Here is a 144179-nt window from a genome sequence, read left to right on the forward strand (position 1 = left end):
TAAAGATCATAGACAAACATAGTGTGCATACTAGGAGTATGGCATAACTATTGTTTAGAAAACAAAGTGTACATGCTAGGAGCATGGGACAACTGTTGTTTTATTCAAGTATTAAGTTGATTGTTTGAAACATTATACAATGAATAATGTGTAATCAATATGGTGATAAATAAAAGGTGGTTCTATTTATATTCAAAAGGGTTCTGAGATCATATTGGATTCGATTATTATTGTGTTTCACTTTGCATGTTTTGACTTCCAAAATAGCTAGGTTATTCTTTCCGAATAACTAAGTTATTTAAACACTCCACAGTCGTTCATATGTTGGAAGTAGGTATGAATCAAGACTGTCATGAATCGAGGTTGTATATGGCTAAATGGGTTTAGTCATAGCAATGGTTGCTACAACATTCATGAGTGCTCATAAGTTATGAGTATTGGAATAAACCCACGCTCAGTTGTATCACTTCATGGAATTTATCTCGAGTGATCGTGAGACGGTAATATCATATAAATCTTCAAACCTAGAGATATGAGTTGTTGCGTATGAGTTGGTTGTGCATTGATTGCACGTAAACGCATCAGTAACTTGATGTTATAAAACGTGTCTTTGTGTACAATTCAACAAGTAGTAGAACAAGCATATGAGTCGAAGTTTATCTGTTCCTTCTAGAAATAGAAGCGATATCTGGGCCCCTCGATGATTTTGTTGTGACCTATGTACCGGCCGGTCAGAACTAAATTGATGTGTTCGATTAAGTTCTTTGTCAAACAAATCGAAAATTGGAAAACAAACTGCTGGACAATAAGTATGACGTTGTTCCATGTATTTGTCCGGCTGATATCATGAGAACAGAGGATTTTATGATCACTTATCTAAAATGGCGCTTCATAGTTCAACAGAGTTTGGAGAGCTACGATTGCTGGTTGGTTCCTAAAGTAACATACGCAAATACAGTTATTAGACTTATCCAAGTGGGAGTCTGTTGGATAAGGTGTCTAAGTCCATAACTTATTTGGTACATACTTGACCCGACCCGGCATGGTCCATTTGGGTTGCACTTCACCCGAACTATTTATGGATAATTTTATGAGAGTTATACCCATATGTTTATTAATATATTATAAGTTATAATATATTAATATGAAGTCATGTTATTTAATTAGTCTTAGTCTTAAATTAATTATGAATTAATTTAGAGATTAAAAGGAAGACTAATTAGATTGTGGGCTATTGGTTTTATATGGTGTGGGCTAACACTCATTTGTTAATGGGTTAGGCTTGTATGGAAGTCCATGGATGATCCATGGAGCTTTTAACCCATGGATCCTTGGAAAAGGAAAGGTCATGGGTTATAAGGGTTTCACCCTAATCATGTACACTATATAAGCATGCTTATGTTGCATGAAATAGCCACTAAGGTGACTAGAGTGACTAGTGTGACTAGTGTAACTAGTATGTGTGTTAGTGTGTGGCCGACTTTATAAGTGTGTATACACTCTCTCAAAGTTTTCCAAGAGTTTGTGGTGATTTGTGATTCCATTTGAGGCATTCACACTATTGGTGCTTGGCCCTCAAACTCCTTAAGAATCAAAGTCATCAAAAAGGTATGTAATCTCATCTAATAGTTTTATGTTTAAAAGTACCCCATGCCATGTTAGATAGGTTATGAACCTTGGAAAATTATTATTTTGCATGTATTTAGACAAACATAGATCCAAGGTTTATTAGGGTTGCATTCACACTTAGGAAGTGTTAGATTGCTCAAAACCCAACAGGTAGTTGTGGTAGAGGTGGTGGCGGCAGTGGTGGCGGAGATGGTGGTGGTAAAGGTGTCAAATGATGTGGTGGTCTTGGCAGTGGTGGTGGTGGTTGTGGTGGAAGTGGCGATGGTGGTGTTTAATAGGTTTTCTAGGTTAGTATAAAACATAAATCGACATTACGAAATTCATAATTTTTTTTATGTATACAAGCATTTGGGTACATATCGGTATAGATTTGATGATGCAAAATAAACACATTATAGTTAGAGTTTATCTGCTTATTGTAGACAGTCGGTCTTGTCTAAGCAAGTGTAAATAATACAACTTAGACAAGCTGATTTGGCATAGTTTGTATATTTTGTTAATTTGAAGATATGTTGATGTTTCTAAAGACTAATATTGAAGATATATGTTACTGATGTACCACACATTGAAGTTTATATGTTGAAGACTGAAGACCAGATATGAGCTGCTTTAGCTGATATGATGTAGAACTAATCTCTGAAGCTATCATGTTTTTGGTGGTGCTAAAGATATCCCCTGATGATCTAAGCTGAAGACATGTTAATGATATATTTGGCCCTGATGGAGTTATCAACATATGAACTAGCCGAAGGCACCATCAGCACAAAGACTATCCATTCACTGAATACCTTATCCATTGGTATTGATAACATATCAATATGTCCATATGCTAAAGTTCTTACACTGATGACACATTAATTATATGATATGCTGAAAACATGATATGCTGATAGATATACATTATCTGCTGAAGCTGAAGCTACTCTAGTTGAAGCTAAAGTTTATTAGGGAATGACTCTCTGAAGCTAATGTCGCTGATCAACAAATATCATGTTGGTGCTCATGTCCAAATCTGGAGCAGATCAGAATAACTTGGTGACGAAGTATTCTGAAGATCTGATCTAATTTGTTCCTTATTTACATATATATATATATATATATATATATATATATATATATATATATATATATATTTAACTTAGAAGATTCAATCCAATCAAATCACGGATTTGGTTTCACAAGAAGATTTGGAAAATCTAAAGAAAAATTTCTCTTATCTTTGTGATAATCAGTTAGGTTAGAATAATATTTATAACAGCTGCTCTCATTAGTTGAGAGTTCATGATTTGTATTGTATTATGAGCGAGAGAGTTTATGTAGAGAGATCTATGAGTTCTTGGAGAGGATTCATAATATTTTTTATTTCCGAATCATTGTGCTTAAACATAAATCTCGACAAATAAAATTGGTTTTATTTGTTAAATACTTGTATTATTATTCCACATTTCTATTGGATTCATACACAAGTGTTAGGGTTTGGGTCATTTAATTGGTATCAAATCAGTTTAGAACATATGTTCTAAGATCTGTTAAAGATTCAAAAGTTCAAATATTATTCAAAAACTCAAAAAACAAAAGAAGAAGAAGAAGATATCTTATACAATCATCTAGATATGAAGAATATTTCAGAAACAAAGAAGAGAGAATATGGTATTTTCCCTTATCTATGGTACTTTTTGACCAAATCAAGTATGTGTGTTCCTTATAATGTATCTTAGATGATAGAACAATTTTTAAGTGGAAGGATCAACAAAGATACAAATATTTTTGATGAAACAGAAAACAAAAAAGATATGATAAATAAAAGTATGATTGATGCAAGCCCTTTATCATGTTTTCTTGTATTGATGTATGATCCAAAGGCACCCCTATCTGTTTTTTTCATGGTTGAATTGGATCTGAAAAACAAAGGAATCAATTAGAAACATGAAGACATGGGTCTAAAGGAGAAGATTAAGGAAAAGGATGTTCAGAAGAAAACGTCTTCATCTATTAGTCTTAAAACATAAGAAATACTTGATGTAAACCTGGTTTCAAGCAATCCTAGTTTTCACACTGATAAACATCAAGTTGTTAAGCCACAAGCTGTTAATACTCAAAAAGTTCCATCAATACCCATCATTTGTTAATACTCAAAAAGTTCCATCAATACCCATTATTTGTTAATACTCCAAAAGTTCCATCAATACCCATTATCATTCTCAAACGACCCACACAAACTCAAGCAAACCCTTACCTGCACAAAACCGCTCCATCATCTTCATCTCAGACCATGAGACCCCAATTCATGTTTCCAAGACGTCTCACAATGTCAAGCCATCTCAAGCTGTGAAGACTTCATCTCATAGCGGAAAGTTGATTCACAATACCAATTGAGTTCATGTTGCAACCTCATCCTACCATGTCAAGACTCAAGCTCCATCTCTAACTCCGAACATGAAAAGAGCTCAAGCTGGTAATTTCTCTGATGTATTTTCTTGGTTCTATAATATTTCTTAAAGGTAAAAATACATAAAGAAAAGGAAGGAAGAACACAGAAAGACAAGGAAGAAGAATCAGACAAAGACAAAGAAGGCTTTGGTTACAAAGATGAAACAAGTATGAGTTCCCAAGAATGCATCTCCTGAACCAAAATCAAAGCTAACAAATGAAGTTAGAAAGATGCATTCGAATCAGAAGTCTCATGGAAATAAGAGGAGTGTTCTGAAACCTCAAGCTGGTTGTTCTCTTTCAATTCAGAAATATTCCGAAGAAGTGAGGTATGTTCCAAAATGTAATCTCAAATGGGTTCCTAAGTGTTCTTGTTAATCTAAAGTAATGAACGAGACTCCAAAATCCTTAAAGTTCATATTTAGCTCTTTCTCTCATTAAGCAAAAACACGAGAAGATGTGCAACAAAAAGCATGATCTCTGTGATTTTCTGGGAGAATCATGTGACAAGTTAACAATATGGGTTATATCTTTACCCATTGGTTCATATAAAGTACATATTTATGTGAAGTCTTTGTCAAGGAACAGGATTTCATATGGCTACAGTCAAAAGAAATCTGCCAAAGAGAAAATGGTCAAAGTCTACAAATCTATTATCTTACTTCACTCTACTATCTCATATAAATTTTGGTAAAAGGTTTTTCTTATTTGGTTCTCCAAATGAGTTTTTTTTTTTTTTTTTTTTTTTTTTTTTTTTTTTTTTTTTGTATATATAGGGTAATATAAGAATGGTGTTTTAAAAATAGGGTTTTTTGAAATTCTCTTTCAAAAATAGGGCATTTATATTTGGCCCCACAAAAAAAATACGTCTCTTTTACAAAATTTTCAATTTTAACCTTCGGAAATTAAAGATTTAGTCCTTCAACTTATACCATATTTTTTATTCATACCTTTCACTTTTATATATTTACTTTTTACTTTTATTCTATGGAATATATAATTACTTTTCAATTCTAACACTTATAAACTATATATTTAGTCATTCGTTATATATATCGTTTGTTTTTCTTTCTTATCCTTAATTACTATATGAATTACATATTTTATCATTTGTTTTTCTTTCTTATCCTTAATTAGTATATGAATTACATATTTTAATTTTTGAAAACTAAAAAGAATTAATATATTATTTTATAAATCATATAATAGTATTTTATACAAATTTTAAATAATATCTTATTAAATAAAGTTTGATTTGTCATTTCAAAAGAAAAAGATGATGTCTCTACAAAAGCAAAAGCAAAAGTTATATTTACTATACACCTCAATAATCAGAGAAATGACCATACGAATTGTCACATCATATTTCAAAATTTTCACCATTTTTTACACTATAAGTTCAGTTTTTTTTATGTAGATTCATTTCATAATTCCTTCAAAATCTTTTACCAATATGTTCTCATTGTAAGTTCCTCCATCTTTCATTCATCTTCGCATCTTCAACAATCAAAATTCCTTCATCGCTTAATTATAAGGTATGTATGTTTTATTTTAAAATCTTTGCATATATTTATTTTAAATAATATTTAGGAAACATTAATTTATCTATTATATTTCAAAATTGTTTATGCAGTGACATTTTCCTATATGTTATCATTATAAGTCTAGATTGTCTGTTTTTGATCAATTTATATTGGGGTGGTCAGATTGAATATGAAAATGGATTCATAAAGAGCGATATTATTAGACATAAAATGTGATATGAAGAATTTAAAGATTTGATTAATGCACATGTTGAAGTTGATAAGATAACATATAAGTTGAATATGTCACTATGTTACCAATTTGGTGGCATATATAATACTTCAAGAGTCATAAATGATTCAAGTTTAGACGTGATGCATTATTTAGCTGAGAATGACCAAAATTATTATGGGCAAGTTATTGTTGAAATTGAAAAAATATCTCATGAACAAACAATGTTGCCTACAAATACTGGTTTTGTAGATATTCCTCACAATTTTGATGTATCACAACCGATACAGTCACTTGCCAGTCACAAGTGACTAAATCCTCAAATCTATCATTTCCTTTGCCCAATGATGATAGATTTGAGGCAGATGATGACTTTGGGTTTGACTAACCCAACTCACAAGATAGTGAAGATAGTGTAAGTGAATCATTACGCAATGTTGGAGATGATTCAGATGATGTGTGTGAAACTCCAGTTGTGAACTTTATGAATGATATTGGAGATGTAGGATATGATGACATTGAAAACTGTCAAGATACCACCATTCATATTGATGTTTGGAAAGAATTGGAAAACAAAATAAGGTTAGGAATGCAATATGAAAGTAGAGCAGAAGTAAAGGAGGCGGTAACACTTTGGCGATCTCTCAAAACAGAGAGTAAAATGTGTTTGAAAGTAAAAGTAACTTATAGGTAGCAAAGTTGTAACATACACGTTATGAACCTTGTTTAATTATCGTGTTTTGTAAGCGTATTAGCTTAAAAATGAATAATATTACTAAATATTATATGATTTTGAGCGTTGAGTTCTAACAACATAGTTTTTACGAGATTTGAAGTAAAACTATGTTTAGAATTATTCGGAAAATATTAGAAGTCTTATGAGATTCGAGTCAAAAAGTCAACCATTTGGAAATAAATAAAAATAATGTTATAGAAAGTTATAGATTATCTCGTTAGAAACATTTAGGCGAAAACCTCATCGAAATCCGTGTTATAACGAAGAAGTTATGACTAATCGAAGATCCGCGACAAAACTGGCAAAACACTATTTAGCGTAAAAAGTGAGTTTTCAATAAACTACTTTTTTGCTTTAGTGATCTAAATGAAAGTCGTAGTATTCGTTAGATTGAGAACTTTCATAAAAAGAACATCAAAATCTAACTTCGTATGAGGAAGTTATGATTTTTATAAGATTCGAAATAGCAGTATATAACTAAAAATTCGAAATAAAGATCAGGTGATTTTTAGCCGACAAAACCTAAACGAGAATCGAAGGCCTCGCCAATAGTAGTACAACGGTAAAAAGACAGATGAAAATGGACATCGGATGAAGAAGTTATGAATTTTTAATGTATTTTCCTGTCTTGGTCTGTTAAAAATAATAATATTAAAAATAAAGTCAAAATTAACCGACAGAGTCTAAACGAAAGTTGTAGAATATATTCACCTACGCGTGGATATAACAAAATGTCAAAAACAGAGCTCGTATGCGAAAGTTATGAATTTTTGGGCAAAAAATCCGAGATTCTTCGCATGCTTGGTTCGGAATCGGCCACGTACAACCTTCGCAAACCTGCCCCGTGTTCGACTCGTGGCGTGACCGAAGCAAGCTCCAATCGTGAAGCGACACGTGTCGCATCGGTGGCACGTCCGAAATTCTTAACCGTGGCGCCTGCGAGATCCGACGCACACCTCTCCTTCTCATCCAACGCGTGTCCCCCTCCTTCCCCCTTCGGCCGAACCCTTGCGCTATATAAAGGGAGGTGCGGACCCCCTAGTTTTGGTTGGAAATTTCACACTTTTTACACCTTAAGCCTTCTTTCAAGCTACTTTTAACCCCCCCCCCCCCCCCCGTAAGCCTCGGGAACATACCTAACACCCGAAGAACGTCCCGAAGCACCCGAAAGACCCTGAGAAAATTATATTTTCGGTTTCAAACTCAACCTTCGCAAGGCTCGGTTGTCAATAAAGCTCCCGGTTTTCATCGAAGAGAGTTATTTGTAGGAACGAAGTGCTGCCCAAACCGCATTTTAACACTCGGTTATTTCATGGTGAGTTCAATATATAGGAACAATTGTATGTTATATGTTATATGTGCAATGTGCTTTCCCATGTTATTATCCTGTGTTATTATGATAACAGAGCTATACCTTTGGCCTTATAAAGCATGTCTCGTATCACTTTGGTATTGTCTTTGTGCCTTTAGCCGTGTGGAGAATGACTCGTATCACTTTGGTATTGGTATGTAGCCTTTGGCCAAGTAGAGCATGTCTCGTATCACTTTGGTATTGGCTTTGTGCCTTTGGCCATGTAGAGAATGACTCTTATCACTTTGGCATTGGCAGAAGGCTAGGTATGGCTGAAAGCCTGTATATCCTAGAAAAAACGATAAGCAGAAATTGTATATCTTTTGTGCCATTTGGGCTGAAATTTTATTGATGTATATCAAGTTGAAATTGTTATATCTCATTGATTGTAAATCTCGGAATCAAATCATTTGTTGATATGGAAAGCCTGACATATGATACACATATGCTATTGTTGTTCTTTTTTCCTCTTTGCTTCTTTCATGTTGGTATATATATGGCATAACGTTATATTGTATCCATTATTGAATTCAGTAAGCGTCACTGCTTATCCCTCCTAATGTTTAACAATTGTAGGTGATAAGCATCCAGTTTAGTCTTATACTGTTGGAAGATTTAGAATAGTTAATACTATTACTTTGTATTTAGTGTTCATGTATGTATAAAATTATAATTTCCTGGGTAGTTATCTAATATATAAAACTTTAATAGTCAGTTTGTATCTAGTCTTTTGTAATTAAACTATCAATGTAAAATATTGTTTATGAATTTGCATGTAACATGTTTTGGAGTAATAACGTTAAGTATGAAAGGAGTCTTTCAATCATGGTATCAGAGTTGCAGTTTAAGTGAACTAAATCCCACAGATTGGTATTTAGACTTTAACTATTGGAAGTTCAATATATGAACGGATTCATTGCAAGTTTAAGGATACAAAACATAGGAAAGACTTAAGTGGGGTATTGGGTAATGATAAACCCTAGTAATCTAAAATATTAAGTTCAAAATTTTTAGAGAATTAGTTTAAGCGAACTAGGAATTTTGAGAATTTCTAAGCTTAAACATGGATTGCTAAGTGATGATGATGTGACGTGTGTCTAGTATGCTTTAGGTTGAATACCTAAATAGATACAAGCACTAGAATATTTTAGGAAATATGTCCTATATTCTAATATGTGCTAAATGATAAATAAAATAGTATGCCTTAGGTTGTTTACCTATAATGCTATTAATTGAGGAAGTTTAAGGTTTGTTGCCGACCTTGGTTTAGAGAGGAAATTTATGTGCTCAGAATTCTAAAACTTTCCGCAAGAGAATTGATATGAAACTTTCGAGATGATAAGAAGACTTATGATAGTTGATGTCGATGACTTCATAAATAAACGATCAAGCGATATCGTAAATTAATACTTATAAAGTGATACCGTAAATAGTGTATTAATACCTATAGAGTGGTGCGAACTATGTTTGATGAAATAATAAAACCTTAAGAAGAATCATGTGTGTTTGAAGCATATTTGGAAGCGACAAATGTTTTGGTGTAATCCATGAAGTTGTTTCACCGCTGACCAGATCGAAACAGTGATTGCCTTCAGAGTTAGAAGAGCTGAAAATGGTTATAAATACTTTGGCAGCATCAATATTGATGTTCTGCAAGATTTACAAGAATTAAATGAAGATCAAAGGAAAGGCTAATGAAGTTTTCAGACTCAATAGGCCAAGACTTTGCCTAAACATTGTGATGTAGTATGCCTTTTGAGTAGTAATCTTGTACAAGATGCTCAGATTTAGTATTTAATAATATTGAGTGATGATTGACTTCTATCATATCCTTATGGAAGTTCTATAGTGTTTTAAGCCGACTTTAGCATACATGATTAGGATGGTGAATTGAGTCATTTGGTGGTAAAAGGCTAAGTAACTTACTTGTCTAAGTAAAATAGAATGCTTAGTTGAAGAAGTAATACACCCATAGTATTGTATGAGAAGAGATGTTGTAGTTAGGAATGAAAGAGAACCAAGTTGAAGATAGTAGAACATGCTGAAATGCTGCTAAAATTCAGACTTCCTAAGATATACTCCTATGAAGTAGACTGAAAAGATACACCCATGAGAAGAAAACTTACTCGTATACACGAATGACGATGTCAAGGAAGGATAATGAAATGAACAAATGTGCATGGTGACTTACATGAAATAGAAGATTATGCAGGTAGTTGGAAACCGTTTTCTCCACACTACTAGAGTAAATTTTGGTGTAGTATGTCTTGTAGAGTCAACACTACCCGAGAAAGAATTTATATGAAGAATTAGAAGTAAAATTTCTATCGACCTATGAAAAAGTATTAGAATATGCTAGATCGAGCATATGCATGAGAAGAATCCTAGAAGGCGAGTATAGGAAATCCAAGATATGTTTTATAGAAACGTGAAATCCTTAGTTGAGTCTAGGAGAAATTGTTGTATGTACTTGTTTGAACACATTCATGTGTGATAAGTTGCTTTATGAAATTTTGTATGGTGACTTGGGAACTGTGAGGCAATTCTTGGAATGAGTATGAGTAGGTTTGAAAGGTAGTAGAGGCCTATACTATCCAAAGCACATGACTTACTCTTGAATCAGGAAAAGTCACAAGGTTACTAAGTTACTCGTAGTTGATTTTGTTTTGTCTGTTTCCATCATTACCTTTGTTTCGGTGATGACCAAGAAGATGATTTTTGTTCAAACCTTAGTGGTCATAAAGAATCGAGTCCGATTAATATAAATATGGAAAGTGAATTGATTGGTTCAGAGAACCATGTCTTGTGTAGTGACGAAATTACAGTAAGAAGATTGAAGAAGGATATGGTCAAGGTAGTCAATAGAAATATAACAATCTTCATTAAAGGATTGAGCAACCATTAGCTAGAAATGCTACATGTTATGAAGAGATTATATTACATTAGAAAAAGAAGGAAGGTTTTTTTAGATAATAGTATTTGACTATTAGAGATGAGAGTTTGGTTCGTTGTGTGTCTCTTGCGTTATGCAATTGAAGGTCATTACAATATGAGCATTCGAGATGTTGTTGTAGCAAAAGTTAAGACCTTATATTGGGTTGAGTCTATAAACTAAATTTAGGAAGGAGCAGGAGTCTGCAATAAGAATTGAGTTTTTAACTTGGAGATTAGGACCAAAGGCCTAATCGAGAATGAAGAGCAAGTGAAGGTTTGAGCACCTCCATCAACTAAGAAGTTTGAAGAGTTTGACAATCATTTGGCAAATCAAAAGCTAAAGGTCGTACATTTCAGATTACCACAAAGGAGGCTCGCGAGGTCCCAAATATTGTGACTAGTACATTTCTCGTCAATTATAGACCTGCTCACATCTTATTTCATTCTGGTGCCTCATATTCTTTTGTGTCTCATGAATTTGCACATTCTTTTCAAATTGCTTGTTACACATTCGTCCAATCATTTTATATAGATACCATAGAAAGTATATCATTACTTGTTGATAAAGTCTAAAGAAATTGTGTTATAGGAATTCAAGGTTATAATTTTCTTGCTAAACCTAATTCCTATCTCCTTGCCCAACTTTGAGATTATTTTCGGCATGGATTGGTTGTTAAAGAACCACGCAGAACTCTTGTGCTATGAAAATATAGTATGCATCCCTATCGAAGAGGAGGATTCTATATATGACTACGGTGAAAATAATAATTTCTTTCTTAAAAACTCATAAATTTATATCGAAGGGATATTCTACTTATCCGGCATCTACAGTTGATATCTCAAAAGAGGGGAAGAAAACTCTAAATGATGTTCCCATTGTTAATGAATATCCTGATGCTTTCCCCGACGAATTGCCTGGACTACCCGCGGATAGGCAAGTAAAATTCCGAATTGACCTTATGCCTGGTGCTACTCCAATTGCCAAAGATTGCTAGACAGAATGATAGTATTTGGGTATTTATCGATCGGCTAACTAAAAGTGCACATTTTCTTGCCATGCGTGAAACAACTCCAATGGATAAATACGCACAAGTATACTTGGATGAAATTGTTGCGAGACATGGTGTGCTACTAAATATTATTTCCGATCATGATACTCGCTTCACTTCTCATTTTTGGGCGAGTATGCAACATGAATTGGAATCTCGAGTCGCTCTCAGCACAACTTATCATCCCATGACAGATGGTCAGACAGAGAGAACAATCTAAACATTGGAAGATATGCTTCGTGCATACGTCTTGGAGTTCGGTGGTAACTGAGACAAGTACTTACCTCTTGTCGAATTTTTGTATAATAATTATTACCACGCTTCAATCAAAATGCCACCATATGAAGCACTATAGGGACGTAGATACCGTACTCCATTATATTGGTGTGATCTAGGATATAAAATCCTTGGAGGCCCTGAACTGATTCAAGACACCACTGACAAGATTCAAATTGTACGAGAAAGAATGAAAGCAGCCCAATATCAACAAAAGTCCTATGCAGAAAAGAGAAGACAACCCATAGAATTCGAAGTGGGTAATTTCATAATACTGAAGGTATCCCCATGGAACAAAATTATGCAATTTAGAAAGAAAGGAGAATTGAGTCCCAGATTTGTTGGTCCTTTCAAAATAATCGAGAGAATTGGTAAGAAAGCATATCGTTTAGAATTGACTGAAAATTTGGCAGGTATTCATGAAGTATGTCATGTGAGTTACCTGCGTAAATGTTTGAGCATATATGACGAAACGGTTCCATTATCCGAGGTGAAACTGGATAAAAAATTAAGATACGTAGAAGAGCCTGAAGAGATTATAAACGAGAGAACGGTTGATCTACTTAATAAAGAAGAGTTGGTTTTTGTTAAGTGGAAACATCATTGAGGCCAAAATTGTACTTAAGAAAATAAGAATGAGATAAGAGTGAAATATCCCCATTCGTTTAAATCGTTGTAATTTTGGGGACGAAATCCTCAAAAGAAGGAGGTATTTGTAACATACACGTTATTAAACTTGTTTAATTATCATGTTTTGTAAGATTATTAGCTTAGAAATGAATAATATTATTAAATATTATATGATTTTGAGCGTTGAGTTCTAACAAGATAGTTTTTACGAGATTTGAAGTAAAACTATGTTTAGAATCATTCGGAAAATATTGGAAGTCTTATGAGATTCTAATCAAAAAGTCAACTATTAAAATTAATAAAAATATAAAGTTGGAAATATATAAAAATAATGTTATTCAAATTTGTATATTATCTCGTTAGAAACATTTAGGCGAAAATCTCATCGAAATCCGAGTTGTAACGAAGAAGTTATGACCAATCGAAGATCAGCGACAAAACCGACAAAACACTATTTAGTGTAAAAAGTGAGTTTTCAATAAACTACTTTTTAGCGTTAACGATCTAAATGAAAGTCGTAGTATTCGTTAAACCGAGAACTTTCTTAAAAAGAACGTCAAAATCTGACTTTGTATGACGAAGTTATGATTTTTCTAAGATTCGATATAGCTGTATACAATTAAAAACTTGAAATAAAGATCGATTGATTTTTAGCCGACACAACCTAAACAAGAATCCAAGGTCTCGTCAATAGTAGTACCACGGTAAAAAGATAGACAAGAACAGACGTTAGATGAGGAAGTTATGAATTTTTAACGGATTTTCCTATCCCGGTTAGTTAAAAATAATAATATTAAAAATAAAGTAAAAATTAGCCAACAGAGTCTAAACAAAAGTTGTAGAGTATAATCTCACCTACACGTTGATATAAAGATTTCAAGGAAACTCAAACAGGGTGAGTACGCCATGCGTACTCAGCTGGTACGCCAAATGTACTCCTTTTGGGGCTAGTACACATAGTGTACCAGATGGGTATCCCTAGCGTACTCCCCTGAACCCTATCCTACTCCATTAACCACTTAAGGTCTTAAGCCCTTGCTCTAAACTCTCAGATCTGATTCCTATGGATAACTTATCATGTAAAGTTGGCAACTTTAATTTCATGCATTATTTAATGGGGCTCTAGAGCTCAAAAGAGATTAATTAAGTGTCTTAGCACATTCATGATTCCAAATACACCATAAAGTTTGTATTTTTATGCTTAAGGGACCCCTTAGATGTCCAGATCTACAAGATTAAGATTCTTAAACAAGGTTAGCTCACAAGGACCAACCAAAAAGGACTAAAAGGGCTATAAACAAGTCAAAAAGCATACCTATATAAGGAGTAGACAAGATATGGACTTTATACCTCAAATGTCAAAAAGTAACGACGCTAAATCCGGATATCTGAGCTCCTCTCCAAAGAATGTGTCTTCAACCATCTTCTTCTCTTACACAAACTACCAGAAACACTCTTCCAAGACCCAAAACTCACTCAAGGAACTCTAGGGTTTCAATATTAGGCTAAAAGGGGTGGAGGTTGATCTAAAATGTCCAAAGGAAAGATATAATGATGTTATATAGGAGTAAAACCCTAAAATTAGGGTTCCTTACCGAAGGGAGTACGCCTCGCATACCCCCTAGTACGCTTGGCGTACTCAAAGAGAACATGTGACATGGCAATCCATTACGCCTAATGTATTTGGTGAATACGCCCCACGTACTCGACCAAGCCTCAAAATACTTAAACTTCATTTGGATATAACTCTTATGTTCTAGGGTTGTTTCCGACGAACTGTATATCCACGAAAAGGTGACGAACAACCCTACACTTTTATCAACTCACCTTCGCCTTCAAAATTCCCGAACAAAAACCCAAAATTCATAAAGGCTCGGACTGCCAAATTATTATTATACCCTTTGGCTCCGAAACATAATCGAACACTCAGATCACGTAGACTATAACGACCACATCCAAGAAGGACCAATTCCCTTCTTCCCCAAGGCCCTAAGCCTTATGATAGCCAATAATCAAGCTACAACCCCAAATAATGAAATGATTCAATACCGAGTATTACAACTCTCGCCTACTTAAATTAGATTTCGTCCTCAAAATCGCTCTTTACTAACACTTGGCCACACCAAATAACTCGGACAGCCGATCAACACTCTGATATGACTGAAGGAACAGATCGCACATACAACAACATCCCAAACCTACTACGGAACCAGGCCTTAACAAGGCTCTCACTTTCTTGCAATGGACAAATCTTCATATTTCAGATATTAACCCTTAAGGAATAATTATTATCACCTTGACCAAAATCCGAGATTCTGAAAACCAGTCTGACTCCCTGATAGACAGCCTGCTACGAAATACTAATAGATCAAATCCACATTGTACCCCAAGCTAATCAAACACTTCCAACCCCTGACTATCTTGTTGCTTCTACCCAAAACAAAATCACTGACCATTCATTGCTGCGGAACACTTTTACTTAACAGAAGGTCAAATCAAACGAGAGTTGTGCAGCAAGGTCGAATCATTTACTTTGAGATTATTTAATCCAAGCTACAAGTTACTTATCATATTCTTCGAACAACAAGAGATGTAGCATATTCTCCGAATAACAAGTGACTTGACACACGAGTGACTTAGCAAGCTACAAGCGACTTAGCATATTCTTCTAGATTATTTAATCCAATCTACAAGTGACATAGCATATTCTCCGAATAACAAGCGAGTCCACACACGAGTCCCAAATCACTAACACCACCTTGACTCATCTTGTTATCCCCTAGCTGCTTTACTAAACCAGCCAAGACCTCCCTGGTCCTAACTTACTTGCACACTAACCGATTCATCAGATTTCCACCCGGTTTTTGAGTCAAATAGTCATACCCAGTCACACCATACGACTTCCAAATGAAGGCCTCATCTGACAAGAGTTGTCCTAGCTATCTTGCCACTATGGCTCCAACAACCTTTCTGATCCAACCGATCATAATCCATCGCCAAAACTGACGTCACCAAATCCAATGCTAAAAGTGAATGCTACATGACTATTTGCAGTCTTATATCACAACCAGCCTCATATAGCCCACCACTTCCTTGATCCTAAAAAATTGTTGTGGCCTGCCCACAGTTTCACATCCTCACCCACCCTGGTCTAAACCCATCCAAAGGAATTTACAAGCCAAATCATAGATTTTTCCATACTCACAAAGCTACCTAAGAATCGGTGAATGCTATGGGTCACTCTGCAGTTACAACACTCCCATACTAGCAGCCAACCTAGTGAATGATATGGGCCACCCTACCGTCTTACAACACTTCAACACTACCTGCCAACCTAGTCAACGCTACGGGTCACCCTGCAGTCTTACAACACCTTAACAATATCTTTCCATGGCCACCGCCCATGGTCTTACCGCTCATTTACCAATCCATCCATACTCATCTGGAGTCGAACACACATCTCACTATACCCGAAATAGATGTTCGATTCATGCTTCAAACTCCAAAGCCTTAATCAGACAAGAACAAGCAGAGAGGCTCTAACACAACGCTCAACCTATATCCATCTACGTGTCTTTTTTCCAACCTAAAAAGACATCAACTAACTGTTGGAAGTCCCCTGAACTCCCAACTTACAAAATCTTCAAACTAGACGAGCACTTGAGGCGTCCTCCCTCCCGACGGGAATGTGAAACGCATCCTAGTTTCACGCCTGATTCAGCTTCTGCAATTTTGAACGATTCTTCCCCACTTAGATTCGTTGAAGCTCTTCCGACCCACAAAATTTGATGGATTCCCCAACCTATCTTATCTCGTTATAATTTGAACCGCTGATGACCGGCACTCACCAGATTTTAGTGTTCCATCAGTAGCTAATCCCAATGACCACACAACTCTTGAACTCCAGATGAACACTCCCTTAAATATCTACAAGTCTGACAACCCCAATCGCTACCTATGATACAGCACGCAATCCTTATTCGCTTTTTACTATTGATAAAAAATCATAACAGTTACACTAATATAACTGAACGTTAACCCCATTAAAGAACTAACCCGTTAATCTAAATGTAAACCTTTGAAACAATACCGCTGAACTGATCCCATCAACGAATCGGAGCAACAAGTCAACACTAAAACCCGCTTCACTAAAGAATCTTGGCATGCAAGATGGGATATAAAAATTCTTGATAATATAACCCAGACAAAAACAGAAAACTAAACCAAAGATAATGCTTACCTAAACTGATACATGATTTCAAAGCAATATAAATAAATATAATAACCAAGAAGACAAAAGATAACATACCCGCAATAGCACCTGCTACAACTCCCGACTGGCACTGCAATGCTCAGCTCCTCTCTGTTAGGGCTCCTGCCCTACTCTCACGACCAACACTGATATTAAAAGTAACTGGAGCAAGTGCACTCGCTGCTCTTCCCCTCAATATCGGGCAGTCGACCTTCCTGTGGCCTACTTGGTTGTAGTGAAAACATAACGGGCTTGTCCCCTAAGGACGATCCTGGTTGACATGACCAGCATTGCCACACTTGTAGCAGTCCATGCCCCTAGAACGGAAAATCCCATCGTGTTGCTTCCTACACGTGCTGCACTGACCCAGCCCTGTTAGCCCCTCAATTGATGATCTGAAATCTTGTATCTCTTTATAGTACCATCCATTGTCTGACCTGATCTGGCCCCCTCTTCTCAGTTGCTCCAAATTGATCTCTTGCTATCGAGCTCTAGAAATCATATCATACAGGGTCTTACACCCTGAGATACTCACAAATTCATTGATGTCCTACCTCAACATATCATGATACTTTACCTTCTTCATCTCCTCATCTATTGCATACTTCGGAACCGACAGAGCCCTCTCCCAAAACTTGGCATCCTTCTTCATGTCCTCATCTATTGCATACTTCGGAACCGACAGAGCCCTCTCCCAGAACTTGGCAGTGATCACCGCTAATGTTTCAGTATTCTAGTGAAGGTCCTGAAACTCCCTCGACAACTGCTGCACCTCAATAACTGGTGCAAACTTAGCCCTAAACCGAGTCACAAACTCATCCCATGTCGTCCTATCTAGGGTTTCGCCTCATACAGTGAAGTCTCCCTCCTCCCACCAATCTTGGCCTCTGTCTTTCAGAAGACAAGAAGCAAATCGGACCTTTAACCCCTCGGGGTAGAAACTTGTCCGTAAAGCGGTAGCCATATGCTCTAACCATTTCCTACTAGAAATGGGGTCCATCTACCTAAAGAACTCGGGAGCTCCACAATCTTAGAACTCATGGAAAGAAGTAGTGTGAGCTCCAACAATAGCCATAACCTCAGCATGGAGTACACCCAGATACTCATCCAGAATCTCCAAAATCCCCTCCTTGACTGTACTAAAGATCACAAGAGTCTGCTCGAAAATATTGCGGGTAATCTCTAAAGAAGTGAAACCCACATCTACTCGTTAATCGGCTCAGTACTTGCACCTGAGCTGGAACCAGAACCTGAACCTCATTGAGTGCTCATCCCTAAATGAAAACCAACATGAAAAAGATCAGAACATATCCAAGAAACCTGATCCCACAGGCTTCCTACATTTTCCAAGACTCTTCCTTATTTGAGTATGGATCATGTGCTTTCAGTAGTACGGGCCCAATACTACCTTCCACACATATCCATACTTTCCTCAAGAATCATCCCAAATCCTCTAAGTCACCTTCTCAAAATGATACTCCAAATCGCTAAACAGTGCAACTAAGCCCACAAAAGCACTTCTTAGGCTCTCCAAGGTTCCCGAATACACCTTGCCCTCAGTTTTTAAAAGACTCCCAACAATGTTAACTAACTACCACTTAGATATAGTCACATGCAACAAAGATAAAATAATCCTTCGAGTAAAAGACTCAACCCTAGGACGGTTGGATTCAAACGAGAACTATACAATAGGGCCAAATCCATCACTTTGAGATTCTTTAACCTGTGCAACATGTGACTTAACATATTCATTTAGTAGCTAATCCACATCACTAAGAGTCCCATAAGGCACAAAGCAAGCAACATCCAGGCAACAGAAAAATCTAACCAATTCATCAGTAATCAAGCTATTCTTTCCAATCATCTAAAAATCATACTAGCATGCAATTCTAAAAGAGCAATTAATCAGGCATATAAACGCATCTCTCCTGGCATAAAATATTGACCAGATCCTTAGCCCTAATCTTGCATGCAATTCTCATAATCATATAAGATAATAAACATGTATGGGTATTTTGGGAACCACTTACTTGAGCTCAGCTGATTGCACGTATCACACCCTTTTTTATTAGAAACACCTTTTAATAAAACGATTATTTTCTTAAAATATTTTCCAAATCCTCAGTTTGAGTTCAGACACACCCGAGAGTATGCACGAATCCCTCAAACGAAGGTTCTGATATAAACTTATAGCGCCCCGAAAACTGAAAGGTAAAAATTTCATTTTTAATATAACCAAAACACCAATTCTCTTTATTTAACATTTAGAAGTATATCATAATAAAATAGTTATCAGAGTACAATCCCAAAATCACTAATTTGCGGAAAACATGGGTGTATGCACTGCGATCAAGCCAACCCCTTCCTTTTAGAACCGGAAGTAACTGAAACCATAAACAACAATTGTAAGCACAAAGCTTAGCGAGTTACGCAAAATACCACATACCATACATATCATACATGCAATAGAAAGTGTTATGTGCTAACCATAGTGATGTCATTTTCCACGAGCTGTATCATGGTTTGTACTTGTCGGGCCGGGGGCTAAGCACCTTGGGTCTCACAGATAAGTGCCGGTAGCCACCACATGGCCTTTCATGAAAGAATAAGAAAGACAACTAGCATACAATCTACCACTAACTATCTACTTAAATGCCAGGGTTCGAACCCTGGCCTTGCATATACATTTACTAGGAGCCACCTACGAATCTTTCATTCAATGCTAAGGGCCACCCCTTAGTACTTCAACAATGCATAAGCTAATGGGTCGGCATTGGTGCCTTCGACCTATAGATGTAGTGAAGAGATTCACCACAATCCAAGATATCCGAATACTTGAGCCACTACTACCGAAATCCTCTCCCTGACATCATCAAATAGTATATCATCAATAATTGATTTTGATCCAACTAAGAATTCTAGTCTAATAACCAAACCTTCTGGGTACATGTCTATTTTACCCTATTCCTTACTTTGCCAAAATCCAATGAAAAATCCACTAGCATCATAGTCCTAAATTCATTAAATGACACCATAACGCCCAATAAGGCCCAAATATTAAAATTGTGCCCCAACCCATCATAGACATAAAACGAGAAGGCTCATTGTCCTAAAAGGACCAAAATATCCAATGGTCAACCCTGGTCAAACTTTTGGTCAATGGTCCATGGTTAACATTTCAAGGAAACTAAAACAGGCTGAGTATGCCTTGCATACTCAGCTGCTACGCCCAGCGTACTAGATGAGTAAGCTTAGCGTACTCCCCTGAACCCTATCCTACTCTATTAAGCACTTAATCACTTAAGCCCTTGCCCCAAACTCTAAGATCTGATTCCTATGGATGACTTGTCATCTAAAGTTGGCAACTTTACCTGCATACCTGGCTTAATGGAGCTCTAGAGCTCAAAAAAGCTTAATAAAGGGTCTTAACACATGCATGAGTGCAAATACACCATAAAGGTTGTAGTTTTATGCTTAAGGGACCCCTTAAATATCCAGATCTACAAAATTATGCTTTAAAAACAACCTTAGCTCACAAAGACCAACCAAAAGAGACTAAAATGACCATAGACAAGCTCAAAAGAAGATTTATACACAAAGTAGACAAGATATGGACTTTATGATGGGTTTTAGCCATAAGAACTTTCCTATGTGCGCATGCAAAACCCTAATGCTTGGATCTAGGCTTTCTAATTAAACATACTTTGAATCCAAGACTTCTAATGACTATTTAGGTTAAATAACAACATTGAAACAAATCTAGAATCATACCTTTGAATTCCTTGTTGATCTTGTTGTCTTGGAGCTTCTAGAGTCACAAATGTCACTCCTCTAATGGCTTAAAAATACCAAATAGCAAGGAGGATGATTTGGGAGAGAGGAGAGGGGAGGAATTCGGCCAGAGCTTCTCTACTTTAGGTGAGGTACCGAATTCCCTCAGCCATAGGGTCTATTTATACTTGTAGACTCCTTAAGGGTTACAGTTTAAACCCTAATTGGATAATCTTCTCTTAAGGCTATCCAAATCCCTTCTTAGATAAGCAATGCACGATTTGAGCTATCCTTTAGCCTCTAGAGTCCGTCCAATCCATATCTATATGGATTTACAGTCTCAAGTTTAACTATCAAACAACTGACAGTTTATACCATCTTATTTAATTAATCTCTTTAAGTCACCAAATTAATTCCAATTAATTTTATGACTTATATTAATCAAATAACAATATATTATTCTCATAATATACTAATAATATTTACTCTCTCTTAATAAATCATCCTATCAAGTTGCTATGGTGAAGGCAACCCAAAAGGACCATGCACAACCTGGTCAAATACTTGCCTAATATAGTTGTAGCCTTAGACACTAATCCAACAGTCTCCCACTTGGATAAGTCTAGTAACTATATGGACAAGTACAATTCGGTTTGCAATCGTAGCTCTCAAAGACGCTGTCAAACTCTGATCAAATCAATCTTGTCCTTTAGATAAGGGATCGTACAGTCCTCTATTAGATATCATGCTGACAATCCTATGGAATGGTTAGTCAAGCATTTAGGTTTCTCGATCTCTGATTTATTTAACATAGAACTTAATTGAACACATCAACTCAGTTCTGACCGGGCCCGGCACATAAGTCAAATCAAATCATCGAGCGGCCGAGATATCGCTTTTACCTTCTTAGATAAAAGTTACAGATAAACTTCGACTTATATGCATTTGCTTATTCATTAACCAACTATACACAACAATGCGTTTTATAACACCGAGTTACTGATGCGTTTTCGAATTATCAATGTACAATCAATTAACAAATAACAAACCATATATCTAGGTTTTAAGACTATATGATATTATCGTCTTGCGATCACCCTTTTTATATCTTATTCCATAAGGTGATTCCAGCAAGCGCGGGTTTGTTCCAATGCTCAAAACCAGTTCATAAGCACTCATGAACGTTGCAACAATCCTTTGCTATGTCTAACACCATTTAGAAAATCTACACACCAATTCATGACAATCTTCATTCATATCTACTTCCAACATATGAACGATTGTGGACAATTTGAACAATTCGATTATTCATAATAAACTCAATTATTCAGGAAGTCAAAACATGCAAAGTGAAACAATAGTTAAACAATTAACATAAGACAGTAACATTACTCATAAATAAAACTCCTTTATTTAATCATCAAATGTTAATTACATTTACCTATTACACGTTTCTAATACTATCTAATCTATGCTAATATCATCTTTCAGCCCAATACTCCTAGCATGCTGCAAGTGCTTAACCCTGCTCAGTCCCTTCGTAAGCGGATCTGCTGGGTTATCTTCTGATGATATCCTCTTCACTATGAGTTGTCCTTCTTCTACACGGTGTCTAATGAAGTGATATTTTCTGTCAATATGTCTTGATCTACCATGATCCCTCGGTTCCTTGGTCAAGGCAACCGCTCCTTCGTTGTCACAGAAAATCTCCATGGGCTCCTTTATGGCAGGTGCAACTCCAAGATCACCGATGAAGTTCTTTAGCCATATTGCCTCCTTCGACGCTTCGCTCGCTGCAATGTACTCTGATTCGCACGTTGAATCAGCTACGGTTTCCTGCTTGGAACTCTTCCAAGTCACTGCTCCACCATTTAGGGTAAAGACCCAGCCCGACTGCGAACGATAGTTGTCCCTGTCGGTCTGAAAACTGGCGTCACTATACCCTCGCACCTTTAAGTCATCACTCCCTCCGAGGACTAAGAACCATTCCTTCGTCCTCCGAAGGTACTTAAGGATATTCTTCACCGCAATCCAATGTGCTCTGCCAGGATTCCCTTGATATCTGCTAACCATGCTCAAAGCGAAGGCTACATCAGGGCAAGTACAAGTCATAGCGTACATGATTGAGCCAACTGTGGAAGCGTCTGGTACTCGGCTCATTTCTGCTATTTCAGCTTCAGTACTCGGACTTTGAGTCTTACTCAACTTGGCATTACTTTGTATCGGTAATTCTCCCTTCTTCGAGTTCTCCATACTAAAACGTTTTAGTACCTTCTCTAAGTAAGTGTTCTGACTAAGTCCTATTAGTCTCTTACTTCTCTCTCTTACTATCCTTATTCCCAAAATGTAAGAAGCCTCTCCGAGGTCCTTCATAGCGAAGCACTTCCCGAGCCAGGACTTAACCTCCTGTAGAGTCGGGACGTCGTTTCCTATGAGTAATATATCATCGACATATAGAACGAGAAAGCTTACTATACTCCCACTAGCTTTGACATATACACATGATTCGTCTTTGCTTCGTACAAATCCAAACTCTTTGACTTTCTCATCGAAGCAAAGATTCCATCTGCGAGATGCTTGCTTAAGTCCATACATGGACTTCTCAAGCTTACACACTCTATTCGGATGCTTCGGATCCACAAACCCCTCTGGCTGAGCCATGTAAACATCCTCAACCAACTTTCCGTTAAGAAAGGCGGTCTTGACATCCATTTGCCAAATCTCATAATCATGAAATGCGGCAATAGCTAGCATCACTCTAATAGATTTTATCTTCGCAACTGGTGAGAAGGTCTCATCATAGTCAACTCCGGGAGTTTGAGTAAAGCCCTTCGCAACCAATCGCGCCTTATACGTGTGTACTTTTCCATCCACGTCGGTCTTCTTCTTGAAGATCCATTTGCACCCAACGGACTTACGTCCGGATACATTATCAACCAAATTCCAAACTTGATTATCATGCATGGATTGGATCACGCTATCCATTGCCTCTTTCCATTTCGCAGACTCCGGGCCTGCCATGGCTTCCTTAAAGTTATTAGGTTCATCTAGGTTTATTAGTGTACTATCACTAATATACGTGTCCCCTTCGGTAGTAATATGAAAACCATATAACTGGGGTTGAAACCTAACTCTTTCGGAACGTCTAAGAGGTAACGATACGTCAATCAGTTCAACCGTAGTTTCCTCCTCGGGTTGAGTGCCAGCGGTAGAGGTTCCTTCATCTATCGATTCTTGAATCTCTTCAAGCTCGATTTGCCTCCCACTGTCTCCTTGGCCTATGAGTTCTCGCTCTCGGAAAACTCCTATCCTTGCAACGAAGACTACATTGTCCTTCGGTCAATAGAAGAGATATCCAAAGGATTTCTGCGGGTAGCCGATGAAAATACATCGCTCACTTCGAGGATCGAGCTTGTCGTGAGTATCTCGTCTTACGAAAGCCTCGCAACCCCTAACCTTGATATGTGCCAACGAGGGAGCCTTCCCTGTCCACATCTCGTGAGGTGTTTTGGCAACCTTCTTAGTAGGGACTCGGTTAAGGATATGGGCGGCAGTCTCTAAGGCATACCCCCAAAAAGAGATTGATAGTGAAGCATGACTCATCATAGAGTGAACCATGTCCAAAAAGGTTCGATTACGCCTTTCTTCCACACTATTCAATTGTGGTGTCCTAGGTGGCGTCAATTGTGAAACTATTCCACACTCCTTGAGATAATCGTGGAATTCAAGACTTAGGTACTCTCCTCCTCGATCGGATCGAAGCATCTTGATTTTCCTGCCCAATTGATTCTCCACTTCATTCTTAAACTCTTTGAACTTTTCAAAAGTTTCTGACTTTTGCTTGATTAAATAGATATACCCATATCTACTATAGTCATCGGTAAAAGTCACGTAGAAGCGGTTTCCATCCTTCGTGGTTGATCTAAACGGTCCACATACATCGGTATGTATTAAGTCCAGTACACCCTCACCCCTTTCGCAAGAACTAGCGAAGGGTGACTTAGTCATCTTTCCAAGCAAACAAGACTCGCATGTGTCATCTTCCCTAAGGTCGAATGACTCCACACTCCATCCTTTTGGAGTTGGGCTATGCGTTTCTTGTTGACATGTCCAAGGCGACAATGCCACAAGGATGCTTTATCCATACTAGTGGAAGAATCTATGTTCAAAACATCATTTCCTAAGTTATCAACAATCAAAACAGTTTCATAAATTCCATTACATGGTATAGCTTCAAAGTAAAAGACACCATTTAGATAAGCTAAAATAGAACCATTCTCATTATTAAAAGAAAATCTAAAACCTTGTATAAACAAACCATGAAAAGAAATGATGTTTCTAGCCATTTCTGGCGAATAACAACAATTGTTCAAATCTAAAGATAAACTATTCCTAAGCATTAAAGAATACACTCCAATCTTGGTCACAGGCGACGATCTTCTGTTCCCCATGATTAGATTTATTCTTCCAAGCTCCACATCCCTACTTCTTCTTAGTCCCTGCACATTAGAACAAATGTGATAACCGCAACCGGTATCAAGAACCCAAGAAATAGCATGATTAGAATCGTTAGATTTAATTGTGTATATACCTGCGAAAGATGGCTTGATCTTTCCTTCCTTGATTGCTTGCAGGTACTCTGGTCAGCTTCTCTTCCAATGTCCTATCTTGTGGCAGTGGTGGCACTCTGCCTCCTTCGGGTTAGGGCAGGGCTTAGCGGGATCAACTTTGGTCCCACTAGAAGAGGCACCATCTCGGGCTTTAACCTTGCGATAGTTCTTAGACGAAGCCTTCCTCTTCTTTCCCTTTCCTTGACCAATAGCCAAGACAGGAGCAGCGGGTGGATTGGGAGTTGGTGCAACAGACTTGTCTTTGAAGTTGCTCTCAACGACCCTCAAGAGACCTTGGAGTTTGCTTAGGGTGACCTCCTCTTTGTTCATGTGGTAGGTCATCCTAAATTGATTGTACATCGGAGGAAAAGAGTGAAGCACCATGTCGATTGCCAAGTCTCCCCCAAAGTCAACATTTAACTTGCGAAGGCGGTCGACATACCTTTGCATCTTTTGCAAGTGCACGGTAAGAGATTCTCCATGACCCATCTTAGCGGAAATCATGTTAGTGAAAATCTCATAAAGCTCTTGTCTCGCGTTCTGGTGGTATCTCTCCAATAAGTCTTGATGCATCTCGTACGGGTACATGTCCTCGTAGGAATTTTGGAATTCGGAGTTCATGGTGGCTATCATGATGCAATGTACCTTCGTTGCATCTCGCTAATGAGTTTCAAAAGCGGTGATTTCAGCTGGAGTAGCGATTTCAGGGTTGATCTTCTCGAGCTTTTCATCAAGGATATACTCCTTATCCTCATAGCAAGCAATGGTGCGAACGTATCTTATCCATTCGCTAAAGTTCGTTCCATCAAAGGTGACCTTTTGGCAAAGGCTCATCAATGTGAAAGAACTAGCAGCAGCGTTGTTTGCGTTCGACATCTACAAGCGGAAGAAAGGACAAAGATAGATTAGAATAAGAATCCCTAATTATCACCCAATAAGAAAATTAGGGCTAGGATCCAACAACAACATTCACATATTAGAAAAGGGATGTCGTAATCTAACATGCAAATAAATTGAAGGTAAGTGAATGACGCTTCACTAATTCTCTATTTCAAAAACTTAACTATTAGTCCTAAATGTATTGAGAATTCCTAGGTTCGGATGAGATTCATTGAAACTATTCAATGGCATGTTTAAATCTCGATATGCCCCTCTTGTTTGTGACTAGGATACCGAGGATCACAAAGCGGGTGTGAATTACCATGCAAATTCACATGGTGCCTTCATTGTAACGATCACCTATTCGATGTGCCGGTAAACCACACACGCTCCATCGAACTATGATAAACAATGAATCACCCTTTGCCACCTTTGCTTAGAACCAATTAGTGTGCCGGTAAACCACACATGCTCCACTAGCTTCTTAGCAAGGGTGCAAAGTGTAATTTCATGGGATTGCATCAATTCACTTTTCCAAAAGTAACTAAGATTGGGAAATTTTAAAATATGTAGTTACTTTATATTTCTTATTATACTTTTAATGAGAGGATGAGGTTGCCCTATCCTACCCGTTCGGCTAACGACCCTCCACCGATTAAGCAAGCGGTGGGTGTGAGTGTACACGCATTAAGCGCCATTTTATAGGCTGCAACCTTATACCCACCTTATAGATCGGCTTCGTGAATGAGGCCTACTAACGGTAAGACTAGCATTTTAGTTATACATATATACATATTATTCTTGTAATATTATATTAGTATAGGGTTGTATTTTAAACATTTTAAAATCTAGGGTTTGAAATTTAAGTTGTCTAAATTAAAACTTTTAATCACAAAATATAAATTTCAAAACTTGAGGACAAGTTTTAAACATTTAAAACATGGAGGATCAAATAACAAATAATTTCAATTAACAATTAATTTCCTAATTATCTATATTTGATTTATTCAAGATTTCTTTTAAGATAATTACCAAGATAATCAAAATAATTAATTAATTATCTTATAAGGAAATTAAATATTTTATTAGTTGATAGATATCTTTAATTAGATCAAGATTATAGTCATATATATCAAAAAATCGGATTAGGGTTGATCTAATGTGATTAAGGAAAGTTTCCATAAGATAATTATGAAGAAATCCCGAATCTGGCCATTCCTGACGCTTGGACTCGCCGAGTGCACAAAGGGACTCGCCGAGTCCACTTTGGAACTCGCCGAGTCCATGACTCAGAAACCAAAAAATCGAATTTTGCAGTTTAGTTTCAGACAATTAAGCAACAATTTAATGAAAAACAAGCTAGGCTCTGATACCACTGATGGGTTTTAGCCATAAGAACTTTCCTATATGCGCATGCAAAACCCTAATGCTTGGATCTAGGCTTTCTAATTAAACATACTTTGAATCCAAGACTTCTAATGACTATTTAGGTTAAATAACAACATTGAAACAAATCTAGAATCATACCTTTGAATTCCTTGTTGATCTTGTTGTCTTGGAGCTTCTAGAGTCACAAATGTCACTCCTCTAATGGCTTACAAACACCAAATAGCAAGGAGGATGATTTGGGAGAGAGGAGAGGGGAGGAATTCGGCCAGAGCTTCTCTACTTTAGGTGAAGTATCGAATTCCCTCATCTATAGGGTCTATTTATACTTGTAGACTCCTTAAGGGTTACAGTTTAAACCCTAATTGGATAATCTTCTCTTAAGGCTATCCAAATCCATTCTTTAGATAAGTAATGGACGATTTGAGCTATCCTTTAGCCTCTAGAATCCGTCCAATCCATATCTATATGGATTTATAGTCTCAAGTTTAACTATCAAACAATTGACAGTTTATACCCTGTTATTTAATTAATCTCTTTAAGTCACCAAATTAATTCCAATTAATTCTATGACTTATATTAATCAAATAACAATATATTATTCTTTATATTATTCTCATAATATACTAATAATATTTACTCTCTCTTAATAAATCATCCTATCAAGTTGCTATAGTGAAGGCAACCCAAAAGGACCATGCACAACCGGGTCAAATACTTGCCTAATATAGTTATAACCTTAGACACTAATCCAACACTTTATACCTCAAAAGTCATGAAATGAAGGTCCTAAATCCATATCTCTAAGCTCCTCTCCAATGAATAAGTCTTCAGCATCCAACTTCTTTTACACGAACAACCACAAACACTCTTCTAAGCTCTAAAAATCACTCAAAGCACTCTAGGGTTTCAATATTAGGCTAAAGGGGACGGAGGTTACTCCAAAATGTCCAGAGGAAAGATATAATGATGCTTATATAGTGTAAAACCCAAAAGTAGGGTTTCTTGTTGAAGGGAGTACATCCTGCATACCCCTTAGCACGCTTGGCATACTCAAAGAGAAGTCGTGATATGGCAAGCCACATTGGCCAACGTACTTCGCGATAACTCCTTCGTTGTAAATTTGTTTTTGACGAATATTATATCCACGGAAAGGTGACGAAAAGCCCTACACTTCTATCAACTCAACTTCGGTTTAAAACATCCTGAACAAAAACCCAAAATTAATAAAGGCCCAAACTACCAAATTACGATTATACTCATGGGCTCCAAAATACAATCGGACAATCGGATCACTTAGTATATAACTCCCTGATCTAAGAAGGGCCAATTCCCTTCTTCCCTAAGGCCCTAAGCCTTATGATAACCAATAATCGGGCTACGACCATGAATAATGAAACGTTTCGAAACCAATTATTATAACTACATAACCATGAAAGGCAGTTATGGCAAGCATTTGCCTGATAGACTTATCTTAGTCACCTATGAGATGGTCTCATCATAGTAAATCCATTAGGTTTGAATAAAGCCCTTCGCGACCAGTCGTGCCTTGAAAGTGTTTACCTTTCCGTTCATGTCTGTCTTCTTTTTGAAGATCCATTTGCACCCAACTATCTTTTGACCTGGTACATGATCAACCAAATTCCAAACTTGATTATCATACATGGACTTGATCTCGCTGTCTATTGCCTCTTTCCATTTAGCAGCCTCAAGGCTCATCATTAGATCCTTGTAGTTACTTGGCTCATCCAAATTTACAAGTGTGCCATCATTGATAAGTTTGTCAACATCCGACATTATATGGAAACCATAAAACAAATGTCGCATGCTAACCCTATTATATTGATGAAGAGGTAAAGAATTGTCAATGAGCTCAAAAGGAGTCTCATCATCTGGTTGAGAGATAGTGTCTTCTAAGGTTCCTTCATTGGTTGAATTCTGAATCTCTTGAAGGTCAATTGCACTCCCACTAGTCCTCTTTGAATATGAGTTATCTCTCATGAAAGACTCTCCTTCAAGCTATAAAGACGAAGTTCTCACTAGGTATGTAGAACAAGTATCCAAAAGATATATTTGATATAATTTCACGTATTTATTTAAATTACCGATTATAATTTTATATAATTAAAAAATATAATAAGCTATTTACAATAGGTTATTTAAAATAATTGATTGATAATTACTATTAAAATTTAATTAATTTTATAACTATAGTTTCCACGATTTAGAAACTAATACCTTAAATAAACAATAAAATATTATATTTATCATATCTAAAATCTAAATATCATATATACCTTAAATAAACATCAACAATATCATATTTACTCAAAGTAAATAAATAAACATTATATAATCATTTTAAATTATTATTTTTATGAGTTGACCATCTTATATTTATAAGCTTAGTAACAAATAAACAAAATACCTAGTAACATAAAATACATATACTTTATTGAACATCTCTCCATAAAAAAAAAAAAAAAAAAAAAAAAAAATTCGTTTAGAATGATTGATCGTTGTGAAGAAAATATGATTTCTCATTTGTTTATGTGGAACAATATAGAAAATAAAAAAGAATTGAAGATTAGCATTTAGTTAAAACAAGTACACATCATTTAACTTTTTCTAACAGGGAACAAAAATGTCTTCCTTGTGGTTTGCATACTTTTCCTTGGTCATATTTCCACGTCGCTTAAAACAACCATACATGATTTAACTTTTTATTTTTTAAAGTGAAGGATGTTATTATTATCAAAGATAAAAAGCTAGCAAGATCCACGACAATTGGTTGGAGGGTCGGTGCTGAGGAATTAAATATCCTCAAAGGTTTAGGACGAACAAAAAAAAATAACACTTATCATTATTATAAGTTGTTATTTAAAAAAATATATTTAATAAAAAAATTAGGTCATGTATGGCTGCCCACCCTACCTACCGGACCCCCCTCAGCGGTTTTGTTCTTGAGATATCTTGGAGACATGGTAATTCGTACAAGTACTGTCGCACCAATATATTCACATGAACGCGTCTAACCAATTCAATTGAAACCTTAATTTATCTTATCCAAACCCTTTCGGAGGATCATTGTACCAGGGGCTTTTTTTTTTTTTTTTAAGAAAAGGATCCTTCATTTTTTAACATAACATCGTTGAAGAGAGTTCTGTATACTGAAAAGAATGGATTTGATAAACAGCAAGAAGTGGAGATGGGTACATCAGTCGGTCTATAATTCTTTTACAAATAAAAAGATTTTTAAATAATAAACAAATGATTAAAAGAATGTTTCAAATTTTTTTTGGCAAAATGTGATATTCTAAACGATTATTAATTTATGGTATATATTATATGTGGCACATATGATATTTTGATGTTTAGAGCTTAATAAAATTCTCCATTTAAAATGTTATTTTGATATTTTGATATTTATTTTTATAGCGTATATGGAATTCTCCATCTAAAATGTTATTTTGGTTTTTCTTTTTTTAATTTTTATAGAATTCTTAAAAATCCAGTAAACCAATAAACTAATTTAAAACACAATACCAAACACCCTCTAATAAGTAATACAAAATTCAAACACGTTAAAATTGAGTCTTGCCATCAGAATTAGAATATCTTGAGTTTACATTTTAGGAATAGTAACCATATGCCACCTCATGGTTATTTTCTCTTCCATGGTCGGACCTAAGCGAGAAGATCATATGTTCTACTTTGTACGTTCTCTAATCGAAAAAAGCAACCCATTCGGTAAAAATAATAAAATCTATCTCTCAAGTTCATCAATGTACGTTACCGATCATTCTAAATACATCAACTGATTATGCTCTTATTTATTATTATTATTATTATTATTATTATTATTATTATTATTATTATTATTATTTTTGCATTATTACTCTTTGAATGAAATCATTTATCATTTGTTAAAGTGCTTAAACCCTAAACAACTCATTTTGTTTATTTTTTATTACGCAATAAACTTTACTGGAATGTGGTCCTCATTTACCCAATAAAATGAATAGTATCAAAGAAGACAAGAATATTGAACAAACTAAACTAGATGTCCAACAGAGTTTCTCAAGTTCCTAACTTAAGTTAAAGCTGTTTATATAAATACTTGAATTATACACCTACTGCTGAAAGATTCTTAAAAAAGTCACGTGCTATTGCTAGAATCATTTTTTTTTTTTAAAAGAATAATAAAGTATCACCTTAATAAAAAGAAAAAGGAAAAAGACGTAACTGGCTTATAAAAGAATCTCACACACTTTTCTAACTTATGCAAAAGAATAGACTTGTTTCCCTATATAAGTTGATCCTTTGATTCACTGACAAGCAAAACGAAACCCACTCATTCCTGCTTCCAAACTTGTTCTACCCGTCACTGTGCATCAAGATCCCAAATCCATAACCCACAGAAATTGTGCCACAATATATATAGCCACCTTAATACTACAAGATAATAGGACATCCATGAAAAAAATGGACAAATATCACGTCTCTATAAGCACTTTCAAGTTGTCAAAGGAGGTGGAATATCGAACACTGGTAAAGATTAATCGCTAAATATAGCTTCTTCGATTTTGTCTTCATTTTTTCTGGTTTTGACCTTTTCTATGTTTGTATTATCTTCTATGTGGATTACTCTAAATAAACTGATCAAACTGTTTAAATATTTGAGTTTTCAATTTATCTAACTTTCCTAACTAATTGAAATACTATTACATACAAGTTTTTATGATGTCTTTTTTGTAACACTTGTAATAAGGTGTTGTTATTTTCATTTGGTGTTGTAATCAAAATTTGCATGGTCAAACTTCCAATTTTTTAAAATAGTTAGATGTAGCAACATGCTTAAATCTATTTCCGTTCTATTTTTTTGAACAACAAATTATTTTCTTCTCCTCCGCAATCTCCCTAAATAAACGTAATCAATTGTCTTTCTTTCTTCGAAAATTCCACACAAATATCTCTATGTCGCACAATACTGAGATCAGGCTAGGGATTGTAAATTTGAGCAACTGCAAAGATCCAACATATGTGAAGCAGTATTCATTCTGTTTTTCCTTTATCTGAAATATGTTAAAACAGACGCCAAAATCAGTTTAGAAGCTCACATATTCTGTTTTAAAATTTGGTGAAGTAATTTTAATAGACCAAAGCAAGCTTGCCATCCATATTATTGTGTGGTTTATGTTTTGAAAGAAGTTAAAAAAGGTAAAATGTATTCAAACCATGATCCTAATGAAAAGCTGAAAGCATTTGACTTGAACATGAAAGTTTTAAAAAGGCTATAGGGATCCTATACGTAGAGCCATTCAAAAAATCCTATATATAGATTATAGAAGTAAGGTAACATTCTCAACCTCGAGTATCTTTACTTTAATATAACATCTCAAGAGCAACGCTAGGGTTTGGAATTATCACCCATTTAATTTTATATGTTGATATACGCCTTTCATATCATTTAAACAAGTTATTTTAGGTAAAAAGTTTATAACAAAACGTCAATCTTCTTCAAATTATCAGATCTTGGAACATTCTTCTTGTAACATTCACTATAGCTGCTGATTAATTAAAGTGTACTGCAGTTCTTTTGAATCCGTTGTATCTCATAATGATTTTATATTCGGGTATATATAGGTTTAATCAGAAGTCCACTTCATTTGGAACGTGATCAACTTACCTCTAAAGGTATGTAACTTTTATGAGTTTCAATTTACCAAGAATAACAACATTACTTTTATGCATAGGATGTGTGGCTTTTTGTCTATTTGTGGACGTGTTTTTTCAGTAATCCTGATACAACCACTGTCATATATGTGTTAGCGTATATTTTCAGATTGTTTCAAACATAGGTTTGTATATGTATTTTTGGCATACTTAGTGGTAGTTTATGTATCTCTCCTTCTATTAGGTTTAGTTTAATTCCATAGTTCCAAATTATTGCGATTAAGAATTTAGTTGAATGGAAAATATGGCCATGGCTCATTTCCATCCCCTTCTTCACTTGATAACTTAATTAATCTTAGATATTGTTTACATGGTATCAGAAATCTATTAAGGTATATGTACTCGAAGCATCAATCACACTATATCATTGATTTCTATCTAGTTTCGGGTCAACTACCATCCAAATGATTCTTCAATATATGGCACCAATCAGGCCACACACTTTTGATTTCTGCTGTTCTCCGGTCCCTCAAGCACACAAATACTTGTATGATTTTCTGAAGAATATTGCGATTTTATACAATTGGATATGATTATATATTTCAGAATTATACTTACAGTGCACTACATTAGTCTACCCTCATTTGCACATCAATTCTCTTCCAAATTCATCATCCCCTTCACTATTACATCTTCTTCCACAACATTCCTAATCATCGTGCTCAAACTTAATCACCTACCCTGTTGGAGATCATATCAGACATAAACAATAACTGATAGTTGCATGAAATAGATGAAAAAGAAGGTTAAAGGGACAATCCAACTAGAGGAAAGAGATGCTTTTATGTGCAAGCCCTTTGACTCTTGTATTGCAAGAACCATGTACTGAAATTTCCTTGTAAAGCTTCGAAGAATCTTTGCTACAACCCTCTTGTCTTCAAGAGTTTCACCATTCAATCTCATTTAATTGAGTAAAACTATAACTTTGTTGTAGTAATCAGCAATTCACAACTAAGAGTTTGAAATATCACCACTTTGACTCTATCTTCTCCTAGATAAGTTTTGTATAACATATCCTAGGCCTCTTTGGATGTTTGGAAATTTGAGATTCTCTCAAGAATGTGGTCATCCATGCCTGATAGATGATAAATAATGTTTTTCTGTCCTTCCTCTTCATTTCTTTATCTTCACGAATTTGCTGTAAACTTGTATCATCAGTTTGTTCTGGTTCTTCAAATCCATTCTCGATGATGTCCAAAGATCCTGAGACTCGAAAACTATCCTCATCTGAATGCCCCAAATATGACAATTCTTTCCTCTAATTTTTGGAAGTTGGGTTTGATATATATCATTTTGAGAAGCCATAGAAAAGATTTATTTTTTTCAATTTCTCCTTAAGATTCTTCCGTGTTGTTCTCACTCAATCTTCAATCTTGAACCGAAACCGAAATGGCTCAGATACCACTTTCTTAGAATCAAATCAAATAAAATGCATAATTTGTAGGAAAGATTTAATGGACTTATGAACAAGATAGGTTTGTGTACAAAAAAATAAAGATTTCTTATTGTATCCATTTGTATTGTACTTGTACAAGAACCAATCTCTTCATAAGTTCATTAAATATCTCCTGCAAATTAAGTGTTTTATTTGATTTTTGTTCAACATTCCAACAACCATGTGTTTAATTTCAATCATCCATCCACTACGTTTTGTGTTCAAATACATAAACTTTATGGTTGTATTCCTGATATTGTTGTTATCACTGTTTGTTGAATATGCTCCGAACCATATGCATGCATGGGATTGTTGGAGGATATATTAGGGTGATGTTGGAAAAACGAATTCCATGTGGATCGTCTCTGTTTAATTTCCGAACTGATATTCCCACCCTATGTCTGAGTTACAAGAAATCAAGTCTAAGGTAATCCAAAAGGAAACTTGTGTATCTAGGCACACAAACACAAGTCAAATCACTATAGAATTATGAGTTCGTTCAAGAAGAAGAAGAATAGCTAAGAAGGGTTCTACCTACGGTTCAAAAGAGGAGCCATATATAGGCATTATAGATTAGGGTTTTATCTTCTAAATTAGTTAAAGAAATCTCGAAATTAATGGCACAATCAATGTTTTCCAAAACTGACAAAATTTTGTCAATCCTACCAAAATCACCCATTAGAATTCGGATTTTCCATAATATAATTAATAATTCAAATTTCCGAAGAAGTTTTGGAGCACTGCCCTAAACACCGCGGTGGGTCTGCGCCATTAAACTCTATATTTCATTCGTACCGACTTATAATTCGATCTTATATATGCATGCATTCCGCATTCTGCAAAAGATATAATATAAAGTACAAACGATAAACCCTTTAGCTCACATGTCAGTTCCAATTACATAAAATTCCATGTGACACAAAAATCACAAACAATCATCCCCCATTTTAGTGTAACGCATGAATAAACATAAAATTATCTAAACGAACCAAACAAGTACATTAATGAAAATGTCGACACGATTGAATTCACATTTTAGTATCAAACAATTCAAATACTAGAGAATCAATGTGTTCTAAGAAGTGAACCCTTCAACCTAACCAAATACCTTCAACTAAAAATACTTACTGGTTTAGTGAAATAGAACTTGACACTATTATAAAGTTGTGTGTCTTAACCCTCTCATGATTTTATCAAGGCGAACCCCCTAACCTATTAAAATGCGGCTACACTTCACAATCACATAGGTAATTCATTTACTTCATTTATTTGTATACACATTTTATCAAAATGAATTATTAATAAGTTAAACTTCAACTTGGTCAACGGTAGAACCGAACATATAACTGTGATGTATGCTTTATGTGTTCCAATCTATAAGTGTGAGCTTTCCATGTTGACTTCAACTCCTAATGTCATATTAGAAGGGAATTTGGTGTCTCGCCATTATAGAATTTAATGAGCATTAATCCCATCTTAGTAATAGACTTATGTACTAAGTTTCTTGTCAAACCTTTAGTCAAGTTATCTGCTAAATTTTGTAGCGATTTTACAAACTCAACCGAAACCACGCCATTCATAATTAGTAAAATAGGAAACTTGAGCAATAGGAATTCTAGTGATAGACAATAATTTCAAACTTGAATCCATAGGAGTGCTTACAGGAGAGCAATCACTAACGTTGAATCGGTTGAGAATTTTATCTATATAATGACTTTTAGTCATTACTAAGCCCTTTTTCACCCTATTAATTCTTCTACCAAGAATTACACCAGCCTCTCCGAAGTCTTACATGGAGATTTTAGATGAAAACAATTGATTTGTTTCATCTATTTGATCTTGGTCAGTATCAAAAATCAACATGACATCTACATACAAACAAATGATCACACCTGCATGAACAACATCATTAAATCTTCTATAAAAAAAATTTGTGACATTGGTTTAACATGAAATCAGATGACAAAATCACTTCATCAAACATTTTATGTCATTGTTTGTGTGTTTGTTTCAACCAATACAAATGTTTTTCCAATTTACATACCATATGCTCTTTACCCGGCATAACAAAGCCTTCTGGTTGTTTCATGTAAACTTCTTCAGCAAGTTGACCATTTAAAAAGGTTTTTTAACATCCATTTGATGGACAATAACATTGTGGACACTTTCCAATGCAATAAAAAATCTAATGGTAGAAATACGCACAACCGGAGCATAAATATCAAAACAGTCAACACCAGGTTTTAACTGAAAATCTTGAATGACCAACAAGGCTTTGTACTTACGATAGTCCCAGTTACATTCATTTTCTTTTTGAGTATCCATTTGCAACCAAGTAGTTTATAACTTGGAGGAAAATCATACAACACTCAAGTGTTGTTCTCAATATTTGATGACATTTTTTATTTAATTGCTTACTTCAAAAAAACATCTTGAGGCTTCATTCCCTCTTGATAAGTCTTAAAATCATTTTCAATACTATAACAATAAGAGTATTGAATACCAAGTTCGTCCATTGAACCATCCCCCAAGTATAGTTGGAAGTCGGAACATAAATCTTACAATTTGATCCCTTTTGTTACTACGAAGCTCTCGTGTTTCTGGTAAAACAACACCGTCTTGACTTTCTGGATTTTGCATTTATTACACCAAAATTTAGATCCTTGGGCCTTTTAATTGATGCAAGACGCATTTCATCAAAATTTCCATCTCGTGACTCGATAACGGTGTTGATTGGTACTGAATCATTAGGTTATATTAGGTAAAACATATATACCTTGGAATATTCAGCACAACCAATGAATACGCAACTTATTCCATGCTCTCCAAAAGTTTTTCTTTTCGGCTTGGTGATTTTTACAACTATCCGACATCCCAAAACCGAAAAGAGCTCAAATCGGCTTTTCCTTCAACCAAAGTTCATATGGGACTATTTTGTTCATTTTATTTCGAACCCTGTTAAAAAAATAGTAGGTTGTTAACCCGGTCTCTCCCCATAATCCCTTACTTAACCTCAAGTAAGAAAGAATGAAGTTTACGATTTCTTTTAAAACTTGCTTTTTGCATTCGACAATTCCATTTTTTGGGGGAAGTATGGTTTTATGGTTTCATGAATGATATTCACTGGTTGGAAGTATATGTGATCCATATATTTACCTCCTTAATCATTCTAATACATTTAACTGGATTGTCCAGTTGCAATTCCATGTCAGTTTTGTATATTTTAAAATTTTCGAATGCTTCATTTTTAGCATTAAGCAAATACACATAGCAATACCAAGTACATCCATCAGTGAATGTGGACATCTACTTTTTCTTTCATAAAGATGGAGTTGACTAGAAATCACACAAATCGTTGTTTACAAGTTCCAAAGTAGTTGATTTTCTAGTAACATATTGAATAGGTTTTTTTGTAACTTTTGTTAGCATGCATCTTTTATATTTTTTTTTCAGATTCATGTAAAAGGGTGGAATATGACCATCTTTTGACATTTCATGCATCCTTCTAAAATTGATATGACTCAATGTGGCATGCCAAAGCATAGATTCATCAATTTTAGAAAAAGATGATGACGAAACAAAAGCAGAATTTCAAATAGGTGACAATTTATTAATAACATTCAAACAAAACATCCTATTATTCAAATATCCAAAACCAATAAACAATCTACCTCCAAATAGAATATACCAACGTTTTATAAACATCATAATTCAAACATGTACCACTACAACATCTGTTTTGAATCTCAGGAACAAACAAAACATCAAAAAGTCTAACAGTCTTTCCATAAGTAAATTCAAGATTAATGACACCGATACCACAAATAGATTTGAAAGAATCGTCTCCTATATGCAACACATATCTATCTTTAAGCGATGATAAAGTTTCAAACAACCGTTCATGCTTGCATACATGCGTTGTTGCACCATAGTCGATCCACTAAGCAACATCATCATCATGTGCATAGCGTGATTAAGAATAAACGAAACTTGATAAATGTAATGCTATTCAGGATTATCAAAGTTAGTTAAAAAATGACCTCCTTTAAATTGGTCCTTAGACATGCTTCCACTTCTATTGGTTCCACTATTTCCAGCACCATTGTTCCAATATTCACATGACAAACACGCTTGTAATGACCTTCTTCGACATACCTCCAACAAACCAGTTCCTTTTTTTATTGGAATTATTTGGGACAACTTCTTGCTTGTGTTTGTCGTGTCCTTTGTTGTTCCTTTTCGTGGTTTGTTTTCGACCACATGAAAGGACGACTGCCTAGATTGAACTTTGCCTTTTTTTTCACTCTCTTGTGCATGATGGGATTCTTCAATATGCAAATGACTACCAAGTTGAACCATAGAAAGTTCCTCCTTTTGATGTTTCATATTATTTTTGAAGTCTTTCCATAATGGTGGAAGTTTATCAATTACACATGACACATAAATGGTTTTATCCATATTCATGTTGTGTAGTTTGAATTGACCCAAAATGTGAAGGAGTCGTTGTATTGTTCAATGATAGATCTTGAATCAACCATTTTATAGTCATTAAAATCATTAAGCAGAAACTACTTGCTAGAAGCATCCTTAACCATGTATTTTGATTCTACAGTGTCCCGTAACTCCTTTGCACTTTTAGCCTCACTATGGACATGGAATAAGGAATCATCCATACCATTCATTATATGAACTCTGTAGATGTAGTCATCGTTGTCCCATTTTCTTCTTCCCTTAGTTTCTTCCAAAGTCTCATTCTCCACCATTCCTTGTCTTGGACTACTCAATACATACGCAACCTTCAGTGTGGTCATCATGAACAAGACTTTTTTTCTTCCAGCGCCTGAAATCATTGACTTAAAACATTTCAAGTTTCATGAACTTGGTGTTCAACTTACGAATTGATTCTGCCATCTCCAACTTACAAGAATATTATTTCGATTGTTGAAGGATATATTAAGGTAACGGTGGAAAAATGGATTCCTTGGGGATCGTGTAGATTCACTTTCCGAACTAATATTTCCACCCTATCCCTGGGTTATAGAAAATACAGTATAGGATAATCCAAAAGGACACTTGTGTATGTAGGAAAATAAAAACAATCCAAATCGCCAGAGAAATCTGAGTTCATTCAAGAAAAAGAATAGCTAACAAGCGTTCTACCTAATTCTCAAAATAGGAATCGTATATATGCATGGCATATTAGGATTTTATCTTCTGAATTAGTTAGGAAAATCTCAAAATTAATTGCATAGTCAATGGTTTCAAAAACTGATAAAAATTTTCAATCCTATAATAATTGCCTACTAGAATTCGACTTTTTCCTAATGTAACTAATTCAAATTTCCGAAGACCATTGGGGTACTCCCACAAACCCCACGGGGGCGCTATGCCTCAACATCATGAGACATGGAAATTTGCCAATCTCAATGTTCAAGATTATGTTTCATGACAGAGACTTTTGTCTATAACAAACTACATTATTAATCCATTATCAATTCAGTCACAATTTCCAAAAATGGTAACTTTGCGAAAAAGACCTCAAGTATGACAAAAATGTAGAAGAAATCAACAAATCATGAAGTCTTCATTGTTCTTATAATCTAGGATCTAGAATGTGAGACATTACATCCAAACAACATCAGCCAAGAGGCAATTTTACGTTCCTAAGTATCCTAAACTCCAAGGCAAATTTCCCATCTTTGAGCTTAAAAACACACCCCAAAAATCTTCAATAAGTCCAAACCCTTCATAAAAACGAACCATTTGGGAAAATATAATCTGAATCACTTCATAAACAATTTCCCTAAAAGGTTACATCGCTCTTTAATCATAAATGATCATTCGCCAAATATGAATATCCAAAAACGTTTGATTTCGAATACCCATATAATAATCTCTCCCCTTTTTATAATAAAAATATGATTGTGAAACTCCAAATGGGAATGCAAAAGTTCTTAATGTGGATTTGGCAATAAAATCCACCCTAATACCCAGCACTTCTATCTGTCTCACTCTTTGCCTCAGAGCTTCATGAAAGTGGAGTTCCTAAGACTCCCAAAAATACGCTAAAAAATCGGACCTTGAGAGTGATGTAAGATCCCATGGAGGATGAAAAATGTGAAATTAAGAATCAATTCATAGTTGATAAGACCCGCTCTAACATTTAAGCACAATTGGTATATATAATGGAGTAGTAAAAAAAATATAGAAGCATATGTTTTCTTACTACAATACTCTCTCTCTCTCTCTCTCTCTCTCTCTCTCTCTCTCTCTCTCTCTCTCTCTCTCTCTCTCTCTCTCTCTCTCTCTCTCTCTTCTCTCTTCTCTCTCTCTCTCTCTCTCTCTCTCTCTCAAGCTACACTACTCATCAATATAATGAGAGCTCTCTGAAACATATATAATGAATACTATACAAGTATTTAAAGGCTAGCTCCACCCATAACCTATAAAAAATAATGGAAAGCCTAAGATACCATCCAATGAAGAGCTTCGCACCCTAATATTCTCCCCCCAAACCTTGGAATGGATTACCCATCTTCAGTTTCCAAAAATTGAAACATTGCAAAAAAGACCTCAAGCGTGACAAAAATGTAGAAGCAATAAACAAATTTTCAAGTCTTTAATGATCTTTTAATATCTTCGTGGTAGCAGGCCATGCTTATTTTCTTTTGCTATTGAATCTGCTATTGAAGGAGTAAGTTGTGGCCTTAGCATTCTTTTGCCCAGGAGTGGGTGCAGGAGTGGGTGCTGACACCTTTGTATCGCTACAATAGATGACGCCATTTCATTTATTCATAAACTTGTATGCAGTCAATGAAGTGCATCACTCGATTCTACTGCTTAAGATGTCCCTCTTGGTACCTACTTGAGTTAGCATAAGCGGCTCGTAAGACCAAGGAGTCTAGTTTGCGTGGCTTTCGGGTTATGTCTACTAGAATAACAACTCGTAGTCTCTTTCTTCCTTTTGACTGACTAATATCTTTGAATCAGGGCTTTCGCTATCCCCACAGTCATTTAGTCTCGTCGGTCTATCTCATATTCGCAGAAGAAGGAACTTGCTTATTGCCATGTCGGAAGTGTAATTCCTACGCCCTTGCTAATTACCAAGAACATTTTTGCCACTAGTGGCGAAGAATAATTTCACCATAAAAAATTTTCATGGTATTAAAGCCAACAAACAAGAGAATTAGGGTGCTAAAATAGAAAGATAAATTTTATAAAGAAAGAAAAGAGAAGGCTTAAAATCAAATCCATCTTAATATGAAACTTTGATGACACGTCTACGTTTATTTGTTGTCTACTTGTTGGGTATTACCTTTCTTGGAGCCTGTTCTCACTCACACATCAAGCCCTACTCATATTCTAAAGGCGCTACTTCAATTCAAGCGCAAGCCCCCTTCTATTGCATAACCTAAAAACAAGGAAATAAGTCCCTCGCCCTACCGGTGATAGACTTCATATGAGAAAATGGTTCCATTCCCTCTGTCCGGAGGGCTTTCGCTTTATATAGAAGCCCCTCAGCACTCGTACAATAAAAAAAATGGAAATTGAATTCAATGATTGAGATAGCGACAAGTTAAAGCTGAGAGGACGCACCCATTCCTGAAATCCACATTAAACGAGCCTTTCGAACTAGTATTTTTTGTAAACTTCAAACGAAATCCCACTTTAGAGTGGGAGACCCTAAGGCACTCTCTTTTTTATGATCGATCAGTATGATTGTCTCTCCTCTTCTGGCGGCTTTTTGTCATGTCTATAGCTAGTTGCCTTGGTTGCATTGTCTTTGCATTTAGCCCCCCCCCCCCCCCCCCCCCCCCCGGCGCTTCCCCCTGTTCTAGAATGTGATACATCACAATCCAAAGAAACAAGAGCGAAGAGGCAATTGTAGGTCCTTGGGTATCTAAAACTCCAAGGCAAATTAGCCACCCTTGACCTTAAAAATACGCACCAAAAATCTTCAATAAGTCAAACCCTTCATAAAAACAAACCATTTTGGAAAATTGAATCTGAATCACTTCATAAACAATCTCCCTTCAAGGTCATATTGCTCTTCTTTCATAAATGTTCATTCGGAAATATGAATATCCAAAAACTTTCGATTTCGAATACCCATATCATAATCTCTCCCCCCTTTTATAATCAAAATATGATTATAAAATTCCAAATGGGAATGAGAATGTGCCTAATGTGGAGTTGGCAATAAAATCCCCCCCCCCCCCCCCCCTTCCCAGATTTAAGACAAATAACTTGAAGCTTTGAGACCATAACACACAAAAAATATGACAATTTATGTAATCTTGACTTCTCGGACAACTTTTACATTAAAAATAAACAAAACATGTTTATGCTGTTGTAAAAATGTTTTACAAAAAATAACAATCTTGAAATCCCCCCAAAAAATCTCCAAAATGTGAAAAGATTTTGGTTTCTAGGTAAAAGGTGTCACATTTTTGAAAATTCAGGGACGATTTATGTATCTTGTGTGTCCTTATTCCCCAAATTAGATCAGATGCAAAAGAACGAATGAGAATAACTAACAAATCCAAACCACAATAACCAAGTGTGAGGAACCCACTTCCCATGGAACTCTATAGGATTCCCATTCGACCATTCACTTCCTATCGATCCACTTACTTCCCATCGAAAATATGTTTTCGTTCTCAAGCCTTCAAACCCAATAACGAATGAATAACTTCCTAATTGACCTTCCAAAAAAAAACTATGTCAATAAAAATTGAACCACTAGCAAAGTCATAACTTCCCAATTGAGAATCAAAAATTCGTTATCCAGCCATATGCTACCAACCATTTGACCACTCGCTCTTAGTCCTTAGACTTTAGCTATCTTCTCAATCAACTTCCAAATTGATATTGGTTATACCATGGAACCACAATTGAATGAAAAACCTCGACTCTATTCTATATACCAGTCATATGCAAACTCAAATTTTGTTTATAATTCAAACACATCAATAGCGGATCGCAATTGTCAAACCAACTTGCGAAAATCAACGTCCAACCCTTCCCTGTCGAAAACCAATCTTCACAAACCAAAAGCCCATTATCACTACTTCCTGGTTCATAACGGAAATGCACTGTTACAAATCCTAAACTTCAACTTGAACCCACTAGCAAGGCCAATCTTTCATCTTTCATTCTATATCAAGCCCTTAAATCACAAATCCAAAATTATTTCTCCATTGAAGAGGAAACATTTAACCAACATCAATTTCAAATTAGCCCTTCGTTATGATTAGAAAACATACATCTACAAAGGTAGCTTCCATTTGCAAAACACACACCCAAATCACAACATTTCGTTTCAGTTCATCTTCCTCTTTTGTTTCTAGATAAACAATAATGCAAACTATGACTTTGCCTATTTGACTCAAAAAACTGATATCGAGAAACACCAAGTGAATTTCATCCAAATCAATTTTCATATCAAAATATCTATTCAATTAAATTCGTCTTTTTCATCGTTTGTTCTACACCATATATCATTAGCTAATCATTTTCTGAAATTTCTCACCGAGTCAATTTAATCACAAGATTCGATTCCCTCATCCAAACATCAATTCAAACCATATGGAGCAAAAGAATACCAATTAATCGATTAAATTTCAAAATAAAGGAATAGATGAGACTGAATAAAAATACATTCAAGATATAATCAATTGATGAACTCGATCAAGGAATGAAACAACAAGAATTAGAATCAAATCAATGTTTACGAGCGAGAAGAAGAAAATAATTTTGATTCAAAGATCAAATCATTTGCTCGATCCAAAAGAAATAGTTCATGCCTTAATCACTTTGATGCACGAACAAATCTAAGCAGGTGATTGGGATAATTTTGGGCCAATAAAAATCAAGATGAATAGTATTGATCATGAGATTTGGGCTAAATAAAGGAAATGTTATTAGGGTAAATAGATCTATCGGAGAGACTCACAAAACATTTTGAGTCTTTAATTTGATTACAAATGAAAGTTGCCATCTAGGATCATTGGACTTGAAAAATTTGTTAACTATTAAAGATTAAGCACTGATACCACATGTAAGATCTCATAGAAGATGACAAATGTGAAATTAAGAATCAATGTATCAACAATTAGACCTAATATAATGTTTAAGCACAATTTGTATAGACAATGGAATAGTATAAAAATGTAGAAGCATGTGCATGCTGACTACAATACTCTCTCTTTATATATACATTGTCAGCTCTCTCAAACCTATATAACGAATACTGTATATGTATTTATAGGTTAGTTATCAAATAAAGTAAATCCTAAGACATCATCCAACGAAGAGCTTTGCACCCTAATAATAGAATTAAGAGAGATTGGATGGTGTGGGAATGGAAGAAGAAATGACCGATATCTATAATGAAAAAACAGAGAGCACACAGTGCACAGACCAGCTACGCCCCACACTTCTCATCGGGAGTGTTGACACGTGTCGCAATTTTGGTGGTGTATTAGGGTGCGCCGCACAAGCTGCCAACGTGTGCGACTACAGGCGATATAATTTTTTTTCATAAAAATTGCATAATTTCCCTGTATGAGCTTTGTTTTGGATGCATTTTATGTCCATGCGTAGCTTTCAGCAATATATACAACTTTCTTTTAGACTCCGTCAGCTGATTTTCACTTTATTTTTAAAGTTATATTTTTATAGGCTTAAACAATGAAAGTCGATGTAAAAAACATAACTCTCTCATACGATATCGGTTCTTGAGTATCTTTATATCCACAGATAGGTATGGATGAGATTTTTGACTCTCGTTTAGATTGCTTTTCCTAACAATCAACTGATCTTAATTTAAGTTTCTATTTCTTACACTATTACACTGAAACTTTTAAAAATCACAACTTCCGCATAAGAAGTCATATTTGGGTGTTTTTTATATGTACGACTTCGCTTTTACGACTACTACAACATTTGTCAAGAATATCTATCATAAATAGTCCTTTATCAAAATGTCTTTTTTATGTAATTAGTCATTTAAACTGCAAGGTGAAAATGGTGTGTTACACAAAAAGCAAACCTTTTGAAGCACATTCATGACTACAAACAACAAACATTTCTTCCAACTGCCGATCCAATTCCAGATGTCCACCAACAATCATTCTATAAGGCTCCAAATCTTAGGTAGAAATATAAATAGATCATTAACATTTGACTATCGATTCAAAACTCCTAATGTGGAGAAGATTTCAGAATCACTCACAATAGAGCAGACTGAAACTTGGTGGGATCAAAACCACTACCATCAAGGAGACTCTCACTATAATCCTCGACATACGACTAACCAACCACCTCTAACACATGAGATGACATAGATACCCTAAATCCCAATTAGCATTGACACACAAAATCTTACTTATCAATTTTTGCAAACAGCAGAACAACTGTCGGACCTTAAACTATTGAGGTTACCCCCCCCCCCCCCCCACTTAATTACCAAATTGACAGAAGCTAAATCTGGAAAATTTGGACAACCAATGACGATACCCTACTAACTCACAAAATTTTCTAATGAAGAATATCCAAATAATCACATCCTTAGTACAAAGAACTCGACAAAGAATCACATCCTTACTCACTTCTACTACTTCATGATATACCCCCCCCCCCCCGAACGATTAAGTTGTTCATGATAGACGGCATAGATAAGTAAGTAGTATGGACCAAAATATACTAGTCATAACTCATTAAAAGGGTGCTCTCAACCACCCATTTACTCACACCCTTATGATGATAGCTACCATAACATTTTGCAAAGAAGGCACACACTTTGTCCTCTAAAGCCGATTAACAATTTCCAAAACTTGTCCCAAATAACTGATCATTATTATGATCTAACCAAGCTCATTAAACCAAAAACACCCTCGTAGTTACCCAGCTGCTTTCCTTCGGTAGTACATTGCACTACCAAGGGAACTACTGGCTAGAGTGAGTCGCTTCTCCAACAAATCCTATATTGCAAGGACAATATATGCATCCATGAAGCCAATAGCCCTCTCAGGTACCCGAGTTGTACCTATAATCTAATCAACTTTTTCCTTCCATTTGACGCTTGGATGACAGTCCAGCAAACCGTAGAGAGATATACAGTGAAAACTTTGTAATAAGGAGCCATCCGATGATAAATTGTCTTCCATCTTTTTTCGAATCCATAAACTTGATTTTAAATAGCCCCGAATACTCGAATTGTAGATTTTTTTGACAAATAAAGTTGAAGCGGATAGTCAAACTGTAACTCGAATTCTAATCAAAATACCAGTTCTACCCCACTTAGGGTTCAAAGTGCCACTAATTCTCGCCTACAATATAATATCCCTGAACCCGCTCAATTAATACTTTAAATCATCGATTTTCTAGGACCATACATATAATAGAATCATAAATCCCTCTGAATAATTAACTCAGTACTAGAATCATATCAGATAAGAATAGACTATAGGGCTAAGCCAAAAATTTGGAGTCTATGTAAACCCAATTTTGCATGGTCAAGCATGGTTCTTTCACAACTAAAATAACACTTGAATGTTTCTAACATCTCCATGCTTCCAAAGCAACATGAAACTCTTTCCATTCAATAAGAATCTAGTTGTATATCTTGCTTATGAGTCAACAAGCTAAGATCGGAAGTGAGTGGATCGGAATATAACAAGCACCATAACCCAATCGAAATACATTGGTCATGATGGCGTATCCTTGGTCTCACACCATTCTTTAGATTAATAAGAGGCAACGTTTGTTGATGTGCTTTGGCTATTTTACGAAGTAGAATACACCTCCTTCTCCTTTTACTTACCGATGTAATCATCCACTTATCCAAGAAAGAAACACCCTGTTAAAGACACATCACAACTCTTTAAAGTAATTTCCCACATATATCCTCACAACCGCGACTTCCCTGTCCTACCAAGAACATCAATAGTCACAAAATTCTTTACTAATATTGTTTCTTGATTCAATACTTGGCCATAAATTCCTTGTTGGACATCCAGTCCAAACTCTCTAGTTTCATGTGCACAATCTTCCTTAGAGGCACCACTCCTTCCTAAAGTGAGCCGAAGAGTTGACTTGCGATATGGTCTTCACATTTTCTGCCAAACTATCTGCATATTCACATGTCCACGTTCCTTCATTGATAGGTGTAAATGATCCACAAAAATTCATACTTTTTTTCCTCAAGGCTGAAACTATTGCGAAAGAATGTTTTCCCTATCAGCTACCTACTGACTGATAAGAGTCTATTTTCTTCCCATCTCCCTGGGATATTGAAATAACTACGTCACAGCAAGTGACACGTCTAGCCATTGGCTAATCAGTACTAACAAAATCTGCAATCCTCATGCCGATCATTTCGATTTCTACGTTATTGAGTCTCACAACATGAGCTAAGACTTGAACTAGGTCCACCCTACCTCAAAAACAAATCGCTTGAACATGTTTGCATCACCCAAACCCAAATCCTCAGGTACCTAGGTTTGAAACAATACTGTAATCCTTCACATCGTGACTTTCCATAATCATACGATCGATAGGTAGAGTTATATCAAATTGTCTAATCATTTACAAGTTCCTTAGGAACGTGTTCGACTCTTCCTGATCCTTGTACCAATCTTCTGCTTCCAGTAGTGCTTCCAGTAGTATGGGCATATATAACCTTCCATTCCTATCCGTGCTCATACCAAGTATTATATCACAGTTTGCAAGTCACTATTTACTAACAACATTCTATATACATATTCATGTGCTCGAATGAGAATGCATTAAAATAATCTTTGTCAACTCTCATTCTAAGATTCTTCTCACACATATGCCTACACTAACACACTCTAATAGTTTTCCTAGATCCTTAGGAATCCCAATCTATCCTGTTATCCCAAGGTGAAAGAAACTTCTATCAACATTAATGAACTATGTTATGAACACTAACTATATTCAACTAGAATTAGGCAATCCTTAGACTGAGAGATCCAACATTCCAACGGTTGGAATCCAAAAAGAGATGCACAACAGAGGCTAGACCCAACAAGATAAGACTATCTATTTCTAGGGGAATACAATTCGAACTCATTCACTTAACATTTAATTAATACAAATATAAATTTCCAACACCAAGTAAGCTAACAGTTAAGCAACTAATATTATAGGAAATTCTCGCACCCTACTTATGCAAAGATCCTTAATCTGACCACTAACATGTATAATCATGGAAGACATTGTACAAGCTGTCTAATGGAACTAATTAGATCTTAATATATAAGCATGTACTAATTTGCATATAATCATCAAATAAGGCATACAAACCTGCTTCATCACAAAAGTGCCATATTCTTTCGATAATCATGACTAACTAACCTTCCTCAAGGCATATGACATTTCCTCACACTTATATTTTCAAAACTAGTCCCATTTACTTATTTTTTTTTTGTTTAGAAAACAAATTCATGTCTGAAAGGTTGTAGTGATTTTAGTCTAAGCACACTAAGGAGTATGTTTAATTCTCTCACCCACGGGTCTGATACCAAAGGGTTTATGTATAAGCAATTATAAATCATAAGATCATCTTTGCACGTCATATCAACATAATTGTGGTAAAATGTGAAAGCTAAGTCTAGTTTTGAAAACCATGATGTAACATAGAATGTATAAACTATTTGGCATGTCCCTTCAAACTAGAAAGACCTACAACTAAACACATAGAGTAGTAATTGTAAGCCTAAAGGTTAGTGAGTAATCACAATGCTCTCCCATTATACATATCATATGCAATAACAATTCGGTACATTATACCATATAACATATGCTAGCATACTCTTAACGATTATGTCTAGAACTTCCCTCCAAGAGGTTAATCTATAGAACATAGATCATCTCATCACACTTCCCTATAAGAGGCTATTGGTGATCAACATACTACCACAGTACAACTAGAACATCCCTCGGCTAAGAGGCTATTATCTAGTAGTCCATCCTTCGACCAACGGTACATGGTCATCTGGACCAAAACAACTAGATTCCCTTTCTGAGAGGATTTTCTCCAATTGTTAAATCACAAACCACTTCCCTCCCTTAAGAGGCTTTCGTTGATTTACATAACATAATTACATAGTGCACATAATAGTAAAGTTCGTCTGAACTCCCCTATATATATATATATATATATATATATATATATATATATATATATATATATATATATATATATATATATATATATATATATATATATATATATATATATATATGTAACCTTGATTTAGCCATTAGGGTACAATACATATCTTTTCATCCCAAAACATTATTGTCCTACTTATTCTTATACTATTGAGATAAAGACCATTTTGCCCTTAAAAGCTCAATTCAAGACATAATCACACCACAGTTGACCAAAACTCAAACCGGTTAAAAAATCAACGGTCAACATCCAATCGCATTGTGGCCAATCCTTGGCCATGTTGTGATCTAATCACGAAAAAAATATACAAGTGACTCTATTGACTACCACGTTCTAGTCGTCCTTGACCATGCCACGTTCCCGTTGGTATAAACTCATTCATTAAGCACTTAATATCTTCAGATCAAGGCTCATATCATCAAATCGAATTCCTATAAACGACGTAATGGATAAAGTTTCCAACTTTATCTATTCGAAGGGATAGATCTTACCAAATCTAGAGTCATAAAAAGATTTTTTACACTAAAGTCAATAATTTATTGCATGGCTGCAAAGGAACCCAAGAAAACACCTTTCTCTTCTTCCTAAGGTCCAGAAACATAATTATTTGCCAACTAAAGTTTTGGAGTTGCTTATACTCAAAGAACAAAAGCTCACCAAGGCCCAATTTTTACAAAAACTCATACATGCCTTAGATAAATGCCTCAATTTGAATAAGGAAGCACACTTTGACACTTACATTTCTTATGAAGTGACATGAAGGTGGAAAGCTCAATTGAACCTATCTCTTCAAGCTTCATGAGCTTTCTTCGTCTTCAAACTCTTTTCAAGAACATCATAAGCTATTTAACATTCAAGATGGAGGATAGGGTTTAGACAAAGGAGAAGGAGGCTGATGATTCTAATTAAGGAACCATAGGAGTTTGTACCATTAAATAGGGCCCAAAGCGTGAGATATACGAATTTCAATCCAGCCGCCACAACATCATTGTCTATAGTTAACCGCGTCGCCACTTAAATGATCTATGTGGCCGGGCCGCTACATGCTTCAGCTTTGTAACGTGGTTACTCAAGATCTCTACTCTTGGTACCTTGAACGATTAATCATAAAGGATAATTCTTGTCAAAAAAATAAATGTTACATATAACATGAGGTAAATAAGAAGCACATCTTCTCTCAAGATACTTTCGAGCTTTAGTCATAAAGATAATTCCAAATCTGATCTATTTTTTGGTTGCCGTCAATAATTATTTAATTTCCCTTGGGTATTTTTATTTAAACCATCATATTGCAAAAAATAATTTTAGTTCGTTCCAACCTAACTAAATTATACCCAAATCTACAACGAACCCACTAATATCCATAGTGAGTAGTTTCACAATAAATTTATGTATTTTTTAAGTGTGTGGTGACATTTTTAAGCTCACATCAAACTGATATTGAATCCCCATTTGGTTTCTACTTCTAAACCAGACTCCAAAATGTGAAGAGGCATATTGAGAGCTCGATAAAACTTTGGTAAACAGAGAACTAGATGGATCATGACTGAAATAAAATGCTACTAATCTATAGGCAACTAGAAAAGTATACGAAACGATATCATTAGTCTGTTTTTCTTCTTAACTACGTATAGAGAAGGACTTCTCCTTTTTCTTTTGGCAGATCATTCTTCATTAAGGACTTGGTCGTCTGGATCCCTTTATTCAGATAGTTCTTAACTAGAACTGATAAAGACCAAAGTCTCAATATTTAAACATGCTAAATTTCCTTGATCATGTATTTAGGAGCAAGATATTCATTCTCCCAATGATTTTAGCCTTTTGATTTACCGAGGTTGTTGAGTTATGGAGCATTGATTCACCATTTTACTCTATACCGGTGTTAGCCGGAATAAACCATGGGGTGCTGCATATGGTAAATCACTTCGATTGTATGAACCACATTACATAATGTGATACTTGTTTTATATTTGTATTATTACTCAGTGTGTGAAATTGTTTGAATCATTTGTTGAAGTATTTAAACCCTAATATTTGCTAATGAAGAGTGGATGTCCTTTGTAAAGTTGTCTTTCGCAATATTAACTCCACTTTCGTTGTGTGTAGCTCGGACTTAATATATCTATTGTTTAATATGTTGCTTACGAATTCCCCTCCTTCAGAGTACTAGATCCAATATGTTGCTTATGAAGAATCACACAACCCCATAAATATGACATAAATAGACCACAAATTCCAATATATAGTTGTGTACATATTCTTAAAAAAATTAATAAAAAAAGAAAAAGAAAAACATTTTTTTCCAAGGTGAAATATCAGGTTTTACAACCAATATTACTTCAAAACTTTATCATTGTACATTTTATCTTGTAGAAATATGAAAAGATGGTTAATCATACTACAACAACCAGTCCCTTAGTTTGTTGAAGGGGGGCAATGCCAATATTTTTTTTTCTTACTATCTTAAAGGAGAATACTAATATTACCACTAAATATGCCATAACCATAACAGTCTGAGGTTATCATGAACTGCTGTTGTTTTTTCATCAGGGGGATTTAAAGATAGTGCAAATCTCAGTTCTCAAGAGATGGTTGATGTGGTAATAGGTTGTGCTGCTAATATACTAGCTAAAATTGGAGAAAAGCTTTTTGTTGAAACTGGCCGACACCTAAAGTACGTGCTTTACTATAACAACTACATTAAAAGTCTAATGGAAGAAGTGGGCACGTTAATGTCAAAAGCACAAGGTATCCAACTAGAAGTTGATGAAGCAAGAAGAAATGGAGAAAATATTGCGCCTGAGGTTGAACAGTGGTTTTCAACTGTGGACAGAATTTATGAACAGTCTACTAGAATTCTCGAATATGAAGTTCCAAAAAACAAGTGTATCCTAAATGGTCGGTTCCTAAGCATCAAAAAACGATACATCTTAAGTAAGAAGGCAAAGAAGATGACTGAGAAGGCTGATGCTGCCAAATTAAAAGCCGAAACGTTCTTTAAGATGTCATACCCAGCCCCTCCACTTGCAGTAGGAGACAGATCTATGGGAGATTTTAAAAACTTTGAATCAAGAGAACCCACCATAAATCAGTTGATGCATTTCTTAAAGGATGACACAAGACAAATTATCAGTATATGCGGTATGGGAGGATCAGGAAAGACAACAATGGTGAACGAAGTTGCAAGGCGTGTAAAAGGAGATAAATTGTTTGATGAAATCGTACTGGCAGTGGTGTCCAAAGAACATGATCTGATGAAGGTTCAAGAAGATCTCGCAAAATGTTTGGGATTAAAGTTCAAATATCCAAGATTAGAAGGAAGAGCTGATGAGTTATGGAAACGGCTACTCCAAAGCAAGAAGGGGACTCTTGTGATACTTGATGATGTATGGAAACACATTGATTTGAAAAGTATTGGAATTCCATTTGGAAAAGAATATAAGACTTGCAAAGTACTTTTGACTTCTCGAAGTGAAGATGCATGCAAAGCAATCGGATGCCAAGACATTTTAAGACTTGACGTATTAACACAATCAGAAGCATTTAGTCTTCTAGGAGAAATGGTTGGTGATTCTCTGAATGATCCTGATCTGTGTGAAACTGCATCTAATGTTGCAAAAAGGTGTGGTGGTTTACCTATTGCAATAGTATGCCTTGGTAGGGCACTAAAGGATAAAAGGAAAGAAGTGTGGGATGACACCCTTCTAAAACTACAGAGGTGTATAGTACCATCAAATATTGAAGGCATGAAAGAAGAAGTTTATCAATCTCTGGAAGTAAGTTATGATCTTTTAGGGGATGTGGAAGCTAAGAGACTCTTTCTCCTTTGTTGTCTGTATCCAGAATATGCAAATGTCCCACTTGAAGCATTGGTACGATGTGGGATTGGGTTGGATTTCTTTGAAGGCGTCCACTTATTAATAGAAGCAAGAAATAGAGTATATGCACTAACTGATATGCTTAGACGTCGTTTTCTATTGGTAAGTGGTGATAGGAAGTCGACTGTGAAGGTACACAATGTTGTACGTGCTGTGGGAATATCTGTGACTTCTAGATTGGAATCAAACACAGGACAATTTAGTGGAATGGTGATACATGAGGATAAATGGCCTAGAGGTATGACATACGGAAACTATAATGCCATTTCAGTTGTATCAAATGAATTATCTGAGCTTCCTTCTCGTGGATTGGATTTCCGAAAACTTGAACTTATTCAAGTTGCATGTCCAAAACTCTCTGTAGAGAAATTGAATACCATGTTTGAGAAGATGGAGAAAGTAAGAGTTGTTGAGCTGTGGAATATGTCTCTATTATCATTGTCAACAATCCTCTTTTCATTGCCAAGAGACATTTATGCTTTGTGTATGGACTGCAAAATGGAAAATATAGGAGATATTATGACTGACGAGTTCTTGAATCTTGAAATACTGAGCTTTGGAAACTGTGATATTACAGAGTTGCCTAAGGAGATACGGAAATTATCAAAGTTAAGGCTTCTTGACATGAGTGGTTGCCGCTGGCTTGAAAGGATTTCACCTGGTGTTATCTCAAGCTTGTCTCAACTTGAAGAGCTAGATACAGGATCAAAATGGTGGGGAGATGAAGAAGAAGGAGATGCAAGCCTTACTGAGTTAGAGTCCTTGACCAATTTGAAATATTTAGGGATTCGCATTAAATCATCAAGGTTCCTACCTAATTACAACCTCTTTGAAAACCTGCAAAGGTATGTAATTTCTGTAGGAGTTCATCTTCAAAAAAGACGATCCTTCAATAACAGGATGCTTTTGCTGAATCTTGAGAGTACAGATACACATTTAGGTGGTGGTATCGAGAAGTTGTTAACTAACAACACCGAGAAGGTGTTCTTGACTGGTGATGGTATCAAAGTTGCTCTAAAGGAACTAGATACAGTTGGTTTTCAGCAAGTCAAGAACTTAACTGTTGAATCTTGCAACAGTGAAGGAATAGAGTATCTTTCAAATTACAGCAACACATCAAATGGTTCTGGTGTGTTTAATAATCTGGAAAAACTTCGTATGGATAAAATATGGCATTTGAAGGGAATTATACGTTACAATGGAAAAGGGCTACCAGTTAGATCATTTTCAAAGTTACGCAAGATTCATCTGTCAGTTTTACCCGAAATGACCCATCTGTTTACATACGGAGTTGCAAATAATTTAGAGCATCTCCAAAGGCTTCATATAGAATATTGTACCAATATGCAAGAAGTCATTTTGAACCAGAGACCTTCAGCATTGGAAAGTACCATTGAAAATAAGATTGTTTTCCCAAAGTTAACCGAATTAATCTTGAACGACATTGCAAGCCTCATTTGTTTCTCCCATGGAATCAACCTGCAAGTTGAGTTTCCTCAGCTGAGAGTATTAAAGCTTGAATATTTACAGAATTTTCATACCTTTTGTCCCGAGGAGATCAATCTTGCTTCCGAAGGCAACCACAGAGGCACAAACTTTCATTCTCTTGTCAACCACAAGGTTTTTAACTCTTCCATATATATTTTGTTGCAAGAATTGTAGTATGTTCTTTACTCTAGTTTATTGAGACTTTCAGAAATTTAATGAAGGGCAAATTGCATAAAAGACATTAAGTTCACATAAAGTTTCGATTTTGACCATGCCTTTTTTTATCAGTTATGTCACTAAGTTCACAATTTTGTTGCATGTTTAACCAATCGACTGGTTTGTTTTAGGTGTTTCATGTTTCTTAGTTGCTAACTAGGCAAAAAGCTGATGCGGGATTCCACATATGATCCTGGTTGACAAATATTTTGGTTAAATTGAACCCTTATGTAGATTTGTACTCACTTTCCCTTATTTCTTATTCTTTTCTTTTCTCAGAGCATCATGATTTTGTGCAGTGGTTGGCTTCCCAAGGTCGCTCAAGAGGTTCATCATTCCGAGAGAGTGGTGTAAGCAAGGCAAGTAAGGTTTTCTTTAGGAGATGTTACTGTGGACAACCGTCCTTGCCTTGCTTACACTACTTTGGGATGATGAACCACTTGAGTGACCATGGAAAGCCAGCATACAAAATCGTGATGCTTTTAGAAAAGAAAAAGAAGAAGAATTAAGGGAAAGTGAGTACATATTTACATAAATATTTACATAAGGGTTCAATTTAACTCAAACGTTTGCCAACTAGGATCATATGTGGAAGTGATATCAGTTTTATGTCTACTCAGCAAGTGAGAAACATCAATACCTGAAACAATTTATTTGATTGGTTAAATTTGCAATAAAGTTTCGTGACTCAATTTAGAAGAAAAAACACAATGTCAATATTGAAATTTTGTATAAACTTAGCGTCATTTATGCAATTTGTCTGTAATTAATCGTAGTGATTATCTATCATTCCAAATGTTTGTTGATTCACTTTAAGGATATTCTTGACACAATCTAAAACTGTGTAGGTTGAATTTTCAAGCTTGGCTGAATTAACAATCACAAAAATGGGCAACATTAAGCATGTTTGGTGTGGCCACCTTCCTGATCTAGTACATCTACAAGGACTTTACATTCAGTTTTGTCACATGATGGAAGAAGTGATTTCAGTCCAACGTCCATCAGTAACTACAATGGAAGAAAGGATTGTCTTCCTCAAATTGAAAGAAGTAATCATATTTGGATTAAACAAGCTCACCTTCTTCTGCAAAGGAATTGATCATGTTGAGTTTCCCCAGCTGAGAGTTTTACGACTTCGTTGGCTAACACATTTCAGAAATTTTTGTCCTGAAGAGACTACTGGTCGCACATCTTCTCTCTTCAATGACAAGGTATATATGAACTGTTCATACATACATATATTAATCTATAATCTTCAATCCTCGAGTGAATCATGAAAAGGTGAGGAAGATTTAAACAAACTAACCATCTATTTCAAATCAAGTTAAAAATATGGGACTGATTACAAACATAACCAAAAATGTTTTGCAGCATATATTTTTGTCTGATTTTTTTTGAAAAATATTGCTTTTGCAAAATAAAAAACTATCGTAATAAAAAAATCATTTGAGGACAACCTATACAAGTTAAAAAGATGGTCATTTTTCTTATTGACTTCCCATTGTTTTTGTTATTTTTGTGATTAGCTCAAAAAGAAATTTCCACTTCAATCAATCTTCTTCAAAACATTCTCATATCAAATTAGTTAATCCATTTCAGCCATGTTATAAACTGTTTATAATAAGCCCATTTTTTTTCTCCTACTTCTGTTGTATTAGGTCTCATTTCCTTGTCTTGAGACACTAGAAGTCTCTGAACTTGACAGTGTTGAGCAGTTATGGTCCAGCAAACTTCCCATGAGTCAGTTTGGTAAACTAAAATCTCTTAGAGTAGAGAAATGTCACAAACTGGTGAATATATTTCCATCAGATTTGCAAACAGTATTTCCTAGTTTGGAGAAGTTAGAAGTGGAGAAGTGTGATTCTCTCGAACAGGTGTGGGGTTATACAGAAGAACAAATCAGAAAGCTGAAAAGTATATTTGTCCATGAGTGTCCAATGTTGACAAATTTGTGCTCTTTTTATACATTCAAGGGTCTATCAAATCTCCAGATTTTGAATATATCTAGTTGCAAGATGCTGGAGGAAGTAGTTGGATATGAGCACACATATGGAAAAATGAAAGAAGTTCTTTCTCTCAACAAACTAGAAGAACTGAGTCTTGCATTTCTGCCAAATCTTAGTTACTTCTCCCATAACAAATGTGACATTGAACTACCAGAACTAACTCATGTGAATATAAAGAGTTGCCAAGAAATATACACTTTCTCTAAAAGTTCGGTGACCACACCAAAGCTCAAATATGCTGTGGTTGATGATCTACGGAGCTGGTTGGGTGATAAAGATCTCAACAGTACCATGCGGCACTTGGCCTCAAGAGGGGCTCATTAGGTATGCTTTCATTATATTCCAATCAAAGGTTTAAGTCTCATAATCTAAACTGGTTTAATGTATTTATTTTCTTATCTCGTTTCACTAATTTGGATCCCATGTACACAAACCCTCATATCGGATGTGAGAAATAAAGTGAAATTAGTAGCAGATCCAGAAAGAAAAATGAGGGGTTGCACTGTTAGAATTTTTTTTTTTTTTCAAAAAGCAATTTCCGTCACAAAATCGTAACTATTAGAAAAAAATAACTCATTTCCAAAGGCAATTTCCTTCACAAAATCGTAACTAAACCGATACCCATGAATTTACACTAAATTCACAATTATCAGACTGTGTAATGGTTTCGTGATGGATTTGTAACGAATATTCAACGGATTTGTAACTGCTCTTCGAAGATGTCTCACTAAGAAAGTTTAAAATGAACAAAACATGTGTTGTTGAAAATTACATGATAATAGGAGACTTAACACTAAACTTTTAATTAAACAAGCAATATGGAAATATTCTGATTTTGAACAATACTTTAGAGTAAAACAAGAATTACATTAACCATGCAATCACTTTGAAAGAGCATAACAAGATCGCAAAACCTATAATTGACAAATATTATGAGAATGTTTGCTTCTAAATCAAAGTCTTAAATACCATTTCGGTAGGGTAAACACCTATATATTTATAAATACTCCTTTAAGACTTAAAACCGAGACCACAAAATGATATAAGGCTTAACTAGATCTCATTTGGATGGACACTCATAGAAAATTTTCATGTTCAAGCATACAGTAAGTTGGCTAAATAATACTAAAAATGGGTGTTTTCCCACATTAATTATCCCCATCATACTCACGAGACACCTAAATATGTCTCAATATGAACTTATACCAATATACGTTCTCCACTAAGTATGGTCATGTTTCCTTTTCTCTAGTTTCTTACTAGAGTTTTTTAATTAAATTTATCTGTTCAAAAAGAACTAAGTCCTAATGTAAGTGATCAATCACAAGGACTATTGGGTTTTGACATTATTCACAAGGTTTCTTCCTTCATTTAATGATGTCTTAAACTATCCTCTCCTTCTGGTGTATAGTGCAGAGTGGCTTATCATCACACTTGTGGATTGCTACTGCAGGTCTTCAATATATATATAGTTGGCTACAATGCACCAAAAACGATCTGTCTTGAATTGAATTCTTTAATATAGTTTGCTACAGTTCTTCAATCTTCACTAATTTAACTTGTAAGCTTGAAATTACTTTGACATTTCTTGATTTTTTATTTACTCTCCATTTACCTATGATATTTTATTTGAATTTCCTTTAGTTTCAGTTTGTAATATAACATGAAAATTCTTCCTATACAATTTTTAATATGACTTTAACGTTTTATCTAAAAATAAAAATATGAGTCTTCTTGTTGATGAATCATGTGATCTCTAGTCTACAATATATAGATGGTGTTTATCTTGGTGATATTGGTAATGGGGTGGTGACATACGGTACATTGTGTCCATATATTAAAGAATAAACATCATTGATATCATTTTGACACTTACATATGAAAGCATAATATCGCGATACTAAAATGCAAATCCTATAAAAACACATCTAAAATGCATTAGCCCTAAAGAAGTGAATCCATTAATGATGACGAGGCTCAAGATATCTTAAAGGTTTTTTGTAGGGTAAATTTCATAAATGTGAACACTACTATTTTCAAAAAATAAAACTAAATTATATTAACACTATGTAATTTTTTGTTACAATTTAGTCACTAAGGTGACGTTTGGTAAGTAGAATGTTTATGAATAAATTGGAATTTGTCAAAGAATTGGAATTTGTCAGGAATTGTACTCTAATTTTGTATTTTGTTTGGTTAGCAGAAAATTGAATTGAAATCCAATTCCATGTTTTGCTTGGTTGGCGAGAAATTAAATTGGAATAATATAAAATGACAAAAAAATTCTTCTTGTTTTTTCCTTAATTTTAATATGTTTTATAATTTATATGTAAAGATATATCATATAAATAATAAAAATAGTAAATTGTTTTGGTGGCGGTAGTGGTGGGTGGTGGTGGTCGAGGTGGCAATGGCGATGAGTTGTGGTAGGTTGTGGTGATAGAGGTGTTAGTGCTAGCGTTGGTTGTTAGTGACGATGGTGGAGGTGTTAACGGTGGTGATAGTGTCGGTGGTGTGTAGTGGTGGCGGTCGGTAGTGGTGGCAGTGTGATGTGGTGGCGGCGACGAAAGTAGTGGTGGGTGGTAATGGTTATGTCGGTGGTGGTGTGGCGCCATGGTAGTGGGTGATGTCGTAGGTGGCAGTGGCAGTGGCATTATTGATGGTGAGATGTCAGTGTGTGGTAGAGGAGGTGGTGGCGGTGGCGGGGTGGTAGAGATGGCGTTGGCTGGTGGTGATAGGGAGGGAGAGCAATCGGTGGTGGAGGTGGTGGTGAGGGTGGTGGTGAGGGTGCTGGTGGTAATGGCAGAGATGATGGTAGCGGTAAAAAATGGTATTATGGTAATCTTAAACTTTCCCACATGAAAAAGATTTAATTCCATCCTATTTTTGATGAAATGGACTTTCCCTCGTTTTATGGAAAGTTCACCTCATTTAGGAATTCAATTTATTATCAAATCTTGAACCAAACATGGGAATTTAGTGGAACTGGCTTACAATGCTCTCTAATTCCCAAGGATTTCAATGAAGTGATGAACCAAATGTCACCTAAGTTTTCTAATTTTTTGCGATAGAATCGGTCAACTTAGTTACCTAATAACATCGCATGTTGACACGTAGTATCTAGTGTTGTGGCATACTAACATTACACTATTTGGTTATTTGACGCTAACGATACACGATAACATCTAAAAAAAATTAATAGCACAAAAGACACTAAGTTTTCAATTTTTTCAATTTTATAACTATGATGTTATTTATTTTTTTCAATTTTGGCACTACATTTTTTTGATCCGAATCAGACATCGGTTTTTTAAAATTCGTTTCAAGATTGACTGTTTTGATTTGAATCTAAATAAGTAATTTTTTTACATTTAAAATTGTAAAAATACATTTTTTTTACATTTAAAAACCATATTTTGTGAGTGTGTGTGTGTGTGTGTGTGTATATATATATATATATATATATATATATATATATATATATATATATATATACAAGCTTTTGCATTTAAACTATGATGTTATATATAAATGTGTAGTATTTATTTTATGACCATATATATTTATTAAATACACAATTTTAATGTAAAAGTCATATTTTTACATATAAATATGTGACTTAAATATAAAAAATATGGTTTAAATGTAAATAAATACATAAAAAATACACTTTAAACATAATAAAAGTATCTGTCTATACATTAAATATGTATTAACTATTAATTGCAATATCTTTAGTAATTGAGTCATTGGAAACTAAATCAACCATATAGCTAGAAGTTATATTGTTATCAATACAACTTACATTCTCATTTTTATTTTTTTGTTTTAGTTGTTAGTTTGTTATTCCGACGTGCCTCCCACTTCATAATATTGTCATGCCATTTATTTAATAACTTGCTAATAATAAATCTAGCAACGTACCAAATAAATGACATGGAAATATTATGATGCTGAAGTTATATCGGATCTTATGTGGCATGATTGAGTTTCAAATATAGGGTTTGTATATCAAATGATCATTTAGTTGATATTGCAATAAAATTATAAATTTTGTGACATAATTGAGAAACAAACTTGTGCCAAAATTGAGATTTTGTGGTAATATAGTGATTTTATTGAGATTCGGGAAAACAAGAAGAACCGATTATTTGGTTGATATGTAATTAAACTGTAAATATAGTGACATAATTGAGAAAAAGAACTTGGTGTCACAATCGAAATTTTGTGGTAATATAGTAACTTTCTTGCAATTTTCCCTACTATTTATACAAAAAATATGGTTCTTAAATTTAAAAAATATATACAGGTTCAAATATATGTACACACATACGATTTCAAATAAAAACAGACAACATTGAAGACAATTGAAAAATGATGTTCGAATTATTCCAAAAAAATAATGTGTCAAAATTGAAAAAAAAAAAAAAAAGTGAAAATTTGGTGTTAAAATTGAAAATGCTGAAAACTTAATGTATTTTGTGTTATTTTTTCCAATTATGACACATCATCATGTGTGTTAAATAGTGACATATCAGTATGTCATGCTGAGTTTGACCGGTCAAGTTGTCAATATTGAAAAAAAAGGAAATTTAGTGACTAAATTGTAACAAAAATAACGCACTGTCAAAATCGAATTGTTTTGTAAACATAATACTTTTGTAAATTTACCCTTTTTATACCATCAAATCATGTCTTACTGAGTTATCTCAAGCTTGTCTCAACTTGAAGAGCTGGATACAGGATCAAAATGGTGGGGAGATGAAGAAGAAGGAGATGCAAGCCTTACTGAGTTAGATTCCTTGACCAATTTGAAATATTTAGGGATTCGCATTAAATCATCAAGGTTCCTACCTAATTACAACCTCTTTGAAAACCTGCAAAGGTATGTAATTTCTGTAGGAGTTCATCTTCAAAAAAGACGATCCTTCAATAACAGGATGCTTTTGCTGAATCTTGAGAGTACAGATACACATTTAGGTGGTGGGATCGAGAAGTTGTTAACTAACAACACTGAGAAGGTGTTCTTGACTGGTGATGGTATCAAAGTTGCTCTAAAGGAACTAGATACAGTTGGTTTTCAGCAAGTCAAGAACTTAACTGTTGAATCTTGCAACAGTGAAGGAATAGAGTATCTTTCAAATTACAGCAACACATCAAATGGTTCTGGTGTGTTTAATAATCTGGAAAAACTTCGTATGGATAAAATATGGCATTTGAAGGGAATTATACGTTACAATGGAAAAGGGCTACCAGTTAGATCATTTTCAAAGTTACGCAAGATTCATCTGTCAGTTTTACCCGAAATGACCCATCTGTTTACATACGGAGTTGCAAATAATTTAGAGCATCTCCAAAGGCTTCATATAGAATATTGTACCAATATGCAAGAAGTCATTTTGAACCAGAGACCTTCAGCATTGGAAAGTACCATTGAAAATAAGATTGTTTTCCCAAAGTTAACCGAATTAATCTTGAACGACATTGCAAGCCTCATTTGTTTCTCCCATGGAATCAACCTGCAAGTTGAGTTTCCTCAGCTGAGAGTATTAAAGCTTGAATATTTACAGAATTTTCATACCTTTTGTCCCGAGGAGATCAATCTTGCTTCCGAAGGCAACCACAGAGGCACAAACTTTCATTCTCTTGTCAACCACAAGGTTTTTAACTCTTCCATATATATTTTGTTGCAAGAATTGTAGTATGTTCTTTACTCTAGTTTATTGAGACTTTCAGAAATTTAATGAAGGGCAAATTGCATAAAAGACATTAAGTTCACATAAAGTTTCGATTTTGACCATGCCTTTTTTTATCAGTTATGTCACTAAGTTCACAATTTTGTTGCATGTTTAACCAATCGACTGGTTTGTTTTAGGTGTTTCATGTTTCTTAGTTGCTAACTAGGCAAAAAGCTGATGCGGGATTCCACATATGATCCTGGTTGACAAATATTTTGGTTAAATTGAACCCTTATGTAGATTTGTACTCACTTTCCCTTATTTCTTATTCTTTTCTTTTCTCAGAGCATCATGATTTTGTGCAGTGGTTGGCTTCCCAAGGTCGCTCAAGAGGTTCATCATTCCGAGAGAGTGGTGTAAGCAAGGCAAGTAAGGTTTTCTTTAGGAGATGTTACTGTGGACAACCGTCCTTGCCTTGCTTACACTACTTTGGGATGATGAACCACTTGAGTGACCATGGAAAGCCAGCATACAAAATCGTGATGCTTTTAGAAAAGAAAAAGAAGAAGAATTAAGGGAAAGTGAGTACATATTTACATAAATATTTACATAAGGGTTCAATTTAACTCAAACGTTTGCCAACTAGGATCATATGTGGAAGTGATATCAGTTTTATGTCTACTCAGCAAGTGAGAAACATCAATACCTGAAACAATTTATTTGATTGGTTAAATTTGCAATAAAGTTTCGTGACTCAATTTAGAAGAAAAAACACAATGTCAATATTGAAATTTTGTATAAACTTAGCGTCATTTATGCAATTTGTCTGTAATTAATCGTAGTGATTATCTATCATTCCAAATGTTTGTTGATTCACTTTAAGGATATTCTTGACACAATCTAAAACTGTGTAGGTTGAATTTTCAAGCTTGGCTGAATTAACAATCACAAAAATGGGCAACATTAAGCATGTTTGGTGTGGCCACCTTCCTGATCTAGTACATCTACAAGGACTTTACATTCAGTTTTGTCACATGATGGAAGAAGTGATTTCAGTCCAACGTCCATCAGTAACTACAATGGAAGAAAGGATTGTCTTCCTCAAATTGAAAGAAGTAATCATATTTGGATTAAACAAGCTCACCTTCTTCTGCAAAGGAATTGATCATGTTGAGTTTCCCCAGCTGAGAGTTTTACGACTTCGTTGGCTAACACATTTCAGAAATTTTTGTCCTGAAGAGACTACTGGTCGCACATCTTCTCTCTTCAATGACAAGGTATATATGAACTGTTCATACATACATATATTAATCTATAATCTTCAATCCTCGAGTGAATCATGAAAAGGTGAGGAAGATTTAAACAAACTAACCATCTATTTCAAATCAAGTTAAAAATATGGGACTGATTACAAACATAACCAAAAATGTTTTGCAGCATATATTTTTGTCTGATTTTTTTTGAAAAATATTGCTTTTGCAAAATAAAAAACTATCGTAATAAAAAAATCATTTGAGGACAACCTATACAAGTTAAAAAGATGGTCATTTTTCTTATTGACTTCCCATTGTTTTTGTTATTTTTGTGATTAGCTCAAAAAGAAATTTCCACTTCAATCAATCTTCTTCAAAACATTCTCATATCAAATTAGTTAATCCACTTCAGCCATGTTATAAACTGTTTATAATAAGCCCATTTTTTTTCTCCTACTTCTGTTGTATTAGGTCTCATTTCCTTGTCTTGAGACACTAGAAGTCTCTGAACTTGACAGTGTTGAGCAGTTATGGTCCAGCAAACTTCCCATGAGTCAGTTTGGTAAACTAAAATCTCTTAGAGTAGAGAAATGTCACAAACTGGTGAATATATTTCCATCAGATTTGCAAACAGTATTTCCTAGTTTGGAGAAGTTAGAAGTGGAGAAGTGTGATTCTCTCGAACAGGTGTGGGGTTATACAGAAGAACAAATCAGAAAGCTGAAAAGTATATTTGTCCATGAGTGTCCAATGTTGACAAATTTGTGCTCTTTTTATACATTCAAGGGTCTATCAAATCTCCAGATTTTGAATATATCTAGTTGCAAGATGCTGGAGGAAGTAGTTGGATATGAGCACACATATGGAAAAATGAAAGAAGTTCTTTCTCTCAACAAACTAGAAGAACTGAGTCTTGCATTTCTGCCAAATCTTAGTTACTTCTCCCATAACAAATGTGACATTGAACTACCAGAACTAACTCATGTGAATATAAAGAGTTGCCAAGAAATATACACTTTCTCTAAAAGTTCGGTGACCACACCAAAGCTCAAATATGCTGTGGTTGATGATCTACGGAGCTGGTTGGGTGATAAAGATCTCAACAGTACCATGCGGCACTTGGCCTCAAGAGGGGCTCATTAGGTATGCTTTCATTATATTCCAATCAAAGGTTTAAGTCTCATAATCTAAACTGGTTTAATGTATTTATTTTCTTATCTCGTTTCACTAATTTGGATCCCATGTACACAAACCCTCATATCGGATGTGAGAAATAAAGTGAAATTAGTAGCAGATCCAGAAAGAAAAATGAGGGGTTGCACTGTTAGAATTTTTTTTTTTTTTCAAAAAGCAATTTCCGTCACAAAATCGTAACTATTAGAAAAAAATAACTCATTTCCAAAGGCAATTTCCTTCACAAAATCGTAACTAAACCGATACCCATGAATTTACACTAAATTCACAATTATCAGACTGTGTAATGGTTTCGTGATGGATTTGTAACGAATATTCAACGGATTTGTAACTGCTCTTCGAAGATGTCTCACTAAGAAAGTTTAAAATGAACAAAACATGTGTTGTTGAAAATTACATGATAATAGGAGACTTAACACTAAACTTTTAATTAAACAAGCAATATGGAAATATTCTGATTTTGAACAATACTTTAGAGTAAAACAAGAATTACATTAACCATGCAATCACTTTGAAAGAGCATAACAAGATCGCAAAACCTATAATTGACAAATATTATGAGAATGTTTGCTTCTAAATCAAAGTCTTAAATACCATTTCGGTAGGGTAAACACCTATATATTTATAAATACTCCTTTAAGACTTAAAACCGAGACCACAAAATGATATAAGGCTTAACTAGATCTCATTTGGATGGACACTCATAGAAAATTTTCATGTTCAAGCATACAGTAAGTTGGCTAAATAATACTAAAAATGGGTGTTTTCCCACATTAATTATCCCCATCATACTCACGAGACACCTAAATATGTCTCAATATGAACTTATACCAATATACGTTCTCCACTAAGTATGGTCATGTTTCCTTTTCTCTAGTTTCTTACTAGAGTTTTTTAATTAAATTTATCTGTTCAAAAAGAACTAAGTCCTAATGTAAGTGATCAATCACAAGGACTATTGGGTTTTGACATTATTCACAAGGTTTCTTCCTTCATTTAATGATGTCTTAAACTATCCTCTCCTTCTGGTGTATAGTGCAGAGTGGCTTATCATCACACTTGTGGATTGCTACTGCAGGTCTTCAATATATATATAGTTGGCTACAATGCACCAAAAACGATCTGTCTTGAATTGAATTCTTTAATATAGTTTGCTACAGTTCTTCAATCTTCACTAATTTAACTTGTAAGCTTGAAATTACTTTGACATTTCTTGATTTTTTATTTACTCTCCATTTACCTATGATATTTTATTTGAATTTCCTTTAGTTTCAGTTTGTAATATAACATGAAAATTCTTCCTATACAATTTTTAATATGACTTTAACGTTTTATCTAAAAATAAAAATATGAGTCTTCTTGTTGATGAATCATGTGATCTCTAGTCTACAATATATAGATGGTGTTTATCTTGGTGATATTGGTAATGGGGTGGTGACATACGGTACATTGTGTCCATATATTAAAGAATAAACATCATTGATATCATTTTGACACTTACATATGAAAGCATAATATCGCGATACTAAAATGCAAATCCTATAAAAACACATCTAAAATGCATTAGCCCTAAAGAAGTGAATCCATTAATGATGACGAGGCTCAAGATATCTTAAAGGTTTTTTGTAGGGTAAATTTCATAAATGTGAACACTACTATTTTCAAAAAATAAAACTAAATTATATTAACACTATGTAATTTTTTGTTACAATTTAGTCACTAAGGTGACGTTTGGTAAGTAGAATGTTTATGAATAAATTGGAATTTGTCAAAGAATTGGAATTTGTCAGGAATTGTACTCTAATTTTGTATTTTGTTTGGTTAGCAGAAAATTGAATTGAAATCCAATTCCATGTTTTGCTTGGTTGGCGAGAAATTAAATTGGAATAATATAAAATGACAAAAAAATTCTTCTTGTTTTTTCCTTAATTTTAATATGTTTTATAATTTATATGTAAAGATATATCATATAAATAATAAAAATAGTAAATTGTTTTGGTGGCGGTAGTGGTGGGTGGTGGTGGTCGAGGTGGCAATGGCGATGAGTTGTGGTAGGTTGTGGTGATAGAGGTGTTAGTGCTAGCGTTGGTTGTTAGTGACGATGGTGGAGGTGTTAACGGTGGTGATAGTGTCGGTGGTGTGTAGTGGTGGCGGTCGGTAGTGGTGGCAGTGTGATGTGGTGGCGGCGACGAAAGTAGTGGTGGGTGGTAATGGTTATGTCGGTGGTGGTGTGGCGCCATGGTAGTGGGTGATGTCGTAGGTGGCAGTGGCAGTGGCATTATTGATGGTGAGATGTCAGTGTGTGGTAGAGGAGGTGGTGGCGGTGGCGGGGTGGTAGAGATGGCGTTGGCTGGTGGTGATAGGGAGGGAGAGCAATCGGTGGTGGAGGTGGTGGTGAGGGTGGTGGTGAGGGTGCTGGTGGTAATGGCAGAGATGATGGTAGCGGTAAAAAATGGTATTATGGTAATCTTAAACTTTCCCACATGAAAAAGATTTAATTCCATCCTATTTTTGATGAAATGGACTTTCCCTCGTTTTATGGAAAGTTCACCTCATTTAGGAATTCAATTTATTATCAAATCTTGAACCAAACATGGGAATTTAGTGGAACTGGCTTACAATGCTCTCTAATTCCCAAGGATTTCAATGAAGTGATGAACCAAATGTCACCTAAGTTTTCTAATTTTTTGCGATAGAATCGGTCAACTTAGTTACCTAATAACATCGCATGTTGACACGTAGTATCTAGTGTTGTGGCATACTAACATTACACTATTTGGTTATTTGACGCTAACGATACACGATAACATCTAAAAAAAATTAATAGCACAAAAGACACTAAGTTTTCAATTTTTTCAATTTTATAACTATGATGTTATTTATTTTTTTCAATTTTGGCACTACATTTTTTTGATCCGAATCAGACATCGGTTTTTTAAAATTCGTTTCAAGATTGACTGTTTTGATTTGAATCTAAATAAGTAATTTTTTTACATTTAAAATTGTAAAAATACATTTTTTTTACATTTAAAAACCATATTTTGTGAGTGTGTGTGTGTGTGTGTGTGTATATATATATATATATATATATATATATATATATATATACAAGCTTTTGCATTTAAACTATGATGTTATATATAAATGTGTAGTATTTATTTTATGACCATATATATTTATTAAATACACAATTTTAATGTAAAAGTCATATTTTTACATATAAATATGTGACTTAAATATAAAAAATATGGTTTAAATGTAAATAAATACATAAAAAATACACTTTAAACATAATAAAAGTATCTGTCTATACATTAAATATGTATTAACTATTAATTGCAATATCTTTAGTAATTGAGTCATTGGAAACTAAATCAACCATATAGCTAGAAGTTATATTGTTATCAATACAACTTACATTCTCATTTTTATTTTTTTGTTTTAGTTGTTAGTTTGTTATTCCGACGTGCCTCCCACTTCATAATATTGTCATGCCATTTATTTAATAACTTGCTAATAATAAATCTAGCAACGTACCAAATAAATGACATGGAAATATTATGATGCTGAAGTTATATCGGATCTTATGTGGCATGATTGAGTTTCAAATATAGGGTTTGTATATCAAATGATCATTTAGTTGATATTGCAATAAAATTATAAATTTTGTGACATAATTGAGAAACAAACTTGTGCCAAAATTGAGATTTTGTGGTAATATAGTGATTTTATTGAGATTCGGGAAAACAAGAAGAACCGATTATTTGGTTGATATGTAATTAAACTGTAAATATAGTGACATAATTGAGAAAAAGAACTTGGTGTCACAATCGAAATTTTGTGGTAATATAGTAACTTTCTTGCAATTTTCCCTACTATTTATACAAAAAATATGGTTCTTAAATTTAAAAAATATATACAGGTTCAAATATATGTACACACATACGATTTCAAATAAAAACAGACAACATTGAAGACAATTGAAAAATGATGTTCGAATTATTCCAAAAAAATAATGTGTCAAAATTGAAAAAAAAAAAAAAAAGTGAAAATTTGGTGTTAAAATTGAAAATGCTGAAAACTTAATGTATTTTGTGTTATTTTTTCCAATTATGACACATCATCATGTGTGTTAAATAGTGACATATCAGTATGTCATGCTGAGTTTGACCGGTCAAGTTGTCAATATTGAAAAAAAAGGAAATTTAGTGACTAAATTGTAACAAAAATAACGCACTGTCAAAATCGAATTGTTTTGTAAACATAATACTTTTGTAAATTTACCCTTTTTATACCATCAAATCATGTCTTACTGAGTTATCTCAAGCTTGTCTCAACTTGAAGAGCTGGATACAGGATCAAAATGGTGGGGAGATGAAGAAGAAGGAGATGCAAGCCTTACTGAGTTAGATTCCTTGACCAATTTGAAATATTTAGGGATTCGCATTAAATCATCAAGGTTCCTACCTAATTACAACCTCTTTGAAAACCTGCAAAGGTATGTAATTTCTGTAGGAGTTCATCTTCAAAAAAGACGATCCTTCAATAACAGGATGCTTTTGCTGAATCTTGAGAGTACAGATACACATTTAGGTGGTGGGATCGAGAAGTTGTTAACTAACAACACTGAGAAGGTGTTCTTGACTGGTGATGGTATCAAAGTTGCTCTAAAGGAACTAGATACAGTTGGTTTTCAGCAAGTCAAGAACTTAACTGTTGAATCTTGCAACAGTGAAGGAATAGAGTATCTTTCAAATTACAGCAACACATCAAATGGTTCTGGTGTGTTTAATAATCTGGAAAAACTTCGTATGGATAAAATATGGCATTTGAAGGGAATTATACGTTACAATGGAAAAGGGCTACCAGTTAGATCATTTTCAAAGTTACGCAAGATTCATCTGTCAGTTTTACCCGAAATGACCCATCTGTTTACATACGGAGTTGCAAATAATTTAGAGCATCTCCAAAGGCTTCATATAGAATATTGTACCAATATGCAAGAAGTCATTTTGAACCAGAGACCTTCAGCATTGGAAAGTACCATTGAAAATAAGATTGTTTTCCCAAAGTTAACCGAATTAATCTTGAACGACATTGCAAGCCTCATTTGTTTCTCCCATGGAATCAACCTGCAAGTTGAGTTTCCTCAGCTGAGAGTATTAAAGCTTGAATATTTACAGAATTTTCATACCTTTTGTCCCGAGGAGATCAATCTTGCTTCCGAAGGCAACCACAGAGGCACAAACTTTCATTCTCTTGTCAACCACAAGGTTTTTAACTCTTCCATATATATTTTGTTGCAAGAATTGTAGTATGTTCTTTACTCTAGTTTATTGAGACTTTCAGAAATTTAATGAAGGGCAAATTGCATAAAAGACATTAAGTTCACATAAAGTTTCGATTTTGACCATGCCTTTTTTTATCAGTTATGTCACTAAGTTCACAATTTTGTTGCATGTTTAACCAATCGACTGGTTTGTTTTAGGTGTTTCATGTTTCTTAGTTGCTAACTAGGCAAAAAGCTGATGCGGGATTCCACATATGATCCTGGTTGACAAATATTTTGGTTAAATTGAACCCTTATGTAGATTTGTACTCACTTTCCCTTATTTCTTATTCTTTTCTTTTCTCAGAGCATCATGATTTTGTGCAGTGGTTGGCTTCCCAAGGTCGCTCAAGAGGTTCATCATTCCGAGAGAGTGGTGTAAGCAAGGCAAGTAAGGTTTTCTTTAGGAGATGTTACTGTGGACAACCGTCCTTGCCTTGCTTACACTACTTTGGGATGATGAACCACTTGAGTGACCATGGAAAGCCAGCATACAAAATCGTGATGCTTTTAGAAAAGAAAAAGAAGAAGAATTAAGGGAAAGTGAGTACATATTTACATAAATATTTACATAAGGGTTCAATTTAACTCAAACGTTTGCCAACTAGGATCATATGTGGAAGTGATATCAGTTTTATGTCTACTCAGCAAGTGAGAAACATCAATACCTGAAACAATTTATTTGATTGGTTAAATTTGCAATAAAGTTTCGTGACTCAATTTAGAAGAAAAAACACAATGTCAATATTGAAATTTTGTATAAACTTAGCGTCATTTATGCAATTTGTCTGTAATTAATCGTAGTGATTATCTATCATTCCAAATGTTTGTTGATTCACTTTAAGGATATTCTTGACACAATCTAAAACTGTGTAGGTTGAATTTTCAAGCTTGGCTGAATTAACAATCACAAAAATGGGCAACATTAAGCATGTTTGGTGTGGCCACCTTCCTGATCTAGTACATCTACAAGGACTTTACATTCAGTTTTGTCACATGATGGAAGAAGTGATTTCAGTCCAACGTCCATCAGTAACTACAATGGAAGAAAGGATTGTCTTCCTCAAATTGAAAGAAGTAATCATATTTGGATTAAACAAGCTCACCTTCTTCTGCAAAGGAATTGATCATGTTGAGTTTCCCCAGCTGAGAGTTTTACGACTTCGTTGGCTAACACATTTCAGAAATTTTTGTCCTGAAGAGACTACTGGTCGCACATCTTCTCTCTTCAATGACAAGGTATATATGAACTGTTCATACATACATATATTAATCTATAATCTTCAATCCTCGAGTGAATCATGAAAAGGTGAGGAAGATTTAAACAAACTAACCATCTATTTCAAATCAAGTTAAAAATATGGGACTGATTACAAACATAACCAAAAATGTTTTGCAGCATATATTTTTGTCTGATTTTTTTTGAAAAATATTGCTTTTGCAAAATAAAAAACTATCGTAATAAAAAAATCATTTGAGGACAACCTATACAAGTTAAAAAGATGGTCATTTTTCTTATTGACTTCCCATTGTTTTTGTTATTTTTGTGATTAGCTCAAAAAGAAATTTCCACTTCAATCAATCTTCTTCAAAACATTCTCATATCAAATTAGTTAATCCATTTCAGCTATGTTATAAACTGTTTATAATAAGCCCATTTATTTTCTCCTACTTCTGTTGTATTAGGTCTCATTTCCTTGTCTTGAGACACTAGAAGTCTCTGAACTTGACAGTGTTGAGCAGTTATGGTCCAGCAAACTTCCCATGAGTCAGTTTGGTAAACTAAAATCTCTTAGAGTAGAGAAATGTCACAAACTGGTGAATATATTTCCATCAGATTTGCAAACAGTATTTCCTAGTTTGGAGAAGTTAGAAGTGGAGAAGTGTGATTCTCTCGAACAGGTGTGGGGTTATACAGAAGAACAAATCAGAAAGCTGAAAAGTATATTTGTCCATGAGTGTCCAATGTTGACAAATTTGTGCTCTTTTTATACATTCAAGGGTCTATCAAATCTCCAGATTTTGAATATATCTAGTTGCAAGATGCTGGAGGAAGTAGTTGGATATGAGCACACATATGGAAAAATGAAAGAAGTTCTTTCTCTCAACAAACTAGAAGAACTGAGTCTTGCATTTCTGCCAAATCTTAGTTACTTCTCCCATAACAAATGTGACATTGAACTACCAGAACTAACTCATGTGAATATAAAGAGTTGCCAAGAAATATACACTTTCTCTAAAAGTTCGGTGACCACACCAAAGCTCAAATATGCTGTGGTTGATGATCTACGGAGCTGGTTGGGTGATAAAGATCTCAACAGTACCATGCGGCACTTGGCCTCAAGAGGGGCTCATTAGGTATGCTTTCATTATATTCCAATCAAAGGTTTAAGTCTCATAATCTAAACTGGTTTAATGTATTTATTTTCTTATCTCGTTTCACTAATTTGGATCCCATGTACACAAACCCTCATATCGGATGTGAGAAATAAAGTGAAATTAGTAGCAGATCCAGAAAGAAAAATGAGGGGTTGCACTGTTAGAATTTTTTTTTTTTTTCAAAAAGCAATTTCCGTCACAAAATCGTAACTATTAGAAAAAAATAACTCATTTCCAAAGGCAATTTCCTTCACAAAATCGTAACTAAACCGATACCCATGAATTTACACTAAATTCACAATTATCAGACTGTGTAATGGTTTCGTGATGGATTTGTAACGAATATTCAACGGATTTGTAACTGCTCTTCGAAGATGTCTCACTAAGAAAGTTTAAAATGAACAAAACATGTGTTGTTGAAAATTACATGATAATAGGAGACTTAACACTAAACTTTTAATTAAACAAGCAATATGGAAATATTCTGATTTTGAACAATACTTTAGAGTAAAACAAGAATTACATTAACCATGCAATCACTTTGAAAGAGCATAACAAGATCGCAAAACCTATAATTGACAAATATTATGAGAATGTTTGCTTCTAAATCAAAGTCTTAAATACCATTTCGGTAGGGTAAACACCTATATATTTATAAATACTCCTTTAAGACTTAAAACCGAGACCACAAAATGATATAAGGCTTAACTAGATCTCATTTGGATGGACACTCATAGAAAATTTTCATGTTCAAGCATACAGTAAGTTGGCTAAATAATACTAAAAATGGGTGTTTTCCCACATTAATTATCCCCATCATACTCACGAGACACCTAAATATGTCTCAATATGAACTTATACCAATATACGTTCTCCACTAAGTATGGTCATGTTTCCTTTTCTCTAGTTTCTTACTAGAGTTTTTTAATTAAATTTATCTGTTCAAAAAGAACTAAGTCCTAATGTAAGTGATCAATCACAAGGACTATTGGGTTTTGACATTATTCACAAGGTTTCTTCCTTCATTTAATGATGTCTTAAACTATCCTCTCCTTCTGGTGTATAGTGCAGAGTGGCTTATCATCACACTTGTGGATTGCTACTGCAGGTCTTCAATATATATATAGTTGGCTACAATGCACCAAAAACGATCTGTCTTGAATTGAATTCTTTAATATAGTTTGCTACAGTTCTTCAATCTTCACTAATTTAACTTGTAAGCTTGAAATTACTTTGACATTTCTTGATTTTTTATTTACTCTCCATTTACCTATGATATTTTATTTGAATTTCCTTTAGTTTCAGTTTGTAATATAACATGAAAATTCTTCCTATACAATTTTTAATATGACTTTAACGTTTTATCTAAAAATAAAAATATGAGTCTTCTTGTTGATGAATCATGTGATCTCTAGTCTACAATATATAGATGGTGTTTATCTTGGTGATATTGGTAATGGGGTGGTGACATACGGTACATTGTGTCCATATATTAAAGAATAAACATCATTGATATCATTTTGACACTTACATATGAAAGCATAATATCGCGATACTAAAATGCAAATCCTATAAAAACACATCTAAAATGCATTAGCCCTAAAGAAGTGAATCCATTAATGATGACGAGGCTCAAGATATCTTAAAGGTTTTTTGTAGGGTAAATTTCATAAATGTGAACACTACTATTTTCAAAAAATAAAACTAAATTATATTAACACTATGTAATTTTTTGTTACAATTTAGTCACTAAGGTGACGTTTGGTAAGTAGAATGTTTATGAATAAATTGGAATTTGTCAAAGAATTGGAATTTGTCAGGAATTGTACTCTAATTTTGTATTTTGTTTGGTTAGCAGAAAATTGAATTGAAATCCAATTCCATGTTTTGCTTGGTTGGCGAGAAATTAAATTGGAATAATATAAAATGACAAAAAAATTCTTCTTGTTTTTTCCTTAATTTTAATATGTTTTATAATTTATATGTAAAGATATATCATATAAATAATAAAAATAGTAAATTGTTTTGGTGGCGGTAGTGGTGGGTGGTGGTGGTCGAGGTGGCAATGGCGATGAGTTGTGGTAGGTTGTGGTGATAGAGGTGTTAGTGCTAGCGTTGGTTGTTAGTGACGATGGTGGAGGTGTTAACGGTGGTGATAGTGTCGGTGGTGTGTAGTGGTGGCGGTCGGTAGTGGTGGCAGTGTGATGTGGTGGCGGCGACGAAAGTAGTGGTGGGTGGTAATGGTTATGTCGGTGGTGGTGTGGCGCCATGGTAGTGGGTGATGTCGTAGGTGGCAGTGGCAGTGGCATTATTGATGGTGAGATGTCAGTGTGTGGTAGAGGAGGTGGTGGCGGTGGCGGGGTGGTAGAGATGGCGTTGGCTGGTGGTGATAGGGAGGGAGAGCAATCGGTGGTGGAGGTGGTGGTGAGGGTGGTGGTGAGGGTGCTGGTGGTAATGGCAGAGATGATGGTAGCGGTAAAAAATGGTATTATGGTAATCTTAAACTTTCCCACATGAAAAAGATTTAATTCCATCCTATTTTTGATGAAATGGACTTTCCCTCGTTTTATGGAAAGTTCACCTCATTTAGGAATTCAATTTATTATCAAATCTTGAACCAAACATGGGAATTTAGTGGAACTGGCTTACAATGCTCTCTAATTCCCAAGGATTTCAATGAAGTGATGAACCAAATGTCACCTAAGTTTTCTAATTTTTTGCGATAGAATCGGTCAACTTAGTTACCTAATAACATCGCATGTTGACACGTAGTATCTAGTGTTGTGGCATACTAACATTACACTATTTGGTTATTTGACGCTAACGATACACGATAACATCTAAAAAAAATTAATAGCACAAAAGACACTAAGTTTTCAATTTTTTCAATTTTATAACTATGATGTTATTTATTTTTTTCAATTTTGGCACTACATTTTTTTGATCCGAATCAGACATCGGTTTTTTAAAATTCGTTTCAAGATTGACTGTTTTGATTTGAATCTAAATAAGTAATTTTTTTACATTTAAAATTGTAAAAATACATTTTTTTTACATTTAAAAACCATATTTTGTGAGTGTGTGTGTGTGTGTGTGTGTATATATATATATATATATATATATATATACAAGCTTTTGCATTTAAACTATGATGTTATATATAAATGTGTAGTATTTATTTTATGACCATATATATTTATTAAATACACAATTTTAATGTAAAAGTCATATTTTTACATATAAATATGTGACTTAAATATAAAAAATATGGTTTAAATGTAAATAAATACATAAAAAATACACTTTAAACATAATAAAAGTATCTGTCTATACATTAAATATGTATTAACTATTAATTGCAATATCTTTAGTAATTGAGTCATTGGAAACTAAATCAACCATATAGCTAGAAGTTATATTGTTATCAATACAACTTACATTCTCATTTTTATTTTTTTGTTTTAGTTGTTAGTTTGTTATTCCGACGTGCCTCCCACTTCATAATATTGTCATGCCATTTATTTAATAACTTGCTAATAATAAATCTAGCAACGTACCAAATAAATGACATGGAAATATTATGATGCTGAAGTTATATCGGATCTTATGTGGCATGATTGAGTTTCAAATATAGGGTTTGTATATCAAATGATCATTTAGTTGATATTGCAATAAAATTATAAATTTTGTGACATAATTGAGAAACAAACTTGTGCCAAAATTGAGATTTTGTGGTAATATAGTGATTTTATTGAGATTCGGGAAAACAAGAAGAACCGATTATTTGGTTGATATGTAATTAAACTGTAAATATAGTGACATAATTGAGAAAAAGAACTTGGTGTCACAATCGAAATTTTGTGGTAATATAGTAACTTTCTTGCAATTTTCCCTACTATTTATACAAAAAATATGGTTCTTAAATTTAAAAAATATATACAGGTTCAAATATATGTACACACATACGATTTCAAATAAAAACAGACAACATTGAAGACAATTGAAAAATGATGTTCGAATTATTCCAAAAAAATAATGTGTCAAAATTGAAAAAAAAAAAAAAGTGAAAATTTGGTGTTAAAATTGAAAATGCTGAAAACTTAATGTATTTTGTGTTATTTTTTCCAATTATGACACATCATCATGTGTGTTAAATAGTGACATATCAGTATGTCATGCTGAGTTTGACCGGTCAAGTTGTCAATATTGAAAAAAAAGGAAATTTAGTGACTAAATTGTAACAAAAATAACGCACTGTCAAAATCGAATTGTTTTGTAAACATAATACTTTTGTAAATTTACCCTTTTTATACCATCAAATCATGTCTTACTGAGTTATCTCAAGCTTGTCTCAACTTGAAGAGCTGGATACAGGATCAAAATGGTGGGGAGATGAAGAAGAAGGAGATGCAAGCCTTACTGAGTTAGATTCCTTGACCAATTTGAAATATTTAGGGATTCGCATTAAATCATCAAGGTTCCTACCTAATTACAACCTCTTTGAAAACCTGCAAAGGTATGTAATTTCTGTAGGAGTTCATCTTCAAAAAAGACGATCCTTCAATAACAGGATGCTTTTGCTGAATCTTGAGAGTACAGATACACATTTAGGTGGTGGGATCGAGAAGTTGTTAACTAACAACACTGAGAAGGTGTTCTTGACTGGTGATGGTATCAAAGTTGCTCTAAAGGAACTAGATACAGTTGGTTTTCAGCAAGTCAAGAACTTAACTGTTGAATCTTGCAACAGTGAAGGAATAGAGTATCTTTCAAATTACAGCAACACATCAAATGGTTCTGGTGTGTTTAATAATCTGGAAAAACTTCGTATGGATAAAATATGGCATTTGAAGGGAATTATACGTTACAATGGAAAAGGGCTACCAGTTAGATCATTTTCAAAGTTACGCAAGATTCATCTGTCAGTTTTACCCGAAATGACCCATCTGTTTACATACGGAGTTGCAAATAATTTAGAGCATCTCCAAAGGCTTCATATAGAATATTGTACCAATATGCAAGAAGTCATTTTGAACCAGAGACCTTCAGCATTGGAAAGTACCATTGAAAATAAGATTGTTTTCCCAAAGTTAACCGAATTAATCTTGAACGACATTGCAAGCCTCATTTGTTTCTCCCATGGAATCAACCTGCAAGTTGAGTTTCCTCAGCTGAGAGTATTAAAGCTTGAATATTTACAGAATTTTCATACCTTTTGTCCCGAGGAGATCAATCTTGCTTCCGAAGGCAACCACAGAGGCACAAACTTTCATTCTCTTGTCAACCACAAGGTTTTTAACTCTTCCATATATATTTTGTTGCAAGAATTGTAGTATGTTCTTTACTCTAGTTTATTGAGACTTTCAGAAATTTAATGAAGGGCAAATTGCATAAAAGACATTAAGTTCACATAAAGTTTCGATTTTGACCATGCCTTTTTTTATCAGTTATGTCACTAAGTTCACAATTTTGTTGCATGTTTAACCAATCGACTGGTTTGTTTTAGGTGTTTCATGTTTCTTAGTTGCTAACTAGGCAAAAAGCTGATGCGGGATTCCACATATGATCCTGGTTGACAAATATTTTGGTTAAATTGAACCCTTATGTAGATTTGTACTCACTTTCCCTTATTTCTTATTCTTTTCTTTTCTCAGAGCATCATGATTTTGTGCAGTGGTTGGCTTCCCAAGGTCGCTCAAGAGGTTCATCATTCCGAGAGAGTGGTGTAAGCAAGGCAAGTAAGGTTTTCTTTAGGAGATGTTACTGTGGACAACCGTCCTTGCCTTGCTTACACTACTTTGGGATGATGAACCACTTGAGTGACCATGGAAAGCCAGCATACAAAATCGTGATGCTTTTAGAAAAGAAAAAGAAGAAGAATTAAGGGAAAGTGAGTACATATTTACATAAATATTTACATAAGGGTTCAATTTAACTCAAACGTTTGCCAACTAGGATCATATGTGGAAGTGATATCAGTTTTATGTCTACTCAGCAAGTGAGAAACATCAATACCTGAAACAATTTATTTGATTGGTTAAATTTGCAATAAAGTTTCGTGACTCAATTTAGAAGAAAAAACACAATGTCAATATTGAAATTTTGTATAAACTTAGCGTCATTTATGCAATTTGTCTGTAATTAATCGTAGTGATTATCTATCATTCCAAATGTTTGTTGATTCACTTTAAGGATATTCTTGACACAATCTAAAACTGTGTAGGTTGAATTTTCAAGCTTGGCTGAATTAACAATCACAAAAATGGGCAACATTAAGCATGTTTGGTGTGGCCACCTTCCTGATCTAGTACATCTACAAGGACTTTACATTCAGTTTTGTCACATGATGGAAGAAGTGATTTCAGTCCAACGTCCATCAGTAACTACAATGGAAGAAAGGATTGTCTTCCTCAAATTGAAAGAAGTAATCATATTTGGATTAAACAAGCTCACCTTCTTCTGCAAAGGAATTGATCATGTTGAGTTTCCCCAGCTGAGAGTTTTACGACTTCGTTGGCTAACACATTTCAGAAATTTTTGTCCTGAAGAGACTACTGGTCGCACATCTTCTCTCTTCAATGACAAGGTATATATGAACTGTTCATACATACATATATTAATCTATAATCTTCAATCCTCGAGTGAATCATGAAAAGGTGAGGAAGATTTAAACAAACTAACCATCTATTTCAAATCAAGTTAAAAATATGGGACTGATTACAAACATAACCAAAAATGTTTTGCAGCATATATTTTTGTCTGATTTTTTTTGAAAAATATTGCTTTTGCAAAATAAAAAACTATCGTAATAAAAAAATCATTTGAGGACAACCTATACAAGTTAAAAAGATGGTCATTTTTCTTATTGACTTCCCATTGTTTTTGTTATTTTTGTGATTAGCTCAAAAAGAAATTTCCACTTCAATCAATCTTCTTCAAAACATTCTCATATCAAATTAGTTAATCCATTTCAGCCATGTTATAAACTGTTTATAATAAGCCCATTTTTTTTCTCCTACTTCTGTTGTATTAGGTCTCATTTCCTTGTCTTGAGACACTAGAAGTCTCTGAACTTGACAGTGTTGAGCAGTTATGGTCCAGCAAACTTCCCATGAGTCAGTTTGGTAAACTAAAATCTCTTAGAGTAGAGAAATGTCACAAACTGGTGAATATATTTCCATCAGATTTGCAAACAGTATTTCCTAGTTTGGAGAAGTTAGAAGTGGAGAAGTGTGATTCTCTCGAACAGGTGTGGGGTTATACAGAAGAACAAATCAGAAAGCTGAAAAGTATATTTGTCCATGAGTGTCCAATGTTGACAAATTTGTGCTCTTTTTATACATTCAAGGGTCTATCAAATCTCCAGATTTTGAATATATCTAGTTGCAAGATGCTGGAGGAAGTAGTTGGATATGAGCACACATATGGAAAAATGAAAGAAGTTCTTTCTCTCAACAAACTAGAAGAACTGAGTCTTGCATTTCTGCCAAATCTTAGTTACTTCTCCCATAACAAATGTGACATTGAACTACCAGAACTAACTCATGTGAATATAAAGAGTTGCCAAGAAATATACACTTTCTCTAAAAGTTCGGTGACCACACCAAAGCTCAAATATGCTGTGGTTGATGATCTACGGAGCTGGTTGGGTGATAAAGATCTCAACAGTACCATGCGGCACTTGGCCTCAAGAGGGGCTCATTAGGTATGCTTTCATTATATTCCAATCAAAGGTTTAAGTCTCATAATCTAAACTGGTTTAATGTATTTATTTTCTTATCTCGTTTCACTAATTTGGATCCCATGTACACAAACCCTCATATCGGATGTGAGAAATAAAGTGAAATTAGTAGCAGATCCAGAAAGAAAAATGAGGGGTTGCACTGTTAGAATTTTTTTTTTTTTTCAAAAAGCAATTTCCGTCACAAAATCGTAACTATTAGAAAAAAATAACTCATTTCCAAAGGCAATTTCCTTCACAAAATCGTAACTAAACCGATACCCATGAATTTACACTAAATTCACAATTATCAGACTGTGTAATGGTTTCGTGATGGATTTGTAACGAATATTCAACGGATTTGTAACTGCTCTTCGAAGATGTCTCACTAAGAAAGTTTAAAATGAACAAAACATGTGTTGTTGAAAATTACATGATAATAGGAGACTTAACACTAAACTTTTAATTAAACAAGCAATATGGAAATATTCTGATTTTGAACAATACTTTAGAGTAAAACAAGAATTACATTAACCATGCAATCACTTTGAAAGAGCATAACAAGATCGCAAAACCTATAATTGACAAATATTATGAGAATGTTTGCTTCTAAATCAAAGTCTTAAATACCATTTCGGTAGGGTAAACACCTATATATTTATAAATACTCCTTTAAGACTTAAAACCGAGACCACAAAATGATATAAGGCTTAACTAGATCTCATTTGGATGGACACTCATAGAAAATTTTCATGTTCAAGCATACAGTAAGTTGGCTAAATAATACTAAAAATGGGTGTTTTCCCACATTAATTATCCCCATCATACTCACGAGACACCTAAATATGTCTCAATATGAACTTATACCAATATACGTTCTCCACTAAGTATGGTCATGTTTCCTTTTCTCTAGTTTCTTACTAGAGTTTTTTAATTAAATTTATCTGTTCAAAAAGAACTAAGTCCTAATGTAAGTGATCAATCACAAGGACTATTGGGTTTTGACATTATTCACAAGGTTTCTTCCTTCATTTAATGATGTCTTAAACTATCCTCTCCTTCTGGTGTATAGTGCAGAGTGGCTTATCATCACACTTGTGGATTGCTACTGCAGGTCTTCAATATATATATAGTTGGCTACAATGCACCAAAAACGATCTGTCTTGAATTGAATTCTTTAATATAGTTTGCTACAGTTCTTCAATCTTCACTAATTTAACTTGTAAGCTTGAAATTACTTTGACATTTCTTGATTTTTTATTTACTCTCCATTTACCTATGATATTTTATTTGAATTTCCTTTAGTTTCAGTTTGTAATATAACATGAAAATTCTTCCTATACAATTTTTAATATGACTTTAACGTTTTATCTAAAAATAAAAATATGAGTCTTCTTGTTGATGAATCATGTGATCTCTAGTCTACAATATATAGATGGTGTTTATCTTGGTGATATTGGTAATGGGGTGGTGACATACGGTACATTGTGTCCATATATTAAAGAATAAACATCATTGATATCATTTTGACACTTACATATGAAAGCATAATATCGCGATACTAAAATGCAAATCCTATAAAAACACATCTAAAATGCATTAGCCCTAAAGAAGTGAATCCATTAATGATGACGAGGCTCAAGATATCTTAAAGGTTTTTTGTAGGGTAAATTTCATAAATGTGAACACTACTATTTTCAAAAAATAAAACTAAATTATATTAACACTATGTAATTTTTTGTTACAATTTAGTCACTAAGGTGACGTTTGGTAAGTAGAATGTTTATGAATAAATTGGAATTTGTCAAAGAATTGGAATTTGTCAGGAATTGTACTCTAATTTTGTATTTTGTTTGGTTAGCAGAAAATTGAATTGAAATCCAATTCCATGTTTTGCTTGGTTGGCGAGAAATTAAATTGGAATAATATAAAATGACAAAAAAATTCTTCTTGTTTTTTCCTTAATTTTAATATGTTTTATAATTTATATGTAAAGATATATCATATAAATAATAAAAATAGTAAATTGTTTTGGTGGCGGTAGTGGTGGGTGGTGGTGGTCGAGGTGGCAATGGCGATGAGTTGTGGTAGGTTGTGGTGATAGAGGTGTTAGTGCTAGCGTTGGTTGTTAGTGACGATGGTGGAGGTGTTAACGGTGGTGATAGTGTCGGTGGTGTGTAGTGGTGGCGGTCGGTAGTGGTGGCAGTGTGATGTGGTGGCGGCGACGAAAGTAGTGGTGGGTGGTAATGGTTATGTCGGTGGTGGTGTGGCGCCATGGTAGTGGGTGATGTCGTAGGTGGCAGTGGCAGTGGCATTATTGATGGTGAGATGTCAGTGTGTGGTAGAGGAGGTGGTGGCGGTGGCGGGGTGGTAGAGATGGCGTTGGCTGGTGGTGATAGGGAGGGAGAGCAATCGGTGGTGGAGGTGGTGGTGAGGGTGGTGGTGAGGGTGCTGGTGGTAATGGCAGAGATGATGGTAGCGGTAAAAAATGGTATTATGGTAATCTTAAACTTTCCCACATGAAAAAGATTTAATTCCATCCTATTTTTGATGAAATGGACTTTCCCTCGTTTTATGGAAAGTTCACCTCATTTAGGAATTCAATTTATTATCAAATCTTGAACCAAACATGGGAATTTAGTGGAACTGGCTTACAATGCTCTCTAATTCCCAAGGATTTCAATGAAGTGATGAACCAAATGTCACCTAAGTTTTCTAATTTTTTGCGATAGAATCGGTCAACTTAGTTACCTAATAACATCGCATGTTGACACGTAGTATCTAGTGTTGTGGCATACTAACATTACACTATTTGGTTATTTGACGCTAACGATACACGATAACATCTAAAAAAAATTAATAGCACAAAAGACACTAAGTTTTCAATTTTTTCAATTTTATAACTATGATGTTATTTATTTTTTTCAATTTTGGCACTACATTTTTTTGATCCGAATCAGACATCGGTTTTTTAAAATTCGTTTCAAGATTGACTGTTTTGATTTGAATCTAAATAAGTAATTTTTTTACATTTAAAATTGTAAAAATACATTTTTTTTACATTTAAAAACCATATTTTGTGAGTGTGTGTGTGTGTGTGTGTGTATATATATATATATATATATATATATATATATATATATATATATATATATATACAAGCTTTTGCATTTAAACTATGATGTTATATATAAATGTGTAGTATTTATTTTATGACCATATATATTTATTAAATACACAATTTTAATGTAAAAGTCATATTTTTACATATAAATATGTGACTTAAATATAAAAAATATGGTTTAAATGTAAATAAATACATAAAAAATACACTTTAAACATAATAAAAGTATCTGTCTATACATTAAATATGTATTAACTATTAATTGCAATATCTTTAGTAATTGAGTCATTGGAAACTAAATCAACCATATAGCTAGAAGTTATATTGTTATCAATACAACTTACATTCTCATTTTTATTTTTTTGTTTTAGTTGTTAGTTTGTTATTCCGACGTGCCTCCCACTTCATAATATTGTCATGCCATTTATTTAATAACTTGCTAATAATAAATCTAGCAACGTACCAAATAAATGACATGGAAATATTATGATGCTGAAGTTATATCGGATCTTATGTGGCATGATTGAGTTTCAAATATAGGGTTTGTATATCAAATGATCATTTAGTTGATATTGCAATAAAATTATAAATTTTGTGACATAATTGAGAAACAAACTTGTGCCAAAATTGAGATTTTGTGGTAATATAGTGATTTTATTGAGATTCGGGAAAACAAGAAGAACCGATTATTTGGTTGATATGTAATTAAACTGTAAATATAGTGACATAATTGAGAAAAAGAACTTGGTGTCACAATCGAAATTTTGTGGTAATATAGTAACTTTCTTGCAATTTTCCCTACTATTTATACAAAAAATATGGTTCTTAAATTTAAAAAATATATACAGGTTCAAATATATGTACACACATACGATTTCAAATAAAAACAGACAACATTGAAGACAATTGAAAAATGATGTTCGAATTATTCCAAAAAAATAATGTGTCAAAATTGAAAAAAAAAAAAAAAAGTGAAAATTTGGTGTTAAAATTGAAAATGCTGAAAACTTAATGTATTTTGTGTTATTTTTTCCAATTATGACACATCATCATGTGTGTTAAATAGTGACATATCAGTATGTCATGCTGAGTTTGACCGGTCAAGTTGTCAATATTGAAAAAAAAGGAAATTTAGTGACTAAATTGTAACAAAAATAACGCACTGTCAAAATCGAATTGTTTTGTAAACATAATACTTTTGTAAATTTACCCTTTTTATACCATCAAATCATGTCTTACTGAGTTATCTCAAGCTTGTCTCAACTTGAAGAGCTGGATACAGGATCAAAATGGTGGGGAGATGAAGAAGAAGGAGATGCAAGCCTTACTGAGTTAGATTCCTTGACCAATTTGAAATATTTAGGGATTCGCATTAAATCATCAAGGTTCCTACCTAATTACAACCTCTTTGAAAACCTGCAAAGGTATGTAATTTCTGTAGGAGTTCATCTTCAAAAAAGACGATCCTTCAATAACAGGATGCTTTTGCTGAATCTTGAGAGTACAGATACACATTTAGGTGGTGGGATCGAGAAGTTGTTAACTAACAACACTGAGAAGGTGTTCTTGACTGGTGATGGTATCAAAGTTGCTCTAAAGGAACTAGATACAGTTGGTTTTCAGCAAGTCAAGAACTTAACTGTTGAATCTTGCAACAGTGAAGGAATAGAGTATCTTTCAGATTACAGCAACACATCAAATGGTAATGGTGTGTTTAATAATCTGGAAAAACTTCGTATGGATAAAATATGGCATTTGAAGGGAATTATACGTTACAATGGAAAAGGGCTACCAGTTAGATCATTTTCAAAGTTACGCAAGATTCATCTGTCAGTTTTACCCGAAATGACCCATCTGTTTACGTACCGAGTTGCAAATAATTTAGAGCATCTGGAAAGGCTTCATATAGAATATTGTAACAGTATGCATGAAGTCATTTTGAACCAGATACCTTCAGCATTGGAAAGTACTATTGATAATAAGATTGTTTTCCCAAAGTTAACTGAATTAATCCTGAACGATGTTGCAAGCCTTATTTGTTTCTCCCATGGAATCAACCTGCAAGTTGAGTTTCCTCAGCTGAGAGTATTAAAGCTTGAATATTAACAGAATTTTCATACCTTTTGTCCCGAGGAGATCAATCTTGCTTCCGAAGGCAACCACAGAGGCACAAACTTTCATTCTCTTGTCAACCACAAGGTTTTTAACTCTTCCATATATATTTTGTTGCAAGAATTGTAGTATGTTCTTTACTCTAGTTTATTGAGACTTTCAGAAATTTAATGAAGGGCAAATTGCATAAAAGACATTAAGTTCACATAAAGTTTCGATTTTGACCATGCCTTTTTTTATCAGTTATGTCACTAAGTTCACAATTTTGTTGCATGTTTAACCAATCGACCGGTTTGTTTTAGGCGTTTCATGTTTCTTAGTTGCTAACTAGGCAAAAAGCTGATGCGGGATTCCACATATGATCCTGGTTGACAAATATTTTGGTTAAATTGAACCCTTATGTAGATTTGTACTCACTTTCCCTTATTTCTTATTCTTTTCTTTTCTCAGAGCATCATGATTTTGTGCAGTGGTTGGCTTCCCAAGGTCGCTCAAGAGGTTCATCATTCCGAGAGAGTGGTGTAAGCAAGGCAAGTAAGGTTTTCTTTAGGAGATGTTACTGTGGACAACCGTCCTTGCCTTGCTTACACTACTTTGGGATGATGAACCACTTGAGTGACCATGGAAAGCCAGCATACAAAATCGTGATGCTTTTAGAAAAGAAAAAGAAGAAGAATTAAGGGAAAGTGAGTACATATTTACATAAATATTTACATAAGGGTTCAATTTAACTCAAACGTTTGCCAACTAGGATCATATGTGGAAGTGATATCAGTTTTATGTCTACTCAGCAAGTGAGAAACATCAATACCTGAAACAATTTATTTGATTGGTTAAATTTGCAATAAAGTTTCGTGACTCAATTTAGAAGAAAAAACACAATGTCAATATTGAAATTTTGTATAAACTTAGCGTCATTTATGCAATTTGTCTGTAATTAATCGTAGTGATTATCTATCATTCCAAATGTTTGTTGATTCACTTTAAGGATATTCTTGACACAATCTAAAACTGTGTAGGTTGAATTTTCAAGCTTGGCTGAATTAACAATCACAAAAATGGGCAACATTAAGCATGTTTGGTGTGGCCACCTTCCTGATCTAGTACATCTACAAGGACTTTACATTCAGTTTTGTCACATGATGGAAGAAGTGATTTCAGTCCAACGTCCATCAGTAACTACAATGGAAGAAAGGATTGTCTTCCTCAAATTGAAAGAAGTAATCATATTTGGATTAAACAAGCTCACCTTCTTCTGCAAAGGAATTGATCATGTTGAGTTTCCCCAGCTGAGAGTTTTACGACTTCGTTGGCTAACACATTTCAGAAATTTTTGTCCTGAAGAGACTACTGGTCGCACATCTTCTCTCTTCAATGACAAGGTATATATGAACTGTTCATACATACATATATTAATCTATAATCTTCAATCCTCGAGTGAATCATGAAAAGGTGAGGAAGATTTAAACAAACTAACCATCTATTTCAAATCAAGTTAAAAATATGGGACTGATTACAAACATAACCAAAAATGTTTTGCAGCATATATTTTTGTCTGATTTTTTTTGAAAAATATTGCTTTTGCAAAATAAAAAACTATCGTAATAAAAAAATCATTTGAGGACAACCTATACAAGTTAAAAAGATGGTCATTTTTCTTATTGACTTCCCATTGTTTTTGTTATTTTTGTGATTAGCTCAAAAAGAAATTTCCACTTCAATCAATCTTCTTCAAAACATTCTCATATCAAATTAGTTAATCCATTTCAGCCATGTTATAAACTGTTTATAATAAGCCCATTTTTTTTCTCCTACTTCTGTTGTATTAGGTCTCATTTCCTTGTCTTGAGACACTAGAAGTCTCTGAACTTGACAGTGTTGAGCAGTTATGGTCCAGCAAACTTCCCATGAGTCAGTTTGGTAAACTAAAATCTCTTAGAGTAGAGAAATGTCACAAACTGGTGAATATATTTCCATCAGATTTGCAAACAGTATTTCCTAGTTTGGAGAAGTTAGAAGTGGAGAAGTGTGATTCTCTCGAACAGGTGTGGGGTTATACAGAAGAACAAATCAGAAAGCTGAAAAGTATATTTGTCCATGAGTGTCCAATGTTGACAAATTTGTGCTCTTTTTATACATTCAAGGGTCTATCAAATCTCCAGATTTTGAATATATCTAGTTGCAAGATGCTGGAGGAAGTAGTTGGATATGAGCACACATATGGAAAAATGAAAGAAGTTCTTTCTCTCAACAAACTAGAAGAACTGAGTCTTGCATTTCTGCCAAATCTTAGTTACTTCTCCCATAACAAATGTGACATTGAACTACCAGAACTAACTCATGTGAATATAAAGAGTTGCCAAGAAATATACACTTTCTCTAAAAGTTCGGTGACCACACCAAAGCTCAAATATGTTGTGGTTGATGATGTACGGAGATGGTTGGGTGATGATGATCTCAACAGTACCATGCGGCACTTTGCCTGAAGATGGGCATATTAGGTATGCTTTCATTATTTACAATCAAATGGTTAAGTCTCATAAGCTAAATTGGTTTAATGTACTTATTTTCTTATCTTGAAGAGGCATACGACTTTATGAACGATATTAATAGCTATAAGTTTGTGAAAATATAGATAATCATGTATAATATAGGTGTGAAAAAAACAAAGCGAAAAAAACGACGTTCGGTGCCCGAAAAACCGAAAATAAAAAACATTTGTAGCTAATCCGTAGCTAATTAGCTACGGATTTTTATTATTTTCGGTTTTCCAGGCACCAAAGTCATTTTTTTCACACCTCTAATATACATATATCTATATTTTCAGCAAGTTATAGCTATTAATATCATTTATAAAGTCGTGTGCACATAAGGGATTCATTACTCGTTTAATAGTTTAACACTATAATGCTTATGAATACGTTCACATACATCTCACAAACGCATTTACATACACATACATGTACACATTTACCACAACTCATTCATGTATATAAATATACATATACAAACATAAGCTCATCACAAGTTTGTGAAAAGTATAGGCATTACAATGTGAAACTGTGAAACGAGTACTTGATCCCGAAGGGGCACGTGACTTAATGAACGATATTAATAGTTTTAAATTTGTGAAAATATAGATAATCATGTATAGTAAATGTGTGAAAAAAAAACAAAGCGAAGAAAGCAATGTTTCGTGCCCGAAAAATCAAAAATAAGAAAAATCCGTAGCTTCTCTGTAGCTAGTTAGCTACGGAATTCTAACGGAAAACCCCATTTTATAGCTAATCCGTAGCTATTTTCCTTAGGAAAACCCCATGTTTTCTAGTAGTGTGTAGACAAATCCTCATATAGGAAGTGAGAAATAAAGTGAAATGACTAAAAGGAATAGATCCTATTCTTTTATCATACTCTATATATATATATATATATATATATATATATATATATATATATATATATATATATATATATATATATATATATATATATATATATATATATATATATATATATATATATATATACTACCTTATAATAGAAATCCAACTATTTCCATAAATAGATTCAATATAATAATATTATTTTTTTAAGACTTCCAAATTATTAAGCTGATAGTACAAGTAATCATTAATAAAATAATATTAAATTTTAAACTTAACCCTTTTATATAAAATCATACAAAAAATAATACAATAAGTACAAGTTCCCGATGCAAGTTATTTTCAATTTGACCCGGCTTCTCGGTATTATCTGTTCATTTAAACTGGAGACTTATTCAACTTGGAAAGTAACCAAAAAAATCGCTTTTGGTAAATCCTCCCGCTCTACAAACCGGCCACTGCTGTTTCTTTTCCCTTTCTCGGTGACTCATCCCAACCTCTTCGCTATGTGTGTGCTGGAAACCAAGAATTGTTTGAATATCAAGAAGGATGGTGCTAAGAAGAGCGAAATAAGCTTCAAAAGGGTGAAATCAGCCATAGAACCTTAATGTACTGACTTCAAAATCAAATTCAAATGCATGTATTTGCTATTGTTCATGATTTTTAGATAATTTTCTTTCAAACTTCGCACCACCACCATCACGCCCTAAATTCACTCTTTGTCTAGATCCCAAATCCCTAAAACTCACCTCGATCTTGATATTTTGCAGGTAGGAGACAGCCTAGGATTTCTCTCTACACCCAACCATCTGTTATTGGCCGCCACTAAGCTCCCTAGAATCTATTTTCTCTATGGCGTCCGCCTTTTCAATCCTCCTGATCTAGAACATGCCAAATAAAGCTAAAATGGTTTTTCTTTTGCTATTAGGTGCGCAGGTTGAGGTCTCACTGGTTATACATCTACGATCTCTTACAGGTGGTAGTTCTCGTGGGGAACTCATTGACTGGGCAAACCAAATGGATTTGACCTATATTCTCTTTGATTCCAGGTAAAGTTTTTTTTTTTACCTAGCTTCTCTTTTATTTCAAACCCAAAATGGATTTTTTTTTTACCTAGCTTCTCTTTTATCTCTGGTTCAGGAACTGAATCGTATGTTTTTTTGCATGCTCCTCATCTTGTCGATGATTACTACTTGAATTTGTTGGATTGGGGAAGTGGCATTCGTTTTTACATCTTGATTCGATTCGATTAACAATCAGAAATAACACCAAAAACTGTACTGGAAATTTGATTTTTCGCATTGTAAGAAATGGAACGAATTCAGGGCGTGCTGGGTGGAAGCTACAATTACCCAAGCCAAATGATAGTCTTTACGTGAGTAACATCAAATCAATTTCTGTAATTTTGATATGATTCTTTGAGTAGATTCGTTTAATCAAGGGCAATTAAAATGAGCTTTTTGTAGAAAATGCACATGGCCTTAGTTATGAGAATCGTCGGCACCGCCTCTTCTTAACTCAAATTTTGTCTGCTATTCAGCTTCAGCTGTCAGGTAAACTTCCGTTTTCTCTCGATTTCTGTTTATTAAGAAGTAATTCGTGTAATCTTCTTTCTTCTGTCTAATTTTTGTCTGATAAGAACTTGATGGTTTCCAGTCTGTAAGCTGTAAGTTTGCATGTTAATTTGATTTCATTGTGGATTTTAGTTCCGATTACATGTTACTTTCATTTCAATTTTGTGTATGTATTGGATTTCAGTACTCATGGATACCATTGGACCTTACCACGACCATTCCTCATTCCTACTATCTTTCCAGCTATATTTTTTCTCTGATCCTCAGATTTGTCCGGTTGTAGCGATTGATGCTTCTTATTTCTCTTATTCCCCATCCTTGAGGCAAAAACCGTAACTTTTTAGGTTCATTTCCAACTTTTGTTTGAAGTTTTAAAGGCATCTGCTAAAGGGTGAAATGGTCAATAGCCTTATTTCCCTTTTTAGTCCAAAAGAAGCAGCAAAGGGATGAAACATGAATAATATTGAATATTTGTATAGAATCCTATGTAGGGACTTTTTTATTTTTGTCATAAACCTGACCACTAAGTTGTGTACATGGAAGTGCAGGGATGGAATCCTACATATTGTTAAATTTGTGCATGTATGGAAGCATGATATCACTTGGTGTTTTGCAAAAATGTTGTTGAATTTGTGCTTTATCTATTTTATTAACTGTCACATGTAAAAGAAACATAGCTTTTAACTTATTGAATGAGACACTGGTTATGCCCCTGTGTTTTATTATTTTGTTTTCGTTATTGTCTGATATCGAATTAAAAATCAATCAAACATTTGGGGAATCTAATGATTTTTTCTCTTGAAGCATTTGTCTATTTGTGACTAATGTTATTACGTAATAACTGCCAATCATGAGGGTGAAGTATTAATTGATAAAACCTTTGACCTTAGTTGTTGTCATGCATTATATTCATTTTTTAGTTTGTAAAATAATTTTTAGTTTATTATGATTTTGCAGATAGACATCACATTTGTAGATGAAACTATTTGTAAGATGAAGTTTTTTTGGATCTAAGAAGATTCGGTTGAAGTTAGGAGTTGGAGTGATAAAAATTGCAATGCTACTGATATTTAAGTTTTATTGCTACTTAGATTTAGGTAGTATCAAGGACTACAAAGAGTTTTAAAACGTGCATAATTTACTGGTTGTGAAATTACTGTGGTGGACATCAAATTGAGCATTAAGATTTTTTAGAGCCTGTGATTCTGGTAATCTATGTGTATGTTTTGTTTTTAAAATTATGTGTATTAAGCTTCTGTTAATTCCTTTATCTTCTGAACCAAAAGTTCAATATTAGTCACACGGGTTTTATTTTTCAGAGTGAAAATAGGTAAACATTTAATCGTTCTAGACCAGATGTATAAACTCGCATACAAAGTGTCATTTAGTTTTTAAGAGCAAACTGCCAAAAAGCAAGAGTATTATTTAAATAATTTATCTCTTTATTTTTTATTATCAATTCTTTTTTCAGGTAGTTATAATGAGAAAGTTTGCATGGCACATACTCTAGAGTAGGTTAACGATAGTTTAGCTTAACTTTAACATTATTATTAGGTTGTTGTTTAAGGAATAGGTGTTGAAAAGGTTGCATAGGGTCTTAAATCAAGTAGAATAAATTTTGAAACTTGATTTGTTAGAATAAACATTAAGTAAATAAAACTGGTAGTAAGTGCAAGTATGTTGGTTTCTGACTTCTGAGTATCATTTGAATTGAGAAAAATTGTTTAATTTCGGTGGGGGAATTCATTTTAGTAATTGTGATAAACAACAACCAACAATTACCATGAGATATTTGGTTTTATGTTGTATGTTGTTAGTTAATATATACATGCTTTATCACACTCTAAAAGATATTTGAAAATGCATTCCATTTCTTAAAGAAATGAAAAATAAACGAATTACAATTTTTTCATATAACTTACACTCTCTTATATTTTTATAAAGCACGTCTTACAACAATTTGTGGTTAAAATATACTCAATTAAAAAATTTACATTGAAAATCTTTGAAAAAAAAAAACTATAAAGAAATTAAATTTTGGTGAGAAAAAGTATTAGTTGTCCACCGAATTAAAATTAATTATTAAAGAGAAACTAATTGCCGTCCAAAATTATTCTCCGGTGCGCATTCGATGTCCATCCCGAAATTATTCACCGTCTCTTACATTAGTCGACCGCTGCATCGCGCGGGTATGCTACTAGTATATATATATATATATATATATATATATATATATATATATATATATATATATATATATATATATATATATATATATATATATATATATATATATATATATGAGAATTACATGACAATAAGAGACCTAACAGTAATCATTTAATTAAGCAAATAATATGAAAATGTTCTGATTTTGAACAATATTTTTAGAGTAAATCAAGAATTACATTTTTGTTAATAATCATGCAATCACTTTGAAAGAGCATAACAAGTTCCGAAAATCAATATTTGACATAAATACTTTTTTTTTTTTTTTTGAACGGCTGAAAATATTTGACAGAAATACTGAAAATGTTTATTTCTAAATCAAAGTCCTAAATTCCATTTCCATAGGGTAAACATATTTAAATTTAGAAATATTCCTTTAAGACTTAAAACGGAAACCACAAAATGATTTAAGGCTTAACTAGATCTCATTTGGATGGACACTCATAGAAATTTCTCATGTTCACGCCCAGTAAGTTGGCTAAATAAGACTAAAAATAAGTGTTTTCCCACATCATCACCCTCATACTCATGAGACACCTAAATATGCCTCAATATGACAGATACCAATATATGTTCTCCAACATGTCCCATAATGTAAATATTGTTCAATCACAGGGACTATTGGGTTTTTGCATTATTCACAAGTTTTCTTGATTCATTTCATGATGTCTTAAAAGAGTAGAGTGGCTTATCATCACAGTTGTGGATTGTGACCGCAGGTCTTCAATGGTGTTGGCTACAATAGTACACCAAAAACGATCCGACAACAGTGGCGGATTTAGGGGGGTTCCGGGGTGGCACCGGCAACCCCTAAATTTTCCGGCCGCAGTGGAAAAATTTTCGAAATTTTTAAAAATTTTTATTTTTTCTACTATCGTGCAACCCCTAATCTTTCCGTGCAACCCCTACTATTAAATCCTGCGTCCGCCCCTGTCCGACAAGATTTCTTCAATTTCCCGAAACTATATCTTCACAATGATCCATTTGATGCTCTTCTCAATGTCCTTTATTATCCTTTGTTGGTGTTTGAAAAGAGTGTATCCCCAAAAAATCCATTTTCTGTATATAAAGGTGTTGTGGTCTTAAAACCCTAACACCCGAGTTGTGAAATTAGTTTATAAAGTATATGAAACATAGTTTGGTATTTTGTAAAACCTAGTAGTGTAAATCCTTTGTAAATCCAAATAATGTTGTTACTCTCTATGTGTCTTTTCTTTGTAGAGTAAAAATGAATGTATCTAGAAAATCCAATATTTTCTTAATAGCGAACTGTAGTCTTAAACCCTAAGACCATGATGAAAATGAATAGTGTACAGACATTTGCATATATAAATATTTATATATATATATATATATATATATATATATATATATATATATATATATATATATATATATATTTATTTATATATGCAAATGTCTGTACACTATTCATTTTCATCATGGTCTTAGGGTTTAAGACTACAGTTCGCTATTAAGAAAATATTGGATTTTCTAGATACATTCATTTTTACTCTACAAAGAAAAGACACATAGAGAGTAACAACATTATTTCTTTAGGGTTTAAGACTACAGTTCGCTATTAAGAAAATATTGGATTTTCTAGATACATTCATTTTTACTCTACAAAGAAAATATATATATATATATATATATATATATATATATATATATATATATATATATATATATATATATATATATAGTTTCATTTCTTTTAATAAAACTAACGAATTAAAGCTTCCCGTAAACCAAAATGGTGATGTTATTCCCTATGTGAGTCACTATAACCATACTAATATGAAGGAGTGTCTGTCTTGACGCTCTTCAGGCGTCGGTTTCGTAGAAGATATTTGTCACCCTAGACTAGCCTAGTCTAGCTGTAGCGAACAGCTCAGGTTTGGGATGTCAAGCCCGTATAGATCTATACACAAACTCCCGGTCTCCCTCCAGGAAACTCTGGTTATAACTAACAGGACTTACCACAGACTCTAGGTAGGTACGACTAAAGGAGAGTCTCACAAGAGCCTTAACAGATTTACGTAAACTATGACTTCTCTTTCTTGTAAAACAACTTGAGTATATCTAGTGTAATTAAAAATATTCATATGATAAAGTGTATAGGCACCTACAAGTTATCATCTCTAGGTGTTTTCAAAAGGTTACAACCTTTAAGACTTACATCTAAACACAAATATAAGCACTTTTAATAAGTTAAAACAATTTTCTTGTTTTTGGCTTTTCTATCCCAGTTTTTAGAAAAATTATAGAAAAATCATTGTAAGTAGAAATTTGGACCCATAAACTCTGGGAGTTTGGAAATTGAGTCTACTTTGTTGACAATTTTTCTCATAATTTTTAATGGCATCAAACCAGTGTGAATTCTTCATCTTCACAAACTGGTCCAAGATTATTCCTGAAATGGTAGGCATTTTTTGTAAAAATCGCCAAAAATTATTGAAAAATCGTATGAATGCGTGAAAGTAGTCATTTGAAAGGTATAAACCTAAACCATTTTCATGTAAAACAGTTTTGAAACATATTACATTCAAGGTGGTCAAAACAGTCCATGTATAAAATATAACTTTTTTGTTGAAAGCTCTTGGTTAAGTTTAGGTTAAGCATGTTTCAGTACAACACTCGTTTTTGCTATATCTAAGTATATAACCCACATTTACTGGTTTACATGTAATATATATGATAACACATACTTTTCTCATATATTTGATGAAGATCTATGTGATAAACTTCATGTTCAAGTAATAACCCAAAAGTTAAACACATAACACAATGGTCCATGCAATTGTCTAATGGTTAACCAAAACTTTGACTTGCATCCCCCCCCCTCCCCCCCCCCCCCCCCAAGAGTATGAAAACATGAAAAATAGTGGGGTATGAAGCTCACCTTGGCATTTTCAAGATGTAGATGAAGAAGAATGGGAAACTTTGAACCTAGCTTGAGTTCTTGGAGAGATTTCGAAATAGTGGTGGTTCTAAGATCCATAATCAAGAAGACAAGAGAGTAAGGGGTAAGATCTTACATAAACTTGAAACATAACAAGGGATTTTAACTTATCACTTACCAAGCTTATGATCTTTGAAGGAAACTCCTTAGAAGGACACACACAACTCACGAATTTTGAAGAAAGAAGATGAGAGAAGTGTTGAATGTTGAGAGAAAATGAGAAGAGAGAGTGAAAATTGAAGTGACTTGTGGGGAGGGGAATGCATTTGGCTGAGTTTTAGGGAAGAGAGAGGAGAACGAAGTGCATGGAAATATGTTGGATATTATCTCCTCCTAGATGTATACAATGTAATTTGCATTGTTATTTGTGGTGCAAATGTGAGGTGGCTTGCTTAGCTTAATCCATCTTTTTTTTTAAATGGGGTAACCGACCCAAGAGGGGTCCTCGGCCCAAAAGAGTGGCCCAAGAGGAGTAGCCCGATTTTTGGTTTGGCCCGTTAATAGTTCTCGGCCCATTAAAGCTTAATAAATGGTTTTTTTTTCAAAGAGCCCAAAAAAATATTAATTCTCGACCCAACCTCCTCTAATATTGTTTCCTGAATCACAAAAAAAAAAAAAATTAACCTTTTGCTTATGACATAAGGATCTCACCCACGTCCTTTTATCTAAGTTACCCGCTCGTTGAATGTTTATCAAAACACAATTCATGGATACCCACTTCTATCATATTGTCCTTCAAAAGAAATCAGAAACTCGATTCTTACACCCACTCATATCATAACCAATAATCTCTCCCATTTTAAATGTTTTATCAAACTCATCTTTATGACAATCATTAGTAAACAACCCATCTAATGTACATTTACTTCCACCAAAAGTGGTATGAATTTGATTTGTAAAACTAGATAGGTGTGACAAAGCATCTTCAAACAAATCTACACCCGACAATCTTCCAGACCGACACGAAAATCCCACCAGTTTAACCGAACCCGTAGCCTCCTTCACAAAAGAATCAACACCGAGAGTTACAGCTGGAAAAATAGGGGTAGAAACCTATAGAACAGCAGTATGAAGAACAACTGCTATAAGAGCTGCCATAGCAGCAAACACGATAGCAGGAGTTGTTTCTGATGGATCGGCCTCTGAACAACAAACCTCCGTAACCTCAGCAGCAATTGGAGTTTTTGGATGATCTGTATCATTAAGAGTAGCAGCAGTGCTCTTCTAGAAATGAACTAAATTCCTGTTATGTGCACCAAGTGTTGCTTTTTCTTGAAACTTATTATCATCTTCTTTTTCTGAAATGAGTGAACACTCCCCTTGTCTACATTATTACCAATTCCATCACTAGCATTTACCCCACTTTTAAAACCTCCAGGTGGGAAAGGAGTCCAACCAGGAGCCTCCTTAACCTAAACACTAAAGAAAGAATCATCCACACATACCTTTACAACATCATAAATAATGTCTTGACATGTAGTCAAAACACATACACCATTCTTATAAATATATTCCCTAAGATCATCATCAATATGAACAATTGTACACCATCTTGCAAGGATTTTTTGAAAAGCGTCCTTACTCCATGCTTTTAAAGGAAGACCTTCCACATCAAACCAAATAATCCTTTTCGAAGGCACAAAATTCCTATCCCATGGTTTTTTTTATTCAAAACGATTTAGAGCATCATTAGCCAAAAAAACATTTGCAAGCATGTTTGGATTTGAATTTAACTAAAACCCAAAGACCACCCACATAACGAATCTCCAAATCACTTGATTAATTTCAATGAAATTCTCCTCTGAACGTTTAGCCCTATTATTCAAGGAAAACGCCCCTCACAACACTAGCATACGAGTTCGCAGGAACCTCTTGTTTTCAACTTTAGAAGGAAAGGAACGTTGAGTCAAAGAACCCTTAGAAGAAAACCTTGGGATAGTAGCAAATAATTTATGATACCCAAACCAAGTATCACATAATTGTTACACCATATTCTCAACATTGGTAATAGTCGAAAACCTAATAAATCCAAACCATTTTTCCAATCTGAGACAATCTTTTAGAGACAAACACATCTACTACCTTGCCTAAACATGAATAAACCCTCCATAGATCATTGGGTAACACATAATCAGTGAATTCATAACATAAAACGATTGAACATCAACACTTACACGGTTGAGATCCAGACATACTTGGGTTTCCCTTTGACGTGTAGAAGTTGTTGCATGGTGTCAAACTTCAGACCATGATTCACCGCCCATCCATCTACTACCTTGACTAAACATGAAAAAAACCCTCCATAGATCATTGGGTAACACATAATCAGGGAAATTCATAACATAGAACGATTGAACATCGACACTTACATGGTTGAGATCGAGGCTTACTTGGGTTGCCCTTTGACGTGTAAAAGTTGTTGCATGGTGTCGAGCTCCAGACCATGATTCACCGCCCATCCATCTATCCTTCATGTCGAATGTGAAAGTACAATACTCTTTACCTGCTGGAATAGTCACCGGCAATTAAAGGCAATCGTCAATCGCCGCTTCCCTAGATGTTAGGTTTTTCTAAAAAATAGAATAAAGTTTTTAATAATTATTGTTCAATTAATTGAGCAAAATCCATAAATATTGCTCAATATAATGAAATGAGGCGACTTTTAGTACCCGTTCCCGAGTTGCAGCAAAGAAAAGAAAAGAAGAGAAAAGAAAGGAAACAAAAATCGACTTTTGTGTGAAGTGGACGGAAAATTAAACATTATGTTCTTTTTCTCCGAATCCTTCCACATCGGAAGGAAAGTTAGGAGAAATGTGATCCTTTTATTTCTTTCCACTTCCTTCCATTAGTGAAACTCAGGAACATCAATTTCTTTTACTTTCCTCTTACTTCCACTTATTTCATTTCTTTTCTCTCCTTAAAATGAACTCGGGAACGAGAGTTTACAAAGTTAGTGTTATCATCAAGTATTTGATTTGAATTTTGATTTATCGTTTATGTCCCGCCGTGGACATAGCTGGAATTTAAGTGTTGTCTTCTCTCCTTGAGGTTGAATGTTCAAGTTTCATCTAGGACATAGGTGGACTTTAAGGAATAGTTTAGGAGTAATTGGATTTGCCATTATATATATATATATATATATATATATATATATATATATATATATATATATATATATATATATATATATATATATATATATATATATATATATATATATATATATATATATATATATATATATATATCTTCATATTAAAAAAACCTGTGATTTTTGTATATATAAAGTTAAAAAAAATTGTGATCTCTAAGTATTTTTTTTATATATTTTTATGATTTTTAGGGTTTTTTTTCTATATATATATATATATATATATATATATATATATATATATATATATATATATATATATATATATATATATATATATATATATATCATCTTCATATTGAGTCATTAGAAGTCAAGTTACAAGTATTTTCGTTTTAGTTTTTCATTTTCCTTGGTTTTTTGTTTTTTTTTATTAGGTTTCTTCATTAACAATGCTAAAACACATAACTTTCTAAAATATAATAACACACTAGACCAACACATGGTTATTATTTTAATTCTCAATAAAAATTGTAAAATCATAACAATTATTTAACTTTTAAAACACTTAATCAATTACATATACACATAAAATGACAAGATATTGAGTATTTCTTCATTTTTTTGGTTTTTAGGTACGGAAATCAAACTAAACCACGAAAAAGTGATTTTTCTAAATAATAAAAACTAAATCGTTAGTTTTTCGGTTTACAAAAATGTCCTTTTTTGGGTAATTACATCAATCGTCCTTCGTGAACATGTCAGAAAGCATGTTTAGTCTTTATTTTCAAAAATTAACTCGGATCGTCCGTCGTTTGTTTTAACTTTGCAAACTTCATCCCTCCAGAAATAAAAAAACTATTTTACCCTTTACAATTTGTGTTTTAATTTCTCTATTTGTTTTATCATTTTTCAATTAATAAAAAAAGAAAAAATATATACACCTACCCACCCCTCCCCCTTTTCTTTCCTTACATTTCTTTTGTCTCCCTAACTATCTGGAAAGACCAAAACATCACCACCAAATGAGGGACGATCTGAGTTAATTTTTGATAATGCGGACTAAACACGCCTTCTAGCATATACACTAGGGGTGATTAATAATTATAAAATGTGACATAAAATGTTTGTCGGTTAGTAATAAAGTAATGAGACATAAATTTTGTAACACCTATAATAGTGTAAGGGTCAATAATGTAAATAGTTTGTCTGCAATCATACGATTGCAATAATTACAATAATGTACAGGTTTCATGTATAATTGGCTCTTTAAGAGCCTATATATAGGGCTTTGTCCCTAATGAATAAATCAAAGTGATTTGTGTTTAAGACTTAAGTATCCTCTCAACATTTTATCTCAATTGAAATTTTTTAAAATTTCTAAATAATAGAGTTTATCATTGGTATCCATATCATCCAAAGATCAAAAATTATTTCGACGCACCATTCAGGTATAAAACTCTTATCCATCATCATTTTACTATCGCGTTTGAGAAGATCGAGCTTCTACAAACAACATTTGAGTTACGCACAGACTCAAAGTATCTACTAGGTTTTTGGCGCTATAAATTACAAGAAGATTATTGTCGTGGTCGATTGATTTGGTGGCAATTGCAATGACATCAATTTCATCCCTATCTCAGGTATATAAAAAGATAAAATAATCACATAGCAGACACACTTACGAGAGAATGAAAGCCATCATGAAGCAAATACAACATCAACTCAAACAAAAGTAGGAAAAAAAAGACTCTCTACTTAGACAGCTAGAAGCAGTAAAACGTGAATAAAATCAGCTACAACAAAAATTACAAATATTATCATTATACTCTGCACCAAAGGAAGAAGCAGCTAGCAGCTCAACCACAAAAAAATCCAACAGAAGTGTGACATAAAATAGTGCCGGTAGGATAATAATTGTAAAGTGTGACATAAAGTGTTGGTCGGTTAGTAATAATGTAATGTGACATAAAGTTTGTAAGATCCATAATAGTGTAAGGATCAGTAGTATAAATAGTTTGTCATATTGAGTTCATACAATTGCAATAATCAATAATGTAAAGGTTTGGTGTGTAATTGGCTCTTTAAGAGCCTATAAATAGGGCTTTGCCCGTAATGAATAAATCAGAGTGATTTGTGTTTAAGACTTGAGTATCCTCTCAACGTTTTATCTATGTTGAAATTTTTTAAAATTTTTTAATAACTGAGTTTATCCTCAGTATCCATATCATCTAATGCACCATTCAGGTATAAAAATATTATCCATCATCATTTTATTATCGCATCATTTAGTTTGAAAATTTTTACTAAGAATTTTCATTGTTATTATTTGTGTATCATCACCATCGTCAAAAATGTTAATATTAATTGTAATGTAATGTGACATAAAGTGTTTGTCGATTAATACTAATGTAATGTGACATAATGTTTGTAAGACTTATAATAGTGTAAGGGTCAGTAGTGTAAATAGTTTGTCATCTTGCAATCATACCATTTGCAATAATGTAAAGGTTTCGTGTGTAATTGGCTCTTTAAGAGCCTATATATAGGGCTTTGCCGGTAATGAACAAATTAGAGTGATTTGTGTATAAGACTTAAGTATCCTCTCAACGTTTTATCTTTGTTGAATTTTTTTTAATTTCTGAATAGCAGATTTTATCATCAGTATCCATATCATCCAAAGATCAAAAAATATTCTTACGCGTAATGAACAAATTAGAGTGATTTGTGTATAAGACTTAAGTATCCTCTCAACGTTTTATCTTTGTTGAATTTTTTTTAATTTCTGAATAGCAAATTTTATCATCAGTATCCATATCATCCAAAGATCAAAAAATATTCTGACGCACCATTCAGGTATAAAACTCTTATTCATCATCATTTTATTATCACATTTGAGAAGGTCGAGCTTCTACAAACAAGATTTTAGTTACACACAAACTCAGGCCCCGTTTGATAGTTGCTGACTGAGAAAGTGCTAACTGAGAAAGGTCTGTCTGAGTAAGAAATTCTGACTAAGTAAGAAATCATGTTGTTTGATTGAAAATCTGACCGAATGTGTTGACTGGTGTAAAATGACCATTTTACCCTGATGCTATACACGTTTCTATGCAATATTACAATAATAATAATAATAATAATAATAATAATAATAATAATAATAGACATTAATAATAATAATAATAATAATAATAATAATAATAATAATAATAATAATAATAGACATTAATAATAATAATAATAGTAATAATAATAATAATAATTTATACAAAAACCTCCACCATAATAGACATTAAATATATTATTTGAAACATAAAACACAAAAAACTCTTTAGCTTGCTGGTAAACACCATTGCTTCTACAAGGGAGACCCAAGTTCTATTCTTGTAGCCTTCATTAGTTGCGAATTTTTATCCAAGCCAATGATACTATTGGAAAGCCTTGTTTTCTTTCTCAGTCAGCCAACTCCCAACTTCTTTCTCAGTCAGACATTGCTTTCCAAGTCAGACGCCAAGATTTTGTCTATCAAACACCTTATGTCTGACCTGACTCAGTCAGATGCCATATCAAACAGGGCCTCGAATGTATCTACTAGGCTTTTGTCGCTATAAATTACAAGAAGATTATTGACGTGGCCGGTTGATTCGGTGGTAATTGCAATTACATCAAGTTCATCCCTATCTCGGGTACATAAAAAGCGAAAATAATGACATAGCAAAACATGAAGAAAATCAACTACAACAAAACAGCTAGAAGCAGTAAAACATGAAGAAAATCAGCTACAACAAAAATTACAAATATTATCATTATACTCCGCACCAACAACCACAAAAAAATAGTGTCGGTAGGATAATAATTATAAAGTGTATGTCAGTTAGTAATAATGTAATGTGACATAAAATGTGTAAGACCTATAATAGTGTAAATAGTTTACCATCTTGCAATCATACGATTGCAATAATGTAATGGTTCCGTGTGTAATTGGCTCTTTAAGAGCCTGTATATAGGGCTTTGCCCGTAATGAATAAATCTGAGTGATTTGTGTTTAAAACTTGAGTATCCTCTCAACGTTTTATCTCTATTGAAATTTTTTTTAATTTTTGAATAGCAGAGTTTATCCTCAGTATCCATGTCATCTAATGGACCATTCAGGTATAAAAATCTTATCCATCATCATTTTATTATCGCGTCATTTAGTTTGAAAATTTTTACTACGAATTTTCATCGTTATTATTTGTGAATCATCACCATCATCATAAAATTTAATATTAATTGTAATCACCATTATCAACAATCATATTTGAATCCTTTTAGAAAAACTAATTCATGAATTTAATATTTTCGTATCATTGTAGTTTTCGTAATTATATCATCGCCATCATCATAAAATTTAGTATTAATTGTAATCACAATTACCAACATCGTATTTGAATCCTTTTAGAAAAACTAATTTATGAATTTAATATTTTCGTATCGTTGTAGTTTTGGTAATTATAATTATTGTCGTTATAAAAAATTATCGAAAGGATAATAATTATAAAGTGTGACATAAAGTGTTTGTCCATAAAGTAATAGTTACTATTCTAACTTATCAGTAGGATAATAATTATAAAGTGTGACATAAAATGTTTGTCCATTAGTAATAATTACTAATGTAACGTAACATAACTTTATAAGACATATAATAGTGTAAGGGTCAATAGTGTGAATAGTTTGTCATGTTGGATTTAGTGTGTAATGTTGGATTTAGTGTGTAATTGGCTCTTTAAGAGCTTATATATAAAAATCTTATTCATCATTTTATTCTCGCATTTGAAAAAATTTGGTATCAGAGCGTCCTTATAATTTAAAGCTATGAATTTTCATCTATCATCACCATCGTCATAAAATTTTATATTAAGTATAATCACCGCATTTGAATCCTTTTTGAAAAACTAATTCATCAATTTAATATTTTCAGGGGGAGAAGGGGAGGTTAAAATAGGAACAATTTAATATTTGTGTTTTTATTAAAAAAAATAATAATAATAACACCGATAATTTGATAGTTTCCAAAGTAAAAAATCAAAATCTTCTGTCTTACTTTTGGTTTTGGTAACAAAACTTCACCATTCTCACCTTAATGGTTAGAACTTAAAAACTAGATTGTTTAAAGGCTTTTCGAAATGAGTGGTTTTTCTATTTTTTTTTTTTTTAAAGTAACCATTAACCACAATAATTTTATGCAAATTTAGTATAATTTTAACAAAGTTTATTTCCACGAAACTAGAAAAAACACACACACATCTTAGCAAAAATCCCATTTTCAGACTTACACATCTTGGATTTCTTCAGAAACATCTAATAATTCTTCGACTTCAACTTCTTTAGCTTCATATTCCTCTTCCACATCACTAGCTTCTCCATCTCTCAACATTTCTCTCTCCATTTTCTCTTCTTCATGGTGTTTCTTCCATTCATTCACCCATTTTTCCCATTCTTCCTTCAATTGTTTTCTCTTTTCACGATCTTGTTCACTTAATAACACTGAGATGTCTTGATCTTGTACATCGTATTTTTTGCTGTATTTTTTTAGGTTTTTCAATATTTCTTCCTCTTTTTCGGGGCTCAAGAAAGATGGTGGCCTTGGTCTCCACAAGAACTGCAACAATCAAATCAAATAATATTTTATTATATTATATCAATGACAAGGGCATTTTCGTCTTTTCAGTCCGTGTCCAATTCCACCTTTTATCGTTGGCACATAACCGAGGTTACTTCCAATGTTGAGAGGATGAAAAGGGCATTTATGTCTTTTGCACGAACAAGCAATTGAGTCATTATATAAGGAGCTTTCTAGAGCTCTTTTTAGTTAAAAGGGCATTTATGTCTTTTACACATAAAAAGGTTATTTATGTCTTTTGAGTCGATGTTCAATTCCACCTTCAAGAGTGGCACGAAAAAAAAATAATTTTTATAGCATTGACATAAGGGATAAGTTTTTTTAGGGTTATTTCTTACTTTAAGAGAATGGAAGGGCATTTATGTCTTTTTGCACAAACAAACTACCGAGTCAATGTCTCAAATGGTTTGGCTTGTTAACCTAAAATTGGCATTTATGAAGCTTTCTAGAGCTTTTTTTAGTGAAGAAGGTGAGAAGGGCATTTATGTCTTTTGAGTCGATGTTCAATTCCACCTTCAAGGGTGCGACAAAAAATTCAATTGTTCTCGCATTGACATAACAGATAAGCTTTTTTAGGGCTATTTCCTATGTTGAGAGAATGAAAAGGGCATTTATGTCTTTTTCACAAACAAGTAATTAGGTCATTGTCTGACATTGTTTATATTATACGATTGACATGATGTGATTGTGACTGGACAATCTTTTTGTAGAGCACTTTTTAGTGGCAAAGGTGAGAAGGGCATTTATGTCTTTTACACTGACAATGATAAAAGGGGCATTTATGTCTTTTGCACAAACAAGAGATTGTGGTCCCACATTTTTTGGTGGGACAGGACCGGACATTACAAGAATTGTATAAGACTAATGTTCATGATAAAAAGATGAGGGCATTTTCGTCTTTTGCACATATAAGAGATGAAGAAATTACCTGGAAGAAATGATCCTTTAAAATTCGGTAAAGCAGCTTCCCATTGAATGACCATATGTTGAACCCATTTTCCATCTCATGAACTGAAGTCACTGAAGTAGCAACATACCTTTTAAAAAAAACATCAAAAAAAATAAATGAGTTGGTTAATAACTTCATTTTAGTAATGTAATATTTGTTATAAATAAAAATTCATATCAATTAATTATATATACCTAAATTAATTATTTTTATTTAGTAAAATGTTTTTTTCATTAACCGAATCATTTATTTTGGTTATAACTATCTAATAACAAGATTTATAAAGTTATAAAAAAAAAAACATATCAGGCTATGTTTAGCTTATTTTTTAAGCTTTTTTAGGTTGTCTTGTTTGACAAACCAAAATGTAGCTTATAAGCTAGCTTTTTTTAAGCTGCATTCGAATGAGCCTATTGACCTTTTTCTTAATTTTTCCAAAATGTACCCTTTATTACTTAACTTATAAAATCAATCAATCTTCCACATGCCCTTTTATGTCATTTACATATTTCAGCTAGTTTTTATAAACATCACTTTTATCAACTAGCAACTAGCTTTTCAGCTATCAGCTAGCTGATAAAATATAACATTTGATAAAACTAGCAGATAATAGACCTGAAATATGTAAAATAAGTAATGACATAAAAGGACATGTACTTTTTCTCAGGCGAAAAATAAAAATGCGGTTTTTCATTTTTTACAAGAAAAGCCCTCAACTTTGTATTTTTTTCCGAAAGAAAAAACTTTCAACCTTCTAAATGCCTCCAAATAAACCCTCAACTTTTTTAGTTTTTCTCAAAAAAAAACCATACATTTTACAATTTATTTTGGCAAGAAATGACTAAAAGGACCAAATCAGGACAAATGAAAAAATACATGGTTTTTTTCAGGCAAAAAACAAATTTGAGGGTTTTCATTTTTTCCAAAAAAGCCCTCAGCTTTTTATTTTTATTTTTCCCGACAAAAACCCTTAACATTCTAAATGCTTCCAAATAAACCCTCAACTTTTTTAGTTTTTCTCGAAAAAAAAACCTTACATTTTTCAGGCAAAAAATAAATTTGAGGTTTAATCCAGAAAAAAACACACAATATAAAGTTTTTTTTTTTAGATTATGTTAACTAAAATATCCAAAATGACATAAAAAAGCAAGTAGAAGATTGAGTTATTTTATAAGTAATAAACAGTAAATCTGAAAGAGAATAAATAACTAAAAAAAAAAAAGCTCATTGAAACACTAATCTAGGTAGTTATAGTTGTGTCAAACATATCCTAATACCAAATATTTGAGAAATACAAAAAATTAAAAAAAATAAAAAAAAAATACCTTCCAGTAGGATCCCATTCAATATCAGTAGCCATAAAATGTTCAGCAGTCGCCATAGTTTCCATCTCATCAACATTATAAAACTCCAACTGCCCATTAAACCCTTTCAACCCAGCCAAAATTACAAACCTGCCACCTGGCGACCAAAACATCCCATTCGCCTGTTTCTGCTTAAGTGTCACAAGCTTCACCACCTTCCCACCTTTGACTGAATAAAAACTAACATCGGGTCTTGGATTATCCCCATGTATGACACCAAATCTGTGACCTTTGGGCTCCCATGCAAATGAAATTACTTTATCGTTTTTGTTGTCAAGTTCAAAGACTTCAATTGGAATATCGCGTTCTTTGATTCTGAAGAGCTCGAATCCTGTGTAGGTGGATTTTTTGGTTTTGGTGTAGCGGTCAACTTTGACTGCGAGGTAGTCGCCGGTGGATTGCCAGTACATTTTGCAGTCGTTGACGGAGAAGAGGTTTTTTTGGCGGAGTTCTTGTTTGGTTGGGATTTGGAAAAGTGACACCTGGCAATGGGAATGCCACGTAGGCGTGTTGGAAATTGGAGAAATAGTAATGTAGTTTGAATTATTTGTCTAGGGTTAGTCTCATAGAAGACCTTATATTTTGGACATTTGCCTGAAAAAGACCTTGTATTTTTTTATTTTTTCGGAAAAAAACCCTCAACTTGGTTTTTTTTTTTTCCGGGTTTTATGCGGAGAAGTTCTATTATTTTGGGAAAAAAATTTATAAAGAATTAAATCTTTTCTTTTTTTGAACTAGAAAAGTCCCGGTTATTTAACTTTTTGCCCAAATTAACAAAAAAGTCTTTTTTTTGTATTTTAATAGGAAATGACAGAGTATATGATTTTCTCAAAATAATGGGACTTTTCTGTTCAAAAAAATAAATAGTACTTTATCGAAAATTTTCCCAAAATAATAGGACTTCTCTGCATAATATCCGTTTTTTCCGAAAAAAATTGTAAAATGTAGGGTTTTTTTAAAAGAAAAACTAAAAAAGTTGAGGGTTTTTTTTGGAAAAAATACAAAGTTTAGGGTTTTTTGGGGAAAATGAAAAAATCGGTCTTTTTAAGGTGAAAAATAAAGATAAGGTTTTACGCGGAAAAAACAGGTTAATCTCATTGCCTAAAAAAGACCTTGTATTTTTTTTGATTTGGCCCTTTAAGTCATTTTTTGCCAAAAAAAATTGTAAAATGTGAGGGTTTTTTTCGAGAAAAACTAAAAAAGTTGAGAGTTTATTTGGAAGCATTTAGAAATCTGAGGGTTTTTTCTAGAAAAAAAAAGTTGAGGGCTTTTTCGAAAAAAAAAATGAAAAAATACAAGGTCTTTTTCAGGCAAAAAATAAAGATAAGGTTTAAGCCAGAAAAAACACAAAATATAAGGTCTTCTTTTAGATTAACACTAAAATTTTGATGATTCTTGAAGCTTTATTATATTTTAACGTGTGTTGATTATTGTAAAATATAAATAACTGAATTTTTATTTTTATTTTTTCAAATATACGTAATATTGGTATTTTGTTCTTTATAGTAACAAGTGAAGAATGGAATTGGATTGGATTGGATTCCTTCCACTTTACTCTAGGAATTATCAAAACCCATCAAACATGGAATTTGGAGGATTCCAATGGAATTGAATTCCGAAACAAACTAAGGAATGGAATCTTGGATTCCAATTATGAACTTACTCTTGCAGGTTGATTTCCTCCACCAAGTTCAGGAACAAAGAGTGCAAAAATAGGATCAGTAGGAGACCAACTGAAGTCCATAACATTTTCAACTTTGATGGATTTCTTGTCAATTAGACTGAAGGTCTCTGTCTCATAAACTGAAATTACATTTTTGCCCATTCTAGCAAAGTACTTGTCCTCTTTGCCTCCACCCCATCTGCAAAAGTACAAACATGTCCACATCATCAACACACAAGAACAGGATAAAATAATATGTAAGACTTGACTTTCTAGGGTTTGTTTTGGATAAGATAGCTAAGAATTTATTAACAATAAAATTGTAAATTTACTCAAATTGTGGAACTTTATAAGAAAGATTTATTTTATAAGAAAGAAATGGAATAAGAAATGAGTCATTACACTTATCATGACTGGAATGAATGAATGAATGAATATTTCTTCAAATTTTTTTATATCATGTGTAGTGTAATATTATGTATGGTTTGAATTCTGCTATATTGTTATTTTAATTATAATTCATCATATTCTTATTCACAAAAATAAGATTTTGTGTATAATAGAAGGTAAATAAAACCAAAATAAGTTTATACTAAAAATTATTTTCTACAAATTTATTAATAATGAAATTGTATGTTAATAAAAATTGTGGAACTATATAAGAAAGATTTGTGTTATTAGAAAATCTAGGGTTTGTTTGGATAAGATAGAATGGAATAAGAAATGAAATGAGTCATTATACTTATCATGACTCGAATGAATATTCCTTTGAATTTTTATATCATATGTTATGTAATATTATGTATGGTTTAAATTCTGCTATATTGTTATTTAATTATAGTTCTTGAATTACTTATTTATAAAAATAAGATTTTAAATAAAATAAAAGCTCAATAAAACCAAAATGGGTTAATGCCATAAAAACACTTAAATTTCCAGGTTTTTGTCGGTTTTGCCAAATTTTGAATTTTATGTCCATTTTTACCCTCACATTTTTTAAAAAATGTTCGGTTTTACCCTTTTACTGGTGATAATAGGTTTTCCAGGTTACTATTACATTAATTTCGCAAAAAAAAACCCTTAACTTTACAGTTTTTCACGTTTTTACCCTTAAAATTATAATTTTTTTATGCTTTTACCCTAAGTAATTTTTTTTCATATTATACGTAATCATGAAGAAAAATCGTATTTATATACGAAAAAATGTTTAATTAAATATTGAATTTACGTTCTTTTTAATTGTTATTTCTTTCTTTATATATATATATATATATATATATATATATATATATATATATATATATATATATATATATATATATATATATGTGTGTGTGTGTGTGTGTTTTGCCTGGTTAAACCATTTAAAATGTAAAAAAAAAAAAACAAATTAATATGTTTTTAGAACTATATATATAAAGAAATAACATTAAAAAAAGAATGTAAATACAATATTTAATTTAACATTTTTTCGTATATAAATACAACTTTTTCTACATAAATACGTATGGTATGAAAAAAAAATACTTAGGGTAAAAGCGTAAAAAATTATAAACTTAAGCGTAAAAATTTAAAAAAAAAAAAAAACGCATAAACTTAAGGGTTTTTTTGCAAAGTTAATATAATGGTAACCTGGAAAACCTGTCATCACGGTAAAAGGGTAAAACCAAACATTTTTTGGAAAATGTGAGGGTAAAAACGGACATAAAATTCAACTTCGGGTAAAACTGACAAAAACCTGAAAACTTCAGGGTTTTTATGGCATTAACTCAACCAAAATCTACTCTAATATATAAAAAAATCTTTTTGCCACATGTCCCTCATTCATTTTGTAGTTATTTTAAATTAAATTTTTTCCACATGTCATTTCATGGTTTTTTCCATTTTATTAAATTTCATGTAGTATTTTAATGTAATAATTGTAATAAATATAATAAGAAATGGATACCAATTTCATTAATGCAACTTTTCTTCTAATTTAAAAATTCTAAAATAAAGCTCAGTTATTTCCTTTGTTTATTTATTTAAATTCGAAAAAGAAATGAGCACTTTAATTTCAATAATCCAATATTTTTCTAATTTTCCTTATAAATTCAAACTTAGACCTTCATATTTAACTTTTTTTTTAATAAACCCGAGTAATACAAGGGTCTCACTCTCACAACTAGTAAGTTTACAAAGAAAAATATTTTTTCTAAGTACTTTTAATAAATAAACTGTGATTTAATTTAAATCATAGAACTTTATAACTAAGATTGGTGTTATTAGAAATTGCATTAATAAAAATAAGGTTATATTGCAATTCTTCACTCCATGGAATTAAAACGAAAAACCTCCAAGGAATGAAAACTTTAACATGATAAAAGGAATCACATTTTTATTGGAATGGAATCAACAATTCCATTCCATAATTCTCAATCCTTCAAATACACATACCTGAAAACAGGCCATGAGACTCCAGTAAAACCTCCAGTTCCACCAATTGCAAATTCATCAGCACTTCCTTTAAAATCCCTCATTACTTTTCCAGTTCTCACATCAAATATGTTCAGCACTACCCTCTGATTATTACAAATAATTAAAGTTAACCAAAAAAACATTGTTATAATTAAAGAAAATTTTAAAAAAAAAAAAAGATAAAATAATATGATTCTTACATGTGTATCACGGGGGTTGCTTGGCTCATGACTGCTATATGTGACCAAATATTTCTCACCAGGTGAGAAATCAATGAGTTTAACCTAATTCAACAGAACAATTTCAAAACCTAATTTATTTGTTTATTAATTATTATTGCATCCTTCTTTTATTTTTCCAAATCAACTATTTTGAAACCTGATATAAGTCTATAACAGGTGAAAATGGTTAAATTGGACAAATGTATGTAACTTTTATAGTTTGATTGAAGAAAATAAAGTAATACTGTTAAATGGTAAAACTATCGATGAAATATAATGTTTTTTTTTTTTGAAAATTTAACCAAATATAGCATTGTAAAGTACTTGCATTTGGATGGCATTGCTATAACTGGATAGATTTCTTAGAGGGTGTTTGGGATTTCATCTAAAAGATCTTATTGACTTATTGGCAATATAAAAAAGACTTTCAAAATAGCTTCTCATTAACCCTTCAAAAAGAAGATTTCAATAAGTTAGGATTTCTAACTTTTCAAAACTTCTTATAACTTTTTGGGTTGTAGAACACAAATACCCCTTATAACATGTATAAGCTAAGACAAACACTTTTTAAAAAACAACTTATTGACTTATTGACTTTTCCCACCATAAAAGCTAATCCAAACACTTTTTTAAAAACTCATTTTCTCACCATCATAAGTCAATAAGTCCTTTTAAAGTTCAAAATGAAATCCCAAACAACCTCTTAGAGTATAATGTTAAAATAGGATTAAATGAAAGTAGGATTCACTTATAAACAAATATATGAAACTAAATTGCTATTTCTTGCATTTAACTCTAGAGCAAACCTAAACCATAACCAACCTGTGGATGAGCATAACGCATTAGGCGGTTGAATGTGGTGGCACCACCCCACACAGCAGCACCCTGCCTGTGGACTGTGGCTAAGTAGGTACCCAATGGAGACCACTGCACAAAACTTTCAGTCCAAAACTGCAGAAAATTAATAAATTCAATTGTAAGTAAAAACATGTTTTAATGAAATACACAAAAACAATGCAAAAGATAAAAGATTTCCACTCACAGGGCGTTTGTAAACAGGATCAGCTTTCACTTGTCTTGCATCATTCCACAACACCTCTGTGTCAGATCCAGCACGAATAACAAACTGATCTCTACCTTTCTCATCAGTAAGCCAATGTTGCAGATTCTCCTGCAATAATACACCAAATACAGTTTATTTATCAAGATATTTAGTAAAAAAGAAATTAACTGCTCTTCTTCAGTATATAACATCGTCACATTGTCACATAACAATAAACTAGATAATTCAAATACTTACCCCTGGTGTGTATGGCTTGATTTCAGGAGGGGCCCACTCGTCTGGAACTTTCATGAACTTTTCAATTTCATCAAACATATTGACAGCAAAAATATGTGCTCTATCTAGTTTGTATCCATTGGTCTTCTCCTTAGCAAGCTCAGCTTCCTACAACAAGCAAAAAACAACAGAAAAGGAAAAGATTCGTTTATTCAAACATTGGTTTATAGAGAATTGTTGGATTAAAGAAGGGTGAAGGAGATACTTGAGGAGTGTTGTACTCAATGAAGCAATAACCTCGAGTTTTTCCAGTGTCTTCTTCTACAGGCATCCAGAGCCCATTCTCCTTGATTACCCCAATTTGGCTGTAAATTTTACGAACTACACCTTCAAGCTTTTCAAATTTCTCACGAGGTACAACTGGCAAGTTATCAACAACAATAATATTCCCAAATCCAGCATCAAATTCCAATGAATCTTCCTCGTTAAGATCATCATCGTCGCTGAAAATACAAATACAGAAAACGTTACCCATGCTGTTTAGTGAAACATACAAACTCATAACAAAAACTCAAATTCAGAACAGAGAACACACACAAAGTAACAGATATTTAAGTATTCAGTAGCTCAAAACAAGAGCAGATGCCCATTCAGCTGCAAAACCTCAAGCAACTATGTACTTCATATGCAAATGCATAACTAAATAGATATAAGTATTCAACTTTTTTAAGGAAATGTACAATTATACATAAGACAACCTCAAATTTGATCATACGATTCGTGTACTCAATCATTGAAAACATGTAGTGCAAAATACTCGACCTTGCGAAAATATAAATGCATAATCGGGTCATTAGGTTTTCTTCCCCTACCTTTTGATACCAAAGTCTTCACCGGGAGGGAGCCGAACAGAGTTCCAATCAACTGCCGACAAATCGATGTTTAAACGAGCAGCTTCAGCTCTTATGTCGTCCATTGACATCACGTCCGCCATGATTTCTCGATGTTATTTTAGATCGACAAAACCGCAATCGAGAGGAGTTCAAAGCTTCGCTTTTGCAATTGCTTGATTTAGGGTTTCTGATAACTTGTGATCGGAGGAGCTGCGCAACTGTAGAGTACTACTAGTAGCGTCGAGAAGATCACCACCACTTTTAGCGTTACTTTTGTAAACGAACCAAAGAGGCCCTTCATGTTTAAGTGGAGACGAAATTTTCACTACACATTCCACATTTTCTTTTAAATTTAAAATTAAATAAAACATAACAGGATATTTGGATGTTAATTTTGAAGTTAAAAAGTCTGAAAGGATTGATTGAGTTGGAAGTTTTAAAAAAGTGTTTGGGTTAAATTAACCAAAAATGACATGGTTGGTTATCTAGAGTTATTTACATATAGTATTTTTTAGGAGCCAATTTGTTTGGATAAAATTTATAAATTTTTTTACAATCTGTTTTGAGAAAATATATAATATAATTTCTTTTTACATAATTTATGAATTTTTGGTAACATTCAAAAATAATGTTCATACAAAATTATAAATCACATTGAAAAAAATTCTTTAGAAAATCATATGTAATTTCATATTACATTTATCCTTATGATCTTGTTATCTCTCCCGCAATCATATCTCGTATCACTGTCATATACATATCATTATCATTTATACAACGTGTACTTGTACCTTCATCATTCGTTTCATTACTATTACCAGCTCCAGTCGTATTATAAGATTATTGTTGTGTCCTGTTAAATGCTTTATCAAATCTACCAACCTTTCTTATATAGTTATGGATTGTCATTGATGTTATCACTATCCATACCTACCCATACTTGGTGCTCGTATGTGTAATTAACATGTATATCTCTAAATAAAGCTCATCTAGCTTTCCACACTCCAAAAGTCCGGCCAATGATATTACGTAATGATGAGTGGCGATGTAACACCGTAAATTTTCAAACAAATTTTTCATTTCAAAATAAGTTATTTTCATTCAAAACAAGGCATAAACATTTCAATTGTCATGTTAAGATTACAAGTCATCTAAATCCCAAGATCACAAAACATCCTTCATTGTGTACAGATCACGCTGGCGCCTTCCCACGGTCCTCGCTAGTACCTGAAACACATACATAACAACTGTAAGCATAAATGCTTAGTGAGTTCCCCAATATACAACTTACGCACATACGCCTTTCCAGGCCCTGACCTTCCGGTCCATGTGTCTCAGGGTACTTCCGTCCCTGCTGGGTAAACCTTCCGGTCCTACCCACGCCGACCTTCCGGTCCACAACACAACGCCTTCCGGCCCATAACATATTCGCCTTCCGGCCCATATCAAATATATCATACATAGCACATAAAACACACATATCACATATCATATCTGACCTTCCGGTCACACAGTCAAACCCTTCCGGGTACAGTATAGTGAGAAGACTCACCTCGTGAATGTCGAAAGCTAGCAAATCCCGAAGTCACTCGTACTCGATCCGCCGAGCTATAATCTCCCTATAATATCATACATCTCTTATTAACACTTTTATCTTCTAAGTTTGACTATCCCTAAGGGGTCAAACATAGGTCAACCCTGGTCAACGGTCAACGATAGACCTGACCTGACTCGGCGAGTGCTAGGGCGACTCGGCGAGTCTAGACATCCTCACCAGTTCTCTAAGATTCCCTTTCTACTCGTCGAGTATCCTCCTTGACTCGACGATTTTCTCCTGGAAGAATCGCGGGGCCACCCCGACTCAACTCGTCGAGTCTGAAGAACAACTCGACGAGTCCCAGTTAATCTTCATATACGTCCCAAACCTGAACGGTTAGGGTTTTCGCTAAACAGCGCAGACTCGCCGAGTCCATATCCGGACTCGTTGAGTCCAGTTGCGAACCCGCGACCAGATCCGCGATCCTACTCGGCGAGTCTAGGCTCCAACTCGCCGAGTCCCCTCTTAAAACACCCAAAACATAAATATAACAATACCTGAAATTCCGGGTTGTTACAGGCGATAGTTAAATGACTATTCCGGCCTGCGAGGATTACGCATTGCAACAGTCTATCCATGTCGAAAATCTGATAAATGATAACAAATGTTCGTACCTTTATATGGAGTAAGATACTCTCTAGTAGTATTTAGGTAGTCAGCATCAACAACGTAATATTTATCTGCATATAAAGCAAATATTTGTTATATGTTTCAACCAAGTATAAAAAACATACAACTTTCATTATTAAAAAATTATACTAACCACCCGTTGGATGTGGAAAATGAAGCTTCGGTCTCCGTAAGGCTTTATTGAAAATCCTTGTGTCGTATGTGGTTCCCTCCCATTCGGCCAACACAAATGTAAAAAAAAACATATTAAAATCGCAAACATTCATGATATTTTGTGTGGCATATCCCTTTCGACCAATGTATTTTGCTTCTTCAGATTGTGGAACCGATGCCCTCACATATCTCTCATCTAAAGCGTCAACGTAGTCCTACAAATAAAAAAAAAGTAAATCATGATTAATTCATTTTTTAAAGTGTCACTAACATTAAAGTAACTAGAACATTTGATAATACCGTGAACATTGGATAATATTTTGGATTATATATATATATATATATATATATATATATATATATATATATATATATATATATGGTAAATTACACGGATGGTCCCTATGGTTTAGGGTAATCTGCGTGTTTGGTCTCTAAGAACTTTTTTTAACTCGGATCATCCCTACTTCATATTTTTGTTACACGTTTAGTCCCTGTCCACTCTAAAAAGACTAATTTACCCTTATTCTTTTTTTTTTCCTTTTTTAAATTTATTAATTTATTCAAAATAAAATAAAATATGGGCCATTAATTCTTAACCATATCCCTAAAGATTGGATCTTACTCAAACCCCTTTGCCTTTACCTTGTTGCTCTCGTCCGCCACCACCTCCACACACCGACACATCCCTTCTTCTTCCTCCCTCGTCTCTCGTCTCTTCACTAAAAAGTTTCACATGCTCAGTCACACACACATACACTCTATCTATATCTCTCTCACTCTCTCACTCACTCTCTTTCTAAGTCTAAACTCATCAAGTTCTGATATTGCTTTGTGAAACAGTAACGAAGATGAGATGTACTTCGGCGATTATGGGTTTGTGTTTTTTCTGGTTCGTTTTGGGGATTTCACCCTAGCAATTCAAAGTCATGAACGATTCCAGGGTTGTTTTTGTGTTTTTTCTAGTTCGTCAGTTGGGAATTGGAATTGTAAGTGGGTGGTAAAAGGAGATCAAAGAGAAGCTTGGAATGAGATAGATGATAGGTAGAAAAAGAGATTAAATCTCAACTAATCGAGTATTTCATCTCAAGAAAAAACCTAGAAAAAAGTTTGATTTCCATTGTTGGTGTTATGCTTAATCAGGATGTTCTTGTTTTTTATGGTCCCCACCAAGTGTTCGATCATTTATGTAGTCGGTTTTTTTTAAAGATCATGGTGAATCATATGTGAAGTTTTGAACCCTTCAATTAATTGGCGGAACTCTTGGTGTTATGCTTAATCGTGGTGAATAAACTTCTCCCCACCACCATCTTTAAATACAGATCTCGACTCCCACATAAGCCACCACTGTCACTTAGAATATGAAGAAACTGATTTCAAATTAACATGTAATTCAATTTTAACTTTTTTTTAGAAATCCAAACATGGAGAACCAAGGAGTTTTTATTTGCAATAGATTATTTGCTTTTGAGATTTTTTCTGGTGGAATCTAGTATTTTCCAGTGGAGTTCGGCTTTTTTCCGGCGAGAAGAGTTAGATTTTCCTGCGACGGAACATAAGGACGGAGGGAAGGGGAAGAGGGTTCAATAGTGTGGTTCTTGAATCAAAGAAATATGTTTTTAATTAATATTTTTCTATATTTATTTAATATTTTTTAATTAACTAGCAATTTAAACAATATAAAAGAAACCAGTAAGGGTAAATTAGTCTTTTTATAAGGGACAGAGACTAAGCGTGCAACAAAAATATAAAGTACGGATGGTCTAAATTAAAAAAAAGTTGTTAGGGACCAAACATGCAGATTACCCTAAACCACAGGGACCATCCGTGTAATTTACCCATATATATATATATATATATATATATATATATATATATATATATATATATATATATATATATATATATACATACTAACCATTTACCCGCGCAAAGCGATAGGTGCGGATCAACAAAATGACATAAAAATTTGTTAAACAAAATGATGAAGAGATAGAGATTTCTTATACCTAGGCTAGGATTAAACGTAAGACATTTTTGGGCTTATTCGATTTTAAGAGAAAGAAAAACAAAGGAGGAGGTAGCGAGCATGAGAGAGAACCAAGGTTTTGCGGTCAATGCCAAAGCATTCATGATAGATGAATGCTAGATCAATGCGCCTCTTCCAGTTTATATGAAATGTTTTATAACGTGTATATCGTATTAGACCGATTCAAATGGATATGAAAAACACTTGGTCAAACTTTGACCCATTCAAAATCTTATCATCATCTTATTTGACTTTTTCATTATTATTGACACATTCAGTATTTAGCGATTCAATTGGATATAAGGAACACTTGGTCAAAGTTTGACCCATTCAAAATCTTATCATCATCATCTTATTTGACTTTTTCATAAATGTTGACTGGATAAGATTTAGTATTTACCGATTCAATTGGATATGAGGAACACTTGGTCAAACTATGACCCATTCAAAATCTTATCATCATCATCTTATTTGACTTTTTCATAAATGTTGACCGGATAAGATTTAGTATTTACCGATTCAATTGGATATGAGGAACACTTGGTCAAACTTTGACCCATTCAAAATCTTATCATCATCATCTTATTTGACTTTTTTCATATTTAACCCATTTAATTTGAAGATAGGCTTAGAAGACCTATTCAGAATCTGTCTTTGACCCGATAAGATTTATTATTCTCCGATGCATAAAATTATTGTATATGCTGCTTAGAAGCTTATACCTCTTAAAATTCAGCAAAATCTTGTAAATGTCTTTTAAGGTGTGTGTGTGTGTGTATATATATATATATATATATATATATATATATATATATATATATATATATATATATATATATGGGTACGACGTTATTATAGTTAGTTTCTTGCTTGATTATGTCAGCTTGAGAACGGCTGCCACAACTGTATGAAAATGCCTATGAATTGTTTCCCCCGAATGATTAAAAATTCCGTGTAGGAACCTATTTGTACATCCATTAGCCAAAGTTATTAAGAAGATTCCTACCGACCTTCAATAGAAATATGACGTGTTCCTTTCAATCCATACTTTGTGTAACAACCCGAAATTCGTACCATTGCTTGTAATCCTTTTCGTAACCCATTTCGATAATCCATTCGTCGTTTCCAATTTTTGTTTCCAATTTCGCTATTTAATTAAGTCATTAATTTGATTTTGATACTATGACTTAATGGATGTACAAACACATTTAGAACTCACTTTAACACCTCATTCTAGTAATCGGGAACTTTTTAAGAATTAACCATACCGGGTTACGGCAACTTGATCGAGTGCGACCAAAAGCCCCGTCTAACGTCGGTATCGGGTAAAATTCCACCGTGTCCAAATCTTAGACACTATTTAAAGATGATTAAGCTTCCATTTGAAGCTTTTGCTCTCTCTCACTACTCTCTCTCTCTCTCTAACCTCTCTCCTCAACCAAGATTCAAGGTCCAAAAACATAGAATTAAGGCTCCAAATCTTTGAGGTAACTTCCCTAACTTGTTGTTCAACCTCTTAGGCCTTCAAATTCATGTTTAAAACTTGGAAAAGGACCATCTTCATGAGTTTACGGCCCTGGAACATGCTTGGGCTGTAAACTCAAGTAAATTGGGTTTTTGAGCATTAAAACCCCTCCAAACCAATTTTGGGACTTAGATACGACTATATGGCTTACCAATTCGGACTTAGAACACCCTAAACATGAATTTTGAGGAGTAAACATGAGTTTACTGCCCAACAACATGCTTGGGCTGTAAACTCATCATTTATGGGTAGTAAACTCAAAAACAAGTGTTTAAAAGCCATTTAAACACACCATTAGCCTTGGAATAAATCCTAGAACCAACCACAATCAATTTGGGGGCCTTAAACATGATGAAATCCCTTCATTTGAGAGTTTACGGCCATAACTCCCCAAGAAATAGTTCCAGGGCCGTAAACTCATAAAAACATGTTAAATGGTGCCCTAAATTCATCCATTTGCTTGTAAAAATTGTTGGAATCACATGTGATTGTCCTAGCATCACCAAATAAATTAAGGAATGAGTATGGGGGAGTTTACGGCCGTAAACTCCAATAAATGGTCACTAAGTGAGTTTAATCCATTTTAAGGCCCTAGATTAAATCCTAGCTAATTTTCCCAAGTGTTATCATGCCATTTAGCATCAAAAATGCCTCAACCATGAGTTCACGGTCGTGAACTCATGTGTGTATGTAGTGTATAGGGCCGTAAACTCCATAAGGAGTTTACTCCTAAAGAGTAAACTCATTTCCTAAGTCCCACACGTCCGTAGATGTCACCCGGGTCACTCCAAACACTTGTTTTGAAGTGTTTTCGCTCATTGGAGTGTATTATCATATCTAATTAGTGGTTTAAAAATCTAGTTAGATACATTTGGATATTATTTCATATTACTTATGAACCTCGCGTGTTATCAAGCCCCGAACCAACGCTTAGCATTCAAATCGTCGCGTTTCTCGTCTGGTGAGCTCATACCCCTACCCTTTTTTCACTATTTTTCACTATTTTCAGGGGGAATACAAGCAAAGTACAAGGGATACTTGTACTTAAAAACTTGTTTTACATGTGTATATTTCATAATTCATATGCTGTTAACACTGATAATCATAACAGATAACTGTTTGAAACTTGCAGGGTAATCATATACATTATTTGTGAAATTATTTATAAACTGTTATGTCTTATATTTCACAAATGGTTTTCCATATTTTATCAGTTAAAAGCATGACATTTGAACCTTTAACATAAAAGTTAGTACACTGTTTTGTCCTCAGTAACACTCCACAGAGATACGCGAGTGGAGGATTATTGTATTATTACTAGTAAATTTGTTAATCCTATATAATTGGAGACACATCCTCGGTGAACACTCCACAGAGATACGCGAGTGGAGGACCGCACCCGTAACCAGAATCTCTTAGATAGGGAGCGTGACTTGAGTGTATAGGTCTATACGGGGCTGACTACCCCACACCTGGCTGCTAGCTACAGCCGAACCGAAAAGGTTCAAGGGTGACGAAAGTCATAAGGTGATGTGGACTACTTATTGCCATATCTAGTCTATCGTGTGGTTATGGAACTCGCAATTAGGATAACAGAGATTTACTTAATAGTAATAATGAATAAAGTAATTAATTTACTTTGTAAATATTAGTTTTATATATGTGTTAAAACTAATACATTTCACAAGGATAACCAGGTTTTCAGTATACATCTTTCACATTTGGTAACCAACATTCAGGAAAATATGGGATTTTCCTGTGGAACATTTGTACATAACCAGAAAAGTGTAACAAACCAGATAACTTTACATTTCATAAGGGTAAACATGTTTTCAGTGTACATCTTTACATTATATTTTGGGATTCAATAACCAACTTTTAAGAAAATATGGGATTTTCTTGGTGTGTAACATTTTCAGAAACGAAAGGAACTTGTACATTTCTCACAAAACAAAACCGCTTATGAACTCACCAGCGTTATGCTGATTTTCAAATCGCTTGTATTCTCAGGTCCACATTAGACAGGTACCCGATGATTCCTTTTGGCGAAGACGGAATGCGCAGAAGACTCGTCTCACTTTTGTTTATATATACTATGTATCACACTTGTACAACTTTACTTTTGAAACAAATGTAAACTTTTATATATGTAATGTAATGGTTGTTTAGTTTACTTACTATGTGCATTGGATTTGATACTCAACGTGGAGTCAACCCCGGAAATGTTTCCGCCTTCGGTTTTTGGGGTGTGACACTTTGTAGCAAGATCAAAACATAATTGTCTAAATATTAGTACGTGCAGTCTAAACATTTCGTAACACCACCTACCACTCCCATTTAAGATGTCATTAATAAATATGTTCTTTGTGTGATCCGATGTGTGACATGGCATATGTGTGTTACGCATGTTATGAACAATTATTATCCATGTGACAGCTAATCCATATAATCTTTTTGAATTCTAAATCCTTTTCTTCTGTACAATATTCTTCATTATCATCATATGAATCAGAGTCATTACTATCCATCCTACATAATAACAGATCATGTTAAAAATAATATATAATGTTAAATGGTAACACATCATATAAAATGCAAAGTACATAACATCAAACAATAGCACATACAAGGATAACACATAATGTCAAACGAGAACACATAAAAGGATAACACATAATGTCAAACGAGAATGCATAAAAGGATTACACATCAATTGTTCAAGCGACACATCAATTCTTTATAAGTAACTTAAGGAACTCCATCTTTACGTCGTTATTCGTTGGAAACATAAAAGCTTCTCGATTTTGCTTTTTGAATAAGACAAGTAATGGTTATGAATATTATGTTGAACCTTCATTGAAACAGGGAAAAGTGACCACAATGTTCATGCAATCTGATAGTGTTGGAGAGGGATTAGTTGGTGGAAAGGTTTGTGTGCATTTTGTTGATAGGGAATCCAATACAACTTCTAGTTTTTCCTCAAGATATGAGGTTTTACTCTTGGTTGAACGATTGTTGGAAACATCCTTAAACTTCTTCCTTTTAGTTGAACTACTTTGAAGGAAACTAGGAAAAAGAGGCTCATCATCACCTAAATTGATTTCCTCATTTTCTTCATTTCCCTCCATGTTTTCTTCATGTTCATCATCGTTTAGAAATTGGAAAGAAGTCATAGAATAATCTCCAGTAGCAACGGAATCCCGAAACAAATGAGCATAATACGTCTTGTATATGGACAAATCTATGGCCCTAAATTTGGAAAAGTCTTTATCAACCTACAAGATAAACATATGACACTTAATTCATAGATTTCACCATGCAAACATAACTACAAATGCGTAAAAAGAATAGTAAATGTTACCTTTATTTTCTCATCCCACCACTCAGGCGATGCATCTAATAAGCTTCTTGTCCCATCGATTCCAGTTTCAAGCCTCATTAAGCGGTCATAAAGCTTCTAATCTTTTTTCAAATTGTCCCATTTGTTTTTAATTTGTTTTTTTTAGTAAAGACTTTGTATGTTTCTTCATGCATGCCTTTATCTAAATTCTCCCACCTGAGCTTATTGAAATGAGCATCGGGTATATGTCCCCTTTTCTTTTTCAACCAAACACATATCTGATAAACTTCATTGAAGTCTCATTATCCCAAACAATTTTTGGTTTATTCTTTATCTTACGTGTTTCACAATTAACAACATTAGGTCATTTTGGTCCATTATCTGAAAAATCACATTCAAAATCAAATTCATTGCATAAACAACAAGATGCAAATGGACTTCACTGATGAAAAAAACGTTGTGAAACAGTCAATCAATTTCAAATGAACATGTCAACATTAGATGCAAAGGAAAATAAATTATGAAGCAACAAAGAATTACACATAGTAGATGGATATGGCAAGATCGACAACACATTGAATAGAGATAGACATCAGATTCACTGTGCAATTTCAGAAATCAATTACATTCAAGGTGCAAAATCATAAATCAGCTTCAAAATCAGTCAACCAATTGAATGTGCAAAATCAAAGCAATTAACATGAGGTTGAAGATAAAACCGGAAACCAATTTCAGAAATCAAACATGAGATCGATTCCAGCCGATATTGTGGAATCGATTAGATGGAGTAAAAGAAAAAATATCATGCCTGAAAAGCAGAATAAAACACGTACGGACAGGCGAGAGTTGTGCAGAAGAACAATTATAGTGGATAGGAGAGAGTTGTCGAGGCGATCACATAAAACAAATACCCAGAATCAGAATCAAAAGCTTCGGAATCAATCAGATGGAAAGAAAAAAATCAGTATTACCTGTTACAGAAAACGATTGCATCCTCATAGGTCCTTGCAACCAGAATATATGGCAGAAATATTGCAGACAAATATTGGGTCAGAACTAGGCAGTGGGAGGCGACATCCTCGACAATGAAAGTAGAAGAACAAATGTAACAGAATGTCGATGAGTATGGGGATTTGGCAATTTTTTTATGATAGTTAAGGGTAATTTAGTCTTTAGTTGTTTAATAAGTCAAAAGGTATTTCAAAAAATTACAATTTGGAACTTCTTCAAAACTACTTTTGAAAGGCTAATCTAAAAGTTGTTTTAGAAGGACTTTTTCATTACCCAAACATTTTTTTAACTTATTGACTGTTCAAGAAGTCAATAAGTTAAAAAATTATTTTCAAATGAATATCTAAACATGTTCTAAATCTTTTTTAAACTAGTTTTCATTCACTAAAAAACAATACATTAATTAAAAAATAAAAAAATTTAAAAAATCAAAGATATAAAATAAAAATTCCAAACATAATTATTCTCTATTCCTATATTTCGCTCAAATGGATTCTTTCATTGCGAGAAAAATCTTCAAATTTTCACCCTCATAGTCGTCAGTTTTCATTTTTAATATCTCAAAATTGTTTTCCGTTTAAAACGTTGTTTTCTCCTCTCGAAATAACATTTGCACCTCTAGCATTTTTTGTTCCACCCGACTCATTATCGTCGCCTTGTTCTCTTGTAGTTGGACATACTGATCAAAATTTTCTCCAAAATGATCGATAGCGTTAGAACCTGAATTTTTTAAAGACGAACCAGACTCCGCTTTCTTTGCTCTATTTCTTCTTATCGGTCAATTAAAAGGTTGTTCATCTTCAAGATCCATCGGCTCATCATTGATGTCGATGTAACACCCCAAATTTCTAATGTTCAATGAAGGGCCAAAAGTGTAAATTTAGGAAAGGGACTCGACGAGTAGGTCCGCTTACTCGCCAAGTCGGAGCGGGATTTTGTCGCGGTTTAAGTGGCCAACTCGCCGAGTCGGCGGCTTGGACTCGACGAGTTGGTGCTGAAGAGAGAAAACCCTAATCCTGGGGGTTGTGCCCTATATAAAGCACATTATAACCCACCCTCAGCCTCTTTGCTACCCTTTTGAGATCCAGAAACCCTAAATCGTGAGTGAGAGCCCTTGGAAGCAATTTGGAGCCTTGATAAATGATTTTGGGTGGAAAGGGGCTTGAAGACCAAGAGGTTTGCTGCAAGGAGGGGTGTAGATCCGGGATCTACTTCAGTTGGAGCTTATATTGGAGGTAATAATCTATTTCTTGGACTCTTTTGCATTTAGATCTATTATCATGTGAGATTTGGGGAATTTTTGGTATGATTAAGAGCTATTTCGAGTTAGAGGCTTAGATCTGAAGTTGCTACTTCAGATCTAGGCTTGTGATGGCCCATAATGTCATAAAGCTTCTGTCTAAGAGTTATTGGTGAAGCCCCTTTATCATAAACCCAAGACCTAGAGTGTTTTGGGCTTATATCTCCTTGGTTTCACGTAAAGTTTGCAACTTTATGTGAGGGTTAGGCTGTAGAAAAGTGGATCTATGAATTGAAGCCCCTGCATGGCTTGAAAAGCCTCTATATGGATTGAGAACTGAAGGGACTCAACGAGTCACATGGGTGTACTCGACGAGTTGTATGAACATGTGCATGGACTCGGCGAGTTGGAAGAACAACTCGGCGAGTTGGAAGAACAACTCGGCAAGTCTGTTGAAGATTGCCTTGGACTCGGCAAGTCTGGTCGCAAAACCCCAACCTCTTTTGGTTAAAGATTTGGATTAAGTGAGTCGGTCGGCGACTCAGTGAGTCGGACAGGATAGGACTCAGAGATCGTTGGACTCGGAAAGTCTTGGGGCGACTCGGCGAGTTAAGTTGTGTTATGAGAGTTTTCTGGGAACGGGGACTCGGCGAGTAGAATCAACCAGGAAGGTTGACTTTGACTAAGGACTTTGACTTTGACCAAGAGTTGACCAGTTTGACTTCCAAGGGTATATTGGTAATTCTGGTATTTTTGGAATTGGTTCTTTGGTAGTGTTCTGTGGTGAAGTTCATGTCGGTGGTCGGAGCAGCTTGGTCTTATCTCTTCAGTCGTTAATTACAGGTGAGTTATCCTCACTATATCGACAGGGTCTACGGCAACAAGACCGGCCCTTTATCGGATGGAAATCCGGGTATTGTTTGTTATGTATTTGCTTTGCTAGATCTGCATCCTGGTATTTAGGATGGTGTTATGTTAGTGACCTGGTTAAGGTCGGTGCCCGGTATTTAGGGTAATGCTATGTTAGTGACTTGGTTAAGGTTGGTGCCTGGTATTTAGGGTAATGTTATGTTAGTGACCTGGATAAGGTCGGTACCCGGTATATAGGGTAATGTTATGCTAGTGACCGATTAGGTCGGAATCCTGGTTAGGATGTTGATATGTTATGTGATATGTTAGACTGTTTTGTCTGGTTAAGGATTTGTTATGTGATTAATTGTTTTATGTGCACATGGTTGATTAACGGGGGTTGGGTTGAGGCGGGTCCTGCTTTGTGTTGTAGGCCAACATACCCAAGGCGGACCGGATAATCCGAAGGCCCAACAAGCGGTCCGGATAGGCTGAAGGCCCCAAGAGGACGGACCAGACGTGCCGAGGCTCGGAGAGTGGACCAGGCTGAATGAAGGCCCGGTGTGGGCAGGCCAATCATACTGTAGACTCGATGTACATGGCTAGACTCGGAGGGTGGACCAGGTGGACCGAAGGCCCGGTGCGGGCTGAACAGTTACACAGTAGGCCCGATGTGCATGCCTGTTATATTTGTGATATGTTATAAGTATGTTTATGTGTGGTTGGTATTTTGGGGGTAACTCACTAAGCTTTCGAGCTTACATTTCAGTGTATTGTTTCAGGTACTTCAGAAGATCGTGGCAAGGCGAAGGCGTGATCGTACCGCTCATCATGTTTTATGATCTATGAGATATGGTTCTGGGGGATACTCTGATGTTTAAATTATTTTGAAAACAAGATGTATGAACTTAATGGTTTTTTAATGAAATAAAATGTTTTAAATTGGTTGAAATTTTTGGTCGTTACAGTCGAAGTGTGTTCAGCCGTCCGATTGTTGTGAACTTACCATGGGGTTTTTTGAACGCTTCGAACAAGAAGAAGCCCCTTCTGTCAGTTCTTTCCATTTTAGAGCATCCTTCAACCTTAGCCAAGTTTTGAGATATGGAAAGGTTTGGGTATTGTTGTTGTTTTTTCATATTGCTCCATGGTCTCGTTAAACACATCGAAATCGTTTGACCCGCTTTTGTGTAGATTGTTAATATTGTTGTAAATTCCGCCAAATTCGCCACATTGAGCCTCAAATCATGCCACTTTGAACTAATTTGGCTGGGAAGCACTTGGAGAAAATTCATAAAACCACCTTCTCTAAATAAAAAGCTAGCTGGTAGCTGAAAAGCTAGCTGATAAAAAATAACGTTTGGTAAAACTAGCTGAAAAGCTAGCTGGAATATATAAAATTACAAAAAAGGACATGTAAGAGTATGTGTTTCTATAATTAATTAAGGGGTGTATTTGGAAAATCTTAAAAAAGCTCCTAAAAAACTAGTCTAAGTAGCTTTTCAAAAAGCTAGCTTATAAGCCACTTTTTGGCTTACCAAACACGACAACATAAAAAAGCTCGAAAAATAAGTTATATTATTAGCTAGCTGTGGCACGCCAAATAGAACCTTAACAAACAACCAACATAGTACTATAAGTAAAAAACTTAAATAACCCATCAAACTGTTGGATTAGTGTCTAAGTCCATAACTATTTTGGTATGTACTTGACCCGATGGTGCATGGTCCTTTTGGGTTGCCTTCACCAAAGCAACTTGATTGGAGAAATAAATAAAGAGAGAGGTTATTATGATTTATTAATATGTTATAAGAATAATATATTAAATGAGAAATCATATTTGTTTAATTAATATTGGTCAATAATTAATTAAGAATTAATTTTGTGATCAAATGTAATTAATTAAACTAGAGGGGTTGAATTGTAATTATGTGATAGTTACAAAATATGGTAATGGTTATAATAAATATGGGTTGAACGAATTCAAGGAGATAAGGATCCTTGAAATCGTCCAAAGGATAAAAGATAAAGGTTTTCAAGGCTTATCTTATGGTTGCTTGGTGGACAAGCAACTAGATAAGGATAAGGACTGAAACCTAATCTCTACACCTATATAAATAATCCTAAGGCCATAAGAATTCGTCCATGCCTTGTCTAGGGTTCCTAGAAATGAATTTTATACCTCTTCCCTCTCTTTCTCTCTCTCTCTCTCTCTCTCTCTCTCTCTCTCTCTCTCTCTCTTGCTTCTCCATTTGCTCTTGGTGTTTGTGAACCATTAGAGGAGTGACACTTGTGACTCTAAGCCTTCCAAAGTCAATACAAGAAGATTTGGGATTGTTATTGCTACATAACAATCAAGGTAATATTATAAACCTATTCTTATGTTAATATGATTACTTATATGCTAGAATTAGGGTTTTATTATGTGTTCATAATGTTGTGTATCTAATAGTGAAAACATAAATCCAATGCTAGGGTTGCATGTACACATAGGATTGTTTGTATAAAACCCATCAGTGGTATCAGAGCATTTGGTTAACTTGTTTTCAATTAGTATTATACAATTTTATGAACTTGACATATTAGGGTTTATAGCTAATAAACCCTAGGAGGCTAGAAATTTCGAGATTAGGGTTTCTATACCCTAATTTGCGAAAATTTGAAAGGGTTTCAAATCCTTTACTTAAGCCTCAAGATTTCGAAATCTAGGGTTTGAAAAACCCCATGATTTTCGAAATTAGCCTCCTCCCCAAGATAAGATCCTAAATTTTAGGGATTTGGATTATCCCATATCTTGTAATTATCCTCTAGTTGTTATATATGGTAATTATAGATTTTGCATTATCCTAACCATAATTTCGAAATCTAGAGAGATAATTAAGGGATTAGGATATCTTAAATGTATAAACGGTAATTATCCTCATGATTTAGATAATCCCTTATTATTTAATAATTAAATTAATAGTCTAATTCAAGATAATTATTAAATCAAGAGTTTTAATATTTAAAATTTTTTAATTTAAATGTCATAAATTCGAAAATCTTAAGAGACATTAAAACTCAATTGTTTTTTGAAAAGTTTCAAAACTTGCCCTCAAGTTTTGGAATTTAAAAGTTGATTAAAAGTTTAATTAGGATGTTAAATTCTAAAACCCTAGTATTGTTTTGAAAAAGTTCAAATTACACCCTTATGGTTTTATTAATTAATTATGGTGTATAATTAAAAGAACTTTAATAAATCCATAAAAGTTTTGCTTTACAATTAAAAATATAATTGTTATATTTGACCACCTAGTATTTTAAAGTGTAAAACACACCCTATACTATATATAACATTAAAAGTCTAACATTATATATATGTATAAGTAAAAGTCAGACTTACCATTAGTAGACCTCATTCACGAAGCTGGTCTATAAGGGGTGTTTAAGGAAATTGCCTATAAAATGGCAATTGAATGGGTATCCACTCTTACCCACCGCACTCTTGACCAGTGGAGGGTCGTTAGCCGAACGGGTAGGATAGGACGAAACCTTCCATTATAAGTATAATAAAGTATAAAAGTAACTAAATGTTTTCACAAATTCCCAATCTTAGTTACTTAGGCAAAAGTGAATTGATGTGATTCCATGAAATTACACTTTGTACCCTTGCGAAGACGTTAGTGGAGCGTGTGTGGTTTACCGGCACACTAAATGGTTCTAAGTGAAGGTAGCAAAGGGTGACTCAATGTTTGTCATAGTTCGGTGGAGCGTGTGTGGTTTACCGGCACATCGAATAGATGACTGTAACATGTGTGGGCACCATGTAAGTTTGCATGGTTATTCAGACCCGCTTTGTGATCCTCGGCATCCCAGTCACAAACAAGAGGGGCATATCGAGATTTAAACATGCCATTGAAAGTTCAATGAATCTCAAAGGATCTAGGAGTTTTCATAGATTTAAAACTTAAATTCTTTTTCGTTTTTCGTGGTGGAAATTAGTGAATCGTCATTCACTTACCTTCAAATATTCTGCAATTAGGGTTACGACATCCCTCTCCCGAGTTGTAGAATATTGTGTGGGGTCCTAGCCTTAGTAACTCATTTGGGTGATTTACTAAGGACTCAATCAATCATTTAACTTGAATTCGTTTTCTCCCGTTTTGTAGATGTCAAAGTTCGACAACTATGGTCTTCCCAAATCCCGTGGAACAAGCTTTCCACATGAAGATGATATTCCACGATTCGATCGAGGAACAAGAGATCATACTTCACTTCCTCCTCCTCCTCCGATTATTCTCCCTAACCCACAAGTTCGAAGACTTGAAAAGTTCAAGATCACTCAAGCCCTTTTGGCAAGTAAACATAAAGAAGGAAAGTCGGTGTGTGCACACGTCATAGGGATGAAGTCACATATTGATAGGTTAAGAATGTTGGGATCCGTTGTCTGTGAGGAAATGGTTGTTGATTGGGTTCTTCAGTCACTTCCTAACTCGTATAGTGAGTTCGTAAGTGAGTACTATATGATGAACCACGACGTGACCCTTATAGATCTCACATATATGCTTATTGCTGCTGAATCAGCAATGGTTTGGCACAATAAAAAAGCAAAGTTGATTGGTGAATCTGCCTTCAAGACCTCTATGGATATAGATAATGGCAACGAAAGACATGCTATGATCGAAAAGTTTGATCATAAGAGAAAGGCAATGTCTGAAGTAGTTCCATGTCATGTTCCAAAAGAGTCAATTTGCTGTTATTGCCAAGAGAAAGGGCATTGGAGACGAAGCTGCCCTATTTACCTAAGAGATCTAAGAGATGGGAGAGTCAAAACGTATGGCTTTGCTTTAGGTAAAATCCATTGACTAACTCTTTTAAGCTTCTATTCTAGATTCTTAATACATAATGTGATAAGATTACAATTGATGTTTTATAGGATCGAAGAAAAGAAAGGAAGCTTAAGGGAAGAAGTGAGCAAAATCTAACCGTGAAGGAATGGATTTCGATCGCATTTCTAGAAGATTAGATTCTTGAGCTACTACTTAGAGTTAGAATTAGATTGCTAAGAAAGATGTATTAGCATAGTTTTTCAATGAATTGCATTGTAAGGACAAAAAATTTTCCGCAATAAAATAAATTTTGATTTTTATATTATTTATTTATCCTTGCAATGGCGTATATGAAAAATTGATGTTTGGATGTTTCTATTATTAGCAATAATGGATTTGGTTCTTATTATGTTATTTATGGAAAGTCGAGAATTTACCAAATAGGGAGAGTTTCTCATCGCCCAAGTTTCAATTGGACAGAAACTTGGAATCATGCAACTTGGTTGCACGATGAATGAGAAATTTCACATTTGGAAATTAGACTAATTCATTGACAAAGTGTCAGGTGAAGGACTAGGAGATCGAGCACACAAAGTTGCGTGTTGATCAAGTCCACCATAAGAGTAAATGTGATTATACTTACAAGATTAAGTGTAATTCTAGATTGATTGAAAAAAGGTTTAAATCAATAGTAGAACGAATAAGAAGAATCAAGTAGGCAGAAAGATAAAAGTTTCTCCATTCTAAGAAGAACGGAGAGTACCTTTTATGCTTTATGATGGGTCTTAATGATTAAGAACCATATCTCAATTGGTCCTCTAAGTGAGTCTTAGTATAATTGTATGTCTAAGAAGAGGAATCAAGAATTGAAGAAATGGTTAAATCAAGAAGTCAATCATACTTCGTTCCAAAAACAAGTCTTAGAGTTAAGATTGTGAAATTTAGTGATAAGTATTAAGAAGGTTTATAACATTCATCAAATGCGGAAAGTTGTGATGTCTTCGATAAGACAAAGACCAACTAGGACCAATTTATGAAGTGTGTGATAAAAGCTACACTAACTCTTGAATATTTGTTTGTCGAGAAATGGTTGTTGACAAGAGAATCTTATATGTCAAGGAGTCAGTGGGAGTCTTAATGGTCTTGAAAGGTTTCAAGAACAAATCAAATAAACCTTATCGATCATCACTAGCACACGAGTTGAGGTTTACAACCTATCGTGTTGACATTATTTTGTGCCAATCCAATCGAGTTAATTATGCATGTGAATCCTATGAGTTCTCATTTGAATGCATAAAAGGCAAGGACCTTGATCAATGGAAAATACATTGATAAGAAAAGGTGAGCTGCTTAACGACTTGGAAGACATGGTGGGCAGCTGTGCTACCATAAGGCAAGAAATCGAGATTAAGAAAGTTCGATCCATATGAGTTTGAATTTGTCGTAAGCTTTGTTTTTAACAAATTCACATGGATAGGAACAAATACACCGTTTAAATCTAAGTGTCATAAGATTTCCTCCTTCATGAAAATGATTGTGAGAAAATGCTTTCACTAAGAAAGATTTAAGAAGATAGTGATTGTAAAATTGCATTCTCGAATTCGATTATGGTTACGGTATCCCTTTCCATAATTTGAATTGTGAGGTTTGGCAATTAGTCTTAAGTGTTTAGACACACATATGAACTATCGAAGGCAAAGGTGTATAAGTTCAAGAAGCCTTGATAAAAGATTATCAAAGCACTAAGTATGAGAAACATGAACTTAAGAAATTCAATAAGCATTGTTTTTCTGAAAGTTAAGCTGTTTCTGAATACATGTCGAAGCTAGTGGGAGCATAAGTGTTATGTTTATAATAATCATCATGATAGTGGGAGCATAAAAGTTATGATTATATGATTATTAAGGCACATATTGCAAGTTGGCAATATTAATTATAGAAAACAAGAGTTATACCTTGCAAAGTCGTAAGGGTTGTTGTGACAACCTGAAATTTCCATTTTGTACGAACCTTAACTATTCAATAGAAGCTAGTCCAGTTTCAATGAACTTCAGGCTTTTCTGAATAAGTTTGTGTACATTAGGGTTTACATTTAAGGAGATATCAGGAGAGTGGATGCTCATGGGTTTGTGAAACTTGAGCATTTCAACACTTCATCATGTTAGAGACCAATTCCAGAATAAAATATTTTCTGCCAAAATATTTCAGGACTATAAATAGATTTCTGAACTAAATATTTCATTATTCACATTTCCAACTAGAGAAAAGCCAATTTCTCTCTCACGGATCTTCGGGTTTTCATCCCAAGTCGTGAGTCTACTTTCCTAGTTGTGTTTTAATGTTTGTTATATGCTTAATAACATAGTTTACATGTCTAATATGTGAGATCCGAGAGTTTACCGCCCAAGAACGTTCTTGGGGAGTAAACTCCAAAACGAAGCCTAAGAGCCACCTAGTCCCATTTCCTTGTTAGGTAGCTAGTTAAGGACAATATGTATGATCTTTTAAAGCTAGAACATAATCAAGAACAACTAGTTTTAAGAGTTTACGGCCCAAGAGATTCTTGGACCGTAAACACCTTTTTCAAAGGCTTAAAGTGCCCTAAACACCCCTTAAGGCTTTAGACAATAACCCTCTATTACTTGTAGCTTGAATGGGGAGTAAATTACATCAAAATCATCCCTAAAGGGGAGTTTACGGCCATGAAATACTCTTGGTCCGTAAACTCCAAGTAAAGGCACCAAAGTGTGCCTAAAGTCCCCTTTAGCCTTAAACAAAAGTCTAGGATTTATCCTTTGTGTGCAAGAGGCTTAAAAGAATTAAAACACCCACCCCATAGGAGTTTACGGACGTAAACTCTAGGGGATATGGTCTTTAGGCCGTAAACTCCTCAAAGGAGCATTCTAAGGCCCTAAACTACCTAAAGGATTAAAGCACCAATGCTAGGCTTATTCTAGAATTCATTTAACACTTCAAAACACCCAAAACCACCAAGTCAAGAGTTCACGGCCGTAAAATCAAGGGTTTACGACCGTAAACTCCAAAGGTGGGGTTTGTTGGGTGGTAAACTCATATACAAGGTCATTTGGTACATTAAACCCCTTTAGCCTTGTCCCGTAGCAACTTAGATGCAACCATTAGGACCTATAACACTTATACCAAGTGTTTACATGTTCCTGAGTGTCCCAACTTATTTCATTAAGTTATTATTTGGCTAATTAGTTATATATATATATATATGCTTATTATATGATAACTAGGCTCGTGCGTGTGAACAAGTCTCCGTTTGCCACCTAGCACGGTATCCGACACTACAATCCAAACCACTCACCACAAGTGAGTTCATACCCCTTTAAATTAACCTTTGAAATACTTTAAATGTTTTAAATACTTTATGGGGGGGGGGGGGGGGGAATACAAGTTCAATGCTTATAGTTATTGAAACCAATCACATGTGATTGCATTAATCACATGTGATTAATAACTAGAAAACCAATGATTTTATCACTGTTCAAACTGTTTATCAAACTGCTTTACTTTGAAATGTTTTACAAACTCTTTTACTTACCAAATACTTTTATTTAAACTTTGTTATACTTCTTATAAATTGCATGCCCATATATGTATAGATATATAAGCAATGTTTAAAGGGCTTAGGAAGGCCATCCGCCCTATTTCCTTTTTCTCGATTTGGATGTGGTCTGGTGGGATTTCGGGTGACCATCCGAAGGTCGTTTCAATATTAGTTATATATCAATTATACATATATAGACATAAAAGTACTTCCATATTCATGCGTACTATACACATTACTAGTAAGTTACCATCGGGGTAACACAGGATCATACTACTACAACTGTTAGATCAATGAGTCAGTTCATTCATGAGTCTATACATTACATTACTATGAGAACATATACAACTATACTAGAAAGAGAACATATACAACTATACTAGGATGAGAACATATACAACTATACTAAAAAGAGAACATATACAACTATACTAGGAGGAGAACATATACAACTATACTAGAACGAGAAACATTACATATACAAGAATACAATAACAATTGTGATCCACTGGATCAGAGCATGCCTTAAATGTCATGGCCCGAGTTGTAGCCAAAATTATCTTGGAGGGAGAGCGTGAGTTTGCGTATAGATCTATACTGGATTGACTATCCTACACCTTGCTGCTAGCTATAGCCGGACCTGCAGGTCTGCGGGTGCCAAACTTCATTTCGTTATTACGACCATTCTTATGTCGTTGTTACCAGTCGATAGTATGGTGCAATTATCACATTATACCTTAATATAAATCCGGTTTAAGGTAGTTAGTACAGCAGTAGTTCCTATAATACAAAACTACAGTACTACAATGATTTACCCATTACATATTTTTAGTGATAACCTCACTTAAACATTAATGTACAAACTATATTTGATAAATGATAGTTACACTTGGGAAATTACACACTTTTACAACAAACGAGCATACAAAACAGTTAAGCCTTGGTACAAGGCTACTTTAATAGAAAATATAGGTTTTTCTGAGAGATTCAAACTTTTACAAACACTTACATACATTTTACAAACTTATACTTGAGACACGTTCAAACGTTTTGACAACAAACATCGACACTAAAATACTTATGAACTCACCAGCTTAATGCTGATAAACTCTTTCAAAATAACTTGTATTCTCAGGTCATCAGTAGGCAGGTACCGATGCCAGCTTTTGAGAAGATGGAGCGCATTCAAGACTCATCATATTATTTTGATTTACATTATATTTTCGGTGTCTAAAACTGTATAGAACACGCTTGTATTAAAATTATATATTTAATGCAATGGATGATGTTGTTTGCTTATTTACATTTACTGTGTTGTGATAATGTACATGACGTCCTCCGCCCCAGAACGTTTCCGCGGTTCTTGGTTTTGGGGTGTGACAATTGTAATGTTGTTTTGCTATAATTAAGGGAGAGAATATTATGCTTCATTTCAAATCTAAAGGATTAGGTTGAGAAATGTTAATAAATTAAGTCAAAGGTAAATAGTGTGTTATTAAATTTTCGATTATGATTACGGCATTCCTCTTTACAATTCGAATTTTGAGAACATAGCAAATAAAACATTATGCGTCGTGTCCCATACGCTTCGAGTATATGATCGATTGCAAATGCTTTAATGTTTGACCATTCTAAAATTTTCCAAATGTCTAGCGCATTTAGAGGGAAAAAGGACGAGAATCGGTTTAGACTAAAATAATTAAACAACTATCAAAGGACAATCCAAGTTCGACGAGGATTGGTTACTTGTGAGTAGTTGGAAGTATAGTATTGGAAGATATGGAACTGTTTTCATATTGGATGGACCATATCGACATTATTAGGAATAGATAAGAATCTATTAAAAATAAGTTGTCATATGGAAAATATGGAAATGTATCCACATTGGGAATTGAATATTGATAATCTATGACTAGATTAGAAACTTTTATGCAAAAGGATGTTCAAAGGAATGTACTTTGAGTGAGAGACATCATATCTAAGGAATTGTCTTGTAACAATTTCCGATAAAAGACTTTGTAATATCATTGGCAATAGTCTTTGTGACTTTTGTGCAGTGACATTACGAAAGTATAAGTTGCATAGAATGTTAGAATCTAGCATACTCTATAAGTAGAAAGAATTTGATATTCTTTCACTTATGAAAAGGATTTGGAGTTGTGAAATGAGAATGATTGGAAATGTGTTCAATGTGATCTATTTCACAAAGTAAGAACCATAGGTAAACATTGTGTGCATGCTAGGAGCATGGGACAAGTGTTGTAATTCAAGTAAGAAGTTGATTACCCGAAACGACAAATAATGAGTAATCAATATGGTGATAAATAAAAGGTGTTTTATTTATACTCAAAGGTTTGAGGCCATATGGGATTAGTATTATTCTTGTGTTTCACATTTTCATGTTTTGACTTCCAGAATAATTGAGTTTATTAAGAATAATCGAATTATTCGAACGAGCCACAGTCATTCATATGTTGGAAGTAAATATGAATGAAGACTGTCGTGAATTGGTGTGTGGATTGTCTAAAGAGCATTAGACATAAGCAAATGTTTGCTGCAACGTTCATGAGTGCTTATGAATATGAATTTGAGCATGGGATTAAACCCACGCTCACTTGGATCACTCCATGAATTGTATCACGAGTGATTGGTGAGACGATAACATCTTATATTCTTGAAACCGAGATGTGTGAGTTGTATCTTCCGAATCGGTTGCACATTGATAATATGTAAACACACTAGTAACTTGGTGTTATAAAACATATTGTTGTGTGTGATTTGGTGAGTGAGTGCAAGCGAGCATTGTATCAAAGTTTATCCGTTCCTTTTATCCAAAGAAGGATAAAAGCGATATCTTTGGGCCCCTCGATGATTTTGAGATGACAAACGTAAATGCTTGGCCGGGATAGGGCTAATTTGATTTGTTCAATTAGTCAGTCGTCATAAATCGGAAATCGAGATATAGTACAAAGAGAATGATTTGAAATCATATCTCATATGATATCTAGAATGGAGGAATATATGATCCCTTATCTAAGGACACGCGTATCTGATAGGATCAGAGTTAACAGCGGCTTTGGAAAGCTACGATTGCAGGTCAGGATCTGAAGTCATACGCATAATAGTTATTAGACTTATCCAAGTGGGAGACTGTTGGATTAGTGTCTAAGTCCATAACTATTTTGGTATGTACTTGACCCGATGGTGCATGGTCCTTTTGGGTTGCCTTCACCAAAGCAACTTGATTGGAGAAATAAATAAAGAGAGAGGTTATTATGATTTATTAATATGTTATAAGAATAATATATTAAAGGAGAAATCATATTTGTTTAATTAATATTGGTCAATAATTAATTAAGAATTAATTTTGTGATCAAATGTAATTAATTAAACTAGAGGGGCTGAATTGTAATTATGTGATAGTTACAAAATATGGTAATGGTTATAATAAATATGGGTTGAACGAATTCAAGGAGATAAAGATCCTTGAAATCGTCCAAAGGATAAAAGATAAGGGTTTTCAAGGCTTATCTTATGGTTGCTTGGTGGACAAGCAACTAGATAAGGATAAGGACTGAAACCTAATCTCTACACCTATATAAATAACCGTAAGGCCATAAGAATTCGTCCATGCCTTGTCTAGGGTTCCTAGAAACGAATTTTATACCTCTTCCCTCTCTCTCTCTTGCTTCTCCATTTGCTCTTGGTGTTTGTGAACCATTAGAGGAGTGACACTTGTGACTCTAAGCCTTCCAAAGTCCATACAAGGAGATTTGGGATTGTTATTGCTACATAACAATCAAGGTAATATTATTAACCTATTCTTATGTTAATATGATTACTTATATGCTAGAATTAGGGTTTTATTATATGTTCATAATGTTGTGTATCTAATAGTGAAAACATAGATCCAATGCTAGGGTTGCATGTACACATAGGATTGTTTGTATAAAACCCATCACAAACAACCTAAAACAACCCAAAAATACGACCCAAAAATTTTTGTTTTTAAAAAGTCGTAACACTGAATGTCATATAATAAAAACCATACGTCGGGTATCTCAAAAGCCGTAATAAAAGTGTCGTATCAAAAACTGTATCAAATCATGTCTAAGTATCTGAACAAAATTCCCAGGAATAAAGCTGAAGCTGTGGTGTGTGCGATGCCATCATCCCGAGCTCTTCCCTTTACTTACGGAAGTACCTGAAACCAAAACTGAAACTGTAAGCACAAAGCTTAGTGAGCTCCCCCAAACTACCACATGCCATACAAACATATAAACAACTACTGGGCCTCACCCACTGCATCGGACCGAAGCCCGGAAACTACATCGGACCGAAGTCCAGAACTAACCAGGGCCCTGCCCTTTGCATCGGACCGAATTCCGGAACTAACTGCATCGGACCAAAGTCCGGAACTAAATGGATCGGACCGAAGCCCAGAACTGACTGCATCGGACCGAAGTCCGGAACTACTAAACATAGCATAGCATACACATATCAACTAGCATAACAACATAAACTGCATACTGAGTCGGATCGTGCCCGAAACATATAACACGCAAAACCTGTCTGAGCCACGAAGGTATCAAACATTCTAACTACTGCATCGGACCGAGGTCCGGAAACTACTACTAATTAAACGGGATGGCATTGTGGCCTTAGACCCGTTCCTACTGGAAGGAAACTCACCTCGTAGCCTAGCTGCTGAAAGAACTACTCCGGAATCTGTCTGTTGCGGCTCCAGTTTCACCCCGGCTACAATTTCCATGAGTACGCTTAATCAAATACTGATAATAATACTGAGGGAAAATGACTATCTTACCCCTAGTCAAAGTCAACCTATTGGTCAAAGTCAACATTCAGTTGACCTGACTCGTCAAGTTGGGTCACCAACTCGTCGAGTCCTTACTTTCACTTTCTTGCTTCTGCTCGCTACTACTCGTCGAGTTTGGCATAGACTCGACGAGTTCCTCTTCGATACTAACACTCAGTCAATCTGCATCCGACTCGCCGAGTTGTATGAACAACTCATCGAGTCCTCCTTCAACACATGAACACTCTAACTATGACTTGCCGAGTTGTATGAACAACTCGTCGAGTCTGTTCTTTAGGCATGAAGATTGCCTTGGACTCGCCGAGTTAGGGCATTGACTCGCCCAGTTCTTCCATGAGTGAGTCTAACCTCCAGCTCACTGAGTCCATTTCTCACTCACTGGTTCCACTCGGCATAACTCGAAAAGGGGAAAACAGGGGACTCGCGACTCGACTCGTCGAGTCTGAAGAACGACTCGCCGAGTCGTATACATGAAATCACTATATACTCGATTCTGCTTGAATCCAGTTCATTCCATTCGTAGATCTGGGTTCTTAGGGCTTGCTTAACACGTAAAGTTTCCAACTTTACGTGTAAATAAACACCAAATGAAGGTTCTTAGGGCTTGCTCAAATACCGACTCACACGTGCCTGCTCGGAGGACACGTGCTTTGGGCAGAACATCGCCCGCTCAAGAAACATCCTCGTAATCACCGTAATAGACTCAGTACCCTGCTTGAGGGTCAGAAACTCCTGGGCCAAACGCTCCCTCTCTACCTGGGGAACGTACTCATCTCGGAACATAGCAGTGAACCTCTCCCAGGTCACTGCCGCGAGCTCAGCAGGCGTATAGTGCGCCGTCAAAAACTTCCACCAGTCCTTCGCTCCCAAGCGAAGCTGGTTCAGTGCGAACCGGACTCTCAAATGCTCAGGAGATGAGCAAGTAAAGAAACACCCATCTATGTCTGAAATCCATCTCATCGTCGCAATCGGGTCCTGGGTCCCATCAAACTCCGATGGTTTTTGTGTTGCTGAACTCTTGGAACAGCAACACATCACCACCCTGCGGCCTCGTCGCAGCTATAGCTACAGTGGCCGCAACAACAGCAGCCTCAGAAAGAGTAGTGTACTTCTTATCAAATGTTTTTATCAACGTGGTCTTGATAGACCCGAACATCTCTGGTATCTCTGCTCTGATGGCCGCAACAACCTCCTCCTGGATGATCTTACGGATCTCCTCATCCCTCGTATCATTGGTCCCTGATGTGTGGCGTGTCCCAACCATGATCTCTCTCTCTGAAATACAACATAAAAAATAATATCAGGGACTCGCTCGAGTATACTCATACTCGAGTACTCCATCCTACTTGTTCCTTGGTACTCCAAGGATTCTTACTTGGACTGTGAACTGACCCGGTGTCTTCAGTAGTACGGGCCCAATACTACTGCCCACACTGCATCAGTATCCACCCCAAGTCCTCCTCCCAGAGTCCCAAATCCCAAGCAGTCTACTCTCTCTAATCATATGATACTCGCAAATAGATCTCTCATAATCTCCTCGCTGCTACCTAACCACTCTGAAATATTCATAACAACAAGACTCGTAGACTCAGGCATCACATATCAGGCCACTCTAGTCCTAATAAGAATACATAGTCTACTCTAGCATGCATATCATAGCTCATCATATAACATATCACATCATATCTCATAACACTTATAATAATGGTATTTTGGGAAATCACCGTTCGGGCGCTGGCTGTTCGTACACACGACTTTGCTCTGTTTGTCTCGTAAGTTCTTCTTTTGAAAACTTGTTTTATTATCAAAATTTTCTCAAATCCTCGGTTTGAGTTCAGATACGCCCGAAGGTGCACCCGAATCCCTCAAACCTAGGCTCTGATACCAACTTGTAACACCGTAAAAATTAAAACAATTTTTCACATTTGAAAAACACATTTTAACAAAACCATTCATTCATAAAATGTCATAGCATCATGTTTTTATTTCACAAATGTCTCGCAAGATCAAAATACATCCAATCCCATGTGTGTGTACAAATCAAGAAGGCGCCTTCCCGCGGTCATCACTGGTATCTGAAACACATAACACTGAACACTGTAAGCATAAGCTTAGTGAGTTCCCCAAAATACCACACTAATCACATAATAGCCACTCGAGGCTGTAACTCTGTTGACCCTCTGGTCAATGTGTCTCAGTGGAGCCCTCCAGCCCCAACTCTCTGTGGGCCCTCTGGCCCTAACTCTAGGGACTCGAAAGTCCCAACTCTGTAAATCTGAATCATGTATATCACATATCACAATAAATCACATCACATAATAACATGCAATCACATTGGCATATAACTTTATCCTCCAAGTGTAGCCCTTTCCTCTGTAGATCTCAGATCCAAAATGGCACCTCAAGCTTTAGCTTCCAAGAACTCCCTTCCTTCTTCGTCACCAAGGCACTAAAGCACCAAGAAGCTCAAATTAACACTCTCACACACTAAGGACGATGGGGCACTCTTTTAGGGTTTCACTCACTGATATGGAGGCTAAGGAATGAGCCATAATACCCTTTAAATAGTGCACAAGATGGATTAGGGTTTTTGCACTTGGGCCGGGTACGCCCGACGTAACTCTAGGTACGCCCAGCGTACCTTGGCGACTCCGCGTCCAAATTAAGCGCGGGTGAGTACGCGCAGCGTACCCCTCTGGTACGCCCAACGTACTTACTTGCTACACACCCTCCACTCAAGGACTAAACATGCCCATCCAACAAAGAAGAAGGATGAAAGAAATGTACCTGAATCTCGGGGCGTTACAATTCTCCCCCACTAGAACCAGACTTCGCCCTCGAAGTCTCATTCCTCGAACAACTCTGGATGCTACCCTCGCATCTCCGACTCTGACTCCCAAGTCATCTCGGACCCCTTCCGATGTTGCCACTGAACCAAAACCAAAGGTACTTCCTTGTTCCTCAAAACCTTGATCTTCCGATCTCTGATTGCCACCGGTCTCTCAGCATAATTCAGGCTCGCATCCACCCGAATATCCTCCAATGGTACCACCGCTGACTCATCGACTATACACTTACGCAATTGGGACACGTGGAAAGTGTCATGGATCTGACCTAACTCTGCAGGTAGCTCCAACCGGTAGGCTACCCTGCCTACCCTTGCAATCACCCGAAAAGGACCGATATAACGGGGCCCCAACTTGCCCCTCTTCCTAAATCGGATCACTCCTTTCCAAGGAGAGACCTTCAGGAGTACAAAGTCACCGACCTGGAACTCGAGCTCGGACCGGTGCCTGTCCGCATAACTCTTCTAACGACTCTGAGCGGTCAATAGCCTCTGCCTGACCTGCTGTATCTGCTCAGTCGTCTGTAGCACAATCTCTGTACTACCCATAACACGTTGCTCGACCTCTCCCCAGCAAATGGGGGTCCGACACCTCCTCCCGTACAACAGCTCAAAGGGTGGCATACCAATGCTCGAATGTTGGCTGTTGTTGCAAGAAAACTCTGCCAAGGGCAAATACGTGTCCCAACTTCCCCTGAAATCCAACTTACATGCCTAGAGCATATCCTCGAGCATCTGAATCGTCCGCTCACTCTTACCGTTAGTCTGGGGGTGATATGCGGTACTAAAATGCAGCCTAGTACCCAACTCCTCGTGAAATTTCTTCCAGAATCTGGAAGTGAAACGCACATCTTGGTCTGAGACAATCGAGATCGGCACTCCATGTCGTGATACCACTTCCCTCACGTACATCTCTGCAAACTTCTCTGCGGAAGAGCTCTCACTGATAGAAAGGAAGTGGGCGCTCTTTGTCAACCTGTCCACAATCACCCAAATTGCATTGACTCCCCTAGCAGTCCTTGGCAATTTGGTGATAAAATCCATGGTAATCTGTTACCACTTCCTTTCGGGAACCTCCAAAGGCTGCAACTTACCATGCGGTCTCTGGTGCTCGGCCTTAACCCTACGACAGGTTAAGCACCTCTCAACAAACCACACGACATCCCTCTTCATGCAGGGCCACCAATACTCCTTCTTCAGGTCTAAATACATCTTAGTGGCCCCAGGATGGATCGAGAACTTCGACCGGTGAGCCTCTTCCATCAAGATGGTACGCGTCCCTCCTACAAATGGTACCCAGATACGCCCCTGGAATGTCATATGCCCCCGGCCATCGGTAACGAACTCCGATACCAACCCAACAACTCGCTCTCTCTTCTGCATCTCAGGTTGCACACCCTCAGCTTGTGCCCCACGAATGGTGTCCAACACCGGAGCTATCACGGTCAATCTCAAACATACATCTCGCAATTGGGTGCTCTCCGCCCTGCGGCTCAGTGCATCGGCTACAACATTAGCCTTGCCCGGGTGGTACAGGATCTCACAATCATAATCCTTGACCACGTCCAACCCCCTC

At 34.4% G+C, this 144179-nt stretch overlaps 5 protein-coding genes, 1 long non-coding RNA gene and 1 other non-coding gene across 8 annotated transcripts; 6 read left to right on the forward strand and 1 right to left on the reverse strand.

Moving 5' to 3' along the window:
* Positions 1-32044: 32044 nt before the first annotated feature.
* LOC111921395 (disease resistance protein At4g27190) lies at positions 32045-59394 on the forward strand. Of its 2 annotated transcripts, none has more exons than XM_023916970.3 (6): positions 32045-32239; positions 33335-33385; positions 52612-55559; positions 56492-56854; positions 57302-57973; positions 59061-59394. In XM_023916970.3, exons 3-5 carry the CDS (start codon positions 52650-52652, stop codon positions 57971-57973), a joined length of 3945 nt encoding a protein of 1314 aa, XP_023772738.2. In that variant the 5' UTR covers positions 32045-32239; positions 33335-33385; positions 52612-52649; the 3' UTR covers positions 59061-59394. The 2 variants fall into 2 exon arrangements, with proteins under 2 accessions (XP_023772738.2, XP_023772737.2); XM_023916969.3 differs by having other exon boundaries at positions 59066-59394.
* An 868-nt stretch (positions 59395-60262) lies between these two features.
* LOC128127683 (uncharacterized) lies at positions 60263-67144 on the forward strand. The gene is made up of 5 exons (XM_052766351.1): positions 60263-60479; positions 62354-63309; positions 64242-64604; positions 65052-65723; positions 66811-67144. Exons 1-4 carry the CDS (start codon positions 60263-60265, stop codon positions 65721-65723), a joined length of 2208 nt encoding a protein of 735 aa, XP_052622311.1. The 3' UTR covers positions 66811-67144.
* An 868-nt stretch (positions 67145-68012) lies between these two features.
* Positions 68013-74882, forward strand: LOC128127686 (uncharacterized). Its single transcript, XM_052766353.1, has 5 exons — positions 68013-68229; positions 70092-71047; positions 71980-72342; positions 72790-73461; positions 74549-74882. The coding sequence occupies exons 1-4, from the start codon at positions 68013-68015 to the stop codon at positions 73459-73461; spliced, it is 2208 nt and encodes a 735-aa protein (XP_052622313.1). The 3' UTR covers positions 74549-74882.
* An 868-nt stretch (positions 74883-75750) lies between these two features.
* On the forward strand, positions 75751-82608 carry LOC128127688 (uncharacterized). Its single transcript, XM_052766354.1, has 5 exons — positions 75751-75967; positions 77818-78773; positions 79706-80068; positions 80516-81187; positions 82275-82608. The coding sequence occupies exons 1-4, from the start codon at positions 75751-75753 to the stop codon at positions 81185-81187; spliced, it is 2208 nt and encodes a 735-aa protein (XP_052622314.1). The 3' UTR covers positions 82275-82608.
* An 868-nt stretch (positions 82609-83476) lies between these two features.
* On the forward strand, positions 83477-94898 carry LOC111921394 (uncharacterized). The gene is made up of 5 exons (XR_008225542.1): positions 83477-83693; positions 85570-86525; positions 87458-87820; positions 88268-88939; positions 94344-94898. It is a non-coding gene; the product is annotated as an uncharacterized LOC111921394 (transcript).
* A 6101-nt stretch (positions 94899-100999) lies between these two features.
* Positions 101000-101824, forward strand: LOC122196141 (uncharacterized). Its single transcript, XR_006187374.2, has 2 exons — positions 101000-101131; positions 101324-101824. It is a non-coding gene; the product is annotated as an uncharacterized LOC122196141 (long non-coding RNA).
* A 3061-nt stretch (positions 101825-104885) lies between these two features.
* On the reverse strand, positions 104886-114447 carry LOC111921393 (eukaryotic translation initiation factor 3 subunit B). The gene is made up of 11 exons (XM_023916966.3): positions 114148-114447; positions 113541-113778; positions 113297-113443; positions 113039-113167; positions 112819-112947; positions 111976-112059; positions 111755-111879; positions 109319-109517; positions 107617-108137; positions 106271-106379; positions 104886-105321 (listed from the first exon to the last, which is right to left on the reverse strand). The coding sequence occupies exons 1-11, from the start codon at positions 114267-114269 to the stop codon at positions 104992-104994; spliced, it is 2133 nt and encodes a 710-aa protein (XP_023772734.1). The 5' UTR covers positions 114270-114447; the 3' UTR covers positions 104886-104991.
* Positions 114448-144179: the final 29732 nt, after the last annotated feature.

This window comes from Lactuca sativa, chromosome 1, assembly GCF_002870075.4.
Source record: "Lactuca sativa cultivar Salinas chromosome 1, Lsat_Salinas_v11, whole genome shotgun sequence".
NCBI lineage: Eukaryota > Viridiplantae > Streptophyta > Magnoliopsida > Asterales > Asteraceae > Lactuca > Lactuca sativa.

What these genes read in the sequence shown, in the direction of transcription:
- LOC128127688 (XM_052766354.1), top strand. Translation starts at nt 75,751, where the DNA reads ATGGTAGTGGGTGATGTCGTAGGTGGCAGTGGCAGTGGCATTATTGAT. An exon ending in ATTCTCTTGTCAACCACAAG is followed by an intron (nt 78,774 to 79,705) that starts GTTTTTAACTCT and finishes AAAACTGTGTAG; the next exon opens with GTTGAATTTTCAAGCTTGGC. An exon ending in CTTCTCTCTTCAATGACAAG is followed by an intron (nt 80,069 to 80,515) that starts GTATATATGAAC and finishes CTGTTGTATTAG; the next exon opens with GTCTCATTTCCTTGTCTTGA.
- LOC111921393 (XM_023916966.3), bottom strand. Translation starts at nt 114,269, where the DNA reads ATGGCGGACGTGATGTCAATGGACGACATAAGAGCTGAAGCTGCTCGT. An exon ending in TGCGTTATGCTCATCCACAG is followed by an intron (nt 112,060 to 112,818) that starts GTTGGTTATGGT and finishes CTGTTGAATTAG; the next exon opens with GTTAAACTCATTGATTTCTC. An exon ending in GCAACCCCCGTGATACACAT is followed by an intron (nt 111,880 to 111,975) that starts GTAAGAATCATA and finishes TGTAATAATCAG; the next exon opens with AGGGTAGTGCTGAACATATT.
- LOC128127683 (XM_052766351.1), top strand. Translation starts at nt 60,263, where the DNA reads ATGGTAGTGGGTGATGTCGTAGGTGGCAGTGGCAGTGGCATTATTGAT. An exon ending in GATGGTAGCGGTAAAAAATG is followed by an intron (nt 60,480 to 62,353) that starts GTATTATGGTAA and finishes TGTCTTACTGAG; the next exon opens with TTATCTCAAGCTTGTCTCAA. An exon ending in ATTCTCTTGTCAACCACAAG is followed by an intron (nt 63,310 to 64,241) that starts GTTTTTAACTCT and finishes AAAACTGTGTAG; the next exon opens with GTTGAATTTTCAAGCTTGGC.
- LOC111921395 (XM_023916970.3), top strand. Translation starts at nt 52,650, where the DNA reads ATGGTTGATGTGGTAATAGGTTGTGCTGCTAATATACTAGCTAAAATT. An exon ending in ATTCTCTTGTCAACCACAAG is followed by an intron (nt 55,560 to 56,491) that starts GTTTTTAACTCT and finishes AAAACTGTGTAG; the next exon opens with GTTGAATTTTCAAGCTTGGC. An exon ending in CTTCTCTCTTCAATGACAAG is followed by an intron (nt 56,855 to 57,301) that starts GTATATATGAAC and finishes CTGTTGTATTAG; the next exon opens with GTCTCATTTCCTTGTCTTGA.
- LOC128127686 (XM_052766353.1), top strand. Translation starts at nt 68,013, where the DNA reads ATGGTAGTGGGTGATGTCGTAGGTGGCAGTGGCAGTGGCATTATTGAT. An exon ending in GATGGTAGCGGTAAAAAATG is followed by an intron (nt 68,230 to 70,091) that starts GTATTATGGTAA and finishes TGTCTTACTGAG; the next exon opens with TTATCTCAAGCTTGTCTCAA. An exon ending in CTTCTCTCTTCAATGACAAG is followed by an intron (nt 72,343 to 72,789) that starts GTATATATGAAC and finishes CTGTTGTATTAG; the next exon opens with GTCTCATTTCCTTGTCTTGA.